General features: G+C 46.4%; 2 protein-coding genes across 2 annotated transcripts; one reads left to right on the top strand and one right to left on the bottom strand.

Annotated features, from left to right (window-relative positions):
• Positions 1-43,576: 43,576 nt before the first annotated feature.
• On the top strand, positions 43,577-103,141 carry MRPS5 (mitochondrial ribosomal protein S5). Its single transcript, XM_037392082.1, has 11 exons — positions 43,577-43,697; positions 50,143-50,280; positions 65,344-65,469; positions 65,775-66,008; positions 69,515-69,549; positions 88,041-88,131; positions 91,770-91,816; positions 92,889-92,946; positions 94,799-94,861; positions 100,985-101,121; positions 102,549-103,141. Exons 1-11 carry the CDS (start codon positions 43,640-43,642, stop codon positions 102,771-102,773), a joined length of 1,212 nt encoding a protein of 403 aa, XP_037247979.1. The 5' UTR covers positions 43,577-43,639; the 3' UTR covers positions 102,774-103,141.
• An 8,455-nt stretch (positions 103,142-111,596) lies between these two features.
• Positions 111,597-116,665, bottom strand: MAL (mal, T cell differentiation protein). The gene is made up of 4 exons (XM_037392239.1): positions 116,567-116,665; positions 113,013-113,180; positions 112,671-112,808; positions 111,597-112,423 (listed from the first exon to the last, which is right to left on the bottom strand). Exons 1-4 carry the CDS (start codon positions 116,651-116,653, stop codon positions 112,349-112,351), a joined length of 468 nt encoding a protein of 155 aa, XP_037248136.1. The 5' UTR covers positions 116,654-116,665; the 3' UTR covers positions 111,597-112,348.
• Positions 116,666-121,896: the final 5,231 nt, after the last annotated feature.

Raw genomic sequence — 121,896 nt, forward strand, 5'->3', positions numbered from 1 at the left:
CTACGTTTTGACCTACTTGCAAATCTTCACCTCTTCTGAGAGGGAGTCAAATATACAAGACCCCTTCTGAGAGAGGGTCTTATATTCCAACTCAGTGGCACAAATCTCCCAGGTTTTGTGCCTCATGAGTAACAGGTTGTGTTGTAAGTAGTACAGTGTCCTCCCAGAGGCTGGGCTGGCCCCATGCAAGATGAGAAAAAGTCCCAGATCAGACAGAGACAAATCTCTTTGGCAGCAACGGTGACAGAAAAGGGTGCTGACACCATCCACTGGGGCTGGTATTCAGAGGCAGTGGTGGGGCAGGTCTAAGCGAAAAAAGAAAAGGCAGCTGCTGGGAAGGGGAGGAGGAGGTCTGGGGGTGATGGCAGGGCCTGGGGTTGGGTGATGTCTCAGCTCACGGGGCTGAGGAGGTGCAAAGTGAGAAGAGAAAGGTTTGAGAGGGACCCTGGGCCAAGCAGTGCGGTTCATAACCAGCAGGAACCACAGGAAGGAGTGACATGGGTGGCTTTGTGCAGGATGGAATTTTCCGTGGGGTGTGTTGGAGGGGCTCTGTACCCAGTCAGTCTCTGCTTCATCCTCTCCTCCCTCTTCAGTTGTGGTTCGCTGGAGCTAACAGTGCTTCCACTGCAGCCCCAGGCTCTTTCATCACCTCTTCTCTCCTGTTGCCTGCTCTGTTTTGCCTGGAGAGCTTTTCCTTCAGCTTGCGATGTCAAGCTGTGCTCCTTGCTCTGCGGCTCCGTCGCTGCAGGCCCCAGTGAAATCCATTCAGGGATGGTGGGTACCTTTTCTGACTGTGCAGCATTTCCCAACAGATGCAGCATTTGCAAGAGGCGAGCTGAGGAGGCATTTGCAATCAAGAAAGAAGAGAGATGAATGTCAGCATCAAGGCTTGGGCTGCTCAGCAGCCTGCACACAGAGGAACATGCAGGGATCTCTCCATCCTGAGCACTTACATGGCCCACGTGATGGGCTTAGCTTCAGGGATCCCTTAGCTGGTGGGACGGAACCTCCGTAGGTCTCCAGTCCAACCCCTCTCTTGGAGCAGGAATATCACAGAGGTATAAACCTGTTGGTGATTCTGCTCTCCGCCCCTACAAACAGAGCAGTAAGCAGTGAAGCATGGCACCTTGCTGGAGCTCCAGGCTGCCGGGGCTTCAGCAGCTTCCCTGGGAGGAAGGCATGTGAGAAGCAGCAGGGAGCACCGCCTGTGATTCCCCCTGGGAAGAGGGCAGGAGCAAAAGTGTTTGGAGTTGGACATTTCAACTTCCAGGCAGCATTTTGCACACACAGAGTATTCAAGGCCAAGCTGCTTTAAGTTTAAAGAGAGCACCAAGCTGCTCTTCCCAAAGTCCAGCTCTTTCAGCCTTTCACGGGACCCTGATTTCTTTGGCCGAGCAGGGAGGAATCGGACATGTCTCACCAGGAGGTCACAGTTTTGAAGATACGCCAAGGCTTCTTCAAGAGACCCCCTCACACACCACTCTGCCCTGGAAGCCCTCGCCCAGGCAGTATTTTGGACCGAAGACAGAATTGGTGGCCTACAGGCCACAGCTCAGTCAATGTGGGGAGCAAAGGAGACACATCTCAGCGCAGCCCACCGGGGCAGCCTGATCCACCCCCCAAAATAACTCTCCATGACTGAGAAGTGAAAGGAACATCAAACATCAGTTTCTTTCTCAGCAGCTTAGCAGCAGATGCACTGAGACAGGGATCGTCTTCAGGCATAAAGTGTCCCTGCAGTTGTGTTTGAATCACCACCACCACCCCCAAGTGGATGGAACCAGCCAAAAACCTGACACCCACCCCCCCCCCGCTAGTTAACTGCTAGTCAGCCGCGCTGGCTTCAGCTCGGCGGGGTCCCGGTGCCCGGCTGAAGGCTGCCCTTCGAGTGCACCACTGGCTGCACAGGTGTTCCCGGGACAGCCCTGAAACTTGGCTGAATCCTGTCACAAGAACGAGGAGGGCATGTATACGTAGACGGTGATGTTCCCGCAGCAGCCAAGCCAAAGTTACACACGCATGGAGATTATTTTCTGGAGAAAGAAGAGAAAAAAAGAATGTACCCAGGGAGCTCAGAGAATCAGTCAAGAACTGGGAAAGCTGGTCTGGAAAGAGGCTGAGAAAATGTGACTGTAGCCCAGGAAGGAGGTGACGGCAGCAGAAGATGACCTGCTCGTGAAGAAGCCCAGGGGCACTGGGACTCACTTGGGCAGAGGTCTCAGGCAGACGTTAGCACTTCCCAAGTAGGAGAGAGATTTATGAACAAGCCTAGAGTCAGTGTCCAGGCAAGTGGAGCTTTCAAAGGGCTGTCAGATTTCTTCTCTTCGCAATATACTGCAAGACAGTCCAAATTAATTTCTCATTTGTAGCAAAGTGTCACTTTACGCTTTGTCTTTGAAAAAGACACTTTGTGTCTCTTTGTCTAAGAAAAAATTCTTGCTTTATATCCCTGACTGAAATAGCATGCAAATGTAATTCCCAGAGCATTCATTTAAAAGACAGTTTTGGAAAGGCAATTTTGTAGTAAATTTATTTTTTATTTTAAGTTTTCCCTTCTCAAGGAAACACAGTGTTCCTGTGTACTACCAAAACGACCTGAGAAGCTCTGCTAACATTTTCAATTCAAAATTGCTGAATGCAACTTCTGTATCATAGAGGTCTGAAACAGCCATTGCACATGAAAGGGTCTCTGCTTGTATAGCACAAGGAAAGCCTGTATACTACAGTACACTGCATACTACAAGTACACTGTGTACAGATATACAAGTATACTACAACCAAGAGACGTTTGGACGTAGGGAAGATCACCTTCATCCCACATTGCATTTCTGTCAAAATAGCACTGAATACTTTTACTAGAGTAAAAACTTTTGAATGTAGTGATCTGGTCTGAGGAAGCTTATCTGTGCTTTCTATCCAGAAGGCCTGTAGCAGTAAGCCATGTCATAGTGATTTTGGCATCTATTGACAGCCCCATGACGTGGTAGGTTTAGTAACGGGGAGCCTGCAAAATCTCTCTGGGCACTGCAGCTTTTTCTAGGAAAATGGCCCATCTGTGTTTCTCCATCTTCGTGTAGCAGGAACCAGGAACATTCAGTGCCGTTTCCCTGCCCTCCCACCATCCCAGACAGCCAGACCACCAAGCTGGTAACCCCCAGTGCGCAGCCAGCATGAGCTGTGCAGAACCATTGCCCAAAGAAACTGGCTAAGAGAACTGGGGGCAGGGAGGGGGAAGTCTACGTGTGTTTAAAAACCTGCTTGTGAAAGGGACTAGAAACACAGCACGAACAGCCCTTGACAGTGGTTTAGTTAGCAAAGGATTTCTACCACTGTAGTAAGTTTTAAACCTATGTCGCATCAAAGAAAGGAAAGAAATTACAAAAGCCCCTCTGAGCCCGCCTGCTCTCTGCTGCTGAAACCAGGCTGCGGCAGGAGTTACGTATCCCTGTCTTTTCCTCTAAAGTGTCACCGTTTACGCTGGTTTCCCATTTGCTGTGTGCTGTGACTGATCATGGTGCTCCACATGATAGCATGTTATGACTATCAATAGCCATCAAACACAATAAATCCCTATTACCTGCTGTTACAGGGAAGCAGAGTAACGTTTTCACGTAATGAAAAACACTGAGAAAAATACAGAGAGCACATTTCTCAGAGTATTTCAGAAAGGTTTAAGACAACAGGAAGATTTTATTTAAGGATTTAGATTTATCTGACAACGAAGCTGTAATATTAAATCCTGCTGAAATCTGGCATCGAAAATTCAGGGCTGGGTATTATTAGAAGCATGAGTCGGAGCAGTTGCTGAGAGGGGTATGGGAGTTTGACGTCTTGCCCTGGTGAGGGGAAATGCACTGATGCACACCTGGGCGAAGGAGCAGGGGAAGCTGTTCTGGTTGACACCACGTGGTATGCATCATGACATAAGGAGGAAGCAAGCCTGTTTCCATGCTACATCTAAAAAGCCTGCAGGCAGCCAAAACCTGCTTCTGTGCAGTTAAATTCAGTTAAAGTTAAATTTGCAGCTGAAGGCAAAAATCCAACCATAAAGGTGCGGGGGTTTTCTTTGTTAGTTTCTAGATGAATTCTAAGTCAAACTGCTCCTTTGCAAAGGGGCATGTCCATCTGCAAGCACATCTGCAGGGTCATCACTGCCCCACAGGAGGCTGAGGTCTGGGTGACAGCCTGAGCCATTGGTGTCTTGGTTCCTCCTAAGGCAGTTTGCACCCGCACCGGCCAGTCCCCGGGGATCTGCAGGGGAACCTGAACCTGTCCCACAGCCATTGAGTCGGTGGGCAGCCGAGTTTCTGAGAAAGGCTTGGAAGGGGAGGAACAGAGGGAACAGAGGGAGAGGCAGCAACATTCCCTTCCGCCGCCAAGCTGGACCAAGCAGCACGCTTAATCTCTGGATAGTCAGCACACAGGAAAATGTTGTGCTCGCTGAGGAGATAGGTACACAGTGAGGTGACTAGATTAACGTGTGTCCTAACGTGGTGACCAGACTAAGGTGTCCTAACAGGGCAGATCTTGGTGCGGTGCCCCATCTGCCCACACTTTGCCATGTGACTTTGGGTCCTGGATGCTGTCCTTGCCCTGCTTGTCTCCTGCTGCACACAGATGGGAGCTCATCTGTTCCTCCCAAAGCTGTAACGCCTCCCAAAGCACATCCAAAGGGCTCCAGGACCTGGATTTTCCTGCATCTCCATGGGCTGCTTACCATCACTAGCTGCTGTGGCAAGGCGAAAGCTCTGAGAAGCCCAGCAAGTCTGTTGGGTTGCTGCCCCATCCCTCCCTGTTTTGTCTCACCAATTCCCCCCCCCCCCAAACCAGCCTTTCACATGGATGCAGGTCCCAGCCTGCTCCCCCACCTGAACTGCCTGCCCACCTCCATTCCAGAGCCCCTTTCCCAGCTGAGCACTGTGATTTCTCCCTACTTAAAAACGCGGCGGGAGCAGCTCTGTGAGGGCTGGCAGCTAGCTGGCACAGCTGCTGGTGGGAGTCGGGCTTGCTCATTGCTGCTGCTGCACTTGCCCATCAGGCTGAGCAAGACTGATGGGAGATGCAGAACCCAGTAATCCCATGGCAGATGAGATTAAAAATGGCTCTGCCTCCTTTCCACAGCAAGGGCCATCTCTGTATCTCTTTAATGCAACAGCTCTTGAATGTTCTGTAGGATGGCAAGGCATTCAGTCCATTATCTGCTATTTAAAAAAAAAAAAAAAAAAAAAAAAAAAGGCAAGCAGAGACTGCATTGCTGGTTTTTAATTGCTTAAACAGTCTTCCAGCAGTCAGATCTGGACTTGGCACAATTCTTTCTCTGTTTTTATAAGACCTTTCCCCTCTACAGTCATTTCTCACCTTGATCATTTAATGTACCCTTTTTGCTTCTAATAGATTACATTATGCCAATGCTGGCTTAGAAGAAAAATGCTCTTCCCCACGGTACTAATTAGCAGCCGTGGCTGGCTGTTCCCAGCAGAGTGGACCTTCCTTCATCTGAAAAAGTCTTAAAACAGCAGAAAAAGTGAAATACCTTGTGTTAAAAAGCTGGGCCACGCTGGAACCCCCTCCTCTCTGTGCCTGGCTTAACAGGGATGATTCTGATTGCAGCTGGGAAGGGATTCCTGGCAGCCATCCCTTGCTGTGCTTTGCTCCGTGGGTTTGCAACAGAGGGGCTGCTGGATGGCAATGCATGTAGGAAATGCGAAGGGATGATCCATCTGCAGCTCCAGTCAGATGGGAACACCGGTGAGAAGGGGCTGGCAGCTCCCAGCTGGGAACGCTCTCCCATTCCGCTGACGGGCACTTGCTTACGCCACCTTCTTTGATGCACCCTCACAGAGAAGCAGCACTCATGGTAGTTTCTATTAAAATGAACAAGGTGCTTGCCTTACGAGAACAAGCCAAAAAAAAAGGTTAAACAGTTTCCTACAGAAAATAAATTCACTGGGATGTTGTCATCTGAGCCTTTGTAAGGACACGGTGGCCCCAGTGACAGTGGCCGAGCCTGTCAATCCCCTCCATGGGCTGATAGGGGCAGGCTGATACATCACAACAGCAACTTGAACCCGGGTCATATCTGAAGCAACTGTGTTTGTACCTTGTCTGTTATAATCCTCTGTCTCTAAAATGAGTCCTATTGTTTTGAAGGTTTTTTTACTATGCCATTGACAAGCCAGCTAACAGCATCCATGTGAGAGGGAGCACTTTAATACAAGAAGACCATCCTGATTTCTGCCACATCTCATTAATAACTCGCTGCCCTGCTATTGCGGCTCCAATTTCACGGCTCCCATTTGCACTCTCTCTGGTTAATTGCCACCGTTTTTAGCTTGCTGATATTAGTTGGTAATTTGTTGTGGCTCTGTCCATTTGACGGACACTGATTTCATCTCACCACCAATGCTTCTACCCCACTGCCTCCATGCGATCAACTGGTAAAACTAAAATCAATGAGAATTAAGTTTGAAGCTGGTTTGAAATCAGAACCATTGTTGTAATTGATTCACTTTAATTGTAGTGTCTCAGGCTCCTGAAGTCGGTGCTTCCCTTCCCTGTTACCACCTCGAAGGACACACAAGGGTGTCCTGCCCCAGCCCTATGGCAGCTACACCCGAGAGACCAAAGCAGCCAGAGCTGCGGTCCCCATGACCTACAGCTCAGCACAGGAGAGCAACCTCCCGCAGCGTCCCCACCGTACGAGAGCAAGGAGTCGTGCTGCTCTCCCTGACCCTCCGTGGGGAAACGCAGCCTGCCTGCAGCAGTTCAGGGATGTCTGTGACTAACAAATGCACCTGCTCCCAGAAAACACACGTCCATGGCCAGCATCCAAGGGAGGACCAGGACCAGGCTCTACTCCTCCTGGAAGCACAAAGACAAGTGTCATGGTTGTGTGGTTACAGCTATGATGGCTTGATCACGTAAGCAGGACGAGGCTTTGTAGGGACAGCTAATATCTTCTGTTAGCTTGAGTGACATGGCTGGGGAAAATCCCCTGCATTAGCCACTGATGAGCACCATTTATGAAGCTGCAGGCGGCCCTGGATGCCAGCACGATCCCTTGTCCCCAGCACAGTTGCAGCAGAAAGCACGTACTTGGAGCATTAGCTGCGGCTGCTGCTGCCCCTGCGCGCAGTGATGCTGGGGCTTGGAAGGCCAGGGCTGGGCTGGCCAGGTGGCCCTGTGCCACCAAGAATGTGTGTGGGCTGCTCTGTCTGCAGATGGCTGTGATTGGGCTCCTGCAAACGGGGATTTGCTGCAAGCCCCAACAGCTGTTCTGAGTTAAGAGGAGTGATAGCACAGAGCTGAACCTTGTGTGCCTGGGGGCCATAAATCTTGTGCAGAGCACTAGGAAATGAGGGGGGCAGGGAGAAAGCAAGATCCTGTGCTGGAAGGATATCATGTTAAACTTTTGAGCTCCAGATGAAGCCTTCTGTGACCCTGCAGTTGCATGTGAGTCTGTCACAGGGTGAGAGAGCTGTGGCACATGTTCTGTGCACCCTGGAGGTCCGAGTGGGGGCCTCAGGGTCTCTGGGGAGATGTGATACTTATTGTCTGCTCACCATCCTGCTTCCTTCTGCCACCCAAGGCCCCTTGCCTGCAGGCTGAGCCTTGGATGATTCTTGCAGCCTCAGTGGCTGTGGTTCTGAGAGCATCACCCTTCCCTCCCATTTTCTGTGGGTAGAAAACTGCTTTTTTGTTTGGCAAACCCAGGGGGCTTTCTTGGATTGTACCACCATATATGAGTTTTGGACTCTGTCAAAAATGCAGTTGCAAAATTAATACAAAACTTAGGTGTGATTTGCAAGATGAATTTGAGTGAGCTCAATTGGCTCCAAGTAAAGCAGGACCAAAGACAGTGGCTTAAAGCAAGAAATGAGTTATAATCCTTGCCTACAGAAGGGGTATATTGGATTCTTCTAGCTCTTCTGGGCTGGCAAGCCTCTCCCGCATGGACGCCATGAGCACACCCAGTTTGCTGCAACTGTGCACATTAGAGTCAGTCTTTGCAGCTCAGCAAAGATGTACTGAGTAGCCTTCTGCCTAAGCCTTAGATGCACAGCCAAGCACTTACCAGAGGTAAAATTACAGGCTGGATGCTGACAGTAAATCAGAGTTCAATTGCATCTCTGGGGTCTCAGAAGAGCAACTGGCTGTTTTATGCTGTTAGTTTTTGTTTGGCCTTCAATGCTGCAAGAGCCCAAATTAATAATGATTATCATAATTGTATATATATAAAAACAATAACAGTTTCAAGATCTAGGTGATAACATCAATCTTTAATGGTAGAATACTTCCTAGGTCAAAAGGAAAGGAAGTGGGACCTGTATGTACCATTGTAAGATCCAGGATTAAAACATAAAAGAGAATGGATGCAGCAACAAAGGCTGTCGGAGTTTCCAGCTCAGGGATGCAATTCAGTTAAATTACAGCTCCAGTCCCTTGCCCTTCCTGGACATAGTCCACTGGGAGAACTCAAAAATCAGCATCTTCATCCCCACACGCAGAAAAATAGCTCCAGCAGATGGTGAGCCTGCAGACAGAGTGAACGCATCAGGGAGGGAGGGGAGCGAGCCAGACCCCAATGAGATGTGCTGGGAGCGCAGCCCACCGCACTGGCTGGTGGCAGGACAAGCCAGGTTATTGCAGCAGGTTTATCCCCTGCTAGCGACGGCGTGCAGCACCTCGGTGCTGCCCCGTGGGTAAGCTGAGCGGGGTCTGGGGGAGCTCCCCCGTCCTACGCTCCTGCGCAGCCCGAGCTGGTGTCTCTGCAGCAGGAGCCTCGCACCAGAGACGGTTGGATCCGGCTGCAGGGGTCTGCAGCACTCTGGCCCTGGCACGTTATCTCCCAGCTGTCTTCCACAGCAAAGAAAGAAAAGGAGCAGATCACTCATGGTTTTGTTTCAGCTGGTAATGTTTCTCACTCAACAGCATTTCCAAGAGAGACAGACTGAGCAAGGACTTCTGTCAGTGAATCAGAAAATTAATATCTTCCCCTCCGTATATCTTAAATTTTCATCTTAGCATTTTGCTGTTAGCATTTTTCCATGTTGACAGCTATATTGCTGGAACACTGCTAGCAGATACCTGAGTGCTTTGGAAAAACCCTCCTGGCCACATACCTCTTCAAGTATGTCGAGCTTTTCTAACTGGTGCAGTGGTTTGTTAAAGTGGGTGGAGAATTTCTTTAAAGAACAAAGAAGGAAATAATAATAATAATAATAGGGAAAAAAGTCTTGGAATGTGCCAAGGTCAGGTCATAATGACCTGATCAAATCTGACCCTGGATAAGACATGGAAATATTGGGTATTATAAAAATAGTAGAGTTCAAATACCTGGGGCAAATCACTCTCATTATACCTTTCCTGTAGTTCCCCCTAAGGATGGAAAAAATGTGTGAACCCGAGTTACCCGACAACTTCACAGCATGCTGAAATCCAGGGGAATCTCTAGCTGCCTTCTTAAACGGCCTGATACATTACTCTCTGCAAAAGAGTAATTAAAATGCAGAGGCGGCTACTCACCCATGCACAGGGGAGGCTATGCCCAGGGCTCGGGCTTTATTGCTAAACGGTCCTGGAGTGACCGGGAGCACATACTCTATGGAAAGTCAAATAAATGTGTTTCCTACATCCTTTGGTGACCAGGAACAGCCCTAAATTTTAGTAATGTGGAGCTGTATGGTCTCTGTCATGCCCTCCAAACAAGGCAGCTTCGGTCTGTCTGCTCATGGCCACGCACGGTGGGCAGAGTCCTGGTGCCTCCAGCACAAGGGCGGCTTCTGTGCGCTCTCCTGCCTCGATGTGACTTGCTCCTACTGCGTGTAAAACGCACCCTGGCCATGGAAAGCTGGCTGAGGTAGATTCCAGATGTTTCCCAGGGAGCAGACACCTGCCCGTCACCAGGACACGTGGTGCCATGTGACAGGGATGTGGCTGCGCATCGGGCCAGCCCCAGCGTCACGTTGCATCGCTGTGCCTGGGGCTGCCTGCAGCCTCGCTGGCGCCGAGCGGCCGAGCTTTTCCCTCTGGTTAGGAGAGGCAGCGCCGGACCCTTGGCAGCAGCCGGGGGAGCCAAGTGACCTGCGGTTGCCTAGTAAACATTTCTGCACATCACAGCCTATTTGCACACATTGGGCATGACTGTTTCCAATGCAATGCCATCTGGAATAAGAACAGGCAACTGCAAGCATGTATTTGAGCATTCAGACAAGTTTAGAAAGCAGACAGGAACGCGAAAGTTAACATTCAGATATTTTCCAAGCTCATATACCTAGAAGCCAAATGCTCCAGCTAAACAGATTGTGCCCTATTAAATCAAGACAGTGCCTTGACAAAAGCCTAGCCCACAAGACGTCATCTGGGCCATCATTACACAACAGCGTGTCCATAGCTTATGGATGTTCTCCCTGCATTCCTCATAAAAGCAATGATGCCTTGCTGCCTGCCCTGCCCACCCCAGCCACCTTTCAAGGGCAGAGGGATTAGCGTCACAGGAGGACAAGCAGTGTATGCGGGCACTGAGCCCTTCGTGTCTGGAGTGGCTTTTTGCACTGGGCTGCTTCTGTGTTCACACAGCACCCACACAGTGGGGTCCTCACCCACCTCTGGATAACCCCAGTACAGAACTATGATAATCTACCAGCTCTTTGAAAAACGATATGTGAGCTAGAGTCAAAATCTATTAACCTAATTTTCAGGTAGACTGAAGCCATTTTAAGCTGCTATGGCAATAGAAAGGGCTTCATAATTACAGGAAATTTTATTTATAGTCACTTCAGGGAAATGTTCTTAGATATCTCTTCCTCCAGTTAATTGATGGACTTTTAACTTCAGATATTGAACACCATTGCAAAGGCTGCAATAGATTCTCCATCCCTGTATACTCATAGCTGCAAACTAAGCTGACATCTCATTTTCTTACTCTGGGGAGGACCCTTGGACATTTTGCAGCGTGGGTACATTTAAGCTTCCTGGGAACAGACCTGCTCTTTTTCCAGATCTTTCAGGGCTGCCTGGTGCTTACAGGCAGGAAACCCCTGCTCTGGTGCAGAAGGGGAAGAGGTGGCTGTCTTGTTCAGAGAGAAAGGCTCGACAACATCAGCTTTTCAAGGCTGCAGAGGAACCTGATTTTGGTGTATTTATCCAAATTTATAATGTGCTTGTCGTCATGGTATCTAAGCATTCCATAATGGGTTTAAAACAAGAGCAGTGGCCTGGGGCTGTCATTCGAACCTACTTAGGTTTTGCAGGCTGAGGTGGAAACAGAGAGATGGAGCGGTGCTGAGATTCAGAAATGGCATTAAAAAACGGAGGAGCCACCGTTAAGTCACTCACAGCCGGGTGCTGCCCCTTTGCTTGCTGCGTGTGGTACCCAGCGGTTGCCCCTCACGTCTCTAACCTAGCAGAGCAGGTCTGGCCCTTGTTGAGCAGTGCCTGGAAGAGAGAGACATGAACTGGGATATATTCCCATGGGAACACAGGAGGGAATTTCCTTATTCCCCCTTCCCACTCCAAGTACCCTCTGGCAGTTCAGGATTTGTCAACCAAAATGAACCAGTCTAGGTCTCTTTCTACTAAGTTAAAAGAGTGGGAGAAGAAAGACGAAAGACTGTTCATGACGGGTTATGGCGCTACTGTTCCAGATGAAGAGATGTCGGTGTGTATCCGCGGCCAGAGGCTGGCTCCCCGCCAGCGACCTCCAGCACCCCAGCCAGAGCAGGTACAAGAGCACAGTGCATCAGCCGTGCCTGAAGAAGGGATTTTCCTGAGTGGATTTATATCTAGAAGCATGAGCTGGCAGCCCCAGATGTCACCGCTCTGCTTTTCTGGGCCTCACATTGCAATTACCTCCTGGTCACCTGCAAAAACGCCTTGTGCCTCTGTGCCAGGAGCCATGGCGTGGGGCGCTGGGTCTCGGCACTGCTCAGCACTGCCGCGGGGTCCCATGTTTGGAGGGAGAGGGGCAGGCGCTGCTGCGGTGAGGCACAGTGCCCTTCGGTCCTCCCACCACCCAGCTCGCCCCTGCCAGGTCTCTGCTGCTCCCCAGCCGGTCAGTTGTGTCCCCCGCAGAGGGCAGGGGGCTCCGCATGGGGGTCCTGCCTCCCCCAGCACTCGGCCGGCCGCAGCACTCCTTTCCTTCACGTGCTCTCAAGAACCTCTGCTGGGCAAAGCAAAACCCCCGGCCCGATTCCAAGATGCCACCAGCAACAATTGCCTTTTCCTCCCCCACCCAGTTAAAAACACCTTTCAACATCGGTGTCACCTGACGGCTACAGGCACGGAGCCCGTCACCACACGCTCCCCCTTAACTGGAGCGGAACAAGCTCTCTTTCCTCGTGAAGTATCATCTCCAGCTGCTGGCCAGGTTTTATTGTTCTTTTCTGGATTTCCTCCAGCTTTCCAGCAGCCGCCAAAGCACACGGATCCGCGCCAGCCCCGCGCAGCTGGTGCCCTGGCACAGCCAGAGGGGACACGTCCCTCCCGAGCACAGCGCCCAGCACTGCCCTGCACCCTGCCATCCCCAGCCCGTCACCGGCACAGGCACCTGGCTATCAGGCTATCAGGCCAAATGTGGGGGTTTTTTTCCTTCTGAGAATGCCTGTGGATCAAAGCTCCACAGAATGAGCCTGGAACCAGAGAAAGCAGAACATTGCTGTGCAATGGAGATTTTAAGTAAGAAGCAGGTCCCCATTCCCCATTTCCTCTGCCCTTCTCCTTTCATGTAAATAAAGTTGTATGTGATCCTCTGATTAATCTGAACTTGATATCACTACAGCAATATATTCTTCACTGACACTAATGTATTCCACAAACCACACTCCACTGCATTGTGTAGCTGGTAAAACCACAACGTGACTTTTGCTCATCCACACCTTCAAGGCAGTTGTAAGAATTTGGGTGGGAGGGGGAATTCATCTTCCAGAAGTGGTGTGGAAATGTTGCCTTTTCTTTCCACTTCATAATTAGAGTATTGAAGCATTAGCATTTCCTGCATGGTGGAAACTGTCTGTCCAGCCCTAATTAAAATGCACTTTTTTGAATGGGATAAACTTACTGTGTAAGTTATCTAAACAGCTCATTGTTTTTATGATGTACTGTATGACACATTTATTATACATACATGTGTATAATTATATGTACTCTATTACATATCTATCATACATACAGGTATGTATGTACTCTATTACACATTTATTACACATACATGTATATAATTATATGTAGTTCCTGGTAGTCTCCTGTTCACCCGAAACTGTCACCAGCATTGATGACACCACTAAGCAACAGCCAGTTATGCTCATCGCGTAGCCCAGCTGAAATCCTGAAATCCCCGTGCTCTGCCCAGATCCTGCCCATGCGCCGGAGTCTGGCAGACGGCAGCACTGCCCGCAGCCCCGCAGGCAGGCACCCAGCCCCCCTGAGCTGTGCGGGGCTGTGGCTGGGGGTACCAGGGGCATCGGTGCACCCCCCTCCCGCTGGGCAGTGGCCAAGTGGCTTCCAGAAGCTTGAGCACAAAGTTATGGAGTTGAAAAACCTGCCTGAATAACAAAAAACTTCATGCACTTTGGTTGCCAAGTATGGGTGCCTTTCCTAGCCGCTGCAGCCAAATGCAAAGCCTCCAAGCACTGGCTACGGCTTTTGCAGCAGTAACAAAATAATTCTGTGGTACTAATAAAAACTTCCAATGAGAGCAGAGGTTTCTCAAGTGTTAACAAACGTTTGTGGAGGAATATCCTCTGTTCAGAGGTGGAAATGGAGCTTGCTCTGCTGCTGCCTCCTGCTCAGCCTCCTTGGCTTTCCTAGCAGGATAGGATTCATGATCCTGGGGATCAGAGACTCATGGAATGGTTTGTGTTGGAAGGGACCTTTCCAGGTCATCTAGTGCAGGGACATCTGCAACTAGATGTCGCAGCGAGGCCTCTGGCAGGAGTGTCCCCACAAGGTTACTGCAGGCAGGGCCCCAGCTCTGCCCTGGAACGTCACTGTATTTGGATGGCACATAGAAAAATGTTTTTCTCTCGCTTCATTTTTTGCAGAAATTTGCCGAGCCCCCAGGGAAACAGTTGCATTTAATATGGTGACCCCCAGGAAGTGGAGCAGCCTCGGGAAACACACTCACACTGGGCTTAGATTTCAGCTCTTCCCTGAGAGCCTCTTTAAACGTCGTCCCTGGGTCCCAGCCCCACGCCTTCCCTCCTGCTCGCTGTCCCGTGGCCGAGCACTGCTGATAACTCCTGCAGCGCAGCGTAGTGTGCTGCGGGGCCTCAGCAAGCCCTGGGCATCCTCAGGGCAGAGCCTGTCCCATGCCTGCCACCCCTCTCCCACCCCTGGTGCCCCAGGGGACTTACGCTGCCGGGGCAGGCAGTTCCACAGCCCTTCCCTCCAGAGGAGAAACAGGTTGTCCATTCAAGTGAGGCCTCACCTCAGCCTGGCTTTTTGGCCTCCCCCCGGCAGCAGGAAGGGATGCAGAGTGCTCCCCAAAAGCCAGACCCTGGGCTTGTAGAAGAAAATGCCTCTCCACAGGCCAGCGGCACGAGACATGCCACCCCGTCCCCATCCCACGGTCCCTCCTGCCCCCGTCCTCCACAAGCTTAGCCCCAGCCTGGCAGCACCTGGGCTGGCACCGCGGCGAAGGCAGGGCTGCGCTGGCTCTGCTGCCTGGCAGAAGTGATTTAACTCCAAGACTGTTGGGGAGGGGACGTAGCCAGCAGCATTTCAAAATTCTGGGTTTTTTTCCATTTTTTTGCTCACATCAGAGTCTTGCTCTGAACCTCCACATCTGTTCTGCTGTGAATACTAATCAGTTCTAATATGAAGCATCAGCCACAGCAAAGCTCTGCTACAGGGAATATCTCTGCATACAGTGACAATTCCTCAGTCTTAATGAAGGGACTTAAACACAGGGAAGCTGCTCCCCTTGTGCCCAGCCAAGAGCCAGGAGACGGCGATGAACCTTAGCTCGCAAGCCCCGATAAGCTGGACTTTTTAACCTTCATTCCTAGATCAGGCAGGTACATGGATGGAGCTAATGGGCTTTCAGCAACCCCTGCTGACTCAGAAAGCCTGGAGAAAAGTCCTTGGATCACAACACAGATGTTCCTTCTACCCCTGAATATACCTTCCTTGAATATTACTGCAGTGGTGCCACGATGCGTACCTGGGGGTAAAATCTGCTGGGTGCTTGGTGCGACCGAGGCACAGCAGAGAGGGCGCTTGCCTCAAAGGGACCGCGGCGGTTCTGGGTGCTTTTGTAGTAGGGTGTTGCCCAAGTACAGTATGTTCAGAATGGCTGTGGCTCTCCCGATGAAGCAAAATGCTGAGCGTTTTTTGGAGGGCACATGCTATATTCTGGGTGCTGAAGGACCCAGGCAAGGAATCCATAAATAACAAGCCAGTGCCCTCCTCCTCCGCCGCTCCCGCTGGTAAGGACTGCTGTAACCCCACACCAGGGCTGCTCCCAGGCCCAGCACTGGGGAGGGGGCCCTGCGGTTTGGGCAGCAGGCAGCTCTTTTCCACCAAGGTGAGAAATGCTGATGGATCTTCACCTCAATGAAATGGTGTTTGCAGTAATCGCACAGGAAAGCTCTGCAGTGGGAAAGAACCCCTCTGGTGAGCAGCCAGTTAAACTTCTTGGAAGTGGCACATGGACACAAGGACTTCTCCACAGACCTTCTCTTTTTGAAGGGGCATCTCAGGACTGCACTGCTTTTATGGGGAAGAATTTTTTCTCATTTCCAATTGTAAATTCCCTTGTCCCTGTCTTTCCACTGTGCAGCCCCACGATACCCCCTCAGACAACTGATGACAGCAATAAGACTTCTCTTCCCTAGACAGAAGAAACCCATGATGTGCTCCAGCCCCTTGATCATCTTAGTGGGCCCTTGCTAGACCACTCATCCTGGAGAACCCAAAACTGCACAATTCAATAGGTGCAGCCTCAACAGCATCAAATAGAGAGGAATAATCATTTCCCTTGACGTTTTGGCTACTGTAACCCAGTATGTACTTGGCCCTTACTACCACAAGGGCATACTGTTGGCTTGTAGTGTTGCCTAGTGTTGTTACACACAAAATAGAGCACAGGGCTTTGCAACAGCAAAGCTAATGCACGATATGCCAAGTGCAAGTTTCCCTCTCCTCAGCCAGAAGATCCCAGTACCTGGCCTGCACATCAATGAATCTGCACCAGCAGAAGGCTGTGGGACAGCAGTGAAATGGGGTGGCTCATTTTTCTGCTCCGATGGGAAACCTTGTTTTCAGCCTTCTGGACAGAGGACAGACAGCGAGTCCAGCAGGACAAACTTACGGCTTCCTAATGCACTTTTGCATTCTCTTCTGGGCTGGAAGGCATGTCCTGTTGAGGAGCGGCTAAGGACTGCGGGTTTGTCTCCTTTGGAGAGAAGGAGGCTGGGAGATGACCTCATTGCTCTTTGCAGCCTCCTGAGGAGGGGACATGGGGAGGGAGGTGCTGAGCTCTTCTCCCTGGCATCCGGTGATGGGATGTGCGGGAATGTTCAAAGCAACATCAGAGGAGGTTCAGACTCGATGTTAGGAAGCATTTCTTTACCAGAAGGTGGTCAGACGCTGGAACAGGCTTCCTAGAGAGGTGGTCGATGCTCCTACCTGTCAGTGTTTGCAGCATTTGGATAATGCCCTTTAACTTTTGGTCAGCCCTGGTCAGACAGTTGGATTAGATGATCATTGTAGGTCCTTTCCAGCTGCAATTTTTATTCTGTTCTATTCTGTTCTGTTCTGCCTTTTTCTCTCTACCGTGATAAGGCTTCGCAGACAGGAGAAGCATGTCTGCTGCAAACACCCAGTCATGGTTGCTCATTAGCACCTCACAGATCTGCAAGGAAGATCATTTTTCTTTTGTGAAGAAACTAGGTTAATATGATCTTTTATGAGGAAAAACGGAGCATTAAATAATTGAGACGAGAAATGGTTGCAGCGTGGTCAGGTCTGAAGTGAGCAGAGCAGAACAGTGGGGGAGCCATGTGGAGTGAGTTTCTCCGTGCAGTTTGCAACAGAGAAGGAAGAGGGTATAGCCAGCCCTGGTTTCTCCCTGAGCTGAAGAAGTTGTTGGTTCAGATAGTACCACGGCCTAAATTCAAGAGATGACTCACCCCTCTTAGTAGTTATAAAGTATCATCGGGGATTTGGGGTTTTTTAGAAAGCAGATTATCAGCTGTGTGTAGAAGGGAGTTGGGTGAGCTGTAAGAAGAATGTTGCTAAGAAATTCACGCACTAGGTGGAATGAACTCACTGCAGGGAGAAGAAATAAAATACCCATCCATGAACACTGCGTGGCAAACAGCATCACGTGCCTCCAGGCTCGCTCACACCTCCGGTGGGTGCGTTCTGTGAAGCTCAGCCAGATGGAAAGACTTAATGTTGTTTTGTCCTCTTCCCTAAGCGGCAGTGACAAACTGAATTATCGCTCCCAGGGGCAGCGGACAAAAAATCATCTTGATCCTTTTTCTGTCTTTGCTTTTGAAACCACCTGCGGTAGGTGGGAGCTCCACTTCCCACTGCCCTCTGAGGAGCCTTAACGCCCCATTTGCCCTGAGCAAACGAGGCCTTCCTCCTGCCAGAAGGAGCAAAGGCTGTCATTTCCCAGCCTTTGCTCTTCACCACATGGCTATGGGGTAAAACAGAAATAGGAAGCCTCTACAAAAAGTAAAATTAAAAAATTACAAAAAAAGAAGATTGCTGTTTGGCTAATGGTGGATCACTAAGGTCAATTATAATGCCCCTGCACAATGCTTTGGAAGGTACCAGAACATGACGGGCTGTGGCCCTGAGCTGTTCAGCCGTGCTTCCTCGGGCCAGCACCATGGAACTGGTCCCACCGGAGGCAGTGGCAGGCTGTTCCGCAAGCAGCCACCTTCATTAAGCGTTTGCTTTTATTAGCAGCATTTTCTCTTCCACCAAGACCAGCTCTACTAAACTGCTAACGTCTCCTGGCCCTCTTTGTCAGGTTTGATGGGGGTCAGAAAATATTTCTGCCCAACCTCTCACCAAAAGTTTCACAAAGTCACATCTGTTATCCAGTGTTGCTTTATTTGGGGGGTGGTCAGTTTAGAAAAAAAAAACAACAACAAACAACCCCCCCAAAAACCCCAAAACCAAAAACCAGCAAAAAAGCAAAGACCTCCAAAATTTTAATCAAAATCATGCAAGGGGAAGAGTGTTCTGAAATAGTTTTAAAAATACATAATTTATTACTGGAGCAAGGAAAAATGCAGGAGCAGATGAAAGCAGATGTGAAGCGATATAAGAGGGAAGGAACAATCGTATCTTTCTGTGTGAAATGACGGGCTGAGAGCTGGCTGTTACCCCTCGGGAGGGAGAGACGTGGCGGGCATGCTAGAAACCAGGCATGAAAGCGCCAGCTTAATGCATCTGTAACTATGAGGAAAGGAATATGCAGAAGGCAGAGGATATCGCTGTGCTTCTCAAACTGACTGGTGGGCTGCCATCAGCCGGCATGCGGCGTGCACTTCTGGTCCCACACCTGTACAAGGATGGAGCAGGATGGGAGAAGGTTCCACAAAGGATGATGGAAGATCAGAGATCTGGCACAGCTTCCCTACGAGCAATGGTAAATCACGTAGGCTGGGGCTCTTCAGTCTGGAGAAGCAATGCTTTGGGAGGGCATGTCAGGGCTCTGCCAAAGCTCGAGTGCTCTAGAGCAAGTGAGTAGTGGCTGCCTGTGTAAGAACACGGGGTCATGAAATGATGCTGCTTGAGATCAAGTCCAGAATAAATGAAAGGAGGCAACTTGTCATACCCCAGGTGTAAACTCGTGGAATTCCCTTCCAAGGGGCACTATGGGTACAAGGCAGGACTTTTAGACACATCTATTAGGGCTGTGTAAAAAATGGGCCACAACTTCAGGAAGCCCCCTGTGCTGAAAAGAGTTGGCTAGAATATATATAAGCAGGGAAGGTACCCTGTACGCTTGTCCTCTTATTCCTTTGAAATGCTTGAGGAAGTTCTGTCATGCACATGGAAAACTCAGCTGTCAGGTCACGGCATTGCTGTGTTTTTTATTGCGGTAATATCTGAAGACCATAGTCTCTCTGAATAAAACCCACAGGACTAGTAAGAAGAAAAATAATGCTGCGTCTCACTGTGTTATTATCAATATCTGGAATTTTTCATGCTTGCAGTGAAACTGGTGCCCACTGAAATAATACCCTGAAATAACCCTGTAGGTGGGGAGAGCAGATTCGGGCTGCTGAAGGAACTGGTTAGTAAGGTCCCCTGGGAACCTGCTTTTGAAGGTACTGGGGTCCATGAATGCTGGTCACTTTTTAAGAGCCATTGCTTGAGAGCGCAGGAGCAGGTGACTCTGAAGTGCCAGAAGCCAAGCAAGCAGGGCAGGAGGCCGGCTTGGATGCGCAGGGATCTCCTTCTAGAACTCAGGCGAAAAAGGGAAGCGTGTGGGCATTGGAAGCAAGGACAGGCGACACAAGAGGACTACAGAGATGCTGTTCCTCGCTGTAGGGAGAAAAGTCGCGCAGCCAACGCTCGACTAGAGTTCAAGCTGGCCAGCACTGTGAAGGACAACAAAAAGGACTTCTTGAAATACGTTAACAGCGAAAGGAGGACCAGAGTCAACATTGGTCCCTTAGGTGATGAGGTTGGTCACCTCACAAATAGAGACAGAGACATTTAATACCACTTTTTCCTCTGTCTTTAACACAGACAGTTCGCCCTGGGACACCCAGAGCCCTGGGCTGGAAGACTGTGACTGGGGAATGATGAACTCCCAGCCGGCTCCAAACTTGTCTGAGCCTTGCTGCTCCCCCAGGATGTGCATAAACCTGTGGGGCCCGATGGGATTCATCCCAGGGTACTAAGAGAGCTGGCCAATGTTATCGTGGGACCTCTCTACATTATTTTTCAAAGGTTTTGGGAGTCTGGAGAGGTACCAGTCAACTGGAAGCTGAAACGCTATCCCAGTTTTCAAGAAGGGTAAGAAGGAAGGTGCTGGTAATCACTGGCCTGTCAGTCTCACCTCAGTGCCTGGTAAAATTGTAAAGAAGGTTATTCTGAGAGTTACTGAAAAACACTTGAGAGACAATGCAGTCATTGGTCATAGCTACAGCGGTTCACAAGGGGAAAGGCCTGTTTAACTACACTAACTTAATTTTTTTTCATGACATCACCCACCTAGTTGACCAAGGGAAGCCAGCAGATGTGGGGGTTTTTTTGGATTTTAGCAAGGCTTTCCATATTGCCTCTCACAGCATCCTCCTGGGCAAAATGTCCAGCACACAGCCAGGCACGTCCGTAACACGCTGGTGAGCAACTGGCTGACGAGTCGGGCCCAAAGAGTTACAGCGAATGGGGTTACAACAGGCTGGCCACCAGTCGCTGGTGGGCTCAGTCCTGGGGCCAGCGCTTTTCATGCTCTCATAAATGATCTGGACACAGGAGTCAAAGGTACATTAAGTCAGTCTGGCGCTGACAGTAAATCAGCAGCAGCTGTGGACTCCCTCGAGGGTAGAGACACCTTACAGGGAGGTCTGGAGAGACCGGAGAGCTGCGTGATCACTGATCATACAAAAGCTAACGAGAGCAGGTGCTGGATCCCGCATCTGGGATGGGGTAGCCCTGCCTATGCAACATGAACTGGGGGGCCGAGAGGCTGGAGAGCAGCCCCGCAGGAGGAGACCTGGGGGTCTGGGCTGACGGCAAGCCGAGTGAGCCAGGAATGTGCCCTGAGGTTCTTCTCCATGAGATTCTTCACCGAGAGGGCAGTTGGCCACTGAACAGGCTCCCCACAGAAGTGGTCATGGCACCAAGCCTGACAGAGTTCAAGGAGCGCTGGGGCGACGCTCTGAGTCCGATGGTTTAGTTTTGGTGTTCTGGGAGGAGCAGGGAGCTGGACTCGACACTCCCTATGGGTCCCTGCCAACTCAAGATACTCTGTGATTCTATGACAGAGGTCTTAGAGCAGAAACGAAAATCACTGAGCCTTAGTCATACTAAGATCGGTGGCTGAAACCAGACAAGTCCCCTGACGATAAATCTGGCAGTTCCTCCAGCACCTTACTGCAGCAGCAGAGACAAGTACTGAGATGCTTAATGGACACCCTGTCGCTTGTGATGGGGTCACTTTCAGATGGCAAGGATGGGCTGCCCAGCGGGGAGCTCGGGCTCAGAACTGCCTCAGTGAGGTGTAGAGGAATGAAGCTGGGTTAATTAACAATACACAGCTGTGGGCTGGCTTCAGGGGCGGTGGCTGGCTGGTGTGGATAAGGTGCAGCTGTGGCTGGTTCCTGCTAAGTGGTTAAATAGCTCTAAGGGGTATGGAAGAGGAGTAGTCAATGAAGAGAGATTGGGAAGAAGCAGAGTGAGGAGAGAGAGTGCCCTGGATGGAAGAGAGACAAGAAGGATACAGCAGAGGGACTGGCCTGAAGAGTATGAAGAAACAGTAAGACAGTAGAATCTGACCGATGGTAAAAGCCTTGTTGCAGCCTCCTGGCTTGTTTGTGCTGCAACAAGGTGCCACCCCAAGCCATGCTGCTTGGGAAGCGTTGCAGAGGCTGTGCTTCCCTGCCTGCCTTCTGCACAGGCTCCCTCCAGCTCCCAGAGCACCAAACAGCCAGTGGTGGCTTCTTTCTTGTACATCTGCATCTTGGCCAGGTAATCCTCTCATTTGCCTTGCTGTCAGCTGAGATGATCTGCTGTTTCTCCAAGATTTTCTTGTTCCCCATGGCCAATGCCAGGATGGAGACAAGGGAGGGAACACTGTTCTGTACTCCTTGCATCAAAAGCTTGAAAACAACCATTTCAGGGTATGTCTGTGTCCTTTACCAGGAAGGAAAGCTGGTTTGCTGTTCAGTTATAGCCTCCCAGCAGCGCTGGTAGGAAGGAACCCTGAGGGTTTCCAGTGCCACCCTCTGCTGTCACCAGCACTAGGGCTACAGAAATTCTGAAAACCTCCAGGGATGGAGATCCCTGACTGATGAGCTGTCCCAGGGCTGAATTAAAAATCCTAGGGCAAAGCAGGACCATCCCCTTCTCACCTATAACCCAAGGCTGACCTTAGGTAAGTGCACTGAGAGAGGAAATATGCCCACCCGTTCTGTCCAGCATGACTCATAATTAAGATATGTCAATAGTAGCTGCCATAGCCTAAAAATCATCCCCCCCACCTTGTCTGCCATCAGCTAGGGCTGACTTCGCAGTTCTGGTAGCTTTACTTGCAGCCAACTTCAGATTGGATACCAGGTCTCTTCTACTCTAAAGGATAAGCACTGCTTAGCTGCTGGCTTGATTGACAGGAGATCTGAGGTTGTGATTTTTTTGGCTAATTTTAAGAGAGCATGGATGTAGCTGGACTCGGGTGCATTGTATCAGCTGAGTACAGCCAGCCCCACTTGAATGTGCCCGCTCTGAACCTTTCACAGATAGTTCCTTCTTGTTTGTGCTTTGTATTGCCCCAAAAGCAGGTAGAAAAGGGCACAGAAAAACATTCCTGCAGAACTGCCGGCCCATTTGCCTGGGAAGACAGGGAAGTGTCCCTCTGTGTATGGATCCCTGGCCCTTGATGAGCTGTGGCCTACCACTGAGATCACTTATGTCAGAAGATCATGGGGTGTTTGGGATGCTGGGTGAGGCAGGGGGGATGGTTCCAGCACGCTGACTCCTATACCAGCATCTTTCTGGCAGTGAAGTGCTCCCGCTAGGCACAGCCAGGCTCGCTGCATTTTCCAGCACACATGTGGTGTTGGAGCCAAGCATGCCTGCACATCCCTGCCCGCATCCTACAGTGCTCCGTGACCCCCCAGGGTGGCTGGCTGCCTCGGGAGCAGGAGCACTCTTGTCCCAGGCTCAGTGACATGGAGTTATCTGACCATCGTTGCCACCCACAGGCTGGTTTGTAGGATAGAGGCCAGCGGGGAGTGAGCATTGAAGTGCTCTGAGTGATGCTAACACTGCGCTAGGGTACGTGTGGCTGGCTAGGACCGCTGGCCATCCCTGCCAAGCACCCACCGAAGCTGCTGGAGTGGCCAGGGACCCACCGTGCTGTTTATAACTGACCTCCCTGCCAAGAAGGGCAAGCTGGGGAAAAGTGTATTTCCATTCATGCAGGCAGCACTGAATATATATTGAAGGAACTGCAGTGAATTCGTGGCTTTTGTCAGTTGGGAAAGAGGTTGAATTCAGGCAACAAATTATTCAGAAGAAATTGTTTGCCAGACTCTCATTATGAGCTCTACAGAACAGAGGAGTTGAAACATCAGATACAATTAACTTCATGTTATAAAACCCTTTTGGGATGTAAAGACTAGACCTTGCCAGCCCTGCCGCACTGTAAGGGCCTGGCTGCTGACGATTTTAATAGGAACCTATATCTGTTTGGCCTGTGTATGTCTGGCTGTAGCAAAATCCCTGAAAAATCTATGGGATATTGCTGTGGATTTGTCTGAGGAACGGAGGGACACCCCGGAGCAACGCAAGCAGAATTCAAGTATGAGTCCTGAGTAGGACTAAACATTCCTCAAAGTAGCAAAATATCAAGTTCATAAGCATTAGCACTGGAAAGCATTTTGGAAATTTATTATATCTAGCAGGATCTTGCTGAGGGCAAAGCTAGACAAGCACCCGTCTTCTTTCCTAATCAGCCCTTAATTACAAGGTCTTTGCTCCATGCAGTTAATAAATCTCTTCAGGACCAGGCACTGTGAGAGCATGCATTCTGTGCAGCACGGCACAGGCTCCGTGGTGGGGCAGCGGCCCAGGACCCGCAGGGTGAAGGAGGTGCGATCGGCCCATGAGCACAGGAAGGCAGCAAACTGGCTCAGCTGACACAAACGTGTCCTATGGAGCCTACACCGTTCCACCGGATTGCTCACAGCAGCTCAGAAATTGTTGATCTTCACTTTTCTAATACACTATGTTGGACTTTTTATGTGATTTTATATTATTGTCAACTTCTATTTTTCAGTCCTGTTCTAGCTAAATTTCTTTGGCCTATGTGAAATATCTTTTTTAACTTTTAGGGACCTCAATTAAAAATAAAAATAGTAATGGAGGTTGTTTCTTTCTCTTCACTGCCAGGGAAATGAAAACCCAATTATTTGCACAGCTCCAGATAGATGCAGTGGGAGAATAAAGGGAGGATGTGCCCTGCAGCTGGGCAGAAAGCATTGCTTGAAGCATTCTGCCAAGTGAAGTTCATTGTAAGTGCTCAGAGGCAAATACTGTGTGTTCCTAAGGAAACTATATGTTGCCCATTTCCAGTTTTTATAGCTGTCACCTATTTAGAAATAAGGTTTTGGTGCTTTTAAGGTAACTGCTGATCTTAGAATAATTCAGTTTAATTAACCAAACCCAAAACAATGTTTGCATTAGTAACTAGCAAAAGAGAGACTCAAACCACTGCGATTATTCCCTGAAATCTCACATAAAGGAAACTTAATAACATCTGTCACTTCCTCAGCTTGAAAACAAAAAAGCATTAAAGGAAAAAGCCAAGAGGGATCCTGCTGACACAGGGGCCTTAAGCGTAATTCCACTAGACTTATTTTCTTTTTTATAAAACAACAACTGTGATGGTGACCCTTAGAACAACCTACAGTGATGATTCAGTTGCAGCCTGTAAACAGCAGGGATCAGATTTATTTTGCGTCTATACACATTGCAACGTGGGACAAATGCTCTGTACAACACTGCCAATAAAGAGCCATCGTTTTGCACTTTCGGTGTGGGGCTTGTTCAAGAAATAACTGAGGCCAGGGCTGTGATGCAACTGCACCCGGCAGCCTTAGGAAAAGGAAGGTTCTGAAAGGTGTTGCTTTGTTGCCTCAAGTATCAGAGGTACCCGACATAGGCAGCTCATGGAAATAAGGAGTGCAGGACCAGGCTCAGACAAGGGGGAGCTCAGGGTGGCTGGGACCAGCTGGTGCATCCGCAAGCTCTCATGGGATTTAGGGATAAAATCAGCTGTTAAGAAGGGTCCAGTTTGTGCAGCCTTTGCAAATGCAGACTAGGTTTTCTTTGCAACCAAGAACACCAATCACAGCAGCAAGAAGATTTGTGCAACTGTCCAACTCAGCTGGCACCGTGTAAAGGGAAGCGATGCGACAGTCTCCCTGCGTTGGACAGGCTGAATGTGGAGCCAGGGTGGATGCTTTTCTGGAGGACTGAAGATCTCCCAGGAAGAAGCTCCTGCAGGCTGGCTGATGTGTGCTGTGTTCGGGTGGATACTGAAAAGAAAGCAGAAACGGAAGCACTGACATCCACATTAAGAGGCAGAAGCTGTTTTGGAATAGAGTCAAAGCAAATGGAAAGGAAAAAACGGAAAGGCTCCATTACTGCTGGACAAGTCGAGAGTAGCAAATGTCAGGAATTAGGCTTTTTTTCCTCAATCTCACAGAGATGCCCTCTTCCCTCCGATACTTTTAAACAGGAGTAGGAGGGCAAGGGCATGGATTTTGGGTGACTTTCAGGGAGATGCCCAGCGATGGCAGCTTTTCCTGGGCCGCCTCCTCTCACCACGGCTCTGCTGCATTTTTACCAAGTGCAAGGGTCAGGCAAACAAGCAAACCGAAGGAACAGATACAACCATTCCTGGGGAAGTGCCTGGTGTCAGGCACCCACTAAAATCAGCAGGACATTTGCTTTAACATCTGCAGAAGTCTTAACTGTCACTGCTAATTGAATCTGGAGATTGTTTAATTAAACTAAGCGGATTAGTGCAGAGATCAGCCAGAGAAAGCTGTTGCTTGGCCTTAACACGTGAGCGGTGCCGTAAGGACTCATGTGTGGCGACGGGAGCCGATGAGCTAGTGGGCATCCCAAGAACTTCACCGCTGCCCTGGCAGAATTTGAGGTCCAGCATTTGGCCCCTCGCACTTGTCATTCTCTGGACAGAGCCAGGTGCCCGTATCCACACGTGACATGTAAACTTGCCCAGTTTTTACACTGGTACAATTAAAATGGAATTTTTAAATTATAGTTCAGACAGGGATGCTTTCCCACCATTTCCAGTTTGTCTTACAGGAAATAACCATAGGAGATGGGATCTGTAGGGATTCTGGTCACGGATAAACCCTGGCTCAATAAAATACATAACAGGAACCACCACTAAAGGGAAATGATTGCCTTTATTCAGTGATCAGAAGATCAGTGTTCTTGACTGCAAAAATCAAGCACTTGGGATTTAGCTGGTGATAGATTTGATGTTGCCTGAGCAAACCTTATTCCACCCAACCCCTCCACTAACAGCTGCTGATTGCAATGTCACAAACTGCTTTTTTCTACACTGCTAATGTCTCTCTCATGGAGGATATTTGATTTTTTTAATTGGAGTATATTAAACTATAATATATTGTGAATTCCAGCCTGGGTGACAAATGCTGAGAACTTGGAAGTGGCTGTACAACACTATTTGTGACACTCAAACTGCAAAGGTTTGTGCGCTGCTTAATTTTCTTTGCATGCAGCAGAGAGCAGTAAGCAGCATTTGCAATGCCCAGTATGCAACGCCTGGCGTTACTGGGAGAGAGGGGGGGCTGACTCCAGGCTAGAGCCTGCTGAGATCAGTGCCCTCGGGCAGGCAGTCCGAAGGGGCGAGCCATGGCCCTGGACCAGGACATTTCACGCAGGGCTGAGCGCAGAACGGGCGCCCGTGAGCCAGGCGGCGCCGGCAGCCTGGGGGCAGCTGGCCGAGGGGCAGCGCAGGGCGGGCAGCTGCTTCCCATCGCCCCTCGCCCCGGGAGCCCGGGGAGCCCAGCAGGGAGGCAGTGTCAAGGGCAATACGTGTAAGCACTCAGGAAAATGGAAAATTGATCTCCACAGGCGGGTGTTGCTCGCAGGGTCCTCCCGTCGCCAGCCCTGTGCTCACATCTGGTGCAGATGTCGGTTGCGTTCCCAGCTGGCTTTGCCTGGTACGCCACCATTCATACTGGTGAAACTGGTGGGCTTTACGGCATCCACGGAGCCAGCCTCACCGCGGGCAGGAGGAACGGGCCCAGGTGCCCTTGCTTGGCCGAGGCAGTAACACGCAGCTGTTGCCAGCTCACCGCGTAGCTGCTGCTCATCACGGCGCTCGACGGTCGGCAGCCAGGGGCTTTGTGCACCCATGCTGGATCCCTTGCACTACCCAGTATGCTTGTGTGCACGCATTATACACGCTAAATTACACAAATGCACAATTGCAATAATAGAATATTTATATTATACATGTGTTTATGTATATCGTGCTAGCTACCTTGATGCGAGTCTGAACAGAAATATTCTAACTCAGCTCTCTCATAGTGCTCACCGGCCATGGAGACTGCCAGCCCCGTGCTCCCACTCTCTTCAGGGTGCTTGGGCTCTGCTCAGACCCCACGTCCCACGTTACTTCTGGTCCCCTGCGTGCATGAGGGCACACGGGTGAGTCCTGGCAGGAACACCACACAGTGGCGAGGAGGCAGGTCCTGGCACAACAAGAGCTCCCTGAGGTGCTGTACAGGCATTCCTAAACTGAAATTTGGACTTGGCAGGTAAAATCGTTATCTGGAAAGATTATTTATTTTACAAGTAATTTTTGAGGGGGAAGGCGTTGCTCTGTGAATATGTATCTATCCATGGCAAACCCAAGTGGTGTTTTCTTGCCCAAGAGGTAACTTGGTATTGTAAATACTGGGAGAGCTCTGTGTCCAGGTGTAGTACAAATATGATGCACATCTTGTACTCACATGAACTCTTCCTACCAATGGTAAAAAGCATGAATGCATCACTTGATGGTTTTACCTACATTATTGGCCTTTGCATTGTGACCATTTTTTTCTAGTACATGAAAAATAAGCGATCTGTTCAGATGGAGTTGGTCTTGAACTGCTTTCAGCATTTTTTAGACACAAGTCCCTAGAGAGAAAGAGCTCTCAACTGCCAAATTCAGCTGTTAAAGCATCTGGTAACCAAGGAGGCTACAGGTCACCTCCTATAAACTTTTAGGTGGCTACACAAATGAGAAGAGCACAAAGCAGCAGAAGTCTAGGCTATTTTTAGGAATAAAGGCAGTGCAGCAGCTATCCTGTATTATCAGTGCAATTTACACTCTCCAGACAACATCCGATGGACAGCTTTGAGTGGCTGCTGAGTCATCTTAGACTCCTAGAAGTGCTGGTTAGAAGGTCCCCATGGAGTCCTCAGCCCAGCCTCTGAGTCACAGCCTGAGGCCAGCACTAGGCTTGGTGGCCCGTGGCTTTGGCTGTGGCTTGGCAGCCTCTGCAGCGGGCAGGCCCCACCTCTGTGGAGCCCGGTGGATCGGCTGCACCGCCCTGCCAGGCAAGATGCCAACCTCATCATCCCAAATGCGAGAGCTGGCGCTTTGCTCAGCTCCTGCTGTCGGAAGAGGAGCTGCTCCCCCGGGGCCAAGCCGGGGCCAAGAGCACAGGGCTGTGGCAAAGCTCAGAGCCAGCCTGCGCCGCCGGGGAGGGCAGAGCTCGTTTCAAATACGACATGTTTCAGCTGCCTGCTCCTTCTTCAACCCTCGCAAGCACCTAGACGTGCCTTTTCCAGGTTTTCTTGTGGTGACCCAGAGGACTAGAAACAACAGATTGATAGTCCTCACCTTGCCTCCTGATACCTCCCATGGAACTGTGTGACCGTTACTTTTAGAACCGATTGACTCATCAAATAGCTTGGGTTGGAAGGGACCCTCGAAGGCTGCCTAGTCCGACCCCCAATTCAACCCAGCCCTGAGCCTGCTGCAGCGACAGGAGAAGTCACACCACTGGTGCACCAGTGTGCACCCAGAGCTCCTCCCAGTGTCACCACCTGCCAGCTCCCAGGCGTTACCTGAATTCCATCCTGGATCTCACAGCTGCTCTCAGTCTCTTCACTTGCCACATACCCACCATTCATTGGCTTCCTGCTCTGACGCTTCTTCTGCTGCTTCATATATGCGCTCTCTTACAAACAACTGTCAAGTCTCCTTTGCAAATCTCTACAGAGCTGGAAGGTTTTACTTACTGTCACTGAAAAAGACAGCTCTTCTCATTGATAAAAACAAGAGGGTCAGAGGCAGTAAAATCAGCGCATGAATCCAGCTGACCTGCAGAAACCTGTATAAAATGATGACCGTAAAGAGTGTCACTAGCCAGCTCCTCTCTGCCCTGCCTAGCGCTTGTTGGGGTGTGTTGCATGCCTGGAGGAAAACTCCTATGAGCCACAGGCAGAGCAAAGGAGACAAGACCTCTGCACTGGGCGTGAGGGATGAGAACTTATTTTTGCTTTGGGGAGCTCTGTGCTCTTTGCCAGCTCGCGAGTGCCATGGGAATCCAAGCCCTGAGCTTGTACAGGCTGGAGGGATCAGGGTTGGCGGGGTGGAGGGCAGTCTGCTCTCCTCTTGATTCTTCTCTGTGTTTATTGCAGAGGGCGGTCACCCACTGTGGTAGCAGCACTGGAAGAAAGCAAAACAATGAGATGAAGAACTCCCACCTGCCCACGGCATCACTCCAAGGGATGCCAGAGCTGCCTGTGCAACCGTACTGCATTCAGAACAGTCACTGCAGCCATTCTGCTTCCTCTTCTGGAAGACAACCGATTATTGAGTTGAGTTATATCTCCCCATTTGCTGAAATGGTTTGTCAATAGAAAGGTAGTTTGTTGTGCTCAAAGCTTTGATGATTCCATAACAGCAATTCCCTCACCTACTATCAAGAACTTATCCTTTTATAAGGTGTACAGTGCGATGCCTGGGGTGTTCTCTTCCAAAGCAGCCAGGTACCTTATCCCCTTGCTTGGGAGTTTCCTTGCCTTGATGTTGGTCCTTCTTTTTCCTCCAGTTCTGTTTCAGGTAGTTTCTCCCAGCTCCGAGGTGGCACGGGATTTGCTCTGCACTGGTTGCCCCAGGCCATACAAAGAAGTAGCTCACAGGAACCTAACTGGTATCCTGGTGCGCTTTGCAATGCCTTGAATACCTGCTTCCATGCGTACAAAAAATACACTTTGAAAACAGAGGCAATATCCAGAGTCTCATTTGACACAGGTTATGGAGTAGCCTGAGAGATCTTGGGAAAGGGGACCTCAGTGCTGCCCGGCACGTGTATGCCAAGGGAAGCCCTCTTCTTTGCAGCCACTGCGGTCAGTGCTGCTGGGCAGGCAGAACCAGCAAGGCAGCAGGCTGTGGAGACACAGACAATACGAACCATGCTGTTGCCGCATGCATAAGTTAGCACTGCCCCTGCTTGTGCAGAGAACACTGTCAGGAGCTTCTCTGATGTGCAACAGCAAGATCAGCTTTGCAGAAAATGCCGCCTTTGTTTGTAAGCCTGCTAACACACAACTTGCTGTAGCACATGCATTGAAGTTGGAGATGCAGGGGCAGGTCCAAGAGCTTGGTTGGCACTGTATGTGCTGTGCCCCGCCAGGGTCTCTGTGGTGGATTTAAGAGCCCTGCACTGTGCATGTAGCTGCTGGCTCGCACCACACTGCGGGGTGCACAGCCACTCTGCCTGTTCCTGGCTCTTCTTCTCTCCATGCAGCTAATTAGGGACACATTCTCACCCTTAATCTCCTTCCAGGTTAGTTCTGCTCTGACAAAGATTTCGCTGGCTTTGGGTTTTGCTGTTTTGTTTTTTTCTCCAGTTCATCTCTCCCTTTTTTTCAAAAGACAAGTAATACTGGGTTGTTATGGAAGGAAGCTGTGCCCAGAAGGTGAAATGCTTCAATAAGAGAAAAACAGGAGAGAAAAATACTCTTTAGCCTGGCAGTAGCCAGGAAGAGCTCTAAATCTCCTAGGAGGTCATGTCACTGAAGATCAAAGAGGCTCAGAGAAGGCTTGCCTGCTTTGGAAAAAAATCACCAGAAAGCTCTTAGCTCCCTCCGGAAGCCATTTCCCATCCAGTAACTTAACCAGTAAAATATCTTGTGAGCCTCCTTTAAAGCAGTGAACTAAAAAGTGCAAAGTATGAAGTGGGATTTTACGTCCCCACATATATTTCCAAAATATGTTTATACTCTTTGTGGAGACTCAGCATGGAACTCCAATGCAAGAGAGCGGACGGTACAAAAGGCAAGGCAGGGACACTGCTGGCCTGGATGGAAACTGCCGACCTCACTCCGTACTCTCTGCTTTTGAGAAGGGGGAGCCGGTGCTGAGCAGGTTGTCATTCTGGGGCCAGGGCTCTTGCAGGGCAGAGGAAGAGGCACCCAGTGAAGCAATGTGTTAGGCTGCAAGCATCAACGTTCATAACGCTTACTCACAGGCGAGCTATAGAAACCTGAGCAGAGCACCATAAACCAGAACCACCTCATAACAAGAACGTTTTGTGAGAGATGGGGCCAACAGGCCTGGACACTATTACTGAGCAAGCCAAATCAGGATTTCCCTGGCACACAGGTGCTTTATTTCATTTTCAGCATAATTCTGCAATAAAAGCTCTTTTTCCCCTAGGCATTAGTGGCAGATGACAGGCCATAAGCGTAATTGCATCGCTGAGACACAGCTCTTGCTGCAGCTAATGGTTTCTTTCCTCAATAAATGATACAGGCAAGAATGTTTGCACTTGGTCCTCCTCAAGTATTCCGAAAATCAGACAAGACTAAAACATTTCCTGAGCTCAAAATAGAATAATGTATTCACAATTTATATTCAGAGCATTGGTACTTTATTCTGAATGAGGCAACAAATCGCAGGCAGGCTGACTGTTCACGAGCATGATCGTGCGCTCAGCAGAAAGTGCTTCTGACTGTATTTGTAATGCAAGGCACTCACTACATTGCCACAGTAAAAATATTTGGCTTTGTTTATAGATGTTGAAAACATCTCTGAAACTTTTCTTCCCAAGTGACTGGGTTTCTTCTAAGCAAAGAAAAACAAATGCTTCTCAAGGTGTTCTCAGATCTCTAAGTGTTTCAGGTTGTCTCAACTCATCACAATACGTAAAGTCACTCTGAGGCAGCAGAAGGCTCCTGGGGCAAGGTTTCAGCAAAATACTGTCAGTATGTTTCTGCTCCCCACCTGACAGCTGGGCCCACAAACCAAGACTGTCTCAACCACAGGGAGGTACAGGACTGAGAGCGGAGACCATCTTCAAGACTGAAGTCACCCACCCCACCCCACCCACTGCAGGATTGCCCGACCCTCCGCGTAGGTGTGTGATGACACAGCTGTGCCAGTGCAACCTCTGGGGCACCCGAACCTGGGAAGGGGTGAGATGATGCTGGGCAGCATGGTGAGGGAGGCCCTTGTGCTTTCCAGGTTAAATCAGCACCAGGGACCTGTCTCAAGCGCTTGAATGCGAATGCATGTAACATGGTGAGGGAGCACTTGGGAAGCAATAGCGCATCTAATAAGAGTGAATCCGTCCTTGCCATAGCAGAGCAGCATGTCCCAGCAGGACCAGGGCACTCCAGAGACCGGGGTGCCTGGGGTCGGCAGCTGCTGCTTTGAAGGCGGCAGCAATAACCTCTCTGTGAGCACCGAGCCTGCCTCTGTACCGTGCATCTTCCCGTTTCCTGAGACCGTACAGAAGGTGCAGCTTGGTTAGGGAACAACACTGCAATTAGGAGGAGACAATCAGCACATGCACCAGTGTGTACTGCCCGCAAAGCCGGCACAGCCTTCTGCACTGCAAGGATTTGTTGGGTCTCCTAGAATGGTTTCACGTCCAGCCTGACAGATGCTGGCTTAGGGTAGGACTTCTGAGAAACGAGCCTGGCTTTTGTTCTGAAGTGTGTAGACTCTCCTGGTTCATAACTTTAATTTGTGCCTAATGTTTTTTTTCCTCAAACTAAGAGCAGAAGTGCAAGGCAGCAGCTCCAGGAGCTTACCCCTGAGGAACTGGAGGTGCAGCTCAGTGCGGGTGAGGGAAGGGCTGTACGTGAGCCCGACCTCGGCTTGGGGAGCCACTGAAGCGACCTGAGCGTGGGGAGGGCACGTCTCGACCAGGCTGTATCACGGGCTGGCGTCCTCCCTGCGTGTGCCTGGGGAACTGGTTCCTGCTGCTGCTGCAGGCAGGAATGCGGAGCCTGAGCCGGGGCATCCGTCACAGCAGGGATGCAGGGCTGCCAGAGAGAGGCCCTGGGAAAGCGTGAGGGCGTTTCCAGGTCTGAGCCCCAGGAAGCATGCACGAGGACAGAAAGCAAAAAGCAGCAGGGGCTGACTTCACTTAACCGATCCTGGAACTGCCTCTGCCACCAGCACGACTGGGCTTGCAGCCTGCCCTGGAGGCTGCACACTGGTGATAAGCATAAATATTTCAACATTTCATATTAATGAAATTGACTACCATGTGCCCTGAAGATAATAGCCATTGAGCTGTCACTCAGAACATTTTAGGTGTGAACAGATGCATTTTCCCCTGCAGCAATTTTCCTCTGTGAGAATAGTTAAATTATTAAAGTTTGCCCAGAAAGCATTTCAGCAGCTCATTAAATGCAGTGTATTTTGTGTAGCATTAAAGCAATTCTTTTAGTAATTAACTAAATGTATGATAAGACATTTTAACTAATATTGCTTTTCTCATGTGAGTGGTTTTCATTCATCTCAATCTAGTGTCCTCCTGGCTGACAGCACAGCAGGGAGTCTCGGCTGCCACCCGGGGTAGGGGCAAGGGGCAAGCCTGTCGAGCTACAGCATGGTCCTGACAGGCTTGTCACCGCAGCGTGGCAGGTCCTTCTCTGAAGCAACCATCCACCTCTGCACCAGACTTGCTGCCCTTCTCCCTCTTATCTCCATCCTGCAGTTCCAAATAGCAATCTTGATAGTTCTCCACATTTTGTGCTCCTGTTTTGGACTTCCGTGCTTCTCCTCCTGTGTCCATAGGTACCACGTAGTTTCTCCCTTCATGCTGCTGCTGCTTCTCTTTTCATCAAGGGCTATTTGGGTAGCTTTGCAGCCCTATGGGCTGGCCCATGTCCCACAGTGGCTCTTTCAGGTGCCTTTTACTTCCTGGGGCTGTTGGATGGCAGAGCCAGAGCTGCTCTCTGCTGTGCAATGGCCTCAGGCCCAGGGGAGCTTTGCTGAGCCGGAACCCCTGTGTACTGGGCACCCTGGGATCTCTTGGTCTCCTGAGCTTCAAGGGATGTATTTGTCATCCCTTGGTTTGCTCTGCTGCTGTGCTCAGCTCCTTGAATCCCCAGTGTTGCAAGTGCAATTGCAATGGCCCAGCCACCACATGCACATGCATGGCACAGCACAGGGAAATGCATCCTCAGCCTCCAGCTCACAGTGTTTGCTGCAGGTCATCACCAAGACCTCCATCAAGAAAAGCAACACTCAAAAGCCTTATGCTACATAGCCTCATGTCTTCTGCCCTTATGAGTGAGCAGGCCTGTCCTGAAGCATTCCTGAGGCTGGGATGGGGTCAGAGGCCCCATCAGGATCCGTTGCTGGAATCTTTGCGGGTCTCGCTTAGTGCATGTCAGGTTTCTCTGCAGCCTGCGTCCTGTCATGCCGCGCCAAGAAGGCGCTCCCAGGCTGAGGGGTGCTCTGTGCCACCCTTCCTCCCTGCGCCAGCACTGGCCAGGTGGGCACTGAGCAGCCCCCGGGCAGCTGTGCCATTCCTTCCGCACCCCCAGGCACGGTGACCCCGGGGACACCTGCAGGCCCCCAGCATGCTGGGGCAGGCCCTGGCAGTGGGCACAACGTGGTGCCACAGCTCCTGTGGCGCTGGGGAGCATCAGGTCTGTGCCAGGAGGCAGCGCTGGGATGGTCCCTGCTCGGCCAGTGGTTTGCAGGCATTCCATCAGGATGCGGAGCCACGGACTGCGGAGTGAGCTGCGTGGGAAGCAGGAAGATGGATAGGGAGGGCTCAGGCCATTCCTGCAGCTAGGTTTTTGCTGAGCAGCCAGACCTAGGTGACCCCTTTGCTCAGCACTTGGGAAAATCTGTGGCAGATTCAGAGAGGTGCTACATATGCAGAGTTCACATCCTTGCCCTCAATGGAAAAAAAAAAAAAAAAAGGATTCAGCATTATCTGCACAGCAGCCACCATCAAAGCCATTATTTCACTTCTGTTGTTCATAAATGGTGATACTATTTTATTTTTCCTAACAAGTAATATAACATAGGGCATCCACTGAAATGGAGCACTTTATTACACCACAGCGTCCAACATTCCTAAAGATATCTGGGATACTCCCTAAATTTAAAATGGACCCCCCTAAATCTCAAGACGCAACTGAGTATAATATGTATATAGTTTTTAGCAGCTTCCCTGTATGTTGCTTTGTAACCAGAGAATGAAAATTAATTGGTGCAAATCCTATTTCGGAATATATTGGCTTCATCCCAGAGTTGTTCAAAGAGTTTTCTTTTACTCACTTCCACCAATACAGAGCATGTGTGGTGTTCGTAAGGGAGATGGAAAACTCCTGGATCAACTCACTTTTCCTTACAAATAGCCTGCCACAGACTGGCACCTCTTTGCCTTGTTAGTGCAACATAGGCTGCAAAGTTTAGTGTTAAATACAAACCGGAGCAAGATGAGGAGCTTGCCTTGTCTTCCGAGCATTTAGTGTACCTTGGCTATTAGAATCCTCTCACTGGATGGTGAAATGGAGGTTTTTGTGTTGGTGATGGGCTGTACTGGGATCCCACAAGAGGCTCCCACATCCCTGCTTAGCACACTGCCCAGCAGGCATCGGAGGAGACGCCGACCCTGGCAGCACCAGGCTGGCAGGGAAGTGCTGTTGATAGAGACATCTTTGAAATACTTCTGGAGTCAAAGTCTGCCACCCACAAATGGACAGGGCATTCAAGGGATTATCGCTAGCAGCCTTCCTCTCTAAACAGCTTACTGAGTTTCAGTATTGACAGCTGGGAGTGCCCAAACTGGATAACAGGAATATTACTACTTTTTTTCTTTTTTCCCCACAGTCCCCAAGGTATTATTTTCCCCTCTTATTTAATGTAAGGAAGGTGATGTGTAACTGTGGAAACCTTTAAACTCATTTCACCCACGTTTGGGGGGAGGGAGGCTGGGGCAGAGAAAATGGAGAAGAGATACTCTTTTCTTTGACAGATTTCTCACAACTCCTAGATCCCACAAAAACAAGACACAGATTCTCTTAGGGAAGGTGTTTCTTTTGTTCTGTGCAATTTAATAATAATTTGAACACAGTTGAATTCTCAGTCTTGGTCTTTATGTCCTGGATCCTTCCACCCATCTGTCTGAGCCTGGGGTTTCAGAGCCTGGAAGCTGCACAACTTACCATCCATGTGGGAAGGAAACAGTGGGAAGAGAATCAGGAAGAGAATCAGGAGCACAGGGAGTTTTAAAGACTCCTACAGCCTTGCTGGTGGACTCATAGCAGGAGCAGAAACAGGAATTGACTCCCTGCTCATTACCCTCTAAGCCAATACAACCCTTTGTGCATTCTTGCTTTCATCTCCAGAATAGAGCCTTTGGCTCTGCCATTCCCTGGGAGAATGTCAGCGATGGAGACAGCGCAGCCCCTGTGGGCCCTTCGGGCAAAGGGGCAGTGGGAGAAGGTGGAGGCACGTTCAGGCTGGGCAGGGTAAGCAGCACTTGTGTCCCAAGGCAGGGGGAATCTGCCTCTGCAGCACTGATTTGCAATGCATGGAAAAAAGCCTTTGTTGGTTCAGGAGACAAACACTGCAGGTGTCAGTGAGACCAGCAGTAAAATATCCTGAGAGGACAATTACAGAAACTAAAAGTGAGCAAAGGCAAAGAAAGGTGCTGCTGTTTTGTACTTCCTTTCTCAGCTGTATCAGCAGTTGGGATGGAAGCTAGTGCAGGCCCAGGACCCAGGGATTAACGCCTGCCTATGATCCAGAGATCATACGAGGAAAGACAGTTACAGCCTGGTTATGATCAAAGAGCAGCGCTCTCACCAGCAAGCACACAATACACTATTTGGCACACTGGTACTGCAGCTATGGCAGTGAAAACTTTAGCCCAGACCCTCCTGCTAGGTAGCATGTGAAGGCATCAAAGAAAAGTAGTAATAATTAAAAAAAAAATTTAAAGTATGATCATCTTTGTGTCAGTAAGTTCTCCAGCTCATACCGCAGCCTTGCTACTGGCACAGGAAAGAGGCAAACCCAAGTGACTGAGTGCAGGCTGGGTGAGAGCTCTTCGAGCTGCCTTTGCCTGCTGACACTGTCACCTGCATTTCCAGCACTGCCTGCTAGAGCTTATTGAACAACCTAGGCGTATGCAACAGCATGCTGTCCTGAGGGTCCTGGAGTCATTGCAAAAATGGAGATGCTGCTGGTGAATAAATCAGCTGTTGGTCCGGCGTGCATCATTAAACCATATCAATGAAAGATGTGTATGGGTGCTTAACTGAGTTACCTGCTTTTCTTTAAGTACAGTGTTTCCAAAGAAAGAAGAAAAGACCCCAAATAGTCAAAGGAGCAATTCCAGTTTCGAACCTGTAGATTTAGTGCTGGTGGTGAACTCCTTTGTCCTGTACAGAATATCTGCCTTCCTTTGGGGTAACTGCTGTCTTCCAGGATGACCAGTATCGAAGCTGTCCATTCTGTTCTCTGATGCTTATATATATATATATATATATACATATAGAGATACATATAGTATGTTTATACTCATGTGCCAGACAGAGGCAGGGACCTGAGCATGCAAACAAGAGTTTGCAGATTGATTTAATCTTCTGCCACCACGTGACAGTGGCCCTAGCAAGACAGTCTTTGCAAGAGCAGGTCTACAGATGTGAGACTGCAGCTGCTGCTCCTGTGTGACTTCCCACTGCACCCTCTACTTGACATCACCTGTAGTGAAGCCTGGTGTGACAAACCCCCTGAGAGTTCCCGCTCTTGAAGGCTGCTCATCCCAGCACCACACTGGCAATGGATTTGTGCTATGACCCTGGGCTGTTCAGGCATGCTGTCGCTGTGCTAACCCTGCCAGAGCAAGGGGCTGTGCCCGCCAGCCATGCTGCTGGCATTGCTTGCCGTGCCCCCCAGCTGTGCTGCTGGCATGGGGTCCAGCAGCGCTCACCGTGCCCCCCAGCTGTGCTGCTAACATGGGGTCCAGCAGCGCTCACCGTGCCCCCCAGCCGTGCTGCTGGAATCCAGCAGCAGCTCTTCAGGACCGCATCCTGCTCTGTACCTGAGCGCTAGCAGCTGGTTTTTGCAGAGAGCAGCCTTCTGTTAGCAAATGAGCCATGAGAGACAGGTGGAGCATGGTTTGTTACTGCCAGCAATGGGGAGGAGAGCACATAAATAATGTGAAGAGCTGAACAGTTGCTTTGTTTACTACTCCTGTATCTCTGGCTGCTGCCATACTGAAGTGAACTACAATGCATTTGATGCCAGGTGGCAACAATACTTAGATCTCAGTGGAAATGTGTATTTTATTAAAAGATGGAGCAGTACTGTCAGATGAACGTTACCCTGGCTGAGAGGTATCTTTGAGCAGCCTTCTGGGCCTGCCAGACCCTGCTTTACATGTATGTTTATTGCTCTCCATAACTGATTGACTCCCTTTCTGACTGTGCAGCTTTCAAACCAGGTGCCTGGCAGTAACCATCTATTTCAAGAGGCGTGTAAATTATTTTCTCTCCTGCCTGGAATTCAGTATACCTTAATGGAGCTGGCCACAGGAAAGCTTCAATCTATTTCCAGCTTTCACTTTGGCAGGTTATTGATGTGCAGCTCTAGAGAAACAATGGCAGTACTCACATTAACCTTTCCAATCAGCTACATGCTGGTTTCACATCGCTGTGCTAAAAGCCTGGCAGTGGCTTTTGGGACTCACAGATGCCACCTCAAAACAATTAAATTCCAAGGAACGTCATTGCTGAAAGACTCTTAACAGTAATGGTACCTTCAGAACTGCAAGTCCGCTTATGACCTTTCTTTTGGCTTCATTAGCAATACCACTGTGCAATTGCATGGTAACTGTTACGAATGGCCAGTGCACCTGCTCATTTCCCTGCTTGATTCTGAGCATGACTAGCAGTTGCAAGGCCCATGCTGACCACCTACATATCAAAAGTGGAAGAGTAACCAAGCAGAGCAAGCAACAATTGCTCCAAATTCCTATGTTAGTATAATTTTGTATTGGGAAGAAGCAAGGGTTTCACCTGGTGCCACACCACGTAATGTTGTTAGATGCAGCATCGCTACAGCTGCTGTAACTCTGTCAAGTATATCCCTGATATTGTGGGCACCTGGGATTTATGTGTCACCTCCTCCATAAAACTGATGCTTATGCCCAAATAATAAGAAAGTCAAGCACCCAGAACTGTTGAAGGAAACAATCAGCCAAATGTGAGACCCATGGACTGAAAAAAAGAGGATCCTGACCAGGGTAGGAATGTTTCTGACTACAATTCAGTGAACAGGTGTATTAAACACCCACTGAAGATTTCAAGTTACTGAAAGCTGTCTGGTTTCAGCAGCTGTGCAGCATCTCCAGGTTAGCAAAGAGCTGTATTGTCTTTCCCACCCTCCTTGGCAGCTGATCTTTGGTCCCAGAGATACACTTCTGTAGTGATACTGGGGTTCTACAGAATGGGAGCCTCCACAGACTGGCACAGCAGAAAAGGAAATGAAACACCATGCAAGCTACAGGCAGGAGCAGAAACATCATGCAAGCTGCAGGCAGGAGCAGAAGGGTAGCACCTGCCAAGGGAATAGCTGATTTTGCTGGCACAGAGAGGAGTGACCACCTGGGGGATGGTGGGCCACAGTCACGCCCGACTGGCAGAGGAGAAACATGAGGTTTCAGCAGAAACCCTAAAAACACTCAGGTACTCAAAGGCAGCAGCAATCTGGCAGGTGTGCCCTCATGGATACTGCTGATGGCTTTGCTCTGGCATCTTTAATGACACCTTCCTGAAACAGGATCCTTGACAGTGCTCCTGTATGAAAGCAAACCGTTGAAGTGCAGGTTTCCATGGAGAATCTATTGTGCTTTCTCCTGGCAACCCTCCCCTAGGCAACACTGGCAACTGGCTATTGTGTTTGCAGAGCGGGGCTGATTTGGCCCTTAGCAGGGAAGCCAGGGATGGGGCCTCTTCCATGTGCCACCAGGGCCTGGGGTCCAGGTGGGCATCGGGGCTGAAAGCTCCCCGGTTCCTCACTACCCAGTGGCCCAGGCAGGTAAGAAGGGTACAAAACCTCATCCTCCTCTGTCTGGGGGAGATTTACTGCTCCTTGGCATGCAGCTGTTCCCACCACACCTGGAGGATCTTCCTACTCCTTTTTAAACATGCATGGCTTAGCATTAGTTGCTGGACCGCTAAATACATCTGAGGCTTCCACATTACCAGGCCACCCACATCTGCCTGTGCTGTCTCACCCTGAGCCCTGGGAGCAAGGTCTGGCTGATTTTCCCCAGGACAGCAGAGTGCCGATGCCGGTTCATTTCTGTTCATTTCTCACACGTTGTTTGAGACACCAGCCTCTTCCTGGCTGAAGTTGACCCAAAGTGAGTGAAGTCCTTCTGACTCCGCTAGGTCTCAGAGCTCCTCTTTAGAGAGGCTCCTTCTTGCCCATCCAAAGTTCCTAGGAAGTAGGAGCCAAAGCAGTGTAATGCATTTAGTTGACGTTGCTCTTACAATGGGAAAGCATACACTGGGAAGTAACTTTAAACAACAGAGATTTACAGGCAAGGAGCCAGGCAAAACCACAGTGTTTATGTTACCCGTTGTTAAAAATTACCAGTCTTGCTGAAACAAATGAGGTAGATTGAGACTTTGCTATTATTCAAAGATAGGAAAACGCTAATTAAAATCACATCTCCTCTGAAATTTTTATCTGCTGGCGTTTGAGTGCACTATCCATCCTTCATTGGAGCAGGCAGCCTGCCTTTGAATGATCCATTATCAGCCTGCATTGCTGTCCCTCCCAGTGGCAGCACTGTTCACACAGCAGTGACTAATTCTGGTTCAAATCTATTTGACTGCCACATAAAACTGTTATCACTGGTGAAAAAATTGGAGCAAATAAGGTTTGCTCCAAAATATAAATGACAACAAGCCCAGACAGTAGGCTTACTGTCACTGTTTTCAGTTCTGGTAAGTTAGCAGTTATAAATTGATTCCTTTTCCTACCCTGAGACAGCAAAGAAACAGCTGATAACATCGCTTTGCTGGAAGTATTCCAGTACTGGACAGTCCAGGTGTGCATCTCACAGGAGCGCAGTGGGACACTAAAAGCACCAGACTGCCTGATGGATACCTGTGGAGTGTGGCTTTTCCCACCTTAGCCTCTCACCACAGGGAGAATGGTGGCTGCACCACGGTGTTTTAACAGTCAGTTGTTCCCCATCCTGGGCTGATCACCCCTCAGGTTCCTTCTCCCCACCAAGCCCACATCCTTTCCTGCCTGCCATGACAGTGCCGTGCTGGCGCTAACCAGGTGCCACCAGCAGCTCCGGTCATCTGCCTTCCCTCTAGCTTCTCATGGTGTCACCCACCCCAGCTTCTTGCACAGTAGCCAAGCACGAGCACTAGGTGTTTTTCTGGGGCCCCAGCCCTAACACAAAGACTTTTGCAGGTGACCTGGGTCTCTGTGGAGCTCAGGGCACATGGGGAGACTTATCATGCCATTCCAGTTCTAAGGAGAGAACCTGGGGTTCGACCAGGTAAGATAATAATAGTTTAGAGCTAATGGAACCAGATTTCTTTAAGAGGGTTGAAGTGAAACCCCCAACCCCCAAAACCCTTCTGAGTCAATTCAGAACTTTGTTCACTTTTCAGACTCGGAAGATTTTGCTCCAAGATGATTTAGCCTTTTGAAATGTCTTTTCTTAAAATGTAAGTCCATAGTTAGAGGGTATGGGAGGAAAATAATCATAGTAACCCTCACGAAGGAGGCAATCTGATTTCTTTGAGTTGGATCTAGAAGCTGAATGACCAGTAGTGAACTCTAGCTTTCAGGACTGCATATTACTTTTTCTCCATCTTTTTTAGTCTGTGCAGCCTACCGAGAGACTCACCAGTGCATAAACCAATTCCCATTGACACAAAACAAAACACGGCCCTACGCTGCTGGCATTGACCAGCTGTAACCGTGTGACAAGGTAATGTTGCTAAACAGCCATTTCACTGGCTGCAATTTTCTTTCTATGTAACAGATTTATACAAGGCAAATTCTTTCTTTCCAGTAAACGATGCGCAGAAAGTGGCATTTCCATCAGATCACCCAATGCATAAAGAAAAAAAAAAAAAAAAAGAGTTTAATTTTCTACGTGACACAATTACTTCCAAAAGAAAGAACTGGAAATAAATACCACAGTGAACATATCTGCAGGAATTTATGAGAGACTAATTGGTTTTATCCTTAGTGACACTGGCAGGGTTACGTCCTGAAATATGTGGTATCTTAATGCTGTGAGAATGGGCATTTTTAAAGTGCCTGAAGATAAGATAAAAACCCTGTTTAAAAGATTATGTCTTGCATCGATTTTCTGCCAGCAGCTGGTCTGTCAGCACACTATGGGAAATTCTTCTCTACAGCTTCTTGGGTGTATTTTTGTTCCATAAGGTACAAAGCAATCATTGTGTTACGTGTTGAATGTATGACAGATCCTGAAAACACTGCAGGTTGTGCGCTTCTGCTAATGCAAATTAAGCTATTTGCTATTACTGTAGTCTTTAATACTGGACTCGTACATCAGGAGGAAGAACGCTAATGCAGCACACGAAAACGCCTGTGCTGCAGAAGAGGGCAGTCAGCAACTCCACTGGCTTTGCTGCACAGGAAGAAGAGGGGGGGGGGAAAGCTGCTGTGAATCACTTCCATCAAAATCTTCCTTGCCTCAAAAACAGCTCTGAAAAAGCAAGAATTCATCCCCTAGCATGCTGCCTTTTCGTTCCTGCTGTAACTGCCACACAGGCACAGCGCCAGGCACTCTGCGGGAGGGGAGATGCTCCCACCCGCGGGGCTCGCACCCAAGGGCGCAGGTGGGCACCGCGCCGAGCTGCGGCTCCCCGGCTGCACTCCCTGCCAGCGGGTCCGGGCTCCGCAGCAGCTCTGGGCGCTCGAGCTGCCGCAGTTCGGGGAGGGAGAGCTGGGGCACGCTGCAAGCTGGCAGCGTTACTGCCAGGCACAGGGGAGCCTGCCCAGCTACAGGCAAAGCTCACTGCGCAGGGGAGCGGCTTCTGCCGGAGCCCACCCGCCTCTGGAGCAACCGGCCCGCAGCACTGCTAGGGCGGCAGGCACGCCGGGCCCCCGGCCCGCACGGCGGGGCTGCCGGGCAGGAGGTAGCGCCCAGCCCGGGGCCCATCGCTGGGAGCACCCGCGGGTGCGGGCGAGGGGTGCGGGGCCCCCGCGAAAGCGACCCAATGCCTGGGAAAGCCGCAGGGGCTCCAGGCCCCGGCCCCAGCGCACCGCTCCGCTGAGCCCCCAGCTGCTCGCGCAGCTCACCCCCACGGCTGCCGGCCAGGCCGCGGCGGGCCGGGCCGCAGGGCAAGGGCCGCCCCCGGCTGGGGTCCTGCGGCGGCCTCTGCGGCGGGGCTGTCCCGGGCCTGCCTGAAGGACCCGTAATCGCGCAGCTCCGGCGGGAAGGGGCTGGGGCAGCCGAGCGTTCCCGTAAGGCTCCAGCTGAGCGTCAGCCGGTGTTTTTCGCCGTCCCGCTCCAGTTTTCCTCTCAGTCGCCCGCTCGCTGCCTTCGCTTTCTCCTCAGGCGGTGCGCCGGGCGGCTAAGTACGGTGGCGGGCAGCGGGGGACGGGGCCGGTATGGCGGCGGCCATCGGCCGGGCGTGCGCCTATGGTGCCTTCCGAGCGGCGTGGCGAGGTGATGGGGGAGCGTGTGGTACCGCGGGCGCCTCCTCGGCGGGGGGAGGCCGTGCTGGCTGGCGGGCCTGTCTCCCGTGGCAGTGGCCTGGTCCGGGCAGTCGCTACGGGAGGCACGGCCCCGAGCGGTTCCCCGCACTCCGGGGTGTCCCTCAGTGCGGGTGTGCCGTGCGTGTGTGTGTGCCATACGTGCGTGTGTGTGTGCCATACGTGCGTGTGTGTGTGCCGTGCGTGCGTGCGTGTGTGCCGTGCGTGCGTGCGTGTGTGCCATGCGTGCGTGTGTGTGTGCCGTGCGTGTGTGTGTGTGTGCCGTGCGTGTGTGTGTGCCATGCGTGTGTGTGCGTGCCATACATGTGTACACAGGTGAGCGCAGAAGGTGGGTCTGTCGGTGTGTGTGTTGCAGCTGGGTGTACCCAGTTGAGCGCAGAAGGTGGGTCTGTCGGTGTGTGGTTTGCACCCGCGTGTGCACAGGTAAGCGCAAAGGTGGGTCTGTCTGTCTGCTGCATGCATGTGTGCACATGTAAGCAGGAAGGGTAGGTCTGTGTGTGTGTGTTGCATATGGTGACACACAAGCACAGCAGGTGGGTTTGCTGTGTCCCAAGAGCAACCCCTTGCCACCTGCCTACTCTGGGGTTACACCAGCGGGGCTACTGGGGGGTGGAGGGAAGGCAGGATTGTTTGTGCTTCAGGGATGCCTGGTCATTGTCATATGTGTGCATATTTGTGTATCGTAAGCCCTTGCACTGATTTTCCCCCTGTCGTATTAATTCCAGTGGAGGAAAATGTGCTTTGCTGTTTGCTGTGTTCAGCTCTGTCTGTGAGACTCAGTGGTTCCTGTGGCACAGTATTAAATGGCAAGCGATTAACTCAAGAACAACACATATAGGAGCAGGAGCCCCTCTGTATGTGCATGGATGAGAACACGATACAGCTGCATACATTTCCTTGCCTCTTTAATCACTCCAGGTCCTACAAGAGCTACATATTAATTCAGTTTTATATCTGAACAATGCTAATGGCACTTCCTAAACAAATGTGGTTTTTTTTAAAAGCCTGTATTTTGCTAGGTAGTGTCAACCTTGTTGCTCTTGCCTGCGTTAATCTTCTCCAGTACAGATGTGATAAATACTTTATGAAATAACTTGCTTTACACTGGCATTGCCACCAGTGGACAAGGCTGCTGTTGTCACTGCTTAGCAGTTTCCATATTTCTTTCTTCACATGTACTTCAGATCATAAATGCACTTTAGACATGCAGTTCTTGCTCATTGTTACAGGGTTTGGTGCAGGCCAGCTGTACCTTTGGAAACCTGTCAGTTATTTATTATCCCATCAGAGTAACTCGGGCCATATATGCCTTAAGATCATGGAGTGAGGTGGTTTGCTTTTTAATTAAAATGTGTTTTCTTCCCATTCTTTACCTTTCTCCTCTTATGTCTTCCTGGATATTCTTAGTTGTTAGGAATCCAAGTTTGTTTTCAACACGTCTCTATTTTTTCTGTAGCCATTTCTTTCTATTTTTTAGTACTCTCCAGTCACTTTCAAAACTCAGATGTATTATCTTTCCCAGTAGAGGCTTAGGAGGAAGGCAGAACGGTTTTTCCGCTAAGGATCAGAGTTGGCTTTGGATCTGTCCTTCAAAGACTGTGGTTAGAAAAGTGGGGAAATTGTGTTTTGATATATGAGAAACAATACTGTATAACTGAAAACTTCTGCTGAGTGGCATTTTCTGAATTATTTCGTTAATTTTGATATAGCTGGGTTTTTTTTGATCTGCACACTTCTCATAAGAGAAAATTATTTTCATTATACAGTGTTTTTAAGCAGTGAATACTCCTGAGGTTTTGAAACAAACCTAAGGTTGTATAGGTGTAGTTACTGCAGTGCCATGGGTACCTTAGCCTTTTGTATTGCTCAGAGCCCTCCATGTCCAGCTTTGCTGCCTGCCTTTCGTCAGCTCTGTCCCCATTCCCCCAAAGTGTCAGCACGACTGCAGAGCAATTGGGGCAGTGTTTTCCCATTGTTCTCTTGCTGTTGTCCTTCATGACATTGCAGCTGTGAATCCCAGTAGTATTTGCTAGTAGCAACCAGCAGCAGCAGGAAATAGTTCTCATTCCCTTTACTGTCCTCTGGGTTGTAGGTTTTGGATTCATTAGGGGATGCCACGACATGCCGTCATAGCGCTTAACAGCCAACCAGCCTGCATCTGTCCAGTGAGGAGTCCTAATGAAAAGTATATACATACTATGGGAAGTTCTTATGTGAGGGAATCATGTTCAGCACTGGAGACTACCTTGAGACACACATTGTATCTTTCTGCCTCCTTTTGTTTTCACTTTTCCTCCAAATTTTTTTCCATTGTAAAGAGGCACTGTATGCCATCAGCTGTGAACCCTGCTAACAGATATTAGCGAATCTGTCTCAGAATCCTTTATGCAGCCTAGATAGCTTGTACGTGCTTAAGTTCTAGGCGAAAGTCGTAATGAACTACACTAATGCCTGTGTGTTTTCCAGGGAAAGCTGGCGACTGAGGTGGGAAGAAAGGCCAAATTAAATTAGTAAAAGTATATTCAAGTTCGGTATTAGAAAACCTGGATCTGGGCATGTTTTTTACTTTCAACAGAGGATGTCCCTTCTTTCTCCTTCACTTTCAATGGCAAAATAAAGTTCTCTAGCTTTTTCTAGCTTCTACAGTCCTCTGAAAAGTCCTTGCCTCCACAGTTGCCTTGCCTCTAAGCAGTTAATGAATTTCTAGTCTCTTTTCTTCCTCAGGGCAATCTATAATGAAGTGTTGCCCATTCTGTAGGGAAACTGCAAGTAGGCCAGTGGTGTTTCCTTGGCGGAGGGAAACATTCTTACTGTTTAGTCACAGAGTATATCCTAAAAAACCCAACACGTTTCTTTCAAGTAGACCAGGCACATTAAAAGGTTGCAACTGCTTCTAAAGTGTTTATTAAAATAATCTGTGTCTTTTCAGGTGTGACCTCTAACTCTCTGATTTGATTACTTTGGTGTTCCATGCTTAGCCCCAAGCAGACAGCGACCCTTTCCACCCTTTCCGTGTGCTGTGATTTTAAATGCATGAGGTTTAGCTTGAGAAATTAACTTCTTCACATCCAAATTTTTCCAAGGTAGCTGGAGGGGTTTTTAAAAAGTAGTTTGTATCGCTGCAAAGATTTCATTACTACTTGTGCACTTGGGCCTTTCTTGAGATGATATGAAAAAAAAGTAGTAATGATTCTGAAGTGTCTTCCCTGTTGCGATTGTTTGTATGATTGTGTTATTTCTGTGCATAACAGTTTCATTTGAATAAAAAGTAGCAAGCAAAATGTTAAGTAGAAAAAACAGGCAAAAAATCTCCTGAAGCTTCATTGCCCATTAGAGGCTAAATTAACAGTGCTTGATATCTTCAGAACTGCAATTTGGAATTTAATCAGAACATCTTTGGTTTTTTTGTATGGTCTCTTCGGAGAATGTCATGATTATTTCAGCCTGGAGCCTCCCATGTGTAGTCTGGAACAATGCTTGGGCAATTTTTCCAAAGTTCTAATTATAACTGCACAATAAGCATCTTGATGGCTTTTTTAAAAGTGTTTTTACAATGCAGTTCTCACTGCTGAAACCAACTTCATGCACTGTTTCTCTCAGGTATGGAACTGAGGAAGAACAGTTTTCTGTATTTACTCCTGTGGAAAATAATTACAGGAGTAGAGGGGATTATTATATTGTTGCCAATTGTTAAAAAAAAATATTAGTGCTCAGCTTGCTGAACACTGCATTCACTAGTGGAGTAAGTACGTGGATGTTCAGCACGCTTGCTGTCTTTCACAATGTTGTTAGGTGGTGTAGCAAGCAAATGGCAATGCATGCCAATTTTTGGCATTGTGCATGGTGACAGATGCTGCACCCCGTGCATAAATCTCCTGAAGGTACCATGTTAAATATGCAGTATGTAGCTAAAATAAAGGTTAGGAAATAAAGGAATGGGTACAGTAGCGTACTTGTATATGAACTAGGGTGAGGGTTAGAAAGAAAACTGTTAGGGATTTAAAGTTCGCAGACATAAGACTGTTAATCCATTGGGTTCACTTTTCTAGCTGTCTTGGATTCTTCTGTTTCACTTTGTGAGAAGAATGAAATGGTTTTGTAGTGGGTTTGTTAAGCGAACTTTTAGTGCTGAATATATGTATATTTATATTTGTAGAAAATTTTGTACCTAGCCAGTGAAAGACAACACTTGAAAGTCAGTGCAAGGTTTTAATTGCAATGTTTATAGCAGGGAAGTATCACTGAGGAGTTAATTTTATGTTAGCGCAGTGCATGACTTAAATACAGTAAGCGCATTTTTTTTCTTCTCCTTTGTTGATGTGTATTTTGCTGATGACAAGACATCAGTCCAGCATTCATGACCTGTCTTACTTTTACAAACGATTCAGTTTTGAATAGCTTATTGTAAGAAACATTTTAGATTTTAAATAAAAATCCCATCACAGATGTTTAGAGGTTATGATGCATCAAGTGTTCATAGTTACATGTCAGAATGCTGTTTTATTGAGATGTGAATTTCGAACTGTTTACATTCCATAAATATTTTTGTTCTTTGCTATCCTTTCAAAGTGTCTATTCCTTTGGTAGCAGTATGCGTACAGAAGTGTGTGGATATACTTTCTGAAATAGCAGCACTCAGTGTTTTGAACTGTGTGAATCATGTCAGTTTGGGGTTTTTTTTTTTTCCGTATCTTCCTCCTCTCTCTTCTGTCCTGCTGCAGTTCAGAGACCAAAACAGTCTCACCTCCCAGCGTCCAGAATACAGCCATCACAGCCCCTGGGCTTTCCTAGACACAATTTTGATGGCCAGCTCAGAACTGGTATTCTCCTGCTGCAGGTCTTAAAAGTATAAATTGCTCTCACTTTAAAACAGACTGAATCCTTAAAGAAAATAGGAGATTTGGCACTGGTTTCAGTGAAGCCAGCATCTCACCCTGGGCTTTAACAACTTCTGTTATGAATTGTAATGGTCAGATGTTGCAGTACTTATTTTAAAATAACTGTATCACCAGACTTCTTGAGATCAGTTGAAGGTTGTCTGACCTTTTTCTGTCACACCAGTGTTCATTTGGCTGCTGCTTTTTCTGACATTTGACTTTTTCCTCTTCTGTGCCCCAGCCATTCTGTCAGAATTTTATTTCTTCAGCAGCTATTCATCTGATTCCACTGTCTTTTGATTCTTCTTGCTGTCATTTTGTCCTGACTTTATTGCCTCTTCATAGACATTTTTCAGATTTCCATCATAATTTCAGAAGGAGATGGTATTTAGAGCATGAAACTTTTTTTTTTTTTTTTCAATTAAAGTGGGAGTAAAAGAACCAACCAAAAGCAAATAGCATTGCAAATGTATTTGGTAATGAAGTAAGCTGTCTAATACTCTTATGTTTTGTTTTCCAAATGAATGTGTTGTTTCTCAGGCATGCTCCCTTCGGCTAATAAAGAGCAACCTTCCTACATTAGCTGAGCTGCCTGGCGATCTGTTCTGGAGGTGATAAGAGCATGTGTAATTGGCTAGCTTTGTAATAATCAAATCTGGAGGGCCATGGGGAAGGTACTTCTGGAGGTACGTTCTCCTTTCAGGATGCCAGAGTAAGTCAGGTTCACGAATTTGCAGAATCACAGAAGAGTTGAGGTTGGAAGCCTCTGGAGATCATCTAGTTCACCTTCCCTGCTCAGAGCAGCGTCAGCCAGAGTAGGTTGCCCAGGACCGTGTTCAGCCCCCAGGATGTATTGGTGCATGCCGTTCCTCTGTGAGTGCAGGACTTTGCACCTGCCCTTGTTGAACTTAATGAGGTTCCCGTCAGCCCATTTCTCCAGCCTGTCCGGGTCCCTCTGATGGCAGCACACGACCCTCTGGTGGTCTCCCAGTTTCACACAAAACTGGGAGGTGGTGTCCCAGATGACACAAAACTCCTCCCAGTTTTGTATCATCAGCAAACTTGCTGAGGGTACACTCTGCCCCGCTGTCCAGATCATTAATGAAGATACTGAACAGGATTATTGGGCTGATTTCAGATTATGTTTTCATAGCACATACCGTATTTTATTTTATTTATCTATCACTTTTGATTGTGTCCAGGAACATTACTACACGTTTTGTTGCTAGGACAATATTTCTAGTTTTGAAGAGTGCGTTCTCACTCTATCAGCAATAGAAGTCTCTTAGAAGCCTTCTAGTCATTGTCTTTTTTGTGGGATTTTCTGTTGCAATATTTCCCCCCACCTTCTGCAACTTGCTCTGCTTTTCAAGACAAAAGGTTCAAGTCTGATTCCCTTTGTAAACTAAACTGTACGAGTAAATATTACTGGTTTTTCTTCTGATGTGTATATTTGCAGGAAATGCTGTTTCAAAGGAGAAAATGTCCTACATAGAAACACCTTTCTGTCTTTATTCTCAGGGTTTGCTTCAGTGCCAGTGAAAGGGAGTTACTGTTCATATTCTAGCCTGGCATGGGCTTTCCAGACCCGGTGTTCCATCTCTGCCCCCTGGACTGTGACAGTGGAGCAACGCAGACAAAGCAGTTTCTTCAATACGTGTAAGTCTCGAGTTGGATTAAGATTATTATCTGTAATAAACAGAAGAAGAAGAGAAAATTTTGCTTTGGAGAGATAGTAATGAAAATGTATGTGTGGTAAATTTTTGTATCTACTCTAGTTGTATTATCTCCTAAGATTTTAGTGGCAGCTACAGCTGTTGACAGGTGTGTGCAAAAGGTAAGTTTATTATCTTTTCATTGCAAGTAAGGGTTTGCTTCATGTCACAGTGAATCCATCTAATATACGTCATCGTGTGGAAGGGGAAACACCGTCCCCTCTGTTTCCTAGTGCTTTGCTGAGAATATGAATAATTTGTTTTTCTACATTATTTTTGAGCCATAGGCAAGACACACTGTTTAAGCTGTGCTGTCTCAAAAATGAAATTACTAAAATGAAATAATGTGTTAAACAAAAACTGCTGATAATGTCCTGCTAAATATCTGGCCAGCTGCAGTATTTTCCTCCAGTCCTGAAAGGAATTACACTCACGCTTAACATAATTGAGAAGTGATGGCTGTTTAAATTCACGATTGGGACTGTGAACTGAGACAGCTGAGGGACCATTCCACCTGTTTTGTCGTTCCTTATCCTATCCTTTAGGGGAAGAGAAGGAATAGTAAGAACATAATCTGTGGAGGAGATAACCACAGCAGTCTGAGAGTGAAAGTTCTTTGTTTATAATCTGCAGAATATAAGAGCTCTGCAAAATCAGGCTTTCAGAACTCGTGATCTCTTCTTATTCTTCTCAGCTGCTCAGTGGCAGAATACTGTATTTGTTTTCTTTACATTTGCTAAACAAATGGGATTTAAAAAGATATGCTGGCTGGCTGTTTGTCTTACCCAATAAATTTTGACTGATGACTGATTTCAAATGACTGAAGGCAGAGAGGTCTTGGAACACCTGCAAAAGTCTGCACTGTGAACCAGCGGCTTTGAACGGTAGAGGTTTGCTAAGGATGCCAACTGCAGGAAAAAATCATTTAGAACTTTTTTCATAAGCACCCAAGCAGTCACAAAATAAGAATATGTGAGAAGCTAAGCACTGTTCTTATTTTGTTTAACTTAAAATTTAAGATATAGCACTGCAAGTGATTGCAATTTGATTACTATTTGTAGGATAGATTATTTCCTTAATTATGCTTATGTTCATATTTTCAAAGTCTAGATGAGCTCTGTTTTACCAGGAATTTTGCCAGCTGCCTTGTTAGATGACTTAATTAAAAATGTTTGTTCGGTGATTGTCTTGAAGGTGTTTGTTGTGATGGTATCCTCATTTTCTGACTTAATAAAATTTTAAACAAGTTATATTTAGGCAAACTACCTAAAACTATTGGCTTACTTGGAAGAATTTAAGTGTACCTCCTTCATGTATTCAGCAGAGACAGTAGCCATCAGATTTGGACGACTGAGAGTTTTACATTTCAAAGAACAGCTGTTCTAAGAACAGTTTCTCTTACAGAATTCAAAAATAAAACCTTCAAAATTCAAATGAAGTAGGTATTAACAGTATAAATCGCTCATATCCTCTAACAGCATAGTTGCTTCAAAAGTGGTAACACTAAAAATGCAGATATGATAGTTTTATGTGAAACTATTTTCAAGTGAAATGTCAGACAAATAACAGTCCTTTTTGACGGAGAAGGGTGACAAATTTTTCTATCTCATTATTGAAGGTTTAACTTCTATTCTGGTTTTTAAAATAGTAACGCACTCTTGTTAGTAGGGTCATCTGTACCTTCAACTTAGCTATTAAAAACAGTTTAACCCATTTAAATAGAAGGAAGGAATTTAAAGAGGAGGAACTGCAATTACCCTAGGCAGTCTGTGTTCCTTATCCAGATAGCTGCCTCCTGCAGCTCTGACACAAAAAACATACACAGGGTTTTATTCCTGTCCAATGACATATTTCAGTGAGTTCATAATGAAATAATTTTAAATTATCTCGTTATTACAGGCTTAGCTTCTGTGCCTCCCCTCTTTTTCCCGTTCCACCCTCCCCACTATGGGAAGCAGTTCAGTTTCCATTTTACTTAATTTCACATGCTTAATTAGAGATGTGGAAGGGCCTGAGGTTTTTCAGATCATGTTTAAAAAATACATAACTTCCCCTGAAAAGTCTTGCCTCTTTTTCCAGTGCGTTGCATTAGACCTGGTCTTTGCAGATAATGTCTGTCTTGTGCCTGTTCCAGTCCAGCTGGTGTCCGAGCGGTAGGGCAGGGCTGTTTTCTCTGCCGCTCGTGCACATCCGTGCTCCTGCATGCTGGCACACAGACAGGGAATCCCACCGATCCAGACTTAGGTGCCTAAGCTTCAGTCATCGAGAAGCGTTGATAAAAAGTGCTGTATGTTTAATGGAAGAAGTATGTATCTGTCTGACCTGTAGGTGAGGAAGATGTGAGATATAGACCCTTTACGTTTAATAGCCACAGAATTGGGGTGAAATATGTGGGCTGTCATTCCTGAAGGCAGCAGAGGAACACAGATGGGTCATGAATACTGAAATGGTTTGGCTGACTTTCAGCCATAGGAGTTATCTTTCACCCCAATCATCCAAACCAGCTAGCATAATTTTCTCAGTATCTGTTTTGTATCTGGGTGCATGTGAGAATAAAGAACTTTTATTCGATACTGGGACTATATAGAAATTGTGCTTTCCTACTCACAGTATTAATTCCATTAGTTACCCTTGGGAACAAATGAAAAGAATGTAATTTCTCTGTTGCTAGGTGATGTTTCCTCTTAGGTTAGAGTACAGAATGAGGAATATGATGATTTTTCAGAGGTTATAGACCTAGATTGTGGCAATCAAGGGGAAATCATTTAGACCACTAATTTAAAATCATACTCAGAGTAACACATTTTGTCTCTGGAGGCTTTGCATATTGGAAGCCTTTGTGCTTAGTATAAATTTCTGTGTCTGTGTTCTTTCTTGGAAACATCAGTTCCTGAAAGCCTGCTCCTTGATAACATTTTATATTACATTTTTGTAGTCCTATGTGAGTTTTCTTTGGATTAAATTGTTTATTTTTTCTGCTGTGCCTAACTCTGAGGATCAGAGTGAAAAAAAAATTTTGGTTTTCAATTTTTAAAGAATTTTTTCTTTCAGTATGAACATCTGGATAAATAATTACTGAGTTACCACTTGTCATTGTCAGTAGGATCAGATTAAGAGTTTTGATGTTTCAGCATTAAGGGTATAAAGAGTTCCAAATATACAGCTGCCTTTTTCTTCGATTTCTTTTTTTTTTTTTTCTGTTTCCTTTTACAAGGGGAGTACCTGTGTGTTGAAGAATAGCTGGTTAATTGTTTTTAGTCAGAAAAAGGAGAGTGAATATTAAATGCCTTACAGGTAATTGTACTTAAGGGGGGGGGGGGGGGGCAAGGGGGAGCTATTTTACTGGATTTTGATTTGTTACTATGTGATATAACTTTTGTGAAGGTACTTGGCCTCTGGCTTTCATTTGTCGTGAGGAAATGAACCAGGCCAATGATGTTCAGTTTGCAGACCTTGCTGAAATCTCTGTTCTCCGTATCCATTTGCTGGCACTAAGGCCAGCTTTGTAATACTTATTATTTAAAAAAAAAATTGCAAATGAAAGCTTTAATAATCAAAGCAACCTTTAAAAGATAGTAGCATTTACAACAGCATCTGTTAACTAAGTTAAGATCTTGGGTTTTTAATAAGATGTTATAAAGGAAAAAAAATACAATTTCTCAGATGTTTCGCAGGATACTTTACATCAGTTTTGGGTTCTTTGTTTAAGCTAGCAAGTTTTTAGTCTGTTAATGGCTGGATTTGTAACTGGATTTATTCAGGATCTGAATTGTGACTAACCTGAAAATCCCATGTCTGCAACTTCCTGCTGACGTTGTGATAAATTGGTAGTTTTAAAAATGTAAAATTGCAAACTGCAATGTGCAAAGTGCACTGTGAAAGTGTCCTCAAGGTTTGCAGTTAAGCGGAGTTATTTGCTGTGCCTGTGTAGTATGAATGCATCTTTCAGAATAATGTTTTCCAGCTCCAGAGGTTTTGTTGTAATATCATAATGCAATAGATTTGTTTCTGTGCTGTGCTATGGCAGTAACAGATTATAGACATCTTTTGCTGCCACCAGATTTGCAGATACCTAAAGATGTTCTATCCTGCGATCCACATAATAAGAACTTTCACATTTTTTAAAAGATTAATATTAAACTTCTGTGAATAAGCAGGTAGCTGCTGGAGCTTCAGTCTTGTATCTGCAAAACCAAACAGAAGCCAGGAAGTTTGTTAGTACATGATTTTTTCTTCCCCCTGTTTCACTATTGTGGAAATCCAGCTAGCAGTGTGAAGTAGAAGTGAGCTTAAGTTTTCAGTGGAAACATTTCAAATATGCGCAGTTCTAATTTTTAGTCTGTGAAGTTTATATAAAACCATGTATGTGCGTCCCATGGTGCTAATCTCGTACATGGCCTCACGTTCCTCTGTACGGTCTTGCAGTAGTCCTTGTCTTTCTCAGACATTTTCAATGTCCAGATTCTTGCAGTTCTGCAGTCAGGTACCACCTGCTGTCCGAATTAGTTCTGAGTGGCTCGGTAGTGGGCTGCCTAGACTGAATGCTTTATATCCTTCACTACTTCCTGGGTTTGTGTGAAGGCCCTGTAGAGCCAACAAGCGATATCCCCAGAAGATGACAGCTTAAGACAGTTGAGGCAGAGTTGCAAAGAGAAACATGTATTTTGCTAATGCTGCCCTGTTATTTGAGGCATGACATGGTGGGGGGAAGTTTTTCTTCTCTTTCAGCAGAACTCAGTATCAGATACGCATCGTACGCTTCCATTTAGACTGTGAGGGGTGTCTTTTGCAGTTGAAGAAAACAATGTTTTGAGCAAGGTCGGTTAAGGAACTTGAGAGCAGTCCAGCACTTAGATCTCATTTCTTATGGATCCATGCTTTTCTGCTTGTGGACTGACTGGGCTTAAGACAGGGAGTCAGGAAGCGGTGATGGCACACGGAAGCAGTGATGGCACACTGCGGCAGACGGCTCAGTCCCGAGAGGAAGGCAGTAGCAAGGATGGGTTCTCATTTGGAGTGAACACTGGTTTTCACAAAACTGCTTTAGAAGCTTGCATGTTATAAGTAATCCATCCAATGTTAGTATGCCATTGTTTGTTTTTCTCTCATAAATAAGCCTACTTGTATTATCATCTGCACAATATTCCCTTTTGAATTGTGGTGGAAAGGATTCAACCTGTTAAAGGAGTTAAATAGTTTACGTATGTGCCTTTAAACAGGCTAAGCAAGTCTTAAAATTAAAGACTTCCACTTTTAAAACTAACAGGAAAATACTGTATTAGAAACATAGCTTGTCAGGAATAATTGATGGTATGGGCTGAGTTGACAGTTTTTGAACAGTATGCGAGTTCAGTTGAAGATTCTAAAGGGATATAAAGGAAGACTCTGTCTTTGTTCTGGACAGTTCATTTCTGTTGTTTTGGAAGTAGGTGTTCCGTGTAATTATATAAAAGTTAATGTGTGTAATTGAAAGTGCCGTCTGAATAATTTGCTTCGCATTTGATTCACGTTCAGCCACTGAAATGAGTTGCAGGTTTTGGTCTGAAGACGGCTGCTCTGCATACACTTTTGCCTGTCACCTTTATCTTAAATGCTTTGTAGTTATGGATATTGTTGTTAGGCACATTTTGTAAGACTGTGAAAAGGTAAGACGTTGTAAGGCCCAGATGTAAAAATACAGTTGAGCACTCCTTTTCCTGACCTAAGTGATTTAAATTGCAGTCCATTGCCAAATCCTAGATAGAGTAGTTCATGTAGCCTGCTCTGTGCCAGTCTCTGTCCTAGGTAGGAATCTTTTCAGTACAGTTGGGGTGGTGGCTGGAAACAGAAAGGTGTTTTTTGCAGGGTGGGGTTTTGGAATGGAATTTGTGAAAAAAGAGAAACACATTCTTGCAGAAAATGGGAGACCAAGCCTGAAGTCCTTCAAGTCAAGTAGCATTTGAGTGTCCAGATACCAGATAAGCATCTTAACTACTGAATTAAGCCAAGGGATCTTTTCCTTTGGGTGTAACCATCACCGTCACTTCCTTTGCCTTCCCTCTCCTGTCCTGTGTCAGCTGCATCTACATCACTCCCCTCGCAAACTCTTCCTGGCAGTTGCTGAATCTAGTGCCCGTTATGCTGGCAGCTATCGCCCCTAGCAGTTTGTTCTTTCCATCCCATATTGAGCAGTCACATGAAATAGGCTATAATTGACTTGAAGTTCAGATTTCTCTTGTACCGACTTAAAATGTGAAAATGATCTGGTCATGTAGTGTGTGTAAAATATGACACGTTAATCCAGCCATGCTGGCTGTGGGATAGCTAAATACAAACGCTATTTGCAAGTCATTCCACAGTCGTTATTTTGTGTGTATTTTTAATACAGCTGGCAAATTCATATTAGCGGATGGCCTTGACTCCTTTAAGGAAGATTCTTTTAAATCAAAATAGATTTAGTATTAATATGAATTAAGAATTCTAACTGTTAGTTTGTATCAAAACCAAAGGTTTCTCTTAATCTGTTTCTAACTTGGGGTCCCTTAATGACCTGATCATTTGTTGTTGACTGATAGATTAAAAAAACCTTTATGCTCAGTTATTTGAAATGTTCAATTTCATAATGTGCTTGCAAAGGAGTAAAAAAAGAAAGCTGCTTTTGTTGCTCTTGTACTTCCAGTCTTATTGATGGATAGAGTTCATTAAAAATCTGAAGTTTCTAACTTATAATGGTTCTTGGTTTTTTTTGTTTCTACTTCATTGTGATGTTTGCCTCTGTAGGCCTAATTTACATGAAAATAGCCTTTTAACTGTTGCTATCAATTTTCAGCTTAAATGGATTTTCTGCTGCGGTTTTGTTCTGTAAGCTGCAGTTTATATATGTAGCTTACTGGCCTTATTAGGGAATAGATGCCTCAATAGGGGACCTGGAATTTGGGACTGAAATGCTGTTCTAGCATATGTTGCCACTGGAAGTATTGAAGTTTTTATTATGGACCTGGGTTTAGGGTATTTTTCTCACCTTGGCTCAGAAATTTTGAGAGTGAAGGCACTGGTTTTTATTCTTTGCTTTCCTAACATGGAAAGGAATTTTTTTCTTCTTACATGGGGTGGCTCAGAAAATATTATTCTCTTCCCAGTTCTGTTACAGGAATTCTAGGCTAGGGTTTTTTTGTGCAAATGGTCTCTTGGCAACCTCATTGTAGATGTAAATCAATTTGCTTCTTCAGGTGCATAAATAAGATTTATTTAGCTAATTGATGTCTTAGTTTTTCTATCATGAGGTGCTTCTGAGCCAGCTGGAAGTGGCCGTGCTTAAGCTAGGTAGAGCTGGAGTCAGTGAAATCCTGTGGTCACTTCAAACCTAAATTATTTGATGTTTCTAAAGAAGACCAAGGCACACTGCTCTGAGAGGTATAGGCAAACAGCGAAGGGCAGGGAACACAAGTTGGATCAAGGGAAATTCTGGTTACACAGTAGGAAAAAGACCGCCCTCACAATGAAAAACTAACGCTGGGCCAGGGTAGGGGTCCAGAGAGATTGTGGAATTTCTATTACTAGAGCTATTCAAAGGATGACTGAGCAAGTCTGTCCATCCTCAATCTTGAAGTTGAATTTGGCTTTGAGGCTGGCTCTGCTTTGGGTGCAGGATTAGATCAAAGACCTCCTGAAGTCCCTTATGTAAATTTTTCTGTCAATCTCTGATTCTGGTTTATTTCACTCCTTGTACAGTATTCAAGGTGGGGAGTGGAACATCACTAAAACGTACAAGGTGACGCTAGAGTAGAAGCAGTAATACATTTTCAAATTTAGTGAATTTAGCTCTAGTGAGGGGAGTGGATTGGGTGTTTTGGGAGTCATGGTTTTTTGGGTTTTTTTCTTTGTTCTCAGGTAATTCTTTGAATAATTTTATACATTATTTCAGTGCCTTTGTCTAGCTTGTTCTTTATGTTTAATGCTGTCCATATGCTGCCTCATTTCTTCATAAAACTATAGGCAATCAGAAATAGTCTGGGGGGGTTTGGCTAATTTTATGATCAAAATTGAAGCTTCAGGAAGCTATAGTTCTACAAGGAGAGAGGAAAACTAATGGAAGATAAACCATGTACGTGCTTAAGACTGCAAATTGTGAATTTTTCACGCTGTCTTTGTATCTAGTTAAAGCTTAAGATGAGAATCTCAGGAATTAGAGAGAGGTACCTACTGTTCTCAAGATTACTGAGCCTAGCAGGAGAAAAAGTGCTTCAGAAGTCCAGATGAGGAACTTCCCACCATGACAGTGCACTGTGCGCAGGTAGGGAACATCGTTCTCCTTCAGGTGCTGCAGCACTGGGGCCTGTGCTGTCTCTGAAGTACATCCTCACCATGGTGAGGTTCCTTTAATATGCTGAACAGTGCACTTGCTGTGTCACCTTAATGTCTAGTGCCACTTTCACTGTTGAAATACTGTGAACAACTACATGTTGAATGTACCGTTGCAGAATTTTTACAAGAGACACCCAGCTGAAATGCTGCCCACAACCTGTCAGAAGAAAAGAGGCATTGCTTTCAGGGTGAAGAGTTCTGATGGCCACTTGGCAACAAGCTCGGTGTGCAGAGTATTTGTATTCACTAATTTGTCTGAATAACTTTTTTCCTGAATTGGCATATTTATCTGGCTCTTCAGTAATGGATTCTGGCTATCTGGTGATGGTGTAGTAGCCATGAAGTTATTTTAAAACACCCCTTGTTTAGCATGGAAATTGTGAGTGGAACCCAAAATGCCAAACTTAATACATAGAGGCACCTTACTGGGAGGTTTTGTAGATTGACATGATTTAAACACTGGTTCCTAAAAAAATTTTAATTGTAAATTGTAATTATTTGCCATAATGGAAACATGCTTGACTTACAAGGATTGTGTTAGTGTGATTAATTTTCTGAGATCACCAGCAAATGCAGCTTAAACAAAGTACAACACTTTCAATTTTACAGTGATGCAGCACCCTGGCATGTGACTGAGGATTTGTTTAATGGTACATGTCACCGGAACCAGCAGGTTTATGCATCAACCAGTTCTACCAAAAAGTGGCTGTGATGTTACTGTATGTGCAGCTTTACCAAAACTGTAAGCGTTTCGGTAAGATTTCAGAACAGCATCTTACTCGTTGCTCTTCTGTTTTACAAATGGAGGAAACATCTGGCCATAGTTCTCTGGCTTTGGAGCCTTGTTAATTATTTTTGGTTAAATTGGTAAAAGAATGCTAAAATTTTGTTATTTATTATCAAAATTATAAAAAATAACAGAACAACAGGTTAAAAGCCAATGCTTCTAAAAACCCATCAAGAATTTTTAAAAAAAGCAAAACAAAACTGCTGTTGGGCTTTGCAGGCTTCTGAAGAAATCTGTCTTCTTATGAGGAAAGCCTAATGTTCAGAAATCCTGCAGACTGTTCTAGTTGGCTCTGATGAGACAGGGTTGTGGTTGTCTTTTTTTGTAGAGATCATACAACCCAATTTAATCGGAATAATCCACTTCTGCCTGTACCTCAGTAATGAGATTGCTTAATAATTTAGTTTCATCATGTCTGTGCCCATGTTAAAAATTCTTATTTGACAGGATAGCAATTTATTGGCAGTGTAGTTGTCACAGAGAACTTGTGTAATTTAACACTGAGTGGATAACTGTGTTCACCTTAATATCAGTATTAGATGCTAGCTATATAATCAAAGTGTGACAAAGATTAACTTCACCTTTCTGAACTCTCAACACATTCTGCTTTAGAAGGATGTTCTAAATAATTGTTCATGAACACTGACAGGACGACCTCACTCTCAAGGCTTTGCCTGTACAGAACAAATACTGAAATGCAATTCTCAGTAGTGAAGAATTTGTTTATAAGCTGTCTGGGACATGAACAGACTTTTCACTGCCTAATATACAGTTGCATAGTTCTTACCAGAGATGCGCATCCTTAAAATGTTAGCCATACAGTAGACTTTGAAAAGTACAGCCGTATCAGAGAACCGGAGTAGGTATGGGTTGTTTTTTACAACTTATACGGTGATGTCTTGTTCTACAACTGGAATCTAAGAGGCAAAGTTGTACAAACAGAAGTGACATACTGTTCTCCCTGTGCTGATCCTATTTCAGCTATACCTAGCGACCATCTCTGAGGGCAGGCCCGTCATTTGATTTTCATACCTGTTTAGCGCTTGGCCTATTCTCAGTCAGTCCTCAGTGCTTCTGCTTGTGGTGAGGTGATAGAAATGCGTGTTTGCCAAGAACTTAGTGCATCCATACTGTTTTTTCAGAAATATCTTTCAAAACCAACAGATACTCAGTATGAAAACTATACCTTACAGTAGTGTCTTAGAGGAATTAATTAAAAATTGACTCTAGAATGTGAGAAAACCTTGCCTTATAATACCAAATGTCCTGCTAAGTGAGTATCCTGCCTCCAACAGCAGCTGATGCTATTGGAAGAAAGTAAGAATTGGATGAACATGTAGGGATGCTTCCATAGAAAAACTTCACAACCTTCAGTGATTTGTGACATGGAGTTTTTTTGGTTTATAGCTCTGGATAGCTTTCTCTTTTATGAGTTTTTCTGGCCGCTTTTGAACCCATGTAAATGATCTGACAAGAGTGCGTTCTCTTTTCTGTAGATGAGGAAGTATGTGTTTGTCAGAGAAGACAAGGTCAGGGAAATGCTCTCTGCACTGCAGTGTAGTGAGGTTTGTGAGGCTTAGTTCCTAGAGGACTTGATTTTTGAGCCTTTGACCTGCCTTCAAGAAAAAATGTGTCCTTGCAGTCATTAAACGGCTGAGTCTAGACTGTAATTTGTCATGCAATTTGTAATAGAATATGTAAGCAGCACATTCCCTTTGCACATGCTCTTTCTGGTTTTGTGTGTGAAATATTTTTTCGCAGTCCTGTTTTTCTTTGGAGATGGTGGCAAAACCATTGGTGCCTGGAGAAGGAAAGGGGTGAAATACCATACCTTTTTAGAATTAATCTGCTAATAAAAGTACATACTCCAGGCTGAAACCTGGAAAAGAACGTTAGTGACCAAAAAGAACTACGTTCCTTAAGGTAATATTCAGGATTGTAACTGCATTAGTGGGTGGCAGTACATTGAAAGAAGCATGTTTATTATAACATGTTCATTAGTCTTTTAGTTATATCATTAATATTACTATCTTTGGGTCTCTGCTTCTGTGCTGCCCCATGACTATTTGTCATAAAAGCAATTTTTCCTTAAATTTTTTGATGTGGAAGAAGTGAGCCTACTTAGCTGTTTTACAAAGTTGATTCTTCTCCTTTTACTCCTTTCAGTTTTCCAACTTAATGCTATTTGTCTTTGTGTAGTTTGTATTCTAAGCAAGCTGGGAGTTCAACTTGCAGAATGCAAAGAAATCTGCTTTTAATCTCAGTTTATCAGGATCTAGGATACTGTTTTTTGATGTGGTTTACAGCAAGTCTTTTTGGTAATAGTTGCGAGTCACTGAGATGTGGTCTAATATCCATCTTCCTCTGAAGCAAGCACTAGGGCTACCTGGTTCCTGAAATTCAGGGATAGTATAAAAAGACACAAAATCAAATCCTTTTCAAAAAATTACAAACATTTTTTAGGTAGATTAAGCAAAATGGAGTGTTGTCATACAAATTTGTTATTAGTGGTTGTTAGTGATCAGCTTGCATAAAGCATGCTTTCAGCAAAATTCAACAGTGGATCTTTTTCTAGGCCATAAAGTAAAATCTTATATATGACATATTTTCTAGTAGTTTTTTCAATTAGTAGCTATGTGCTTTTTGGTAACTGACTGGAAATGTCTGGTCGCTTTTATAACTGGGTCTATTTTAGCTCTGATGGAATGTATGCAGTGTTACATTTTACAAAGGCAAAATAAACGTAAGACCACAAATCACTACAAGACTGCATACTTACCACACTGTCTTCATTGCAGACCATTTCTGAAATGTGAAAAGCAGTACAGTGATTCTTATTTCTGTCTGGGGTTATTTCCTCCACTGAAAGACATTTGTCCTGCCTGTGTATGTGCTCTCCCATCATATTGATGCTTTGCTGCCAAGCCAGGTTGACCTTTCTTATGGTCAGATTTTTGTTTTCTTCGTTGCTGTGTTGTCTGTCTGTTGTAAGCAATATCGCCACCATTGTAATCTTCTTGACTGCAGCCTATCCCTTCCATATTCCATTCTTGTCACTTTGTCTTAAAATCAGCGTGGTATCTGCCATCTTATAAAGAACTCTCAGCCCTGTAGCCTGCAGGCTTCTGATGTGTTTCATTAAATTCAGCTGCTTTCCAAACACATGATATTATTATAGACTGATTAGATGAACTGCACTTTGGTACTAAATGTGATGTTTTCATCTGGTTCTAATTTTGTCAATATTTGTGCAGTGCTTGAGGCCAAAACTTGACTCAGGCTGACATCATCTCTCTGGATCCGTTAGCATTGACTGGTCTCCTTTGGTACAAAACAATCTCCTTGCTCCATGACTTTTGCTACTTTCCTCTATTAGGTGATCTTATCATACAGATATTTGGAATACCGCTCAAAGTGCTGAGGGTTTTTTGGAGTGTATTGTCAGCTCGAGAACTCCCTGTTTTTGTCTCTCAAACGCTCATTGCTGCCCCTCTGCAGCCTCCTTTGTAGCTGCTGTGAGCCTTTGTGAGGCCACACAAACTGCAGGAGATTGGGGAACTGTTCCAGCTGGAAAATAACCTTGCAAAGGAAAATGTAAATATCTTTATTATAATTCCATGTTTCCAGGCTAGCAAGATTATCATAAAAATAATAATAAAAAAGAAATTGCCCGTTACAAAGTGTCTTCTGAATAAGCTAAGAAGCTTAACGTGATTGATCATCCACCTTCCAATTCGTGCAACAGTCCTGTAGTCCACTTGAGAACGTGAAAAGCTGCATCATGCATTACCTGCTTACCACCAGCCGTTGTGTATACTAAACTTTAAGGCAGTGTTATCTTAGGGTAATATTCACTACTTGTCAGACAGTCTAGTACCTCTCACAGTTTGGCTTTTATTGAAAGTAACATGCTGAGTCAGCAGTGAAGTTTTTCTGTTTAGAGAGTTCTGTGAGACTGAAGGTTTTGGGTTGGTTTGGCATGTTTTTTTATTTTATTTAGGACACAACTACATGCATCAGTTGATTATAATCAGCTCAGAATTTTTTAGTGGCTGATAGTTCAGACACTGATTTCAAGCCATTTGATACAATTACTGTTTGGAAATTTTTTTAACCATAAACCTCTGGACATTAGGATTCATTTGAATGTCCAGAAAAGAGAGCGTAATTTCAGATAGAAGTTTCTTTTTTACAGGGACTAAAGCCTACTCAGAAGCAAATACAATTCTTGCCTCACGGTGTGTAAGTGTGATAAGCGTTGCTGCTATCCATGGGCATTTCTACTTGTCTATAACATGCAATTTCCACTTGTCTGTAACACAGCTGAAATCTGTATTATATATTTTGGCTTGTCAAACTATTCGTACAATATGTTATTTGGGTATGTAGTGACTTTCTAGGCCATTCTGCCCTTGCCCATCTTGAGGGAATACTACTTTGTAGCTTCCTGGGCTTGCAGTGTCCTGTCCCCTTCCCCGTGTGCTTGCTTTCTAGCGTACTGAGCTTTGATTACCCAGGTCGGGATTGCACTTCTCAAAAAAGTCACGGTTATGCATCCTACTTTGAAAAGGATTTTTGAGTGAAAAGATGGGTGCCTTACCTTTGGAAGAGCCACCTTGACAATGTATAAAATTATTTGATACAAAAATAAACGTGGGCCCTTGGTGGTAGCTGAAGAAACCCTGGCTAGCTCCTGTGCCCCGCTGCTGTCAGCAGGCAGAGCTCCCCCGGTTCCAGTGCCTTTGCAGCCTGTGGGACAGGGTCTCCCACGTGCATGGATCAAACCAGTGTGAATCGCTGATGGGAAACTGGCCATTTGAGTATAGTTACTTTAATTCCCCTGGTTAAAAGTGTTAACTGACTTTTTGTCTACTTTAAATGAATAAAATCAGTTTCTAATCAGTGAAGACAAGAGATTTAAACTGCCATAGTAACATTGGCCCTAGGTGAAACACATAATAGCCTCAATCTGCAAATATGGCAGTGGTGACGCTTGTGTGTTCCGTGGGGCTAGCCTTCTTGTCTGGCCTCACCGCATGAAGTATCGGCTGTGGTGTCTTCTTCACATCCTCAGTTTTGTTTTGGTGTAGTTTGGTTTCGTCTCAGTTGTGAGGACATCCTATGTTTCCATCAGCTGGGCAAACAGTAGTTTGAAGTTAACTACTAAATACGTAAGTCATGCTTTCGGGTGGTGGGTGAAACTTTGTACGAGAGCGGACGTCCCACGCGCAGCCGCTGAGCGAGGCAGCGAAGCCTGAGCCCGGGCTGGGTGGCAAGGCTGCTGGAAGCGTCCAGCAGTCCTTCTTCCTTACGTCCCTTCGCAGTTACACAGGCAAGAAGGGGCCTTGCGTGTTGCCAGAACACAAGAACAGCACACATACATCTACATGTACATTGTTGGTTAACTTCTCGGGGGGGTTGTGGCTTTTCAAAGCAGGCTGACCCTTGGGTTTTTAGGGGTGATTCAAGTTGACTGTCACTGGTATTTGTCCTTGGATAAGTACTTACAGGTACTGCTGCTCTGAGTTACTAATGAGTAATTTTCTTTTAATGACTTGGGAATTAATACCGTACTGGTTAGGGATGTCTGCCTTTAAGTCAATTTTGAAAATCCTTTTAAAAACCATGCACCTGCCTGCATGCCTGTCTGATTGCAGTCATCAGGAGGAGAGCACATCTCTGCACCAGGTACGTACACACACCATGTAATGGCTCTCTTAGCAAGGCAGTAATCCTACATCTTAAATCCCAGCAGAGATTAAGCAAGGGTTAACATTTCCAGTTTGTGGTGGTTTGGGTTTGTGGTTTTTTTCTTCAGCTTTAGTTTCCAATGTAAGCTGTGCTTGTACATTACTTATGAAAGCTTTTTTATTTCAGTGACAGCTGATGAGCTATGGAAAGGAGCTTTGGCAGAGACTGGTGTGGGAGTAAAGAAAGGAAGAGGAAAGAGAAGGAAGAAGAAGCTAAGGAAGAATCTCAATAGAGGCCAGGAGATTGGTGAAGGTAGATTCACAAATCAGGGGCTGAAGAAATGTCTTGAGCTTTTTGCGTATCATATTTCTTGATTTAATAAATTGAAAAATTGCTGTTAATGTCTCTGGTGTCAGAACTCCTTGAGATATTTTTGTCTTTTAAAAAAAAATCCTGATAAGATTGTTCAGTGTTATTCTTGGATTCTAAATATAAATTCTGTATCATAAACCACACTAGAAATATGTGAAAACCTTCCACTGGATTGCATTTTTCCAGCGTGCAGAGTTTCGGTTCCAATTTGGCATAAACCATGATTTTTCTCTGTTAATTTTAAGGACGTTCTGGTTTCCTCTGGCCTGGTCTCAACGCTCCTGTGATACAAAGTGGGAGAGTCCAGGCAGTTACCCAACGAAAAAAAGAAGAACGAGACAGAATTCAGTCTGAAATTGTTCAGCAGAGAGATACATGGGAGAAGAAGAGAAAAATAAAAGTTAAGAGAGAGGGAGGATGGAGTGGGAAATGCTGGGGAGGTGTCCTTCTGGATCCTCCTGAGCCAGGTCCTAATGGAGGTAAGAAAACCGATTATCTGTCTTGGTCTTATTTAGCCTTTCTGATAAGGGGCTCATAGAAAGTGAGATCCAGACTTTTCCTGTGACTGAAAATTGATTTTATACTTCTGTTACATGCCCATACATGAAGCAAGGCAGCTAACAAGTTCTATTAACACAAGTGACATTTATTAAATCACTGCTTAGTTTAATGTAGCTGTTACACTATTGTATTAAGCTACAGACAGTACGATGTTACACTGTATTACGGAGTACTGTATTACCTTGTGGACTGTTACAGGAGTCATGAAGTATGGAAATATTTTTCTGTGTTCAATATTGTCTTGAGTATGAAATATAGTCACAGGTTGTTTTATAGTTTCTTGAAGGATCCTATGGGATAAATCAGGCTTTTATTTTCTAGTTCAAATAATGAAATTGGTTAAAGATGATGTAGTTTGAATGTAGCTAATAGAAGTTATTTATTTACTTACTGCCTTGTTAAATATCAAAGTGAAACTAGAGTTCCTTACCTTTTTTTACAGTGCTGTTCTTCAGACCACTAGAAATTCTGTAGTAGCTTTGTTTAATATTTCGAAGCCTAATCCTTCTCAACTAATGAAAATGAGTTCTTACTCATATTCAGCTGAATTTTTCTCGGGAAGCACTTGGTGATGCTTGTATGCGTGTTGTCTGTAGGCTTTGTGGTAAGATGAGCGAAGACAGTTGATGTTTCCTAGCACTGTTGTTTCAGACTTGTCGCAGTTATTCCAAGCATTAAGCTTGGTCATGTTTCCGCAGCTCCCTTTGTCGAGAATATGTTCCCTCAGTGCAAGCGTGGATCTTGGAACATACATTGTAGCAAGCCAACATGAATGGAAAATTACGTGCATGAAATCACACTTGGGTCTTGCAGTCACCTTTGCTCCTCAGTCTGCCTGGTGCTTTGTTTGTTAATTTCTTTCTGTCTGTGAATATTTTCTGGTTACATTCTATTTGCTGTTAATTAACCTTTTGGACATGTTTTGAACCAAGCCATACAGGAGGGAGACCATTGTCTTTCCAGCGTGATATACTGCCTTTGTCTGTGTAGACTGGAGTTATGCTGGCATTTTTGTAGCTTTCAGCTTCATAGAGTTATGCTGTTGCAGCTGTCTACTACTTCTGTGTTCCCTTTCCAGGTTTTCCATTCTGGTAGCTGGTACAGATGATTTTGTGGCTTCTGTTACTGTACTGTCCTGAGATGCATTGTTTACCTTGTGAATTTAGGGAGAGCTTGCCTGCCAGTCTCTTAAGAGTATTTTTTGGTTGTCTTCAATTTTAAGAGCAATTCATTCTATTTTAATATCAGCATAATACTGTGTTATACAAGTGAAAGATTTCCTATATTTACTTCCCTGTATTGCATTTTATTACCTTGAAAGTGAATATTCTGTGGAAGGCAGTGATGTGAGAGTGGGCTTGGCAGACTGTCACTGAATCTTACAACTGTAAAAATCAAAGATTTGAAAAATTAATGAATTATTCTGAATTCCCCATAAGTCAGTGGTGGAATATAAAGTCAAGAAAACTTCATGGTTCTAGTTCCATACTTGGAATACAAGACTATGTTGGTTTTAAATTCGAATATATTTTCAAGTAGTTCATCCCACTAAAAGAAGTGGCAGCTGTTGCAAACAACATTTATGCGTGTATGAATTTCACCTTCCGGTGCTTTCCTTCATTTTGCATTTGGCTGATACTACTGATGCTGATCACTTGTGTTAAAGTTGGCTGTGCGGAGGCTGTAGTAGTCAGGTCCAGTTCTGCCAAAAAGAGGAAAGGGTACTACAATCAAAAAAGGAAAATGAAACTGACAGCTTGTATTATAAATGTGCTTGAGAAAAAGTAGTTTCTGATGAGTATACACTAATTTCCTTTTAATCTGTTAAAAGTTATGGGGATTTTCAGGTCCCCATAGTCATTTCAGCATCTTTTTAGTCAGAGAATTAATGATTTTTCAGGGGAATTGGGATGCTGGCTGTGTGCAAAGCACTGTCAAGATGGTAGAAGGAATAGACCTGAAACCGCCAGACACAATAAATCCTTTTGTCCTGAGACTGTGGTGTGGCTGGATTCCCTTGTGTCTAAGCAAGAGTGAGTTCTGACAGACATTCTGCAGTTCAGCCCTTCCTGCTGCTCTGGTGTTATTCTCTGATAACAAACAGAGGTTGAGCATATGCTGCAGCTTCCTTTCAGCAGCATTCATATTTTCTAATGAAAACAGGTACAGGAAGTTTGTAGAAAGCTGGATGTTGTTAGCCTTCAACATCTGACAGATTTGGTTGAAACTGACCAATATGTTAAAAAATAAATGAAAATTGTGGATATACTGTGCCTGTATGTGTGCCATTCTTTTATGGGGATCTTCTTCCACTACACCTTTATTTATTGTAAATGTGAGTAGAGAAAGAACAGTATTTCTCAGTTGAAAATACCATTATTTTTCTTCCAAGTTTACGGTGTTTCTTTGCAACTGAGGAGGCTTCAGAGAAGGAGCCTGTTGGCATTCATATCCTCTGCTGTGAGCGAGAAGCCTACTTCTTGTAGGCTAACAGATCTCTAAATTGTGCCAACATGTTCATATCTGTAATCATCTTGGAGGTTACGTGTAAACGATAAAGCAATGTTTGGTGAAGGAATGAGCCCTCCATTCTCCATCATTATACTGTTTTCAGCTTTCCTCCAGAATCTCACTGTAACTACACCAAATAAAATAAGAATTAAATGTTTTAATTAACACCGGTCTTCTATGTTATACTGAAATGCTTTTGTTCGTAAGATAATTTGGAAAAGCAGGAGGTTGGAAGGATCTCTTATCTACTCTCTGTGTGATGTTCAAACAGAGCCCTTAAAATGGTAAAGCAAGACAAATTTTAAAAAAATTATTATTTTTCTTCTTTTGTGCTACTCTGGTTATTTAGCTTGGACAGTCTTTGGAAACTGTTCCCATCTTACTTCGCTGCATGTATGGTACTTAAAAAGATGAGGAATTGATTGCAGTTGGAGGCTGGTGTCCCTAATAGAGTACAACGAATATATTTAACAGTTGTCATCTCTTAATTATAACAGGAGCTGTATTGTAATTATAATAAGTAGTATTACACTTTCTGGGAAATTAGAAATTTAACTGGATTTTCTTTAAAACTAGTTTTCTTCACATAAGTTGATTTTACTGAAGAAATGAAAAAAAAAATCCATGCTTTATAAATAAGAACTATGTGCTGGTTTTTCACTGACCTTATTCTAAAAGAGATTGAATGGAGTCAAATAAAGAAAAGTATGAGGTCTTTTTAAAAGGAAGCAGCTAATAAAGCTCACTTTAGATATGTTTGTTCAAATTATTCTTTTCTACTTATTGCTGAGATTAATTTATAAGTTACAGTTACATAAAAATAATGTCCTTTTGAAATTATACCACCTACAGGGAGCTGTGCTGGTAGACAAGTAATACAAGGAAATGTAATGCCCTGTTTTTCTCCCAACAGAAACTTACGAAGATTTTGAAGCAAGAGTCATTGAGGTAAGCATCACAAATAATTTCAAGGACTTTAAATAACAACCACTGTTTTGCATCGAGCTTGCAATTATTTAACCAGTTTTTACTAAGTCAGTCTTACAGCAATAGGAATTAGTCTGGTATTCTGTTTCAACTGCATGACATAACCTGTCATTCCTTTCATTGGGGCCTTACTTTCTCTGTTGAGCAAATAATACCTGATTCAAAGATGCTTTTGAGTAACTGAAATGGCAGTAAAGCATTGGGGTTATTTCTCAGACAAAACTACAAATAGGAAGTTGTATAACTCTGCTTGTAAATTAATTAATTAAAGGGAGGGGAGCGGTGGCACAGGCCAGAGAGTGAATGGAATGAAGATCCCGTTTTGTGTGCCTCTCAATTAATAAAATACCCACTTAGCCTAGATGTCTTAACCTGTGATATTTGTACCTTCTGGGAAAAATATTCTGACAAAATTTCCTATTCGTAGTTTTATACCCACTTTATTGTTGTGCTTATTCATAGAGTAAGGTTGATGCTTTTGACTGGACTAATGCAAATCTTGTTTCCACCCTGATTTCTAAACGTTATTTTGCATCATCTCACTTTTTAGTGAGGTGATGGATAGATAAACAGTTTGATTGATAGATATCAAATCAAAACTAGTAACTGACAAAAGATGTCTGTGTTTCAGTATTTTCCTTTTCTCTGGCTGTTAGTAAATAAGATCTAATACATGCTGTAAATCCTTCTATCTTAATTTGCAAGTAATAAGGTTGTCTGCCACATGCTTATCTCGCAAACTTGATCCTGGTTGTACATCATAGATTCCTATTCTCTGTGCCCTTGAACTGTGACTGGCTGACTAGGGCTTCCTGATGGAAGTGTGGAATATTTTAAAGAACAGCATATGTGCTGAAATGCATTCTGCGTGTCCTAGATATTTAATGAAATCACTGAATCACCTTAGAATAATTTTCTTGTGGTAAGTTAAGAAGCTACAGAGATTTAAAAATATTTAATCTCCTATATTTCATGACGTTGTCACCTTTTTCAAACATACAGTAACTTTGCAGCATGTAACTGGTGGTATTCAACCGCTTGGTTGGTGTGAAGTGATATTAGCTCACTACTAAATCCATGTCACTCAAGATACTTGCTGACCGACAGCAAAACTTCAAGCTAAAGGGTAAAGACCTTAACACTACCAAAAAAAGTTCTTAATTATTTCAACAGAAGCACCACTCAGAATGTGGTGAGAGAAGATAACTTATTTCGAATATGATAAAGGCAGATTTTGCTTTGAAAGCAGGGTAATCCATCAGTAATAATTTTCTGCTTGGTGAAGTGTAAAGTGTTAGTAATGCAGGCATGTGGACCCACGTTATGTCTCAATGGAAAAGCCATTTCTGAAGATGACAAGTTGCAACTCGTTCCAAAGCGGATCATTAACAGTTAGTGCTACACACACCCACACTATCACAAAACATTTTATGCTTCCCATCTATCTTACTATTTTTCTTTCATTTGAAATAAATTAGTTGCTATGGAAACCATAGAACTAGTATAAGTATTGTTGGGGGAATGTGGGCTTCAGAAATAAATTGATTTCTGGGGACATATTTGCTCCCAGCCCAGAATCAGATGATGCACAGCATCCAGAAAGGGAGCATCTCTGAAGTGAGAACAATTATTTGCTCTCTATCCTTGCACGTTCCCTTCCCTTCTAATTTCATTGTAATTTTAGTGAGGCTTGTGATTGCAGTTTTACAGCGCTGTGTCCAGAAGTTTATTTTTCAGACAACTAATATCTCAAACCTGTTTATTTTGTTTATTTAATGCATAATGTGTTAAAAGGACTTGATTTTTGCTAAAATGATTGATCCAGTAGAAAGCAAAATGCTCTACACTGTGACAAAGTGACCACTTCCAGCTGGGGGCGTCAGAAGGCCCCCAGATAAGATTTTGCCAAGTCTGTCTCGTTCAGAAGTATTGATCAGATTGGTGATGGAGAAGGGGCTGTGAGAAATTCAGTGTAACTTGCAGCACTTTTGCTGGGAGGAGATCTTAGAGCCATGCCCAGCTGCCTGGGCCCTGAAGCCCACCGGGGCCTGTGGAGCCCCACAGAGGCAGGAAGCCGTGCCTGTGCAGAGGTGGCAGCAGCAGCTGTGCGGTGGCTTCTTCGCGTAACGGGGCACCCAGGGCGGCAGAGCCTGAGCCCCCAGTGACTGCTGCTGAACCATCACAGACCAAAGGAAGTCCTAAGGACTTTTTGTGAAAATTTGAATTGTGCTTTGATAAAATAAATTAAACCTTGTTATACAAATACTCTGGCACATAAATCAACCCAGTAGTTTTGCAGGTAATTAGAATCACAGAGTATCTTGAGTTGGCAGGGACCCATAGGGAGTGTCGAGTCCAGCTCCCTGCTCCTCCCAGAACACCAAAACTAAACCATCGGACTCAGAGCGTCGCCCCAGCGCTCCTTGAACTCTGTCAGGCTTGGTGCCATGACCACTTCTGTGGGGAGCCTGTTCAGTGGCCAACTGCCCTCTCGGTGAAGAATCTCATGGAGAAGAACCTCAGGGCACATTCCTGGCTCACTCGGCTTGCCGTCAGCCCAGACCCCCAGGTCTCCTCCTGCGGGGCTGCTCTCCAGCCTCTCGGCCCCCCAGTTCATGTTGCATAGGCAGGGCTACCCCATCCCAGATGCGGGATCCAGCACCTGCTCTCGTTAGCTTTTGTATGATCAGTGATCACGCAGCTCTCCGGTCTCTCCAGACCTCCCTGTAAGGTGTCTCTACCCTCGAGGGAGTCCACAGCTGCTGCTGATTTACTGTCAGCGCCAGACTGACTTAATGTACCTTTGACTCCTGTGTCCAGATCATTTATGAGAGCATGAAAAGCGCTGGCCCCAGGACTGAGCCCACCAGCGACTGGTGGCCAGCCTGTTGTAACCCCATTCGCTGTAACTCTTTGGGCCCGACTCGTCAGCCAGTTGCTCACCAGCGTGTTACGGACGTGCCTGGCTGTGTGCTGGACATTTTGCCCAGGAGGATGCTGTGAGAGGCAATATGGAAAGCCTTGCTAAAATCCAAAAAACCCCCCACATCTACTGGCTTCCCTTGGTCAACTAGGTGGGTGATGTCAAGGTAGTTAAACAGGACTTTCCCCCTGTGAACCTGCTGGCTGTAACTAATTGCGTAACCTTGTCACTTCAGAACATTCTCCTCTTTACCTACCTGCAGATGAAATTGCTTATTAGATTTATGGTCCTTTCAGGATTACCACCAGAACCTTCATTTGCAATTAATATTTAACTACTTTATTATTGAAAAACTATACTTATCTAGCTACTGCTTTGAAAAATATACTTCTCTATTTTCTGACCACGATCTGAGAGCCAAGGTATTAACCTGAATCAATACACATTCTGTAACAGGTGCACATCAGGTCTCTTTGATTAATATGAATGTTGCATCCTGAAACATAAGGATGTTTATACATGTTACTGCGTAAAAACACCCTTTTATCACTGTAAGACAGACTGTCCATTGAGTTGCCATGCAGTTTTAAATCGGTAGAGGTGACTGTGCATCACTTTACTCTTGTTGTTACTACAGCTTCATTTGCTAAACAAGCCTGTGAAACACTGCCTGTATTTTTAGCCAGTATTATGCTGTGCCAGTGTCCAGATGAGGTATTTGTTCCAAAGTATCTGGAATCCAAAGTGTTTGAATTTCCATTTAGTTTCATTCACGGTATATCATGTTGTGTTCCACTACCAAAGTTCACAGTGATGCCCTTTTTGGGAGGGATCACACACTCTCTGTCCACTACCACGCACTGTCATATACTGTTGGATAAGCTGGGTTTCCTTCGTGCAAATCCTTTTCAAATCCTTTGATAAAACTGGCAAGGAATAGCATGTTCTTAATTAGTAGGATGCACTTGAAAACAGCTCTTCCGTCTCAAGATTCTGCATTGTGGTCATTTTAAAATCTCATATGCAGATTTTAATCTTTTTGAGACAGCAACTTTATCCTGTATCTCTAAGCAAGCTAAAAATGCCATTGCTTTTCTTGCCAGACCTTATGTCTGATTGCATTTTTGTTGGAACATGGCCAAAAATCTCCCTTTTTGAGGCAGGAAAAAGTGAACCAGTCCCTTGACAATAAAGTCAGAGCTGCTGCCTAAACTGTGAAATCAAGTGTTTACTTGGTTTGGAGAGAAAGGAAAAGGTTGCCCTTTAAATGGGATTGTAGTCAGAGGGAAGGAGACTGCCATGTCCCAGTCCAGAACAGGACCGTATGTGTAAAGCAGAATGTCCCTTTATCTGCCAGTTTTGCAGGATTCATTGCAACACAAGGCTGCATAGGTTTAGGAGCAGGGTGCAAGACATGCAAGAGACCTTAAAGCTACATCAGTATCTAGTCTCCATCATTGTCTCTTCTTCTTTTTTCTTTTTTTTTTTTTTTTTTTTTTGGGGGGGGGGTGCTGGGGGGGAGGTGGGTGTGTGCACGGGGCAGTAAGCGGATACTTCAAGTTAGGGTAATATGTAATGTCCTTTAATAATAATACTTTTACGCATTGCCTTGTTTAGAGGCTTAGGATAAAGGGTGGAACCAGAAGTACTGAATATCAGCTGTGAACCACATCTCTCATGTGGAGGCAAGAAACTGTTTCCCGTCGTTTTGTTTTTAGCTCTTGACTCCTTGTCTGTGTCACCTGTCTTTGGAATGAAGGTCAACTGCTTTTTGCTTGAAATTGTTTTGCCATTCCTTGATGAGGTATTTTCCATATGCAGAAATGTCTTATTCAGAAATCATTTTCACCAGCATTTGAGAATTTTAATGTTGTGAGAATAGGAGTCTTTCCATTGTCTTAACTGAAATGTGTGGCCAGAATAGGTAATATTTTGCCAGAATTAAAATAAAACAGATTTTAAATGGGCTTGAGTAACTAATAGATAGTGTGTACAGGGTGCAAGAGTAACAACAAAGTTAATACAACTGAGAGCAGCATTCAGTTATTTTAAACTGTGTACAAGCATAACCTCGTGGAAAGTACGTTAATATATTGAGTCTGTCTAATTAGGAGAGAGGGATTATGAGAAGCATTTCCTTAAAGGGAATAGCCTGATTCCCACAGCTGCTTGTCTGAAAGTTAAAAGAATAATCAGGCAAGTCAGAAGTTGAGTTGACTGACAGTCCTCTATAGGAAAGTTTCTGAGGGTTCTCTCCTGTCCTGATAAATGAGCAAATGGGTTTCTTTGTCCTTGGTTATCTTCCTCCATTTTGCTGAGAGGGCGATCAGTTGGGAATCCATCCATTGGCTCGAATGACTTCTAGATGAATCGCATGTATCAAAATCCTTCCTTGCTCAGTGTCTGAGACATGGAAAACAATATCAGACTGGGTAACTCAAAGTCATAAGTTGGTTTATCTTAATTTTTTTTTAAATCCTCCAAAGAGGAAAGGAATAAGCTGGTTTACATGTCTGCTGTGATGTAAAGCAGCAGATTTAAATAATGAGCAAGGGAAATTTAAACATAAAGAATGAGTTGCAAATGGAAAGTTGAATACTAGGATGGATTGTCTGGGAGTATATGGGATGTCTGTCGCTGGAGATTTTTAAAAACAAGTTAGATAAATCTGTTGAGAGGAGGCAGGGAATCAATCTGGTAACCTTCTAACCTATTTTCCTATGATTCTTTTAAGACTTCAGGTGCATTTCGTTTAATCTGTAGACATCTTTGTGCATTCCACTTTATTCTAAGTAGCATAATTATTAAGATTAGGGCAGATTTACCTTCAAAGATACACACTCGGCTCCCAAGGAATACTGATCTGCCACTATGATGAGGTGGAAGTAGATCTGCACTGTTCTCAGTGTGTGATGAGAGGGAAGAGGAATGCTTTCCTCCCTGGCGACAGCTGGGCATAGTCTGTCATCTACTCCTTATAGACGTACCTGCAGCAGCTGAACTGTTCTTTCTGCGTTGGATGCATTTGAGAACAGTGTTTTGTCGGAACTTCCAAAGGACTCTAGCAAATCTCCCACTTGAATTAAAAATGTATTTCCTTCCTTCTCCTCATTTCTAGAGTCCCCTCTCCCACTAAATGTAGTGAATCCCTCCATCACTGAGCTCGTGTTTCTTCCTCGTGTTCTGTTTGCCCTGAGACAGCGTTGATGCCGATGTTTTCTCATATGTCTCTGCTACCCAGCAGTGCTCTTTTATGGTGACAATAAAGACATCGAGCAAAATGACTTTCCAATATCTGCTGCTCAAAGTGATGATAACATCCTTGCAAATGAAAAATAGGGTCTTTTTCAGGGTTTTTTTGACAGTCATCTTTAAAATTTTTTGATAGACCTTTCTTTGCCTTGCTGCCTGAGTGAGTCATTTTTTTTCCTGAATAAAGTCCTCATATTTTTCTTTTTTTTCCCATTTTTAATTTTTTAGTGTTCCAGTGTAAGATGAGTGTTTGTAGGGTCCCTTCTGTTATTTTGACAAAGTTATTTTACTCATTGGGTATGATCACTACTGAATTTAAAACTAAATTGCTGTTTAAGGTCAACTTTGACTTTTCAGAGTCTTCAACAGAATGTGTGAAGTGGTACCGGTATGCACGGAACCAAATTAAATTAAAATCAGTTCAATGAGGGATATCTTTTCTGTTAATGAGTGTGTTCAGTCTAAATCTTAAGATGACATTTGGTAAAGGATCTGACCTTCAGTGGCAGTTCGTATTTAATGCTCTATGCCACATATATCTAAACAGACATGAATATAAACCTATACAAATGAGTTCGGTTTCAAGATTTGTTGTTTTCTCAAGTATCTTTGATACATTCCTGTCAGATTTGCCATTGGTGCCTAGAGATGATAGAAAATAAAATGAGTAGCAAACTTGCTCAATGTCAGAGGTGGTTTGTTGCAATGGATTGCATGCTTCTATACCTTGCTGCACGTGCTGGTGTGCATATGTCTAGACTTCCCCAAAACAGCCTTTAAAGGATGGTATTATTGGGCAAAAAAGCTGGTGAACCATGTGTAAGTGGATCATCTGATCCATTTACATACCAAACTCCCATTGAATAGTCTTTAGGTATTATGCTGAGAATAATAAATGCAACAAAAATGAACATTTACATAAGCATTAATGAGATGTCCTGAATTGCACTGTATACTTTTTATACATTGGGTTTTTAATATGCAAAATGAATGTATTGTTGTCAGGTTTAAAACCACGTGTGTGTAGTTTCTTCTGAGATGTTGAAGAATCAGAGGAGCCTTTTCTGTTAGTTCCTCTTAGATCAGGAGTAGCTGTACACACAGCAGACTGTTGTGGTGGGATTTGGAAAACCTATACAATTTGGTAAAGCTCCTTTAAATAAATGAGTTTTTGGAGTGAACTGGGCACACTGGAGTGAAGTGGGCTTTGACTCTGATGTAGCAGAGGCTGTTTGGACCACTTAGCCTTTAGCCGTGTCTGTGTTGGAGGGCAGCTTGTAACGGTTGATTTGCATGGGCCCCGCTCATAAAAGTGATTTTTTTTGATGGGCCCTGCAGTTGGCAGTGCTTTCAGTTAATTGAAAGGGCACGCTGCAGAAAAGTGGTTGTTGTTTTGTTTACTGTGACATGTCACAACTGTCTGTCAGTTTGGATACTACACTAGGTATTTACTAAAGCTGGCCATTCTGTGCTGGCATAATTATTTACAGTCAAATTCATTCGATTAAACAACAAAATAAGTTGCTGTGCTATGCTTCCATGTGTTATAGAAATCTATTTCGATGCTTTATTATGTCTGAATAACAAAAAAGCTTTTAGAAGCAGGCTGAGGCTCTGCTGTTATGTGAGATTACCACAGATGTCAACTGAGGAAGAGGAGTGCTTTTTGCAAAAAAATAGCAGCAGCAAAAACTTCTACATTCAAAGGCAGCAGTGAGCCCAAGATAATGGAGTCCTATAATTTTCTGATAACAAATATGAGTTTTGAAATAAACAGATCTTTTTTAGCATTCTTATTTTAAATAGATTGCATACATGATGCTCTTTCTATATGTCTTTTCCATTATCTTTATCTTCACAACAGTACAGGAGATTAAAATAATGTTTGCTGGGAAATTATGCTTTGCAGCGGGAAACGGAAAGCCATTTTTAAAAGGACTGTCTTGTGAACAAAACACAAAAGCCCCTTTCTGTTGTAATTATTCTACTAAAAAAGCTGTGCTGCCCTTCTAAAAGAGAAACATTGCTTATTAAAGTTTTTCTTATAATGTAGAAACAGAAAAGCTAACTTGATTTTTCCCTGCTTGTAGAATAGAGTACAAACAAGGTCAGATTTTTCTGTAAAGTAGAGCTGAAGCTGCCGCAGAGAAGCAGCTAGCTGGGGTGAGTGTGAAGGGGCAGCAGCAGGGACTGTGTCTTGGATTTGTTTCTGGCTTTCCCACAGACTGTTGCATTACTTTAGAGTAGGTGGCTTGGGCTACCTGTTTCTTTCTTTCCCTGCCAACCTGAAGGCACATTTCCCATTTTGCTCAATATATTATGTATAAGAAGAATTGCTGTGAATAGAACTGGTGGTAGTATTTACTGTTGTTTAACATAATGTAGTAATAGTAGTAATTAAAATTTACTGCTGTGGTTGACATATGCCGATCTTATTTTAACTGGAAGGTTAACATTTCATGTTATCAACCATCCTCAGATGAAATCAACACGGTGACACAGTACAAAAAGTAGCCGACATGTTATCCTGTGTTGTGGTAGTATTTGCCTTGCAGTGCAATGAAAATTAGAACGTGAGACCTAGTCATCAGTACAGCCTGAAAGCGCATAACATGAGGTTAGTGGCCCTCTGAGTCTTTCATAAAGGAGAGCTTTCTAGGAGAGAAGATAAGGTGTAAATAATGTCTTTTGCAAAAGACAGATCTCAAGTATTTTTGTCAAACACTGACGTTTGCTGCCAGTTGTGAAGACTCTGCCTTTTGTTCACTTGCTGTTATGTTTATGCTTTTTTGTTTTTGTTACCTGTTTCTTAGAAAGATAACTTCAAAGAATTTTGTGCAAGCATTGTCCCATTTTAACCTGGTCAGTGTCAGAATAGTTAGGATATGGTACTGTAATTTTTAAACAAAAAAAAAAAACCAACAAACACTGATTTGTGTGTGAGTGTTAAATTGCAGAAAGTTATGGGCTTGTCAAAGAAGTTCAGGTCAGGCAATGCACTCAATTTATAGAAATAAATGGTGCAGAAGGCAGCAACATAGACACTGATATTATCCTTAAAAGCTGCTTTCTGCAGATATAAGTACACTGGTGCTTTGGTTCATATACAGAGCTTCACATGTCATGAGCTGGGTACTGGGATGTTGGTACGGTCTTTTTTCATCCTTAAAATGCAAAATCATTTTACACTGTTGAATTAGTTCAGGGTCATCTCTCATTCTTTCTTACGTTGTACATAAAACTGTATGTGACCTTTTTCTTCTGGGTGTTTGTGTGGTTTTTGGTTTTACTTTCTAAGAGTGTTGGAAGGGAGAGAAGAAGAGAGGACAAAAGAGATCTTTTTTAATACATGCATAGTAAAAATAGCTAACTGGTTCTTCCTCGGCATCAATCAAAGTAAATTGCATTGAGTGGATAATTGAGTGTATATTCTGAGAAGCGTACAAATTACATTTTCCCAGGAATCGAGTTAGTGATGAACTCTACAGAAAGCCTTTGAGAAGAAAGCTTTTTGTGTTATAAACAAGATAGTGTGCAGTAAATGAAGCCAAATTCTAGGTCTTCCCTGAATCTTCTCTTTTTTTTGCACGTTACCTCCAGTAGTAGTATTTACAGACTTTATTCTTAGTTGAATTGGCTTGAGACTGGCTTGAGACTTACGCAAAACCTGTAATTTCTTAAAGCTGGCTTTTTCTGTCAGGTGAGTTTGGTCGTTTGCTTGTTCTTCCCCTGTTTTCTTCAGACATTCAGCTAGTTTTGAAGCATGCTTGTTTTGATTGTCTGAGACCTGTTGGGGTGCAGTGTTTACCTCAAGCACTTTGGAGAAGCAAGACTGAAGAGAGCAATTTGGGGAAGAGCAGTTTTCTGATCAGGGTCTGCACAGCTTGCATCTGATACGGGTTGCTGCCCATGTGCAAAGTAGTGTTAGATTTGCTTGTCATGGTCCATTTGGATTGCTCAAATTTAGATGGCAACATACACTGCAAATTAAACTTGATCTTATGAGTTTACAAGGAAGGAGAACAAACATCAAACAATCACTCAGTCGTCTTTGTACTGACTAGACTAACACATGAATTCACTAGTTCATCATTTAATTCACGAGGTTTCTAACTCAAAAGTTCCCTGATTCATAACTCATAACTTGTAATTTGTGCATCTGTGAGCAAAACAGTTGTCAAACAAGAGGAGTAAGAGTGCTCCATCCTTCCCCGTATTGCAGCGGGAGGCGCGAAAGCCTCAGCAGTATGGCTGCTGTCAGATCCGCTTCAAAATCTTTGGGGGCAAGCTGACATATTTATGCCATCCAGCTCGGAGGTTTGGTCTGTACCATTGCCGTGAGTTAGAGGATTCTGAAGAAACTGCCAGACAGTGTGCAAGGGTGATGGCTGTGGGGGACAGTGGCAGTGGCTGCACATGACCTACAGCCCTCCCTGGCCATCGCGTTTGCCTGTGCATTGCTCTCGGGCTGACGGAGCTGCTCCCAGCATACGTCAGGTCTTAGCGGCCGCTGTGTGCCAGCCAGGGCCTGAGCGGGAGCAGGGTGAACACTCACTGTTCCTAGCTGGAAAAGACGAGCAGAACTTTCAAGGTTTATGTTCCGGCAGTTGAATATCACCTGTACTTATTTAACCGTCTGAATCCATCCCCTGGCAATGTCAGTGGGGCAGCAGAGAGATGGGTTGGGGGGGGACTCATTCTGTTCAGGGGCAGTGGTGCTAGGAGCCGCTAGGCTTTCTTTACCAAGCCACAGAGAACTGACTTGCCTTGGGATTCCTGAGTAGCTTTGTGTTGGCACGTGGAAAGCAGGGTAAAGTCAGAAAAACAAAGGTTTGTTGCATCAAAATGATGTGAAGGACCTTGTCTTATTTCTAAATGTATTGCGCGTGCAGCTGTAGGGAACATGAACACAGGAGAGAGTTACAACTGTATCGCTCTATAGTCATTTGTTCTGCATCCATTAAACAGAAATAAATTGTCGAGATGCAGCAGGGGATTGTTAATAGAGGATAAGGCTATAGTTCCAACTTCCCACAGAGTAGCAAAAAACCCATGAGTGCGTGTTTGTTTTAAGACCACAGAGTTAATCTCAGTAGACTTCCTACTTGTGACAAAAAGAATATTCCTTAATACACAGTCTAAACCCTTTGTTTCTTTTCATAAGTCATTGGAAATTGTTTTCTAGCTATTGTTTTTACAAAGGGTGCAATAAAAAAGGCTTGTGAAAAGGAAATGCTGCATGAAATTACAGTGTCTGAGATCTGTTGTTTGACGTCTTTGACTGAAAAATTATATGGTATACAGGATACTCTCTGAGTAATAATTTACTTCAAATGAGATGTTGGCTCAAAAGTACTTCTGTGGTATTGGAGCTCTAGATTTTGCTTTTAGAACTACAGGGAGGTTTTTCTGTTCCCTGGATGACACTGGCAGTGTCTTTAGACTGACAATGAATGTTTCAGACAGTTTTTAAGGTAGCATCTGAAGCAGCCTGTCGCAGGAAAGAATGAGAGGTCAGGGCTGTGCATGAGAATTTATTTCTGATATTCTCAGCATTCTCAAGAGTTTTGGCACTGCCTTTAAAGTAGAGTTTAGGGATGCTACCTTCAACTGGTTCTGTGGCTTCAGTAATTAGATCGTTTTATCTCTTTTACCTGTCAGCCTGTACAGATGAAGTAATTGGCATTTGGAACATTCAGAAGCTTCTAAGTGAATTACAATTCGGCGTGATTACGGATCATCCTTTGGAGAGGAAACACGTGTAGTGTGGCTTTGAGCATGCATTATTGTGGGGTTAATCCAAGGGATCTGTACTCAGATGCGAGCTGTAATATGAAGCCACATTTAGACATGCGCTGTGTCAGTAGGGCATTTGAGCTGTGTTATTTTTCCTAATGGGTTATAAAAGAGAGAATTTCACACATGTGACAAGGGAAAACTATTAGTACTAAACATGGCTTAGTCTCTCTGCAGATTGGGCTCATTACTGATTTGGATGAGAACTGCACTTGGAGCTTATCCCAGAGCTGCGATGAATTAGCCTGTATGAAAAACACTTCAAGTATCTGGTCAAAACCTTTCTTCTGTTTCGCTGAGTGAGGGGTTGAGGAATCCAGGTTATTTTCTGTACTGCAGATTCTTCACCTACTGTGTCCTTGGGGGATGGATGCACCCTGAACAGGATGGCTGGTTCTAATCCTCCTGCTTCTCGGAGGTTATAGCTACTGAATCAAATTCTTCAAGACATAAGTCTTTTATTCTAATGATGACCAAGTTGGAGAAAGTACTGACTGTTAGGTTATGTGATAAAAGGCCTGTCTGGCCACAGACAAGGGAGCGCAGGGGCAAAAGCAGGTGGAGGGACCCAAGTAACGCCCTGCTGGCACTCCTCCCAGGACCATCTTAGGGGAGGTGTAACCGCATCGGTGGCTCATCTGCACAGACCAGAGGAGCTCAGAGGCAGGCAGGGGAACCAGAACGACAGACTCGGAGACACAGGCAACCCTGTCTGGCTCCTCCTGGGGCTGCACTGCACTAGCTGCAGCCCAGTGGTCCAGGGGTGCCACCTATCAAGATGAGACTCTCCAGAGCACCCCATAGACTGAGGGGGGGTTGCTGCCAAGGAGTAGAGGACACATTATGGAATGGAGAGGAAGAGCATTTCCGTATTACACAAGACTTAGGGGATCTTAAGAGCACAACCAAAGGGAGAGCAAGGGAGGGGTCTAGGCGATTTAGGGGAAACAAGAGTGGGAAAATGACAGTGAGGGATAAGGAGATAGAAGCAGTGGCTTGCATTTAAGCAGGGCTGGTTGGTACACTTGTCTTGCCATGACCTGTGTCTGACTGGTACGGTTTATCCTGAATTCTTACTAAACTCAATTTCTAACTATTTTCTTGGGCTAAGGACTCTTGTTTACTATGTGCATGTGTTTGGGGGGTGTGTGGGGTGTGTGCTGTTGAAGTGCCAGCAACTGGAATATATGTATTTCCCACTAATGGGCCTTCACCCTGATTAGCCAGAGAGAGGAACAGGATGAGGTAATTAGTGCTGTTCATTTCTGTTTGTGTCGATCTGCAGGGCCAGAGCCTGCTGTGTATGTATGAATGTATGTGTTGTGTAGATGTGTTGAAGTCTGTGCCCGCTGGGACTGCATTCCCATCTTTTTGTAAGGGTACATGGATGGAGAGAGCACCTCTTCCTTTAAGGGTGCGCGGTAAAGGACCCTTTCAATGTAAAAAGGTAATAAGGGAGAAGCCATAAAAGAGAACATACAGAGGTGCAAACCTGACAAATGATAAAGCAGGCGGTAATGAGAACCAAACCTGGTCAGCCACACTAGTTGCTTAAAGGTATGTGGAATGTGAGAATGTTTATTTCATTAAGGTTATCTGATAGAGGTCCAGTGGGATACTGAGGAAGAGGGGGAGGCTGTAAGTGAAATATGCAGAGACACAAACCTGACAGACACAATGGAGGGAAGAAAAGAAACAAAGCTCGTCACACTCATTGATGGGCTATCAAAAAGCTGCAGGAAATCCAGTACTTTGCAACTGATAAGGATGCAAACCTGAGGGTCTGCCATGTTTGGGGGTGTCCTTGGGACTGTGCAAACATTGAAGGAAGGTGCAATGGAAGTTGTTGAGGCAGAACAGAGGAGGAATAGACAGAAAGGAGTATAAGAGGGGCTGGCTGCATTTAAGCTGGGGCCGATCTGTATGCTTGTCTGACTGAGCCCTGCACCTGACAACTACAGTCTGTCTTCTTACTAAATCCTTTCATAATTATCTCTGTGTAATCTCACTCTTTGTCACTTCTGTGTGTGAGGTCTGCAGGGACTTAAGTGCAGGACTTCAAGAACTGGCATTGAGTGGCCAGTGGGCCAGCAGCTGGAGTCAGACTGGGGGTGTGGGTGCCCTGTGGGTGCCAGGGGTGCCAGGGGTCGTAGCTCTCTAGACTTAAGAGAGGGTCCTACGGAACGTGAGCCCGGGGTGCCAGCCACATGAGGGGGCCAGTGGGAGTGACATCGGTGACAGCAGCTGCAGCCAGACTGGTGGTGTGGGCACCCCTCACTTGTGGTGCCAGCAACAGGAGCGAGCAGGGCCTCAGTGCAAGCTGCTGGAGCCAGCGAGGGTCTTTGCCACCAGCTGCTGGCGCAGGAATGGTGGGTGTCCTGAAAATCGGCTACTAGGAGGGACCAGGGCAGGTGAAGCAAGTCAGGGGCTCAGCGCTGGTGCCGGGGACAGGACCGCAGGTCGCAGCCTGTCTGCCGGGTGCTGTGGAGGCAGCGGGCAGCTGAGGGTCTGCATCTTCCCCAAGCCTGATGTTCGTTTGTGTGCGTGTAATTTACTAGCAAATTCCAAGCTGGACTAGCCAGTGGGTAGGAAGCCTGAGCTCTGGGCATGGGATCAGGCAAGCAGAGGAGCAGTTGCCTGTGTTCAGGGGGACCAGTGCATGCCGGGTGCCTGCGAGAGAAGCCTGCGAGTGCTGCATGTTTGCTGGTGAGGACCAAGCGGGACCAGCCAGCAAGCAGAAGGTCCATGAAGCGGGTAAGAGGGCCTGGGTAGTGGTATTTGATGGACAGAAGGGCTGTGCTGGTACTCAGAGGATCTGCGTGCACTCATGGCTCTAGAGAATGGTGTGGATGTGCCTGCACTAGTGAACTCCAGTCTCTACCAGCCAAAGAGAAGGAAGGGGACATGGCTGTTTATACTGAGGTTTTATCCAGGTGCTATACGTAGGTGTTACTTGAGGCAGTGCCTTGTCTGCGATGGGCTGTGGCTGGACACGTCAGTGTCCTGCACGTCTCTCTGGGATACACACCCAGCTTTGCTGCTGTTGAACCTGCAGCCACATCCCTCAGCCTGGGGCTGGGCTCCGGGCCAGGCAGGACAAAGCCCAGGGCCGGGAGCTGTGGGAGGTGGTGTCCGCTCCTGACACCCCTTAACACCTTGCTGCTCGTTGGACCTGGCAGCAAGGAGCTGTGGCAGCCTTGCCTCTGTGGAGCTACTGAATTCAGCCCTCCCTAACACATTAAGCATCAGTAGGGGCTGATAAATTCTCTAGCTAGCTGTTTTCTTCGAGAAGGTCACGTATTGGTAATCACAGCAGAAGACACTAGTTTGCCTTCTGAAGCGCTGCCCTTGCCGCTGCCCACCGTTTGCACACCATTAGGGATACCACGTGTCACCCTTGTCACTTGTCAGCAACAGGAGTTCTGCCCTCCAGCTGTCTTGTGCAATTTCTGATTTTTAGGTACGGTAGGTTTAAGTTACAGCTGGGAGATACTCTGTCTCTGTGGTAAAAATCTGCTCTGCCCTTTTCACGGAGAAGAGAAGGCTGATATGGACATATCTAGCTGACATGGGCTTGATTTCTGTGTACAAGTTTATTATTCAAATGTTTTCCATAACTGGCTTCCCGAGCCTTTTAGCAATGTCCCTGAGCCTTTCTAGGCTCACTTGCCTGGAAGTGCTTTTCTTCCAGCACTGCACCCTGCTCTCGATTTATCTCATCTCACCTTGTACCTTAGAGAAGAGGCACTGGGACCAGAGGTTCTTACGTCTTGAGGGGATCAGCCTGTTTCGGACACTGCTCTGCGTAACAGAAGAATACGGGTGTCAGGAGTAGGGCCTTTAAGGTGGCACGTTGCTAAAAATCATGACTAGAATATGATTTATAGAAGGGAGGACTTCCCAAGAGCCACTCATTTGGCCTGTCATTCATTCTGCTTTTACAAGAATAAAACCTCTAGGGAAGCGCTGGGTTTTCGCCTTTCTCTGACAGAGTGCCACAGCGGGTAAGTACTTGAAATCACGAGAACCGTTAGCAGCCTGTCTGACTGCAGTGTATTTCCACACCTCCAGTTCTGCCTTTGAAGCTGTTGCTTGCTGTTTCTCCTCTTAATGAATGTTTGAGGTGGTTTCATTTTATATTTGAGAGATGCTGTTCCCTCACCTCTTGACGAGAAAGTGGAATTTGTGTTGTCACCATGGATAATGGGTACAGGGAGACAGTTTGAGGTACACGGTGATGAAGGTTGAGCACGCATCTCTTTTCAAATTTTTAAAATTAGCTTTAAGTCTGGCTTGAGTGGCAATCTAGTAAATAGGGGAAATTGTGCCTTAGTTTCAGTCACCTCTCAGAGATCATGCTGTTTTAGAAGTGGCACGTTGTTCGTTGTGTATTAATTAATTCCAGCGCAGTTTGATGATAGGCTTTCGCTGCAGGCTTTCTTTGCAGGCGAAGGGAAGCGTTGCTGAGCGGCTTCCCCGGGTGGAAGGAGGCCGGGGCGGTGGCGGGGGGATCTAAGGACATGTTGTCCCGGCTCCCCGTGTACGTTATCGAGCCTGAAAGCCCTTCGCAGCGGTTCGGGAGAGGTGCTGGTTGCGATGGGTGATGGAACACATTTTCCTGCAGAGCTGCTGGGAAAGGGCTGACTAGCGCAGTTTTGGGAAGGGTCTGGAGAAGCTCATTGCGTGTGTCTTTATTGCCACCTTCTGGAAAGGGAGAAGAGTAATTCTTGAGTAGATTTCTACAAGCATCACGGCCTTTTGTTTTTGACAATCCGAGTGCCAACTTTTTTTTTTTTTTTGTACAAGTACTTACCAATATTGGCAATGGAAGACAAAAGTATGTGCAAAGCAAAAATACTATTCTCTTGATGCTCCTGGAGAAATCGCTGTACTTGACTCTCTTTCTTTTATCATTATTTTGCATTTTCTGCAAGTAGCCTGTTTCCACGGGCACTTTCACCTTAGGGGACTTGGGTTTTTAGCTTGTTCTTGTAAGCAATAGGATTGCAGAAAGAAAAATTACTTGGAATAAGCAATTATCAAAGCTGATACTTCTTCAGAGTGCTTTCTAGAACATATGTGCGCCTTGAATTTAACAGCATCTTTATTTTAATGAAAGGAAGGTGAAATTCTTCAGAAGCCCTTGTTCCTAACCTGTACTTAGTGATGTCAGTGGAATTTTTTGTTTGGGTTTGGGTTTTGTGAATTTCAGTAAGAATGTTTAAGCCATGACCAAGTATTTGATAGTAATCCCTTTCAGATGTATAACACTAGAACCAGACTAGCTTACTGAAGAATTGCGTACAGGGAAAAGGGAAGAGCACTGCTTAATTCATATATAAACAATGCATGTTTAATTTATTATAATTTATGGAAATCTTATTAAGGCCTCAAGAAAGTAGACCCTGATGCATTTGAGAGGAATGGCAGAAATGAACCACGAAGTAGATTTTTATCTTTGCACTGGTAATTCTGAGACACAGATATTAACACAGTCAAGCAATATCCAGTATGCAATTTATATACATATGTGTGTTTATATATACTGTGTTGTGTTATATTTTATATATAGTTTATATATTATATAGTGTGTGTAACCTGTATATAAAATATATGCCTATATTTAAATAAATGTATGTTTTAATGTAGAAAAAAACCCCAAGGAAACCAGAACAGGAGCTAGACAGACAAATTATCTCAGATGATATATTAGACCATTTAAGGTAGGAGACTGAAAAGCGGTGACTTGCCTATAGTCACATAGAGGAGTCTGTAGCAGAGACAGAAGCAAATTTAGATTTCTAGAATCATACCCACAGGGCCAGGTGTGTCCCCCCACGCCAAGCTAAAGAGCTTTCTTACATCTCTGCTTGAATTTCTTGCAGAGTTCCTGAAAACATTTCTAGTTCCAGGAACAAAATACCATTTTCTTCTTCCCATCTCTTAAATGAAGTCTTCTTTTAGTAGCTGTCATCTCAGTGATGAGACTGCCTTCTGCAGTCTGCAAGTAGATTTCAATCCAAAATTTTAATCCATGCGAAGCAATGACACACCTTGAGCAATTCCTGAGAGCAGTTCTAAAATATGTTAAAATGTGAGAGGTGCAGTGAGATGCTAATGTCACTTTCAATTTTTCCCCATGGTTTGTCATCATAATGAAATCCCACGTAAGCTAGCAGCATTAGAGCATTGGCTGTTGTGCGGGTAAACAGAGGGGATATTTTAATGAAACTACTGAGGTTCTGTGTCTGCCTATAGATTTTTAGCAGCCTTTACTTTACATGAAGTATCTAATGCCTTGAACCCAGTGTCCCTCTGCAGATGATGTGTATTGATAAAGGCAGCATATTATTGTAAGGTTTCATCACAGACTCTTAATTCCTTTTTGGTAAACTGACACTCTTTTTGGAGAAAAAAAAAAAGCAACCAAAACAGTTGGACTGTGCCATAACAAGATGCCTTGTGTTTTTTTTTCCTTCAGGTGAAAAATGTGTTTTGTATGAAGGCAAAGGAAGGCAGAAAAAAATCAATACGTGCTTTAGTGGCTGTCGGAAATGGTAAAGGGGCTTCAGGTATGTGTGTTCACTGTATGTAAGAGATCATTGTTTGTAATAGGACTGCAGGAGGCATGGTGATTTAAGGGGACTTTTTATGCTTAAAAAAAAAGAAATATACTCTTCTTTCCTCTGGGCAATATGGAAATATCTGCAAGAATTTTGAGTTTCATCTATAAAAGTAAGCTTTATAATCAAATTATATATGTACTTATTTGAACACTTTGTTTTGTGTGTAAAAAGAGTTTAGAAAAAGTAGTAATGTGCGATTAGGTTTGGAGCATATATTATCCAGTGGTAATAACATCTTTTATTTAACTCTAGAGTGATAGCACTAACCACTGGTAGTTCCTTCCAGAAGGGATCACCTGTGCTTTCCTGTACACACAGTTTCATTTTATTGTAGATACTGTTTATGTTTTGTAAAAAAATCAAAGCCTGAAAGTATTCAGCCATGCATACTGCATTTGTTTCACCTGGCCTTAATCACCTAGCCGCAGAGTGCAGCTGTTTACTCCCAAGTCAAAGAAAAGAATCAGGCACCTGCAGAAGGTGCTGGAAGGGCACGGGGGCCGGCTACGTGTCCTCTGGCACAGGCGGTGCAAGAAAGCTCGGCTGAGCCGGCTGTTTCACAGGCGCGCCTGCGCTTGGCTGGGATGAATCTGGGCTTCCATGGTTACTAGAGCAGACAGAGTCATAAGGAGGTAGGAGTCAGCAGATACGGGTTTGTCTTTCTCGTTTTGAAAATTGCTTTCATGTTGTTGGGGTTCTTGGGGTTGTATTTTCATTTGCTCTAACAGCAGTGACCACCTTGTGGGAAGGGGCAGCGGGGCTGGTTGTATGTTTTCCTGGGTTATTTTCTAGCTAGTGTTAGCATTTCTAGATTATTAGTATAAATCTGGCTGCTTTTTTTTTTTTTTCTCCTTCACCCTAACTGTCAGGATAGTCCTTTGGAAGTATTACTGCTTTAAGTTAAAAGGGGCTGGTTTACTGGTAGTTTTGCCTAGCATCTTGATTCAGAAATTCTTAATGAATCCGTCTGATCAGAAGATCCTAAATATTAAGCCTCTTTAGGAAGCTTTCTTTTATTAAAATTAATCATAAAGAAAAAAATGCGCTTTGCAGGCTTCCTACAAATACTATATTTATACTTTAGGGAACAATAGAATACTTGGGCCCCTTTGCGTCCAGCGTCATAGTAACCTCGGTGATCTGCAGGCTGACCCATTTGAATTCTTTCTTTTTTATGACTCTTTATAATGGTCTCTTGAGCAAGCAATTTGAAGTCTAACCATAGAAATGCTATGGCATAAATTAAATACAACAAATCAAAAGAAATGTAGGATTTTGAAGGATCTTATACGAGCTGTGAAAAGAAACCTCTTTTCTTTCTGAGCAAAGACTGAGAATACTGGTCAGAGGCGTTCGGTTTAGTTGTGATTTCTTTGTAACAGAACTGAAGCACAGTTATGTGTGGAGGGTGATGATGACCAAGCTGTCTCTTGAAGCAATCAAAGCATCGGAGTGCAGCATCTCCCCTGGATTAACTAGCCCTGGATCCCAGCGTAAAGACACTACGTAGCCACCATGTACAGCAGTGGGTTTCTTCCATGTTTCCAGTTTTGTTATTGAGGAGATAATATTTATCTTTCACTCAGTTTTCAAATACCAGGAGTTAAAGGCTTTTTTTATTGTTGTTGCTGTATGATAAGCTTTATTTAAGCAGCACCCTTGAATGCGCTACGTTTTTCTTCATAAGGAGGTAGTTTCCGTGCATCTTCCTGTGGATACAAATGGATGTACATTAACATTACCATTAGACCTCACATGGACTTAGAGATAAGACAGTGCTGCAGAATTAAAAAAGAATTAGTTAAAACAGTGGAAAATTAATAGCTGGGAAGTACATAATTCAAATAATATAATCCAAATGATAGAGAATTCTTACCTCTGTCAGGAGGCAGGAGTAGGGCATGTATTGTATTTGGGACAGAGTACAGGAAACTGCATTTGTATTGCTACGTGACTCTAGTAAAGAAAATCCATATGTATTCAGAGCACCCACCTTTAACTGTAGTCTCCTTTTATTCTGAACAGAATAGGTATCGCTGATGTATGGAGAGCTTTAATAAGACAGCTGTATTTCCAGTCAACTACAGTTTTGCAGAACTTCATTTATGTGAAAAATTCAGGTCCAGATGTGTTTCTAAAGCTGTATTTTAATTTAGTTTGGAGGGGAGGAAAATTTATATCTAGAGGAAGGTATGGTTCTCCAGCAAGAAGATAATTACTCTGAAAAAATTCTTCCTACCTCTTCTTTGAAAAGCTTTTTCGTGAAACATGTTATCACTTTAAACCATATGTGCTGAATGATTGAACTGAGGTTCCCAGGTGACCTCATTGTCCTCAATTTCTAATCTGTTGTGTGATTTCACAGCATTAATACGCTGCTGCTGTGCTCTGCGCGTGTGTTTAGAAGAATAGCGCAGTTTCCTTGCGTTTACTTGTGCAGGAGTTGGAAACTGGCAGCGGGCTCTGGGTGCCGGGTGCGTGCGCAGGGAGAGCAGGCGCAGGAGGGAGCTGACAGCGGCAGTGCTCCCGGCTGCTTCTTCCGCAGCAGGCTCCAGGCTTGCAGTCGTAGCCTCTTTGCTTGTAGCACCACAGCAATCAGGATGGTATTTCTTTTCTGGATCTCTCCTAGCTTGTTTCTCCTGTAATGTCTGCATGGAATTAGCGAGTCAGTGTTGGCCACGGGGTCCAGTCCCATTGATTTTGGGATTAGGCATTTGGATACAGGTAATCCACAGCTCCAGCTGATACAACAGAAACATCAAAGGACCAAACAAAATAGATCTGCTGATTTGAGGTTAAATGATTTAAATTCGATCTACCTTGACATTGTTGGACTACAGATTTGTGAAAACAGTTGTCACATCCTCTTATTCATTCCATACGGTCCATTGATGCCCTGTCTGAGCAGACTGCAAATACCCAGAGACCGCTGTGAAATCTTTTGATCGCTACCACAGCTGACCTAATAAATAGGAGTAGGTCTGAGGGTTTGGAGGTAATTAGGTCGCAGTTTGTAAACTGGCACGCTGGTTTTTCTGTTTTACAGGCACGCAATTTTTGCAAATGCACTATTCTCTTAAACCTAATTTTCATGTTCTCTATTTTGCTAACAGAAACCCAGTCTCCTTCGCTGCTTCTAGGGTCTCGGAGCTGCTCTTTGTACAGATGTAGTTGATATAGCTGCATCACTTTCCTTTCTTTTTCTTCATTCTCTTCTTTCTTTTTAAGCAGAAGACTGGACTTTTTTTTGGCTGAAGCAGTCACCATTATTCAGTTGTTTGGAACAAGTTTGGACAAATAAACAGAGTAACTTAAGCCTTATTTGTTTTGCCATTTGTATTGCCAACAAGCAATTGGCATCCAGTTGTCAGGTATACATAACTGTTAGGTATACATAACATAACTTACTTTCTGTGCTTTCTGTGGCTTTCTTTGGACAATTTTCTGAGTATGATCTGTGCGATGGAGTGGAAATAACAAATAATAAATGTACTTGTGAAGTTCTCTTTTTTTTTTCTTTTCTTTTTTTTTTTTTTCCTTCCCCTTTTGCTTTCTGAAGGTCCTGCCTCGTTTCTGTCTTGCAGGTTTTGCCCTGGGGAAAGCCGGTGACCGGATGAACGCATTACGGAAAGTATGTTGGTTGAATTATTTGTTGCTTAATCAGTATCTTTTGTAGTCTATGCAGAGGATCCATGTACATGACTTGTCCATCCTGACACAAATAATCATAGAATCGTTTAGATTGGAAAAGACCTTTAAGGTCATAGAGTCCAACCATTAGCCCAGCACTGCCAAGCCCACCACTAACCCATGTCCCTAAGCACCACACCTACACGTCTTTTAAATACCCCTACGGATGGTGACTCAGCCACTTCCCTGGGCAGCCCGTTCCAGTGCTTGACCACCCTTTCAGTGAAGAAATTTTTCTTGATGCCCAACCTAAACCTCCCCTCGTGCAACTTGAGGCTGTTTGCTCTTGTCCCATCACTTGCAACTTGGGAGAAGAGACGGACACCCACCTCGCTACAACCTCCTTTCAGGTAGTTGTAGAGAGCAGTAAGGTGTCCCCTGAGCCTCCTTTTCTCCAGACTAAACAGTTGCAGTTCCTTCAGCTGCTTCTCACAGGACTTGTTCTCTAGACCCTTCACCAGCTTCGTTGATCTTCTTTGGACGTGCATAGTGAGGTTGCCCTGCTATGTGATTCAGCTCATGCACTCTCTGTTTTCTTTCTACTCCCTTTTCTATGGCATATACCTATCCCCCACCCCCTTTGGTCACTTGTTTCCAATATCTATATAGTGTACAATCTGCTTGTAGCTTTAGCGTGTAGGAACTTTTCTCTTACCCATGCATAGTGACCTTATTAAGGGTCCTTTAGACTTCAAAACGTTACTCGGCCATCTACATTAATCTCATTTGTGTTATAATGCTCAACTAAGCTATCAAAGTAGCAATGCTAAAATATGCAAAGTTTGATAAAGTTGATACTATATTGAGAAGTCTTTTTAAATATTAAACCTGTTAGGAGAAAGCAGTTCTTTAAAAAGAACATTTTCATTTCCATAAATTAAATGGTTTAGATGTGGCAAACCTGTTTTCCTAAGTTTTCTTGCTTGCCTTTTTCCTGTCTAGTTAACTAGACAATGGTAAATTTCAAATATTTTACAGAAAAAGAAGAAATGTTTTCTGCTTTTATTCCCTAGGCAAAGAATAAAGCAATACGCTGCTTACATTTCATAGACCTCTATCAGAACCACACAAGTAAGTATTACGATTTATTTAGACTTTCTTTAACTTCCAGTAAGTACTGAATATACCAACAATAACTGGTTGCGACTAGTTACAAAGCATAAAAAGATGTTACCTAAAACTTTTCTGATCTGACACATTGTATTATTATTATTATTATTCATGCATCATTTTGCTTCTTCAGCATGCTGTATGAAATCTTAGCCCCAGACTGTTGTAGCTGGACAGTGGTAGCGTTGGAGTACATAGTCTGTCAATCCCTGTGTAAAGTAAATCACCATGATCTGGGACAAGTATGTGATTTACGCTTCACTTTCACTCAGGTTTGTATCAACAGTTGTAGGAAGGTCCATGAAGAAAAGTTAAGAATACATAATACAAAATATTGTTAAAATATTGAGAGATATATCTTCCTTCTGGTCTCCTGCATTTGACATGGGAGATGGGGGCAGACTTTTTAGTAGGGCCTGTTGCAATAGGACAAGAGGTAATGGTTTTAAACTAAAAGATGGTAGGATTAGACTAGATACAAGGCAGAATTTTTTTGTGATGCGGGCAGTGAAACACTGGCAGAGGTTGCCCAGAGAGGCTGGCGATGCCCCATCACTGGAAACGTTCAAGGTCAGATTGGATGGGGCTCTGAGCAACCTGGTCTAGGGGGCTGGAACGAGATACCTTTAAAGGTCCTCTCCAACCCAAACTGTTCTATGATTCTGTGTTTAAAATTTGGACACTTCATGCATAGTATTTCAGGCTCTTTAAAAATGGGGGCAAGGGAAGGGGGTAGTAGCAAGATTAGGTCTCTGCTGACGCAATTTGAATTAAAGAGGTCAGATACTGTCTGGGCACCCCTTCTCTACAGTGAAACCCTGCGTGCTTTCCCCCTTTGTATGTCAGAGGTGGTTCCCTGTTGATGCAGTCGATGTACGCTGACAAAGCCCCGCAGCCAGGCAGAACGTGGGCTGGGGAAGTCAGTCTGATGTTTCATGGTAGTTGTTTTTTAGTTCAGTGTAATGCCATACAAGTCCTCTCTGATGCCAGATGTAGTACCAGTACACCAAATACTCAGTTATCTTTCAGAAAGTTTTGAAAGATAGTACCTTACAGAATATATGAATATTTAACCAAGTCATTGTGTAGATAAATACTCAGTATCTAATAAAACTTCAGCTTACAAGTACAAAACTGCAGTTATCCTCGTGACTCTATTCCTTAAGAATTGTTATTTCACACTAACAGACTGGGGATTTGATTGAAACCCGGTGGTGTTTCTACCGTGCTTCCCATTCTACTTTATGCATAGAGGTCTTCTCTGAACCATCTTGAGTGCAGTGCTCGAGTCCACTATGCAGAGACTAAGCCGCTGAATCAGATGCGTCTAACAGCCACCACCAGAGGGTGTGAGTTTAGGGTTCCTTTTGAAGCAGAGAGAAGCAGAAATACTGGAATGGTAAATATTCTGATTGGAAAATCCAAGAATGCTGAAGCCTATGGGGAAATCGTAGGTTAAAAGCTAAATTATTAGAAAAGTCTGAGTATGAGGGAGAAGGTTGAATTTTATCCCGTGAGCTCACTTTAAAGCTAAATTGAAGCTCACTGGAGGCATGCAGACGCTTGGTATTTTTCAAGTGAAGCTTGGTTTTGTGTACAATAGTAAGGTAGTATTCACAGATGTGTAAACATTCCTAAACCGTTCCAGAAATTTGGGTAGATTAACCCTTCTCTTTAAGAACTCAGAGGAGAGTAAAACCAAGTTCCCATTGTCAGTTCTGAAAAAGAGAGGTACTCCTTAAATGTGCTGAGCTAAAGCTTTTCTAGAAGGAAGAATTTAGCTGTAACACCCTTTTTTTTTCCTCCCTTCCAGTTTACCACGACATTACAGTGAGATTTAAAAGCACATCCATCCGCATGAAGAAGCAAAACAAAGGTAATTGAAGCTGCTTGGAAATTTTGAAGTTTTATTTATTACTGACTGGTATCTTTTTGATGAAGTTAAATCCATGCAATATCTCTTTACTTCAGAGATGGATCATTTGATGCTAGTCTACCATGTTTTAAAATGTTGAAGATGATCAGTTGTTTTTCATTAGAATACCTAGTGCGAATGACATGGCTTTGTTATTGTAAGTTGGGGGTTGTCCCTCTTACAGTGGTGGGAGCTCTATTTGTGGTTTCCTTTCATGCTTCCTGAGTGTAGTTCCTTCAGCTCTAAGTTACCTAGATGTGGAAAAGTCAAATCATAGATGTTGGAGGCAGAGGCCTTTAGAAGAACCCTGCAGGTTTTTCTTCCAACCATACACCCCCTGCATCTTTGGAGAACTGATAGGCTCATTCTATTATTTTTTAAGTGATTTTTAGTTGATGTTTTCAAGACAAGGTTCAGAGGTAGTTTAGTATGCAGTAGTGGAAGTGCTTCACATGGGAATTGGAGCGCAAGCTGCATCTGTGTGCCTGTCCCCAAGTCCATACTGGGATAGCATGGGGAGATGTCCTCCCTCAACTGCCTCAGACTACCTGTGGTCGTGAGCTGGAGCCAGGATGGCATCTAGCCTACTGCTTCCTCAAGACCATTACTGCTTTGTTTTCCCTAAAATCAAGAGCTCCCAGTGTGCAGACTAGAGGGGTTATCTACCCTGGCTTGTTGTCCTGCACCATACCAGCACAAAGACCAGCTGATTGTTACGCAGTAGCAGTGTTTTCATTTCTCCGTCTCTGCAAGCTGCTCTTCACTTTGATCCCAGGCGAATGCTTCTTTAGACTTCTGGTTAGATGTGAGCAGCAGTGAGTCTGTGCCTGGTAGCTCTCGGCTCACGGGTCTGTTCTTCAATAAGGCTGCTGTTCAGTGATGTTCCATCTACAGCTGCTGCCTCCAGCCGCTTCAGCCCAGGACCCTCCTGCCCAGCCAGGAACCCGGGGCCTCCAGATGTGGCTGTCACGTTCCCTTTCGCAGGTTCAGCCGGTAGCAAAGGTTGCATCCCAGAGGCACACGGACACATGCGGGCGCGCAGGACGCTGGCACGGCTGGCCACAGGCAAGGCACTGCCTTCAGCAGCGCCTACGTACAGGACTCAGTTAAACACAGCCAGCCGGCTCCCCTCCTCCCTCCGGCTGGCAGAGGCAGAAGGTTGCTAGTGCAGCACGCACAGCTCTCCCCAGGTTCGCAGGCACACACACCTCTGTGATCCCTCAGGTACCAGCAGAGCCCCGCGGTGTGCCTAGCCCCCTGCCCAGATCCTTGCCCTCTGACCTGCGCGCCAGGTCCCCTGCTCGCCGGCGGGTTCAGCCTGATGCTCGCTGCCTGCCTGGCCTGCACTGACGCTGGTTGCTCACGCGCTCCACATTCATCATCCCACTGGTTGTATGGGCATGGACCCCCTGCCCCTGAGACCCCGGCCCAGACCTACTCACTGGCTAGTCCAGCTTAAAGTTTGCTAGTGAACACCCCTGCACCCCTCACACACCCCAGGCCGGGTGAAGATACGATGCTCGGCCAGCAGGCAGGCCATGCCTGGGGGTCCTGCCTCAGCCCCTGGGGGGTTGTATAGCACTGCTGGTTCTCACAGCCCCCCTGTCCAGCTCTCCCCTGGGTTATAGTCTCAGCTGTTGCAAAGTCCAGGCTGATCTTCCTGGAATTTTGTAGATTAATTTGTGTGTGTGTGTGTGTGTGAGAGAGAGAGAGAGAGAGAGACTGCATTATGTGCTTGTGGCCTGGAAACAAGTGTAACATTACATGCCTATGCAAAAAATGAGGGTTTGGGGAAGGTACAGATAAAGCTGTTGCTCTCTTTTACCTTAGTCCCCGACAAGCTTTTGTGTTGTACTCTAAGGGAAGGACTCGTAGCAGCAGCGAGAGCTGGCTGTCATTTTAGAACAACTAAATGACTTGTGTGTGTACTGCTGGAGTTTTCACATTAGACCACGGCATATGTAGACTGTCTTCACTTAAAGTATGAAAGATTCCTTCTGTTTGCTGCTGGCATTACAGCTGTTATGTATGCCGAAGCCTCTCACTTTGCGTAATTCCAGCTGGCAGTTCATTTTGAGTTCCTGTACATAGGACTGGGGCAGCTATCCCAGCAAATGATCACAACAAAGCCTCGTGTTTCAGTAGGAAAGGTGAAGTCACTGTTACACTTAAATATTCCTTTCTTGAATTTGTTCTTAATCCCTGCAAAGTGGAGAACCCCCCCAGCGTAGTCAGGATGACATATTAGACAAGTGAAAATCCAACTTAAGACAGTAACGTAATGTGAACATGTGAATATAAACTTAAAGTAGTCCCTTAGTTTGGATTTGAAGTGGATGTGCTATTTACAAATTCTTGTTAGTGGCTACCCAGAAAATCTAATGTAGATTGCTCATTACAGGTATAGCTATAGTATGTATAGGAATATAATACTTCAAAATACTTCTCTTGGTTACCTTTGTATCTTTTCCAGTGTGAGAAAATTTGTTACATTTAAATGACCCTGTTTTCTTATATAGGCCTCCCGTAATTAAACTGCAGTAAGGCAGCACGCCTGCCACAGACAAGTTAAAAATGTCTGAGCCCAACTTTTTCACCACAGCTGGAGTTTGCTGTTGGGATCCCTTCCTTTTGTGTTCAGAATAAATTTTATTCCGTGACTGATGGACTAGTTTGCTGGCTTCTGACTTTCATGTATTAACAATCTGCAGAAACCTGATTGAGATAAAATGGGAGAAAAGCAACAATAAAAACACCAAAATTTAAATGCTTTAAGTCACTGAAAATTACTTCATGTAATTCACATGTAATTGTGTCTAAAACTTGATTTTGTCTTGTAGCATAGAAAACTGTTTTATCAAATGGCAGAGCAAATGACTGTGGATGATTATAGTTTATTTTCCAATTATAGGTTAAAAGAAAAAGAGACATATTGGCACAATAAAACATGCAGCACTGGAATAGATTTCTGCTCCCCCCTCCCTGGGTCATTTACTCAGCAGCGAGACTGTCCCACGGAGTGAACTAATCAGTAACCCGGCTTTTCAGCTTTTGAGTAAGATACATTAGAACAATAACCAACTTATTTTTAAAGACTAATAGAGCTAGGCCATGTGAAACAGATCTCTCAGGGGAATGAGAAAACAAAATTAGACTCCTTAAAAAATAACTCCTTCATTAAAATCTGGCAAGTCTAAGAAACCACTTGCAATTAATGCTAATATACTACAGTTACACATTGGAGCTACTATAACGCTATGATGGAGATGGATGCAGATGACATGCAAATCTCTATTGTATTTGTGGATTTTGAAATATGTTTTTCGGTCCTCACCACTCACCTACAAATTTCAAGTTGTTAGTCAGAAGCTTTTGTAATTTGGCCTGTGGTTTCCACAGGTGCACACAAGCTTTTTTGATGATCTTATTGCTTTGAACAATAAGTTGAAAGGGAATCAGTGTCGCAACACTCATTTGTTCTTTAACCTTTATGAAATATTTTTTTTCTAGAAATAGAGTATTCAGCTGTCTTTCCAAAGCAGTTTAGCTCCAAGGCGTCTGTTACCTTCTTATTTCCACTCCCCATCTTTCACGTTGTGCTGCTAATGTAATAACAAGGTGTAATTCATGCCAGTTTCTGGCCCAGGAGCAGGGAAGCGCTCTCGCTGAACCATACCTTGGTAACGTGCTGTCTTACTCTCTTGATAGTGCACAGTATTCTGCTAGCTTTTGTAAGCTGAAGGGGTAAAGCATAACTTTTTTGTGGCTGGTGACTGTTAGATTTTGCATAGACTCTGGAACTGGTGAATTGCTGTTGCTGCGCCAGGAGGCACGTAGCAGGTTCACATTTTGGAGATCCAGCTGCCAGGTGTGAATTAGGTTGAAGTGGGTGCAATGATACCTTCTTGACTTTGCTGGCAGCTTCAGTCCCGCTTCTGCTGCTCAAAGATTTGCTTACCAAAAGCCAAATAAAATAAAAACGTGGTAGGTTTTATTTGTCTACCCAAAGGCCCGTGAGCAGCAAGAGACACAGTGCCAGTGGGTGCTCACCCGCTTTCCCAGCAGCTCAGTGCACACCAGACTTTTCTGGTGGAGCGTTATTGCCTATGGACTTACTTGGACTTCCCTTTTCCTTCCCTCCCTAATTTCTCTGCCTCTCTGTCTGAGAGAGGTCTTGAGCACAATCTCACGCTTTGGGAAGGTGCTGTAGGTCTCTCATCCAGCAGCAGTCTGCCTGGGAAGGAGAGGCACTCGCATTGCTTCTCCACAGGGTCCTTCTGGAGGGAAGCCCAAAGGACAGCAGTGCTTGAGCAGACCAGTGGTCTTGAGCAGTAACTTCACAACAGGAGGCCAGTTTAAATACCTGACACCACTATGTGAACCAGGACTTTAAAGTCAGATTTACTGTCATTACGAGTTTCTGAAGCTCTCATTTGGCAGTTGGTCATCTGAAATGGCAAAGGAGGCGGGCTTGAAGCTATGTACGTGTTGCTTTTTAGAAGAGAGAGTCTCAGTTGGGATCCAGTTACATTTAGATCCTCTCCTCTTGCAATGGGTTTTTTTAATACTCTTAGTAGTAGTGGTTTTATATTTGGGAAGTATTAGAGTGTTATTTTTCTGCTGAGTGGAAGAAAGCTACCAAACCCTTTGGTGGGTGTTCCCAGGGTAGCGGGGTATGTTTGTGGAAGGTTCTTCTAAAAGCTGCCAATGGTACTTCTAAGCCAGGGGGCCTCAAACGTTTTAACCAGGGGGGCGGCGCGTGGATGCAGTGGCAGGGACTCATCTGCGGCTGCTTGGTTTCCCCCCCCAACCCCCAGCGGGGGGGGCGGGGGGGCAGGGGGGGGTTTGTAAATACCGGGGGCCGGATTGAGGACCCTGGGGGGCCGTATCTGGCCCACGGGCCGTAGTTTGAGGACCCCTGTTCTAAGGAATACCACCCAAACCTGTGTATTAAACAATTCTTTGGGGTGCATTTTTTATGGTTTTATGTTTGGAGTTTATAGATGGTGACATTTTCATTTGGTTTTGCAATATACTAAGTAAGGTGTATTTAGTTAGGTGCAGTTGGCATGCTGGAGGGAAGGGATGCCGTCCCGAGGGACTGCGACAGGCTTGAGAGGTGGGACCGTGCAAACCTCATCAAGTCCACCAAGGCCAAGTGCCAGGTCCTGCACGTGGGTCGGGGCAATCGCAAGCACAAACACAGGCTGGGCAGAGAACGGATTGGGAGCAGCCCTGAGCAGGAGGAACTTGGGGGTGTCGGTGGACGAGAAGCTCAACAGGACCCAGCAATGTGCACTGGCAGCCCAGAAAGCCAAGCGAGCCCTGGGCTGCATCCCCAGCAGCGTGGCCGGCGGGGCGAGGGAGGGGGCTCTGCCCCTCTGCCCCGCTCTGCTGAGACCCCCTGCAGCGCTGCGTCTGCTCGGGCGGCCCCAGCACGAGAAGGAGCTGGAGCTGTTGGAGCGAGTCCCGAGGAGGCCACGCGGATGATCAGAGGCTGGAGCCCCTCTGCTGTGGGGCCAGGCTGAGAGCTGGGGCTGTTCAGCCCGGAGCAGAGCAGGCTCCGGGGAGACCTCAGAGCAGCTCCCAGCGCCCGCAGGGGCTGACAGAAAGCTGGGGAGGGGCTTTGTGCAAGGGAGGTAGTGACAGGGCAAGGGGTACTGGCGTTAAACTGAAAGGGGGGAGATTCAGGTTAGATATTGGCAAGAAATTCTTCCCCGTGAGGGCGGCGAGGCGCTGGGCCAGGCTGCCCATGGCAGCTGAGGGTGCCCCATCCCTGGCAGTGGCCAAGGCCAGGCGGGACGGGGCTGGGAGCAGCCTGGGCTGGGGGAGGTGACCCTGCTCGTGGCAGGGGGCTGGAACTGGGGGGTCTTTGGGGTCCCTTCCAACCCAGACATTCTGTGATTCTGTGACTGCAAAGACTGTGAAGAATGGTCTTCCCAGAATGGTTTTGCCATTTTTAAGATATAATGTGTTCTAATGTGCTAGGTAACAAAAATAAGAGGTCTTAGTTCTTTATTCTTCCTTAGCTAAATTGTATGCTTACAAATAATCACTTAAGGCTTTTTCCTGCCCCACCCCCAGGTTATGGTCTTCGTTGCCACCGAGCTATCATCACCATCTGCAAACTCATCGGCATTAAAGACATGTATGCCAAGGTTTCTGGATCCAAAAACTTGATTAACGTTGTCAGAGCTCTCTTTAAAGGCTTGACTCAGCAGGTAGGTTTCATTCTCAGTGGTTCTATATGTTAGGTCAGGGGACAGAACAAGACTGATATTTTAATAGTTTGTGGTTAGTTTACATTCCAGGCTTAAAATGAAGTAATTTTCCAAAGAGCAAACAAAATCAGCATGTGGATAATTCCTCAGCAGTTGTATGAGGTTGCCCAGTCAAAACCAGCTGTATGTAACTGCCCGTTCCACAGGCAAGTGCCTCTGGGGGACATCTGAATTTCTGGGCTTTCATTTGTAGTATTTTTGGTGACATTAGAGGATGTTGTGGCCCAGCTCTGGTTGCTGCTGCTTATTTTTCTGCATTCTAAGTTTTCGTTGCCTAAGGACTGAGCATCACAGCTGCTTCTACCACTGGCATAATTAAGATCTCTGAAGTAAGTCCGGGAGGTGGTGTCATTTCCTTTAACTCAAAGTGCTCACAATGGAGAGGTCTCTCACTGGGCCAGCTGCCTGTAGCTAATGGAAAGATCCAACGTGCAGCGTTTCCTCCGACTTCCTTTGAACACCAGCCTTAGGACGAGTCAGTCCTTTGGAAATTCCTGGTTATCTCATTTGGTCATAGAGTCTTGGTAGCTGCCAGGATTTAGCTGCTTACATTCCCAATATAGCCCTGCAAAGCTATAGTTGTCAATTCTGTCACCCTGTCCTGGCCAGCTTTTTCAGTTAGGCTCAGGAGGGGAGGGTGTTATGATCCTCTTTGCTTATGAGATAGTTCCAGATGCTTACCAGTATGTGAGGTTAATCAGACTTGAGGAAGTCTGGCATTTATTTCCAATGTACTGTCTCTGAGAAGTCTTCCACAAGAACGAACAGAGGAAGGGCCTGCTTTATAGATCGTTGCTTTGAGATGTGCACTTGTTACATCTTCTTGACTGCCCTGAATGGGAAAAATTTCCTGTTCCCATTAACATTAATTCTGTAAAATCTGAATATTAACAAAACAGCTTGTGTGCGAGGAAGAGGTATAGTTGAAAATAAGGTTAAATCCATATCATTATGTTAGCTAATATTACTTGTCAGGGCAGTGATAAGTACTTTAGTCAAAGCAAAGTTTATATCCATATAAAGACATACAAATGTTACTGTACATTACTAACATGCCAGCATGCATCCTTATTAGCAGGATGTGCCTTTTCTGGCCAGATCCTTTCCAGAAGCCAGTTCCTCAGGTGACATTGTAATGCTACTGTGTCTGCAGTCTGGCTGTCTGAATTCCTGCTACTTGTGCAATTAGCGCATTTGAAACCCATGAGGATGAGCCTGACACATCTTTTAATTGACACACTGTTTAAACTACTTACTAGTAAATTGCTTTTTTTTTTTCCCTACCCCATGTACCATGTAGTTTGACCTGAAGTAAACCAACGTTGTGCATCATTGCTTTGATTGTGTTTTCTCTTTCCTGCTCGCAGGAGACCCACCAACAGTTAGCAAACCAGAAGAGCCTCTGTGTAGTGGAGTTCCGGGAGGAGCAGGGCCCTCTGCCCATCGTCGTGGCACTGCCCGAGGGGACTGTTCGCGAGGATCCCGAGCCTGAAGATGAGGTTCCAGACATAAAGCTGGAATGGAGTGAGGTGAAAGAAGCTCAGGGAATGAAGAAATCTCCCTGGGCAAATGTCAGACGGACCATGTGGTAAAAGCTCCAGTCCCTCCGTCTCTTCTGGTCAGAGATGCACCTGGGAAAGCCCAGCCCAAACAGACAAGTTGTCTAGGCTTACATTGCAGAGGAGGGTGCCAGTAGCGCTGTCATGCCATTTGTGTTGCTGCTCCCACTGCTGCCATTCAGTAACAGTTTGCTTTCCCACAATTTGTCTGACCGCTGTTGGACTAGGGACGTTCAGGTGGAAACAGCCAGTGAACAGAACTTGGTCTTCACGCATGCATTTACTTGATTCCTGAAGCTGATGTTTAACCAACTAGATCCCCTGTTTCTTTCACAAGCTCTGGGAAACTACCAAAAAGATAAGATTGTGAAAGCAATAAAGGATCCTCAGAATGAGTTCAACGTGCATTTGTTGGGGTCTTTTTTGCAAAATGCCAGTGCCTGGAAGATCTTGAAGCACTCTCCATTTCAGTTCCTAGGCTCCCTTATTATGGTGGGGGAAATGTGAAATCAGAAGGTAGTTGTGTGTCTTCTGGTGGGGGGGAGACAGGGGTGGGAAGGAGGTGATGGTGGGCAACAGCTGGAGTTGTGCAAACAGTATTTATGCAACTGGGAGAGTTCCCCAAATGAAGCAGAGCCCAAATAGGTGAGGACAGCCACCCCGCAGTCTCCTGTGGAATATTGCAGTATTTTGACTAGCTCTGGAAGTCCAGTACAAAACCTGCAATCCTGCCTTTCTTACCGTCCCCTCCTCTGCACGGGTGCTGGGGTAAGACCTAACAATTTTCTGCCAGTTTGGTACTGAGCACAGTAAAGTCTCAGACCCTACCCAGAACTCAGAAAGTGCTTCGGCTGCCAGGGGGTTAAAGGAGAAAGAGCAAGTCCATGATACACACCAGCCTCTGACCGGAGATGGAGTAAACCCCTTCATGTATTGGATCTCCAACTGAGGTATGTGCTAGATACTAATCAGCTCACTGACTGGAGGGGATCCAGCACCCAAGTCCCACCAGAAAATAAACAGACTCTGTATCCACATGCTAGGGCACAATGCCGTACCTGGCAGCTCCATGGTTTTGTATTGGGCATGGCAAAAGAAACAGTGGAACCAAACCCAAACAATGTTTTATTAGCAAGTATTAGAGCAATCCAGGCTATAAAACAAGGCAGGAGTTAACTTGCGTGCCTCCCAGTCTGGGAGTGCTTGTCATGACATTTCTCTGTATGCCAAAAGATGCTTGTAGCACTGTCTTGTTAGCACAGCAGAAAATGCCTTAGAAATACTTCAAGACCAGCCTAGGAATTTACATTTGAAGTTCTGATGTTAAAGCTGTTTAGGAGTGATATTCTACATTGATTTCCATGCAGGTTTCTAAAGACAGTGGTTGCATACATACAAACAGGCATGGTGAATTTAATTGAGTTTTATCTCACTCGGGTAATGAAAATTCTAATTCAAAGGCCATGCCTGCTGAGCAGTTGGCTGAAGGCTTTATTCCTGTGTGCCAGCTCAATCTGAACCCACCTTCAGTAGGATTGCAAAGTGTTCAATATGCAAACTTTCTTGTAAGCAGCATTATCAAACTACTGGTAGGGGATGTGTGCTCACATTTAGTTTGCATCTTGCTGTCAAGCGAAATCAAGAATGAGTAAACCCTGGGCTAAAGGAATTAAATCTTGCTGTATTTAGATGACCTTCAGTTTGCCTCTGTCCTTGCAGAAACAGTGAGATGAAGCGAGTTGCCTCTGCCACTGACCCAAACCAGCCTCAGCTTGGGTACTAGAGAGAGCCTGAAGTGACTGACTGGATCAGCAGTTGTCATTTGTGTCCCTGTGTTGCAGCGAGCTGGTGGCTCCTGCCAGCATTTCCTCTGTTCTGAGTCAGGAATGAGGTGTGTGTCAGTACCAGTGATCGCAGCCACACTTGTAGGCGTCCCGCTGCTGCCTTGTCCTCTGTTCCTGCATTTCCTCACCCAACACATCTGGAGAAGCCCCTCCCCCCATATTCTGGCCTACACATGGTGACAGTGCCACAGGAGATCATACAAGGCCACCGCTGCACAAAAACTGGGGATGTGGGTGACTCCAAGGTCTCCAGCAATGCCCATCTGCGTAGTGGGATGAGATGGAAGGATTGGGCAGGTCTTTGGGTGACCCTGGGAGGGGCTGAGGAAAGACAAGCTTTACGGCTGGGTCCTTAGGTAGCAGCACCCAGCGCAGAGCAAGCTGTGAAGTTCAGCTCTGCCCTGGTGACCTGGGCCGAAGCGCTGCTCCTTGTGCAACCCCAGCCAAGATCTTGCACCATATTTTCCCAGCTCACGACGTGCATAGACCGTCCCTTGGCAGGAGGGTCCCAGCCTGTCTTTTGTGCATAGAGGTCTGCAAACAGCTCTGCCCCTCGAACCCAGCCCTTCTTGGTGACTCAGTAACTTCAGTTCTCACTGCTAGTGCAGGGTGAGACGCATTGATCTCGGTGGATCTTTTCTCCATGAGCCAAAGCACCGGGGAGCGTCTGAACAATTTATAGCTGGTGCCTCCGAGAGTCTCCACACAAGCCCTGCAGGCCACCTTGTGCGCTAGTAGAAATGAGGGACTGCAAGGTAAAGAAGTGGTGGGGTGAATGGCATTTGCCTTTTCAGGACTTAAAGACTAAGTAACGTAGTAACCACAAATCTCCCTCTTCCCAAGGTCCGCACACTAGCTGCGCCTGCATCGGCTCCCGTGAGGGTCTTCAGGGCTCCTCTGCCTGCCCTTGCGTGCCGCTGGAGGCGAGCCCTAGCTCGTCTCAGACCCACAGGACAACTCATGTTCGAGCACTTGAACATGAACCAGGAATAAGGCATTTCCATCCCTCAAAGCAGATGGGGTTCAATGCCTGATTCTGTCAGCATAAGGGAGACGAAGGGGCTGGAGGGGGCCGTGGTCTTGGTGCAAGGGTCAGGGGTGGGGAAGGGACCGTAGCTGGGCCAGGGGAGGGGGTGGCAGTTGGAGGTGACCATCAGTCAGACTCTGCCACAGACCCACATGGAGCTTTGGTCCCTCCTTAGAAGTCATCTTTTGTGGGTTTCCTATTCATGCAAGATTGTTCATATTACTATAAATGCTTGTAGAGATGTTTTACCCAGCATACGGTTTACTCATCTCTCCTAGATAAAGCCGACTGTAAAATGAGAAACATCAGAAACTCCTGCATTTTCCATGGAGCCAGCCAGAATTTTCTGTAAGTTTCTGTGCTTTCAGACAAAGCAAATTCTTCTTCTGCCATTCAGGAGAAGACTGAACTGCTTTAGTGCTTTTAACTCATTGCATCACTGGAGGCAAGGTATCCAGTATACAAATATTTGGGGAACTGCCAGCGTTGTCGTTAAGAAACTATTCATTTAAGCAAGACCAACCAAGATTACAATCTGGGCATAGTTAATGAATTATATGTCTCTAATCTTGTTTTTGTCATAGGAGCTGAGGTTTTGCCTGCCTTCAAGCGGGTAGTTTGTTTTAAATAAAGTCTAATTGCCTGCTCTCCAGAGTAGATGCCTGCAGACCTCCCTGTTTTGCTGAGGAAGCTGGAAGAGAAGACCAGAGATGGAAGAAGCTCCTGTTTCACTACCAGCTGAAATCCATGGTGGCTGCGGGGGATGCAAAAGGTCCACTGTTTTTAACAGTCTGAACAAGACTTGTAAGTGCTCTGAAAAAAGGGCTGATTTCTGGCTTTTTAAATGGGCTGCTCCATCTAGCGACATCTGCAAGGGAATCCCAGGGATGGGGAGGGTGAATGAGGTGGCATGATGAGATGGCATGCTGCTGAAGATGAGGTGCCAGTCTGGGGGGATCTGGAAATGTCTGAGCAAACGCAGAGCCTAGGATGGAGCAGCCCCGTGTACTGGGCCAGGCTGGGATGGAGCAGCCCCGTTACTGGGCCAGGCTGGGAGCAGCTCTCCAGGCCAGGACTGCAGGTGCCTTGTGGTCAACAAACTAAGTGCCAACCAAGCGCAAGCAGCACTCGGCAGAATGGCCGTCTCACGTTCCGTCTCACGTTCTATCTCATGTTCCGGACACTCTTGCTAATTCGCAATTAACCCCAGACAGGCACGGGGACAAGCCTGCAGTGTTTGTTATGCCCAGCATTTCCAGTGGGGTGACAGCAATCCTCAGGCCGATGCTGTGCTCCGGGCTCTCTGTGCGGACGAGACCTGGTGTGCATATGGCAGATGGTTTGTAGGTCCTGGGCAGCATCTTTCCCTCCAGAAGCATCGGGATGTGCCATTTTCCCGGCAGCTGCCTTGGGCTGCCCAGCTCCCCGGCCACGCGGGTCCTTATGGCTGTATTGAGATGAAGGGCTGGGCATGGTGGGCAATGGAGACCTCAGGCTGCTTTCTTCATGTTCTATTTTCTTCTCTTCTTTCACCATGCAGGGAACATGCATATTGCTACAACTCACCTGGCACCTGACAAGCACAATTCAGCAGCCTGGTGTGATGCAGCCAGACCTCACCGTGTTACTGGCCCTGTGCCAAGCCGGACACTCATTCACCTGCAAGCTGTTCAGCTGCACAGGATTGAAGCTGGAGTCACGCTGCAGGGGGGTCCAGAATTGCAGCAGGACTTTGTATCAGTTCATTTGGATGCTCTCGACCCTGTGGTGGTCCTTCTCTCCGCTTAGCCCTCCCCGGGCAAAGACCTGGCCCAGGTTAGACCAGGGCCACATCCTTGTCTCAGCTCGGTCCGCAGTCGCGCTGGGCTGAGGAGCACTCCGGCGCAGCAGCACCCACCTGTTTTTTTCCAGTGCTGGTTTACAGCAGGTTGGACTAATGCTGGGGGCGGGGGGGGGGGGGGGGGGAGAGGTACCTCAGCAAACCAGGTGGGGCCGGAAGGAAAGGGACAAGCAGGTGAACTAGTGCAGATTGTGTAAACTGGTGTGTGGCAGGGCAGGGAGAAGCAAAGGGCAAAGCAAGGCAGAAAGAAATGGGGAGGAGAGATGGGAGCCCTGCCAAGGCACAGGCTGCAAATGCGATGGCTGGGAGGCGTGGGACATGGATGTGAGGGGACAGGCAGCACTGCCTGGCGTGTGGGTGCTGGTCACACCTGGGCGCAGAAAGTGGGCAGAAACATCGCATCCCAGGGTCCAGGATCTGACCACAAATGTCTGCCTTTGTAAATGAACCTAAACAGAAAGCCTCTTCTTGTGTTCATGCTGAACTCAGGCACATTGACAGAAGCAGAGGAAATTTGGGCACCAACCCCCACACACCCACCCCATGACAATATGATACTGAAACCAAAGTCAACAGGTGCGTGTTGAATATGAGAGCCAAGTGCTGTTGTCCAGAGTGTCTGTGAGTTCCTTCCCAACTCTGAAAAGGGTTTCTGGTTTCTTTTTCTACCTCTGTTGCAATCAGCTTGCTGTTCTCACACAAACAAGCAAAACAGGTCAGGCTGGCTTTCGGCAAGGAAGAACAAGAAAAAAAAAGTCTAATGTTTTTCTCAGATTGAAATTAAAAACCTTCAACCCAAAACCATGTTCACAGCCTAAAAGTCCCCCCTGGATGTGAAGCAACGGAGCTGCCTCCAATTCAGCTTTAATTTCCCTTCCATTCTCCAGCCCTTGTTGTTATCCAGGAACATGAGATGCAGAATGGAAGCATTTTCTGCCCCACGGGCTGGAAGAGCTAACTTGGTACCACTGTTTATTAGGCACCACTAACATGAAAACACCCCTTCTGGGGTCTAACCCCCATTTAAATCAACTCACTGTCGTGGTTTAACCCCAACTGGCGAGTCAGCACCAGGCAGCCACTTGCTTGCTCCCCGCCATGGGATGGGGGAGAGAATCAGAAGAGTAAAAGTGAGAAAACTCGTGGGCTGAGATAAAGACACTTCAGCAGGTAAAGCAAAAGCTGCGTGTGCAAGCAAAGCAAACCAAGGAATTCATTCACTACTTCCCGTGGGCAGGCAGGTGCTCAGCCACCCCCAGGACAGCAGGGCTCCAGCGCGCGTAACGGGGACTTGGGCAGACAAACACCATCGCTCTGAACTTCCTCCCCTTCCTTCTTCCCCCAGCTCCATACAGAGCATGATGCCATATGGTATGGAACACCCCTCGGGTCAGTGGGGTCAGCTGTCCTGTCTGTGTCCCCTCCCAGCTCCTTGTGCCCCCCAGCCTGCTCCCTGGTGGAGCGGGGTGAGGGGCAGAAAAGCCCTTGGCTCTGTGTAAGGGATGCTCAGCAGTAAGGAAAACATCCCTGTTATCAACACTCTTTTCAGCACAAATCCAAAACATCGCCCCATACCAGCTGCTGTGAAGAAATTAACTCCATCCTAGCCAAAACCAGCACACTCACTCAAGTTAATTGCTGCGGAGTACTTTAAGCATTCAGTTGAACGGTGACCCTGCAATGGCAGAGTTCCAGATCCCCGGGGCAGCGAGGAGGGCGCGCAGCAAGCTCGCTACCCTGGGCTTCAGGAGAGCAGACTTGGGCCTCTCCGGGCACCTGCTTGGTGGAGTAGCGTGGGGTAGAGCCCTGGAGGGACGAGGGGCCCGAGAGAGCTGGTTAATGCTGAAGGACCAGCTCGTCCAGGCTCAGGACCAGTGCGTCCCAGCAAGGAGGGAGTCGGGCAAAAACGCCAGGAGGCTGCATGGATGAGCAAGGAGCTCCTGGACAAACTCCAACACAAAAAGGAAGCCTGCAGAGGGTGGAAGCAAGGACAAGCAGCCTGGGAGGAATAGAGAAATGTCCGAGCAGCCAGGCGTCAGGTTAGGAAAGCTAAAGCCCTGACAGAATTAAACCTGGCCAGGGACGACAGGGGCAACAAGAAAAGTTTGTGTGGGTATGCAGTGATGGAAGGAAGAGCAGGGAAGACGTGGGGCCTCTCCAGAAGGAAACGGGAGGCCTGGTTACCTGGGATATGGAGACGGCTGAGGTACCTGGCAATGTTTTTGTCTCGGTCTTCACCGGTGAGCGCTCCAGCTGCGCCGGCCAAGTCGCAGAAGGCAAAGGCAGGAACTGGGAGAACGAAGAACCAGCTGCTGTAGGTGAGGATCAGGTTTGAGAGCATCCGAGGAACCTGAAGGTGCATGAGTGTGGGACCTGATGAGATGCACCCGCGGGTCTTGAGGGAACTGGCGGCTGAAGTGGCCGAGCCACTCTCCATCATATTTGAGAAGTCGTGGCAGTCCGGTGAAGTTCCTACTGACTGGAAAAGGGGAAACACAACCTTCATTTTTAAAAAGGGGAAATAGGAAGACCCGGGGAACTACAGGCTGGTCAGTCTCACCTTGTTGCCCGGTGACATCATGGGGCAGATCCTCCTGGGAGCTATGCTAAGGCACATGGAAAATGAGGTGACTGGTGATGGCCAGCATGGCTTCAGTAAGGGCAAATCGTGCCTGATGAGTTTGATGGCCTTCATGGGGTTACAGCACTGGTGGATAAGGGAAGAGCAACTGATGTCATCTACCTGGGCTTGCACGAAGCATCTGACACTGCCCTGCGTGACATCCTTGTCTCTAAACTGGAGAGACATGGGTTTGATGGATGGACCACTTGGTAGATGAGGAATTGGCTGGATGGTCACACTCAAAGAGTTGCTCGATGTCCAAGTGGAGACCGGTGAGGGGTGATGTTCCTCAAGGGTCAGCACTGGCACCGGTGCTGGTTTAGCATCTTTGTCGGGGACGTGGGCAGTGGGACCAAGTGCCCCCTCAGTGACTTTGCCGACACCGCTGAGCTGTGTGGTGTGGCTGACACGCTGGAGGGAAGGGATGCCGTCCCGAGGGACTGCGACAGGCTTGAGAGGTGGGACCGTGCAAACCTCATCAAGTCCACCAAGGCCAAGTGCCAGGTCCTGCACGTGGGTCGGGGCAATCGCAAGCACAAACACAGGCTGGGCAGAGAACGGACTGGGAGCAGCCCTGAGCAGGAGGAACTTGGGGGTGTCGGTGGACGAGAAGCTCAACAGGACCCAGCAATGTGCACTGGCAGCCCAGAAAGCCAAGCGAGCCCTGGGCTGCATCCCCAGCAGCGTGGCCGGCGGGGCGAGGGAGGGGGCTCTGCCCCTCTGCCCCGCTCTGCTGAGACCCCCTGCAGCGCTGCGTCTGCTCGGGCGGCCCCAGCACGAGAAGGAGCTGGAGCTGTTGGAGCGAGTCCCGAGGAGGCCACGCGGATGATCAGAGGCTGGAGCCCCTCTGCTGTGGGGCCAGGCTGAGAGCTGGGGCTGTTCAGCCCGGAGCAGAGCAGGCTCCGGGGAGACCTCAGAGCAGCTCCCAGCGCCCGCAGGGGCTGACAGAAAGCTGGGGAGGGGCTTTGTGCAAGGGAGGTAGTGACAGGGCAAGGGGTACTGGCGTTAAACTGAAAGGGGGGAGATTCAGGTTAGATATTGGCAAGAAATTCTTCCCCGTGAGGGCGGCGAGGCGCTGGGCCAGGCTGCCCATGGCAGCTGAGGGTGCCCCATCCCTGGCAGTGGCCAAGGCCAGGCTGGACGGGGCTGGGAGCAGCCTGGGCTGGGGGAGGTGACCCTGCTCGTGGCAGGGGGCTGGAACTGGGGGGTCTTTGGGGTCCCTTCCGACCCAAACCATTCTGTGATTCCATGAACACCATCACTGAGATTAACCTGAGTTGGTTAACCCTGGAATTGGCTGCAGAGCCCACAGGCGCCCCTTGCCAGAAAAGCCCTCTCGTTCATGCCCAGGTCTGTGCCCCCTCCTTAGGGCACTGCCCTGTTGCAGTGCAGTGCTCCTGCGGCTACACAGGGCTGCATTCCTGTGTGCAGCAAAGGGAAAATAGCAGAAATTACTCTTGTGTATTTGCAAAACCACAGCAAACCCATCTTTATTAGCGACGTGGTGCTGGTGTATGTGAGAGCAGCCATGTGCCGTGCCAAAGACAAGTTGATTGCCTCTGCTTGTTCAAGATGTTATCCTAACCATGCATACAATTCTCCTACAGACTACCGCATACCTTCTGAGTTGTATTTTGTAGGCAGATTAAAGACAGTGTTAATTCCTGGCATTATGGTTATGCCTCATAATTCGGCAATAACCTTCAGGGGTTGCAATAACTCAAATTGCCCCTGAGACAAGTTAAATATTGTCCCCGTTTCTCATCACAAGTCAGAGACAGCATTTCCACAAACTGCATGAAAATGTTATTTTGGCACAGCAAGTTTATGGAGGGAGGGAATCAGGCTTACATGGATGGGCAGCAATTAAAATGACCCAATTTCATACTCATGCTCCTTAGTGCTGGTTGTTCAGGCTTCCCCTGATACCAATAACAACCCCAGAGGCATAAAAGTGTGGTTCAGAGAGATTTTAGCACTTTGAACCCAACTACATTATTCTTTTTAAAGCTGGATGTTTTTTCTATTTGAGCCCCGATTACCAGGATCAAACTGTACCCAACCCAGAAGAGAGTGAAGGGAAGCAGACTGCGCCAGGACATGGCTTTCTCTGGCAGGCTCTTTGTCTTCATTGCCATGGTCTCACATAAAAAGCTGCTTGTTTATAGTATATACATTAAAAAAAACACACCCAAACCCAGCCTGGAAACTGCAGTCGTTGAACAGCTTTCATGTTCATGGGGTGACCACAAGCCACACTTGCCGGGGAGGCTCTTAGGATGCTTTCCATCGCAGGAGCGAGGACACCTTGTGGATCACGTACACCAGGGTAGCTAAGAATGCAAATACCTACAATGGAAAAAACACATCAGCCAGTTAACTTTTTATTACGTGGTATGAGTTCCTGTGTGAAGCAAACACCTCATGATGCATTAGATTTCTATTGACTCTTGCATGTTTGGAGACATTCATGCATAGTAGGACCGGGACTAGTTTCTCCCCCCTCCCTGAATGGCTGGTGCAGGCAAATATTTGCCCTTAAGGCCACTCCACAGTTGCCTCCTCACCTTCCTTCCCCTGCTTGCCAGGCACTCACCGCAGCAGCGATGTTCTCACGGTACATGATCGCTTCCGGAGGGAAGACAGCCAGCAAGCGGATGCTGTAGGTGAAGTAGGCTTCCAACACGGCAGCACTGAGGTAGAACAGAGCTGCTGTCTCGTGGCAGATGACATCCTAACAAACAAGGATCACACAGTCATTTCCAAGGAGAGAGCACACTGAAGGGGGGGTGGGGGGGGGGGTGGGGGGGGTGGGGGGAAGAACCCCCCCAAGCAATCCCCAGCCTGCGATTTGGGGTGCAGTAGCAGCAAAGGAGACAACTGTCTATTAGTGACACCAGGGAGGGCAGTGGCCCAGAGGTTTGTCACATCTACTTACCAAGGTGACCCAGAAGCTCTTGCCCCCATGCACCCCGAAGATGTAGAGGCACAGCAGGCTGACAGTCATGACAAAGCAGAACACAGAGACAAACATCACCCAGCCTTGCAGGATGGCGTCTGGGACCCTTGAGGATGCCACCAGGATCCAGACAAGGCCCCCAAAGATCTGCAAGTGAAAGTGAGAGAGAGGGTGAGCATGGGATAAATTGGCTCATCCAGAGCAAAGCCAAAAGCCATGCACGCCTCTCGCACGAGCACTGCACATGGCAAAAGCTCAGGGATGCCGCCGAGTTCTTCCCAGCTGCCGCTGGAAACTGAGTAGCTGGGAGCATCTGCTCTAACCTTGACCCAAAAAAGCCTCCATGTAGCCGTGCCTCCTGGTGCCACTGACGTTTGCACCCCCCCACACCCCAGCACTGTGCTCGGGGGCTGGGGCAGGCGTTTCCAAGGTGGTTTCGGTGAGCAGGGAAGCTTATCTCAGAAGGGCGTTTGCTTCACACCCAGTGTGGCAGCTCCCTGAAGAGTGGTGCCAAGCCCAGCTCACCTGCACCGCCAGCACAGACAGGGGACCTCAGGGAGGCGACAGACATGGCCTTATTGAAGGCCATGTGCAAATGTTACCCTGAAAGGAGAGAGAACAGGCTGAAGAGAGGTAATATGGCCAGTTTTGCTCTCTGAGGTAGGGGAAATAAGGTTTGAGGCTCCCAGCTCCTCCTGGGAAGCAGGGCTTGCGTTGCTGCTCCAGCTATTTGGGTCATATGTCACTGGCTACACCAGAGCTCTGCCAGGTACCAGCTGCTGCTCCAGTAGCAGGTGGGACCCCATTCTCAGTCAGCCTTCAGAGCTTGCTGTGGGTTCTCTGGTGGGATACACAAGGACATCTGTATCTAGACTCCATCCTTTCTCTGCCAGCAGATTCCTGCACAAGCGGATGAGAGCATGATGTCCAATGCTGTGGAATGTCCAAGTTGCAAGTGGGGTCTTTGCACTGAAATGCGCTCAGCAGCTTCCCCCGCTTCAAATCAGCCCAGTTGTTTCTTGAACCTGTGCAGTTTAGTCTGTGCAGCATCCTGTGATGAGGAGCTCCTCAGCTGAACCCACACTGTGTGGAGGCCAGTGCTGCTGTGGGGACCTGTCCCTCATCACTGGCTGGTCTTGGCTTTGTAGGCAAATCTCCAGAGGTAAGACAGCTTCACTGACTCTAAGATCGCTCTGATTGCCAGTGTATCCCAGGCCAGCCTTTGCCAGCATTGTACAATCCATGGCATTTCCATTTCCTTGGAGGCATTTTGCAAGTGGAAAAAAAAAAACCATTCTGATTTATGATATTCAGAAGATGTCACATTGTTTGTGTCACCCCATACGTGGTTCCATTACGCAAATTGATACATTAAATCAATGATGGGGTTGAGACCTTGCACATATCTCAGTGAACGTAGGTCTTCCGAAGTGCTGCTGGTTTGGTGCCTCTTGTAACAACCAAAGCCTGAACACCTGAACTTGAACGCTAATCCAGCCCCTGTAATAACTCGTGTGGTGACACCACGAGTGCACCACAGCTAGAGATCCTGGAGAAAACCTTACAGCTGCTCCATGAAAATCCAGCACAGTCAGGGTGAGATATGAGGTTGGTGGAGGAAGTATCACTTCTCAATTCCTACCCCTTGCCATCTCTCCTTTCCGCAGGATGTGATTTCTCACTCAGGCAAGTACGTTTGACATTGTTTGGTCACTGACTTTGGTGTTACAGTGCTGCTGTTCAGCAGACTCACAAAAATGAGGCAAGGGTCAGGAGGCTCGGTGACAAGCCCCAGCAGAAAAATTTATCTTTTAAATAGCCTTTTGCAAAGGAAACATATCTCTTTTTCAGCTCGTTTCAGCTTTTCTGCATAGGCCTGGCTATCCATATATGCAGAAAGCTCTTCAAATAAAACAGATTACAGGAACTAAACCCAGCCTCACAGAATAAAAATGGTGGTTCTTAATCAGCACATCCAGATGCAGCAATCATCTGAGCTGCAGGCAGGATTTTCTGGCATTATTGCAACTGCCTTAGCATTTGAAGTGCTGATTTTTTTTATTAGTTTTTTTTTACTTACCACATTAACACACTGCAGGCAACCTCAGATTCCACTAAGGACTGAGAAATTCTTTATACTTCTGAATGCTGTGATTCAAGGCAGCTGCCTCCTTTGTACATAGCAGAGACAATACTGCTGCACAACCTAGAGCCATACACCTCTGGAGCTGGAGAAATCCTGTTACACAGCATTCCTCTTTCCCCAGTGGTTCCTGAGCTTTTAAGTCTGCACATTTCCAGATTTTACCCAAACATAAGGACAGGGTGCTTATTTTTGTCTCATTAAGCAAGCTGCCTTGCCAAATCCCCTGGAGATAGGAATTACAAAAGAAAAAAAGAAAAAAGGCACCATGAGCACGCTGAGGCCAACACAACCCAGTGGCAGGGGTGGCTGGCAAGACCACCCAGCCAGAGTCTCCCCAGGGACTTTTCACCCTCCACGTAGCTGCAGGAAACCTGGAGCTTGCGCCCGGGGCCTGGGCAGTGACCAAGTCCCCAGAACATATTTGGAGATGCTGAAGCAGAGCCTTTCTCTACACATTGGTAATGCCTGCTTTAACCCAGCTCCTCTTTGCTGGGCTACTGTCCCTAGGAGAATGAAGTAAATGCTATAAATCCCAGGAGTGTGGACTGAGTTGGGTGACAGGAGAGGATTTGGTCCCAGATGGCAAAGCTGAAATTTTTAGCATGAAATAATTTGAATGCCATCCTACAACACTCAGCCAAACCCCTCAATGCTGGATGAAAGTGCTCAGGCTTTGGGAAAAGCCTCTTAAACTGCTGTGAGAAGAGCACGCTTCATGGGTGGGGGCAGAGGACACAGGAAAAAGATTCAAGTTGAAACTTTCCACCTTTCCGTCAGTGCTCACAGCAACGGCTTTTAATCCCCTGTGCCGAGTCCAATGAGACGGTCATTTTTCACCCACTCAGTGAAATGACAGTAAGGGAAGAATTTACAAGATCTTTGCTCGCCCTTTGCTCACCTGCTGTAGCCCACACAGCCAGGTCCAGCACGCTGTGCCTCCAGCTGAGGAACGCTGCAGCTGCAGCAGCCCAGGCTCTTTGCTGCTGCAAATAACTACCTCGGCTAGCCTCCACCCCCAGCTTTAAACAAGTAGTTTATCCTCTCCCTGCATCAGCTTCTACAACCACCTTCCAATTCATGAATTGGCTCAATTTGGCAGCCTAGTTTAAACCTACCAGCAACCCCCTTGAATCTGTTCGGCAGAAAATTACAAAGGGTTTTCAGAGGCTGCAGATGAATCCCCTGCAGACTAAAGGAGAACTTCAGAGCCCCAGCTCCAGGCTTGAGGTTTTCCTTGAGGGGGAGTGAGGCACCAGGGGCTGCTCCCAGACCCTCGTAGCTCCTGGACTGCATGCTTTGTGTCAGGTCTCATCTCTCAGACACGTGCAGCGTGCTGGATGCCCCACAAGCAGCACCTGCCCTCCCCCAGGGAAAAGCCAGCACTCACAATTTCAGGAATGAAGAGCACATCTGGGAAAGTCGTCAGAACAGCCAGACCGCTGGGCAAAGAGGTGGTGGAAGTTGCCCCAGACATTGCAAGCCTCTCCCACGGTGACTAGCAGCCACTCTGGCTCTAGCTGCTGGAGTTAGCTGCCGAATGCAGCCTCCTTCCTTCCCTCCCTCTCTCTCTTCCTCCTTCCCTCCCCTTCTTCCTGCTCTTCCTCCTTCCTGTGGAGGTGAAGGCAGCTGCGAGTGGCACAGGTGCGGCCAAACCCTGTACCAAGGGTTACCTGGTGGCCGACGGGAGCCGCGGGAGGTTCTCAGCAGATGTGGGCAGCCCGGAGCCGTTCTGAGCCGTGCAGGGCCAGTGCCGGTGCGGTGGCAAGCGGCACTGGCTTACACACGGGGGTAATGGCGAAGGCCTGTACCCATCCAGCTGGGCGGCCTCTCATCCCCTTTATTTGCACAGTAAGTCAGTGTCCCCCACATGAGCTGGCCACAGCAGCAGGCACAAGGGCAGCTGGCATCCAGGATGTGCCAGCTACTGGAAAACAGTGGGGATGAGAAATCTCTCATAGACGGAGATGCCCCCCAAGACAAGGGCAGGCAAACTGCAGGGCAAACTGCTTCCAGTGTCTCAGGAGACTGGCTATGCCAAGGTAACAAAAATGGCCTAAAATAATGAGACTTCCCAAGCCACTTGGTTTCCTTTTATGTTTTTGCTTTTTGTTTTAGTCTGGAGTCCATGGGAGTCAGTCATTCCCCTCTCTGTAATGCAGAGCATTTACTTCTTTTTAACACACTGACTTGGATACCCAACAAAACCACACGGCGTCAAACACCAGGAAAAGAAAAGGAGCAATGCGGGAATGCATATTGCTATGGAATAGTGACCCATTGAAGAAGTGCCCATTTCAGCCAGGCCTTATATGTGATGCTTGGCCTTCTGCAGCTGCTGCCATGCACAAGGCTCTGGTGCAATGCGGCGCAGGAGGCAGGACTGCCTCGCTCCCGGCCCCTCGTGGCTCTGATAGCTGCCACCGTCAGCTCTGGCCCTGAGCCCCCAGCCAGCCTCCTCATGGCTGCAGCAGGGGGCACGTTCCATCGTCATAGCTTTGCTCTCCAATCCTGCAGCAGCTTATGTCCCAGCCCCAGGGCAGGATGGGGGCCCTGGGCAGCACTGAGTGTGGTGATGAGGCTACGTGAGCCAGCTACATTGGAATAATGGTGGCGTCTGCGCCACTGGTGTGTGTCCTTCTGGCTCGGAGCACTACGGGTACATTTTGCAGCAGGCTGGCAGGCAGGAACAGGGAGGGCTCTGCAGCAGGGAAAGGAATAAACACTTGCCCCGAACCCAAGGGACACAGAGACTGGGGGCATCAAGTGCAAGACAGGAAGATAATGTGAAAACTTTCCCTTACAGAGGAGCCAGTGGGGCAGGTGGCTGGACGAGGCTGCAAAATTGGGGAAATTGGACAAATACTTTTAATAAGCAGACTAAGGGAGAAATATGTATTATTTCATACAATATGCACAAGAATGTGAGCAGAAAGGGAAGGGACCACATGCCTGAGCCCAGCTGGTTTGAAATATCAAACTCAAGTCTTCACTATGGCTTGCTATAGGCATTGAAAGGACAACGAGCAACTGGGAATTCCCTGGGCAGCCTTGGCAGGACACACTGGACTGGCCCCAGGGGTGCTCCAGGAGGCCAAAGCAGGTGGGTGACTGTGAAATACCATAATGCAGGAGCTTTCCAGAGCTGTTTCTGTAGGATCTGAAGATCCAGTGCTGCGAGCAGCTGAAGCAAACCCCGCACGCCAGCCGGAGCTTTGGGCAGTGTTTCCCCCCAGTCGCTGCTCAAGGGCCACAACCAGCCACTGAACAGTGAAACACTGAACTTTTGTACCAGGCTGATAATGGGCAGAGGTCAAAGTATTCAATGAAGATAATTTACACACATAGGGTGTTTTAGAGGTTAACAGACGGCTTTGGGATATGCATTTTTTCCCTCAAACACTGTAACTGGTTATTAGTATGTGTTAAATAAAGCACCCCCAGGACCAAGGCTGTGTTGGGCCAGCAAGGGAAGGTACAATATCCACATGCTCAGCTGCAGACGTTCATCAAGTTTATTCCCACTGTACTCCTCCATGATTTGCTCCAGGGAGCCAACATGAACGCTGTTGACAGTGACATGGAAGAGCTCCTCTCAGGCTGGGAAGAGCCAAGGAGGAACCAAACATGCTGTCGCCCGGGGCCAAGCCGCTGCTGCTGCGCTGAGCTGTGCGCAGCCTTCACCCGCCCTGTGGCCCCAAGCACTCCCGCTCCCGCTCCTGCTCTGCCGCGCCGGGGCCATGCCGTGCCGTGCCGTGCCGTGCCGTGCCGCGCCGGGCAGCACCGGGCGGATGGGCCCAGCCTGGCGCGGGGTGGCCGCGGGCCCGGGACAGGCAGGAGGCCCTGGGCTGCGCTGGGGCGCGCGGCCCTGTCGCCTAGCAACGGGCGCCAGGGCGCTCGCCATTGGCTGCGCCCAGAGGGGTCGAGGCCGCTGGCCAATGGGGAGGCGCTGTGGCGTAGGAGAGGGAGGCTGGGGGACACCAGCGCAGACCAAACCGGCCCAAACCGGTCCTAAGGGCGCGGGTCGGCCCGGCCTCAGGCCGCCCCTGAGGGCCCGGCCCGATTCGGCCCCTGACGGCCCGGCCCGGCCCGGCCCGCCTCACCGCTGAGGCTCCCCTGAGGCGCCCCTGTGGGCCCTGTCTGGCCCAGCCCCTGAGGGCCCGGTTCTAATCCAGTGTGCGACCGGAGTCTCCCTGCAGGCAGCTGGAGCTGGTGAGCTGCCCTGCTTCCGCTGTGGCAGAGCCACCTCGGTGCGGGGAAAGGTACCCTCAGGGGGGAAGCTGCTCTCGTAGGGCCTGACCAGGCTTGGCCTGTCGGCTTCTGTCCCAGGGGAGCCGGCCTGGCAGCTGTGCCCTGTTGGCTTCAGGTGTGGTTTGGGGCAGGGCTGAGGCAAGGGGCCATCGGGGCTGGGCAAGGCTTGCCTGCCTTGGCCTGTCAAGCACTGTCCCTGGGGTGTGCTCTGCCTTGGGTGCTGCTGTCTCTCCGCTTTCCCCACCCCTGCCAGAGCTGCAGGCAGGCACTGCCTGGGGGGCGCTGTGCCAGGCTGCTGTCACCTCTGGCTGGGGCTGTCGATGCCTTCCTTCTCCCAGGGCTCCCTCCTCTGCCTCTTATAGCACCTTCTGATGAGCTTGAAACGAAGATGAGACCAGAGCAGACTAGTCACCAAGCTGGCTTTTCTGCAATACACAGCAGGGATCTGTTCTTGACTTTCAAACTTGATGGTAAGAAACTAAAGTTGCAAAGAAAGAGTGTTCTGAGGGTGACCGGAAAGGAAGTAAAACCTGGTAGAAACAAATGCCTTGCTTAGCTGGCACCTAGTCCAGATTTCATAAGCTAGCGTAGCGGTAGCTTGTGTTCACACTCACACTTGGTGATGGTGCAGGGTGCTTTGACCTGACTGAAAGCCAGTGTAACCTGTTCTCCCTTCTAGTATTTTCTACATGCGTGACCTCCAAGTACCGGTACCTGACACTGGCTGGCTGGCTGACAGGTCTGTCTGCACCCAGCCACACAAAGTGGGGCTATCTAGCAGCAGCACCTCAGATAATTCTAGAATAGCCTTTGCTTTGAAATGCATTACTTCTTGCTAGAATGTGGGAAACAGCCAAGGCCAAAATACCTTCCACTTGATGCATTTCATAAGAATTCATCTCTGTTCTTCGGTCAGCCTATTCTGTCTGAGGCTTATTGCATTCCTGAAGGGCAACCTCTTTGGTTCCTCTCTGCCTTCCCAAGGTGAATTCACTTGGTAGGGTGGAGGGATTCCCCTTTCTGCTTGGTATATACAGTGTCATATCTGGTGCTTGTAATAGCATCTTTCATTCAGGAAAAGCAAATGAACATTTGTTCTCTGTGGGGAGGCCATTAGCAAGGTTTATAGTTATTGTGGACCCTTGCAGAGCTGAGTCATCCTGAGATAGCTGCCCTGAGTAAACATGCTTTCCCTTTGTTGTGTGTGGTTCTGTGCTTGAAGTGTAGTCCTGTCTGTAGTTATATTTAAATGGGAATGTTTTTATGAATGGTATTTCTATAAAAGTACTGCTGTTCTGTAAGTCTGTAAATACTGATGTCTGTAAATATGGGTGTCTGTATGTAGATTTCTATAAAATATATACAAACATTTTTCTGTTTAGCCTGGAAGGGGGATGTCTCTGTATCAGATACTGCCCAACAGTCTAACCAATTCATTGAGTTCGTGGGTGCCCTCCACAACAGAGTGAAAGCAAGTTTAGATGAATGTGATTCCTTCTTCCACCTGGGGGAGAGAAAGGCAGAGGAAGGAGCTTTCCCCAGGAGGAACTCTCCTGGGTCTTCTCATGTCTGCCAGCTCTGTGCTTTCTAGGACTGTTTTTACTTGCCCATGTCAGGCTTCAGATGGGAAGATGTAGCCTTTAAATTCTGCCTTATTTTCTGTTACCTGTCTGAAATGGCTTTAGTGTGCCTTAGGTTTGCCATGCTTCAGCTCTGTCGAAGTGATGGAAGGGTTGCTGCCTCTAGCAGATCCCCTGATGTCCTAGAAGCAATGCTGTGCTCCACAAATGTGGCCTTTTATCATGAGCAATGGCTAGTGATTAATTGGGAGAACGCTGGAGTGAAATGAGGAATCTCCAAGGATTCATAGAATGGGGTAGGTCAGGTGGGTCCTTCTGATGTTATCTAGTCTGATTCCTGCTCAGAATTGGCCCAGTCAGATGATGTTAGTCCAGGCTGTGTCCAGTCATGTTTGGAGTATCTCCAAGGATGGAGATTCAGCATCATCCCTGAGCAGCTTGTTCCAATGTTTGGGCACCCTCATGGTGAGCAACTTGCTTTGTCTTGAGTCAGAGTCTGCAACTTGTCTGTTGCCCCTTGTTGGTCCAGTGTGCCCCTCAAGAAGGATCTGGCTTTTTTTCCTCCAGTGAAGGAGAGAAGTGAGAGTATGAAGTGAGGTAAACACCCCTCAAAAACACCCACCCACCCTGCTGCCCACAACCCCCCACTCCATGTAGCATCTTCTCTAGCTTTTCCACTGTCCTTTGCCAGTAGCTTCGTTTCCTGTTGAGCAGTGGCTTGCATTTCCCTTAGCCTTCCTTTGGCTTCCAGTCGCCCTCCAGAAGCCCTTTCTGTTGTCCTTCACCTTTTTTAGTTTGGCTTCAGCTAAGCTGTGGCTTTCCAAAAGCCATCCCTGCATACTTGCACAATGTCTCTCAGGGGTGTTAGAGGATGTTGCTCCATGTGTGC

The sequence above is a fragment of the Falco rusticolus genome, chromosome 6 (assembly GCF_015220075.1).
Source record: "Falco rusticolus isolate bFalRus1 chromosome 6, bFalRus1.pri, whole genome shotgun sequence".
Taxonomy (NCBI): Eukaryota; Metazoa; Chordata; class Aves; order Falconiformes; family Falconidae; genus Falco; species Falco rusticolus.

Coding starts and splice junctions, on each gene's coding strand:
- MRPS5 (XM_037392082.1), top strand. CDS start 43,640: ATGGCGGCGGCCATCGGCCGGGCGTGCGCCTATGGTGCCTTCCGAGCG. Junction 88,132..91,769: donor AAATGGTAAAGGGGCTTCAG/GTATGTGTGTTC, acceptor TCTGTCTTGCAG/GTTTTGCCCTGGGGAAAGCC. Junction 101,122..102,548: donor TTAAAGGCTTGACTCAGCAG/GTAGGTTTCATT, acceptor TCCTGCTCGCAG/GAGACCCACCAACAGTTAGC.
- MAL (XM_037392239.1), bottom strand. CDS start 116,653: ATGTCTGGGGCAACTTCCACCACCTCTTTGCCCAGCGGTCTGGCTGTT. Junction 112,809..113,012: donor AGAGCTTCTGGGTCACCTTG/GTAAGTAGATGT, acceptor CTTGTTTGTTAG/GATGTCATCTGCCACGAGAC. Junction 112,424..112,670: donor GTGAGAACATCGCTGCTGCG/GTGAGTGCCTGG, acceptor TTTCCATTGTAG/GTATTTGCATTCTTAGCTAC.